General features: G+C 45.2%; 4 protein-coding genes across 10 annotated transcripts; 1 reads left to right on the top strand and 3 right to left on the bottom strand.

The window, feature by feature from the left end:
- The first annotated feature begins 49,410 nt into the window (after positions 1-49,410).
- On the top strand, positions 49,411-61,257 carry PICK1 (protein interacting with PRKCA 1). 3 transcript variants are annotated; one of them, XM_083575420.1, is made up of 13 exons: positions 49,411-49,661; positions 50,627-50,720; positions 51,277-51,388; positions 52,245-52,373; positions 52,488-52,554; positions 52,766-52,855; positions 53,702-53,755; positions 54,498-54,560; positions 55,416-55,549; positions 56,422-56,514; positions 57,618-57,668; positions 58,135-58,279; positions 59,508-61,257. In XM_083575420.1, the coding sequence occupies exons 2-13, from the start codon at positions 50,680-50,682 to the stop codon at positions 59,759-59,761; spliced, it is 1,233 nt and encodes a 410-aa protein (XP_083431546.1). In that variant the 5' UTR covers positions 49,411-49,661; positions 50,627-50,679; the 3' UTR covers positions 59,762-61,257. The 3 variants fall into 3 exon arrangements, with proteins under 3 accessions (XP_083431546.1, XP_083431548.1, XP_083431547.1); XM_083575422.1 differs by having other exon boundaries at positions 49,423-49,596; XM_083575421.1 differs by having other exon boundaries at positions 49,526-49,661; positions 50,631-50,720.
- A 5,831-nt stretch (positions 61,258-67,088) lies between these two features.
- Positions 67,089-77,855, bottom strand: SLC16A8 (solute carrier family 16 member 8). The gene is made up of 5 exons (XM_083574238.1): positions 77,341-77,855; positions 73,478-73,752; positions 71,439-71,582; positions 69,826-70,695; positions 67,089-68,018 (listed from the first exon to the last, which is right to left on the bottom strand). The coding sequence occupies exons 2-5, from the start codon at positions 73,704-73,706 to the stop codon at positions 67,633-67,635; spliced, it is 1,629 nt and encodes a 542-aa protein (XP_083430364.1). The 5' UTR covers positions 73,707-73,752; positions 77,341-77,855; the 3' UTR covers positions 67,089-67,632.
- Positions 77,856-85,044: 7,189 nt separating this feature from the next.
- Positions 85,045-107,005, bottom strand: BAIAP2L2 (BAR/IMD domain containing adaptor protein 2 like 2). Of its 3 annotated transcripts, none has more exons than XM_083573948.1 (14): positions 106,262-107,005; positions 104,897-104,972; positions 103,802-103,888; positions 102,343-102,404; positions 99,972-100,043; positions 99,100-99,216; positions 97,646-97,792; positions 96,097-96,246; positions 94,898-95,036; positions 93,930-94,170; positions 92,463-92,534; positions 91,751-91,934; positions 88,539-88,579; positions 85,045-86,119 (listed from the first exon to the last, which is right to left on the bottom strand). In XM_083573948.1, the coding sequence occupies exons 1-14, from the start codon at positions 106,298-106,300 to the stop codon at positions 86,044-86,046; spliced, it is 1,503 nt and encodes a 500-aa protein (XP_083430074.1). In that variant the 5' UTR covers positions 106,301-107,005; the 3' UTR covers positions 85,045-86,043. The 3 variants fall into 3 exon arrangements, with proteins under 3 accessions (XP_083430074.1, XP_083430075.1, XP_083430073.1); XM_083573949.1 differs by having other exon boundaries at positions 104,866-104,972; positions 106,262-106,279; XM_083573947.1 differs by having other exon boundaries at positions 104,897-107,005.
- Positions 107,006-109,195: 2,190 nt separating this feature from the next.
- On the bottom strand, positions 109,196-136,842 carry PLA2G6 (phospholipase A2 group VI). 3 transcript variants are annotated; one of them, XM_083573931.1, is made up of 17 exons: positions 136,552-136,840; positions 128,794-129,039; positions 127,451-127,666; positions 126,092-126,275; positions 124,878-125,065; positions 123,788-123,884; positions 121,535-121,717; positions 120,655-120,763; positions 120,047-120,184; positions 119,196-119,286; positions 118,282-118,445; positions 117,064-117,214; positions 115,629-115,765; positions 114,227-114,381; positions 113,725-113,892; positions 112,890-112,963; positions 109,196-110,728 (listed from the first exon to the last, which is right to left on the bottom strand). In XM_083573931.1, the coding sequence occupies exons 2-17, from the start codon at positions 129,000-129,002 to the stop codon at positions 110,584-110,586; spliced, it is 2,409 nt and encodes an 802-aa protein (XP_083430057.1). In that variant the 5' UTR covers positions 129,003-129,039; positions 136,552-136,840; the 3' UTR covers positions 109,196-110,583. The 3 variants fall into 3 exon arrangements, with proteins under 3 accessions (XP_083430057.1, XP_083430058.1, XP_083430059.1); XM_083573932.1 differs by having other exon boundaries at positions 136,580-136,840; XM_083573933.1 differs by lacking the exon at positions 120,047-120,184 and having other exon boundaries at positions 136,552-136,842.
- Positions 136,843-140,634: the final 3,792 nt, after the last annotated feature.

The raw sequence follows: 140,634 nt of genomic DNA, 5'->3' as shown, positions 1-140,634 counted from the left end.
TTAATTTGTTTTTACATTGGATGATTAACTTTGGGCATTTTTAGGCCCATTTGGCGTGAGAGGGGATGGTGTTTAAGGACTGTGTTGAACAAAATTCCTATATGGAATGGAGTGTGTGTGTGTTTGTGTGTCAACAACCACACACAGAGATTTTGTTGTGGCAGCTGTATATGCATTGCAGAGCTGCCTTCGGCCAGAGTATTGCAGCATATTCTCCCAGAGAAGACCTACGTTCGTGTAGCCACCACAAAGGGGAAATATGAATGTGTAAGCACAGCTATATAGAAGTTCCTTCAGTGTAGATGAATTTGCAATATTCTGAATTTTGCAATGAAGTTCTCTAGCCAATCTACTTGTCCAAAAATGGATGTACTAAATGAAATGAAAATGAAATAAAGATTTGGAGTTACAAATGGCTGCTTGGAGAGCCAGGGTTCCTGTCTTTTTCAGCAGGAACCTGCCTGCTGGCTGAGACCATCTTCACAGGCCCTGTTATAGATTCCACCATCAAAAGAGAATTGGTTGGCAGAAACACAAGGCAGAACCTTTTCTGTGGCAGCACCGCAGTTGGGAAATTTTCTCCCAGAGGAGGTGAGACTAAATACCTGCTGGCATTTAGGCAGGCTGTGCAAAAGTTCTTACTTCATGTGGCTTTACTGATTTTAAATTGACGATCAAGGTTTTAATTCTTTTAATTCTTTTGGGGTTTTTTATGGTATTTTTTGTTATTTTGTGTAAACGGTTTTGAGGGTGCTTGCTAGGGCAGAAAAACAGTATAAATGTGCACAAAATAGAATAGGTTGTTAGAGTGTTGCATCAGGAGACCCAAGTTCAAATCTCCACTCAGGCCACAAAGTTCATTGGGTGGCCTTGGACCAGTCACTCAGTCGAACCTACCTCACAGGGTTGTTGCAAGGGCTGGGCTTGTATGCTCTGTGCTCCCTAAAGGAAGGGCAGGATAAGAATGTAATAATAAAATATAAAAACGGTGGATGAAATGCAGTTGTTCTGGGAAGAGATAAGAAAGTGTGCAGTGGCTTATAGTAAGATCATGGAGAATGTAGCACCAGCAAAGCAGAATATGGCATGGAGTTACAAAAGACAGTTTGGAAGATTTTAGGATACAAATGGTAGAAGAGACGTTCAGAATCCTGACAAAGATGAACAAGATCACTGGGAGGTGAAGACTACGAAGAGCATTCAATGTGAGTAAGAGAAGTCTCTGCTGGTTGCAAAAGGGAAGGCAAGAGAGAAAAAGCACTCTGATAAACTTCTCAGCATTGCTACTTGCTGCTCAGCTATGTTGGCAATCTTTTCCAACCTTGACAAAGGGCGCTTTCTTCCAGGGTGAATGTTGGAGCCATGAGAAACTCAGTACTGCACTATGGTCAGTGTCAGCCTTAGACATTTTTCCATTGGAAGCTCTGGCCTGGAGCTCCTTTTAAAAAACCTCAGGGAGAGACAGAGGACTGGAGACATGAGAATGAAGCCTCTTTTGGCAACCATAGCACCGCCCCATATTTCTCCACACCAAGAAACTGTAGCAGTTCGCAAAGCAGCAGGAGGAAGAGGAGGCTTCCCTTGCTCTGTGTCTCATTGGCTCATCTAAGGGGCAATATTTAACTAAGCTGCTAGCCATATTAACTGTGTTGCCTATGACAGGGATGGAGAACCTGTGGTCACCTGCCAGATGTTGGAGACTCAGACTCCCATCAGCCTCAGTCACCATGGCCAAGACTCAGGAATGATGGGACATCCAAAGCACTACATGTTCTCCATCCCAGGCCTATGAGCTTGCTCTTGTATTTATGCATTGTACCCATAGCAAAGCTAGTCCTCCAACCTACCACTTGTCACAAAGTAAACAGCTGGTATATTTATAGTGGTATGTAAGCTCCAGCATAATGGTGGACCATACTTGACTAGACCACACAGTTGCCCTACCCAGAATGTAGCTCATCAGGAAGAAAATGGTTTCATCAAGGCTCCCTCCCTGATGTCCGCTCAGAAGTAAGTCCTACTGAATTCAAGGGGGCGTACTCCTATATAAATGGTGTCATAGTAGTTTCCTGCTAGTGATTAGAGCAGGCATAGGCAAACTCCAGTCCTCCAGATGTTTGGGACTACAATTCCCACCATCCCTGACCACTGGTCCTGTTAGCTAGAGATGATGGGAATTGTAGTTCCAAACATCTGGAGGGCCGGAGTTTGCCTATGCCTGGATTAGAGGTCTAAACAATGTGGAAGATTAGTCCATCAGAAGAGAAACTGGTAAGTGGAATCCATATATGAAAAGAAAATCCAGTCTCAAGGTGTTCCACATCAAACCCCCAAGTCCCCTTAGCCCTTCATTATCTCATCTAAACATTTGAATGAACTTGCATGCACAGGTATGCATGTGCCGTCACTATCTTTACAGCAGTGCCTAAATAAGAAGGTGGCAGCTGTTTTGTCTGTCTCCTGTCTTAGGGGCACAAAATTAGTGTTGTCCCAAAGCGGCCTGAGGGGAAAAATGGAGGGTCTCACACAATTAAATATTTCTATACAGTAGAGCAGAACTGGGCGGGGGAGGGCAGAAGAAGTTTGACACACAACGGCCGAACAATAACACCAGTGTGCTGACGGAATGGGAGACCCATGAATTGGAAGTTTGATAAGGGCTCTCTCTTTCTCTCAACAACCCCTTCAATTTCCCTCTGCACTCTCTCCCCCCTTCCCTTGCCTGCTTTCTTGTTTGGGCTTTTTAACAGTGCACTGTCTTTGTTCAAGATACAGGTGAACAACAATCATGTGATTAATACACACACAACCACACACATGCACAAAGCTTTTTAAAGGCCCGTCCTGCCTTGCCTCAGAGAACCAAGGAGCAGATAGGGCTTCGAGGAGTTGAGAGACGTCAAGAGACGGGCTGCAGGCCACAACAGGGCTGCCTTCGGGTCGTTGTCGTCGCTGTGAACTTTTTCCTACAGCCAGAGAACCTCCAAGGGCTTGGGGTGCCTTGTCCCCAAATGGAATGCTTCTCCATAGATACAGAAGCAGCATCAAATATTTGGAGGCTGTGAGGAGGTTTTCGTTGTTTCTGAGGTGAACTATGAAACCCTATTTGATGCCATTCTTCTTGGTTTTGAGGTCTGCTCTCTCTCAGACTCCAGTCACTCAGGCCTTGTTGACAAACAGCAGTAAATTGGCATGGATTTTGCTTGTCTGCTTGCCTCTATCTGTCACTGCTGGTGGTGTCAGGAAGTCTCACTGGAACTAAAGCAGGGGGATGGAAAAGAGAGCTGAAGGTTAGTCATCTTTATTTACGCCACTTTTTAAGTCACACAGAAATTGAAGAAGGGGCTGCCTGCAGTGGCAATCGATTAGCCATTCCTCTTCAAGGTCCGAGGAGTCTTTCATATGCCTTGAAGCCTTGCAGAGGCAGATTCCAGCAAAGAAAGGACCCACAGAGATTCTTCTCATTTCCTTCCTCTGCTGTGCCTCACACAAAAACCACTTTCTTTCACACTCGTGCAAGCTTCTAGAGCCTTCCACCACAGAGTCTGCCTCTCTTGGGTTCTCTCTCTCTCTCTCTCTCTCTCTCTCTCTCTCTCTCTTTCCCTCTTTTTCTGTGATTTGAAAGGTGATTGTACACCTCCAGAGTCAATGAGAAAGGAATGTGTGAGGTAGAGGTGAGAGATTGTCACTAATCTTTCCATGCTGGGGCTGTTGGGGGGAGGGTACAAATGTGGAGCCTCCCAAAATATTCCAGACAATCATTCCTCCAAAAGGAAACAGCTTCTAATCTCTTAGTATAATGGTGGCTCATGTGTGAAGATGACACTTGGCAGCTATGATAGCATCATCACAGAGGCAAAGAGGGCATTGAGGATCCTGAAGAGGCAATGATGCATGTGTGTATCTATGGGTATATAAAGAATTCTAATCCTGACCCAGCCCTTCCTTCCTCCCTCCCTCCCTCCCTTCCTTCCTTCCTTCCTTCCTTCCTTCCTTCCTTCCGTAGCTGGCCAGTTCATAACTTTTATTTTTTATTATATCCCTTCTCTATTATAGATAACAATTTTTGCTGCAGGGACTTTTTAATGGTGCAATTCTAGCCATGTCTACTCAGAAGCAAATTCAGTGGGGCTTCCTCACAGGTAAACAGGTATAGGATTGCAGCCTTAATGTCCCCTGAAGCTAAAAGTTTGGGGTGGGAGTTCTTCAACTGCAGGAGGGTGGAGTGGGAGCACACACAGATGTTCCGCTGGGGTGACACACAGCTAGCTGAATCGTCATCAAGACTGCAAAGGGGAAATGCCAGTAAATTGCCAGACAAATTTACAGAGGCCTGCAAAATATTCTCTTTGTGTAAGGTCGCCCCTAGCATGACGCTTAGCAAGGGAGGGAGAACGGAATGCCTTCTTTATGATGCTTGTAAAGTCTCCAGCTTTGATTCTGAACATGAATGTAACTTTGCTGACTAGTTCCATGACTCCTTTTATTCATGTCCCAGGTCCTTGCATTTGCGAGGCATTCAGCTCTATTTTAGAAACATCATTTGACCTAAGAGCTCGCCAGTGCCACCTCCAAAGCTTCTCGTGTCTGAAGTCTAGGGAGCCTATCTACACTTGTAGCCTGGTTTTGTAGCATTTTAACCGACATGGCCACCTGCAAAGATCAGGCGAGGTGCTGACAGTTCTCCATTGTTCACTGCAGCTATACTCTCTGTGAGGAGATTCCTGGCTCCTCTCACAGAATGCAATTTCCAGAGTTTTCTGGGGAGAGGCAACGACTGCTCAACCCTGTTTAAATCCATAGAGTACTTCTGCCCTAAATGGTGCTCAGTCCATTTAATCGACTGACATAACTTTTCCCTTATTACAGGATGAGAAACAGCAGCATGAGGCCATAATAATCTGTTTAGGCAAGTGGCAAGGCAAAGGTCATAGTCTGATCAGATCTGCTTCATTCTCAATATTTTCTAGTTCTTGACTCAGTTGAACATCCTTCTCCAACCCAAGGACCTAAGAAGACCCTGCTGGATCAGACCAGTGACCCATCTAGTCCAGTATCTTGGTCCCACAACATTCTGCCTACTTGCCATTCCCAACAACTTGTATTCAGAGGCATAGTAGATGGAGAACATACGCACCATGGCTAGGAGTCTTGATAGTCTTCTTGAACTTGTGACCTTCTCTAGGCAAGGCATGTGTTCTTTGGGTCAGGAGCAAGACAAATAGGCCATGTTAGTGCTTCTTTTACTGTTTCACCCATAACACGATTTAGCCCAGTATCTTATCACCATATCATCAGCCTTACTGCAAATCCTGTGATCTTCCTGATGATTTATTCTCATCCTTTTCTCCTTGTTGCTAAGCAGAAAACTGGGAAGTCTATACAAATAAGAAAGCAATGAATAAGCACACTTGTGTTAAAAACAAACATCATGGGTTTTAAGACCGTATGGGGAGAAGGGGGGTTCGTTTTGCTTGCCAACATTTTTGCAGCATGTGGGGAAAGGCCACAGCTCAGTGTTAGACCATCTCCTTGGAATGAAGAAGGTCCCAGGTTCAGAACCTCACATCTCCAAGTAGAGCTTGGAAAAAATCCTGCCTGAAACCATGGAGAGCTACTGCCAGGGAGCCCAGCACACAGTAGGGCAACTGATTTTCATTTGTCAAAGCAGGTACACTCACTTTGGGTGTTCTTGAAGAACTGGCCAAACTCCACGTTATGTTAAGTGTGTCTTTGCATTTATGTGGATGTGTTTTAGCAGGTGTCTTCCTTCCCCCAGCACTACCACTACCATCCAAATCATAACTGTGGTGCTGGTAGAGAGGAAGTTAAGCTTCTCCCACAGTCCTAATGAAAATACCTGCTATGAAATGCTGTTCTATGATTGGCACCAACAGCAACTTCCCTTCTGGGGCAAATAGCAGCTTTGAAGCATTATTCTCATCAGGACCGTGATGGGAGGCAAAGGGTTAAAGCCCCTTTCCTCTTAACACCATGGTCCATATATAGGTCTGGAGAAGTAGCAGCTATTTTTTAAGACACACACAGAGAGAATTAACATAATGTGCTGCCAAGGCAGGAAGGGGTAGATAGATATTCTTTTAAGTAGGGCTGATCCAAAATCCTAGCCATGATAACTGAGGTCTCTGGGAATTATGGAAAGGTCTTCAGGAACTGGGTTTTTTCCCCCACATCTAGGTTGTAATTTGCTTTCCAAGCCAGTGGAAATGTGAGCATTTGTACCACTGATATTGTTCTGTGACATCTGTGAAACTACTCAGAAAAGGGGGACCAGTTTAGTACAGTCCAGTGGTTCTTAAAGTGTGGGGCAGGCCCAACTGAAAAGCGATGTCAGGTATGAAAAATAAAATGTACCTGTTCAGGATCACATCTAGTCTGTGTCCTATTTAGATCAGGTCATTTTTATACTGCACCTGCACTATTAAGCACACCTGGAATCCACAACCAGATATGATGCTGGCTGTGTGTTCGATTTATTTTATGCATCTGGTGTCACTCCTAAATTGGACTACCATTTTCAGGAAAAGATTGAATGTTACCCTAGATCCAGTGCATTTCTGTCTGTCTTGAACTGGTCTAGTAATCAGAGCCCCAAGGTTTGTTTCCGTTTGATTGCTTCCAGGGGGGTGAATGATGCAACACCATGTACTCCCCACCCCCCAGTATCTTTTGCTTTGGTAACTTGATGAAACTCATGAAACAATATTTCTCCCATTTTCTTTTATCTGTTTGCCCAAAGCCAATGGATATGAGGAAGCTGAACATTTTCTGCGTTTGTTTCCCACTTAGGGAAGATTGGACAGTTCTTGACTAAAGGAGGGTTTAATGGTAGAGCACAAGCTTTGCCTATACGGGCATGGAACGTTTAGGTGAAATGGTATGGGGGACACCATTGATAAAGCCTGCAAACACCCTCCAAACCTCCTTGCTCAAACTCCAACTCTCCACAGGTCTCATGTAATGGCTCTTGGGATTGCACTTGCAAATGCTTGTGGGATTGCTTGACACTGTTTTCGTCCCAGTGTCTGCAGTTTTCACACTCTTTTAGGTCCATTTTTGCCCCTTTTTCTGCCACTTCCAGGTCTGCAGCAATGTGCGTGGTCGTAGGCGAATTGAATGCTCACCTGCCCATTACATTCAATCTTCTGCAGGAACCTTCTCCTTCTGTGGTGGATGGCACTGAGGAGAAGGCCATCTCTGAGAGAGCACTTAAGTCTTTGGAATACTCTTCCAAGAGCAGTCCCTTGATGGGCTTCTGCCAGCAAGTCAAAACACAATGGTTTCCCCAATCTTCCAGGGGTATCGACTGAACTATCCTTCACTAACCTGGTTCCCTCCAGATAAACCTAGTGTCCACCAGATGTTGTTAGACACTGTTTCCTATCATCCCTACTCATTGGCCACAATAGTTGGAGTCCAGCATTTCTGGAGGGCATCAGGGTGCAGAAGTCTAGATTAGACTCTTCACAAAGTTTGGAAATTTGGGGAATACTATGCTACTGATTTCTTTTTACAGAAGGTTAACATGGGATTTTAAAGTACAGTGGGGAGGGGCACCATATAGGATTGAATCTTCCTGCTTACCAGCTAATAAGCAGGAGGATCTGATCCTGGGAGTCCTGCTCTTTTGCAAGTGGCTTTGCACAAAGGATCAGCACCTGTTACCACAGAGGATCCGATTCTGTGTGGTGCTGCTTCACAAGCGGGTTTCCTGCAGGAAAGTTGCTTCTAAAGCAACTGCCACACCCGCAGTGCCTTTGATCAACAGCTGTTGAGCAAAGGCATTGATCCTGTGTCAGGCTGGCAAGAAAGAGAATCACAGCATTGGACCTACTTTCTCCTAGAAAGACGCCACTGCTTGTTATGTAGGCCTTGCCCTTTTCATGTGGTTTTCCCACCCTGCCTGCCTCTCATTCTTGCCTGATGCCCTGCCCTCTGGGCTCTCCAACCTAACTTGTAGCCATGACTGTCTGTACCTGATTTGTCTCACACCTGAGTCCCTCCAAATATGCCTGCTTTGGCCTTGGTCTCAAGCCTAGGTTGAATTAGGTGCACAGTCCTAATTATTATTATTATTTGCTGCTGCTTTCTATCCTAATGTTTTAAAATGTTGTCCTATTTGTAGTTTATATTTTTACCTGTATTTTATTTACTTGTTTCTACACTGTCCTGGGATTCATTTGAACAAAGGGTAGTTTAGAAGTGCAACGCATAAAATTAATAAATAGCAGAACTCTGGAGACAGTTTGATAAACTGAGAGCCTGGTTTTAATCAGAAGTCCAACACATATATCCACTTATTACAAAACTGACAGAAAGAGATTTACAATGGCAAAGGAATCCTTTTTCCTGCATAACTAGGGCCTCAGGAGATCAAAGAGGAAATTGGGCACAGACTATCTGTTTGCTACCTGCTCTGGCAGGTGGTACCGCACCTTCCGCTCACTTGCTATTTTAACTCCTTCATGTCCTGATGGAGTGTGTGTGTGTGAGTGTGAGAGAGAGAGAGAGAGAGAGAGAGAGAGAGAGAGATATGGGAGGGTACTTGTGTTTTTCTGTGGGTGTACACACATGTAAGTATGCAGAACCACAGTCCAGCATCACATGCAGTCCTTGGGACCCCCAAAGGCTTGCCCACCCCTGGGGTTAGCTTGTTAAGCATTAATGTAATAAAAGGGTGGGGGCAGGCAGAGCTGTAGCTAGGTGATCTTGTGCCCCTGGCAGAACCGTCCAGGTTGTGCCCCCTAGCCACAAAAAATAGGGAAAAACAGGGCTCCTGCATATCATATAATGACCCTCTATTTAAAACCTTTTCTTATGAGGCAATAATCAATATTTTTATTTATAGACATATTTATGGACGTATTTTTAAGCTGATTTTGAGGGGAGACCCCGCCTGCACCCCTGGCGGGGGCCTTCTTCACCACCCCCTAGCTACGGCCCTGGGGGCAGGATCCTGTCAGAACCTTGGTTCTGAGCATATTTTTCTGGGAAGAAGCGTGGTTGTCTTGGAGGAGGATTGAGTAGAGTCTATAGGGCAAAGTAACTTCCCTGCTTTTGTGTCTCTGGGTTTCTGGAGTGTCCCAGGAAGTCAGGGGAAGGGTTAAGTCAGGGACTTTTCAGTCTGCTGCTTTGGTCCTTGTAATTCCTCCCAGGGAATAAGAATGGGAGAACAAGGAGCTCTTTCTGTTTTCGAGAATTAATAGCAAAGAGTCATCTGGGGTGTCATTCAAGCCGTGATCGGCTCCCAGAGGAATGTGTGTGTGTGTGTGTGTGTGTAAGTGTGCACATGTGAGAGAGCACAGGCCTAAGGCTGAGATGCCAAAGCAAGGGCAGACACAGTTCTGTTGGTAACCAGAGGTATAAACGGGCATCCAGTTTCTCCTTGTGACTCCTCAAACTCCAACAGCCCTGACTCAGAGCCATTTTAGTCAGTCTGTTCTGCCACAAAATTAAGGGTAACCAAATCTCTCCACTTTGGTTTCTTTCAATTTCTCATTTTCCCAGCCTTCAGTTCTCCATGTATCTACACAATACGATTTTTTTAAAAAAAACTTCTCATGAAAAACCACCAGCATTTTAATGCATTTTTCTCCCAATATGCAGATTTTTGTATGCACATTTGCCTAATGCACACATATTTGCAGAGCAATTTCCCCTAATATAATGCGTTTTTCACTAATATATGTGTTTTAATCCACAGTTTTCCCTAATATATACATTTTTGTACACATTATTTGGCTGGAGAACTGCATCGCAAAATTTATATAAATGTGAATCTCAGAGAATGGCTGTGTATCCACTTGAATATGTATATATTTTCCTGAAAGTGCAAATTAGGTAGGTTTGCCTTTAAATGCAAGCTTAATCAAATTTATGACCCCTCCATTCCTATGCATAACAGGTAGCTGCTCTTTCCTTACCTGCGGCTGTGGCTTCTGCTTTTCCATATCCCAACAAGGCTGTTTAGGTACCTCAGTTCTATCTGCTCTATGATATGTACCTTTACCCTCTTGGGTTGGGGTATTTTTTGGTGGTGTTGTTGTTGTTGCTGGGTTGGGGGTTATTGCTGTTATTGATTTTTTTGGTATATTTGTAGATCTTATTATGACTCATGTGAAAATTGTCGATTTTGTTATATACTGTATTTTTTGCTCTATAAGATGCACCAGACCACAAGACACACCTAGTTTTTGGAGGAGGAAAACAAGAAAAAAAATATTCTGAATCTCAGAAGCCAGAACAGCAAGAGGGATTGCTGAGCAGTGAAAGCAGCAATGCCTCTTGCTGTTCTGTCTTCTGTGATAGCTGCACAGCCTGCATTTGCTCCATAAGACGCACACACATTTCCCCTTACTTTTTAGGAGGGAAAAAGTGAGTCTTACAGAGCAAAAAATACGGTACTTTTTGATGTTTGTTGTTTATGACTACTTTTGTGGTACAGTGGACCCTCCGGATACGAACGTAATTCATTTTGGGGGTCTGTATGTACCCCGAAAAGTCCGCAACATGAGGCGCCACTTATGTGCACGCGCATGGCGTGATAGAGCGCTTCTGCACATGCATGCGGCATGCAGAGCACTTCTGTGCATGCGCGCGCAGCAAAACCCAGAAGTATACACTTCTGGGTTTGCCACATTCGCAACCTGAAAGTTATGTTACCCGAAGGTAACGTAACCCAAGGGTCCACTGTATTTGTAATTATGTAATTTTTCATGTTGTAAGCTGCCTTGAACATGGTTTTAAAGTATGGAATGGTGGCATACAAATCAATATGTATGTATGCAATGCTATTATTCTAGAAAAAGAGGTGCCAGAACTCACCATGAACACCTTCCTTGTTCTTTTAGAATGGCTATGGCGCCCACCTGAGAGGAGCTGGAACTGAGTTCCTTTGAGTTCCCCCTGATAAAAAAGCCCTTCATGTATGTTTGACCCAAAAGGAATGAAGGCTCTCAGTGGAGCTGATGCATCTATGGCAGAAGGTCTACACCTACCTTCCTCAACTTGGTACCCTCCAAATGTTGTTGGCTTACAACTCTTATCGTCCCTGATGATTGGGCATGCTGGCTGGAGCTGACAGGAGTTGGAGGCCAACAACATCTGAAAGAATACCAAGTTGGAGCACGTCTGTGTGGGTTGTCTGCATGGGCTGAAACCTTCCCTTATTATAAGAACTAGGATGAAAGGCAGAATTCCCATTCCTGACTACAGGGTCATTAACAGCATCAAGCAACCCATGGATTATCTCTGGTATCAATAGAGTATGCCTCTGAATGCTAGTTGCTGGGGGATCATTGGCGGGAGACAGCTATTGCACTCATATCCTGTCCATGGGCTTCCTATAGGCATCTAGCTGGCCACTGTGGAAAACAAGATGTTGGAGTAGATAGATCCTTGGGCTGATCTAGCAGGGTTCTTTGTATGTGCTTATGCCATGTTCCCCAACGTCTCACCTTCCAGAAGGTTTGGACCATCATCTCTGGCCACTGACCATTCTGGCTGTGGCTAAAATGTTGAAAACATCTGGAAGGCATGAGGTTGGGGAAGGGTGATTTGATGGATGATTATTTCCATCAAGTATTACTAATGATCTTCCCACAGCATTCAAGTTGGCTGCTGTTGGCTATCCAGCACGGCTTGTGATCGGGCCACAGAATGGTCTCATCCAGCCCTGGTAGTTCAATATCAGGGAAAAATATGTGTCGGGGGGAAATAGGACTGGACTGCTGCCTTCATTGTGGATTCCCCAGCTGTTAGTCACATGAAGGCTGGAAAATGTTAATCTATACGGATTATTTAGGCCAGTGGTCCATTAGTCAAAGTACAGGGAAAAAACCTGCTCTGCCAATATCTAGATTTGCAATTACGTAAGTCACAAAACGATAGCTAACCTATGTGGTCTTTCCTCCCCCCCCCCCCCCCAATATAGCATACAAGTTAGAGGGATGGATTTAATTCCTGTTTTATCTACCACAGCTGTCATACAGGAACCCAAAGATTAATATGTAATGTTGTAGATAGCAGATTTCTCTAGAAATGAAATCTGAACTTAATTAACTACAGTGGTACCTTGGGTTAAGAACTTAATTCGTTCCGGAGGTCTGTTCTTAACCTGAAACTGTTCTTAACCTGAAGCACCACTTTAGCTAATGGGGCCTCCCGCTGCCGCCACTCCGCCACTGCACGATTTCTGTTCTCATCCTGAAGCAAAGTTCTTAACCCGAGGTACTATTTTTGGATTAGCAGAGTCTGTAACCTGAAGCATCTGTAACCTGAAGCGTATGTAACCTGAGGTACCACTGTACTCTTAAAAAATGCATCTGAAAGGTTTTCTGGGGAAAATTTGATTGTTGGATGGCATAGCTTCATTTCTAGGGTTTCTCCTTTGCGTCTCTCCCCCCCCCCCCCCATGAACAACACCAGCATATCCAGAATTTCAAAGGGTTGTATGTACTGGTCAATCAGTGAAATCTATCACAGATGGCATAAAGTCAGTCAATACAGGTAAGCAGGCTACTGAGTTCTAATATTACGTACAAATTCAGGAGAGCTAGCAACGTGTTAACCTTCACAAGATCCTAAAAATATTTTCTTGGAAGCAAGACTAGTTTCAGATGTGCTTAGGACTAGTGGAAAAATAAGTAGTGTGCCTATAAAAGATAGGTAGATTTAGAAGTTACACTTTTTGATCCTGCAAATTACATTTTGAGACTATTATATTTCTGAGAAGTAGATTTAGCAAGTTGCAACATCATGCTTTTGTCATAATCACCCTCCATCTTAACAATGAATGCCAATGAATATCCAAAATGTAACAAGGGAAATGGTTATCTAATTTGCTTATATGTTGTTTTATGGACACGGCAATGATTCCTAAACTTTAATGAACATGATTCAGCAACATAATTTTGCAGGCATTTGTGAAGTACTCATTGGTTCCAAATTCTGAATGACTGAAAGTGGATGTCCTTGCAGACGGATATGTTTGCAATTTTGCCTTTCTCTTACTTTCAACAGCCATCAATAAGGCACTTATTGGCTTGTGTGTTTCTTCAAACCCACTAATTTACTTAAAGCAATTGGATATCTCAAAGCAGTATAAGCTCAATCCATTTCCTCATAAACATGCCCAGTCTTACTACCCATAGATTTGTTTCATATTGTAAGGTGAATATAGAGAGTGGAGTGACCATTGATAATTTGTATGTGCTGATACTTGTAAATGTTTGCAAATTTAAAATTGTTAGGCATTGAGGCTAAGTTATAAATGCACCCATGAATGAATGGCTGGAATCCAGGTGATCTTAACTAGCCAACACATTTTAAGCATATTTTAAGATTCTTGTGGTGCTAGTTTTAAGTAAGCTCTGTTAACACCTTATTTATACTTTTAAAAATTATTATTACCATTACTTCTACTGAAAAACTAGCAGTAGTCTGGTATCAAATGAGTCAAGTCAACTGGCCAGTATGTTGACCTTTTGACCTGTTTTATCATCTCTTTGCTTTTTTTCCCTCCCCTTTCATCTGCAATGTCCATTTGTTCTCACTTCTTAATGTACTCTCTTTGGGGCAGAGACAGTTGCTTTGTTCTGTGTTTGCTATTAATCTGCTTCCTCTTCAACATCACTGGAATTGAGTAAAATGAGCCACCGTTTGGTATCAACCATCAATGGGCGCACAACGATGGAAGAATGCCTACAGTTTAATCCCTGTGCTCCTCTTCCTCAAAGGAAAGACTGTATATACAAACCCATCACCCTACAAATAAGGGCCCATTGTAGAGGAAGGGTTAATAAATGATGTAAAGAAGAGACCATTTAAGACATGGCAAACCTTGACCTTTCATAAATCATACTGGCTCGGTTGCGAGTGTGTGGGGGCTATACGCAGCTGCGCGCGACGTTGACATTGTTCCCACCATCTCTAAGTGCAACAAATCCCTCTATTGTCTTCCCAGTTTATCTGGTTCCTCTTGTTTATTAGCAGAGGTTGTTTGGCACTGGTTCCAGCCCTGGGCGGGTGGAAAGAGTGCTGGCACGCACCAAAGAGGGAGGGGGAGGGGGGATGAGAAGGCTGTATCAATGGCGTTATTGTCCCACCATTTTTGCTTCTGCTGTAATGATATGTTTGAAAAAAGGGATTAAAGAGAGAGAGGGAGTGAGAGAGAGAAATCTGTGCAAAGGACTTGGTAAGAATTGTTGTCTGGGCCCCAAGCGGATGCTGCTGCAGCTGGGAGGATGGCCCAGGACAGAGGCGCGACGGGGCTGCAGTGCGCCTTTATTCTGTTCCTTTGGATTCTGATCTGTCGCTCTAGTGATAAGCACTGGAATCCACAGGTGCCCATGCATTTGTTTTTGCATGTGGAGGTTGTCCCCCAATTTCACCTCCATCTTCCAGAAGCTGCTGTGATATCATGGCGATTTCAAGAAGATTATTATATTAGCATGGTGGTTTCAAAGACATGACTACCATTGCCATAAGCAATATTGACCACCCTAGGGGTTTCGTTGTTAACTGCTACAAAAACTGACACACTACAGTGGTACCTCAGGTTAAGTACTTAATTCATTCCGGAGGTTTGTTCTTAACCTGAAACTGTTCTTAACCTGAAGCACCACTTTAGCTAATGGGGCCTCCTGCTGCTGCCGCGCCACCAGAGCATGATTTCTGTTCTCATCCTGAAGCAAAGTTCTTAACCCGAGGTACTATTTCTGGGTTAGCGGAGTCTGTAACCTGAAGCGTATGTAACCCGAGGTACCACTGTATTGTCTATACAGCCCCCACTTTGCTTTATCTTGATTGAATGGGCCTGTTCCTATGTTTGTGCAAGGCTGCACAATCCTCACACGGGGACCTTAACCACCCCAAGTTTCACGTGGGAAGGTATTCATCTGCAGGTGTCCCTCTATTTTTTAACTACCAACACAAACATTTTAACATGTCAGAGAGAGGGAATTCCAGATCAAACCTTCTTTCTGATGTGACATATCACTGATGCAGAGGTTATATTTGAACAGGGCAGTTTCAAACTTGAGGGGCTACAGCCCCCTTCCAATAGACTACATATATAGAAGATGTATATGGGAACAAGCTCTTAGCTTTCTTTTGGCAAAAGAAAGTTCAGGCTGCAGTGCACTGATTGTGTTAACATTGTGTCCCCTATGGTTCTTTCCCTAGTAGTGTCTTTCTAGCTCATTGTGTTTCCCCAATCCTATTTCCCATGCATTGTGTTGTATTGACTTCTATAGTGGAACAGTAAATGAAGAATGGAAGATGGACAAAATAAAGGCCTCAGTTCCAGTAGAGAACAAGAAGAACCCAGGAGGTTGCTCTTTTTTAAAAGAGTTGTTGTTGTTGTTTAGTCGTGTCCGACTCTTCATGACCCCATGGACCAGAGCACGCCAGGCACCCCTGTCCTCCACTGCCTCCCGCTGCTTGGTCAAACTCATGCTGGTAACCTTGAGAACACCGTCCAACCATCTCGTCCTCTGTCGTCCCCTTCTCCTTGTGCCCTCCATCTTTCCCAACATCAGGGTCTTTTCCAGGGAGTCTTCTCTTCTCATGAAGTGGCCAAAGTATTGGAGCCTTAGCTTCAGGATCACACATTATTTGAACCATGTTGTCTGTTTTTCTTTACATGGATGGAGACCAGAATTCTTAAAGAAACATGAATTAATACATATACTCCCAGAACCACAGAGTAATTGAGTTGTGAGCCCCACTGAAAATATTCTGGCTCTTGTGACAATGCCCCACTTGCCCCGCCCTTGCAGAAGCCCTGAGCTGAGGCTTCTGTTTTACCGCCAATTTGCTCATCATCAGCTTGGCTCCAGCAGGGAGGTCAGAAAGTGATCAGGAGGCACTGGAAACTTCGTGTCTTTCTGCTGCTTTCAGAATCAGACCCTGTGGAATCTCTCCACCAGCAGCAACCCTCCCACCAACCACATGCACATACATTTCAAGGAACCTTTAAAAGAGTTCAAGCCTATGAAAGTTTTGCATGTTTTTAATTGGATCTATCTTGAAGATTGCAAATGGAGACATGATCGCCTGGCCGAGAGTCTGAAGAAAGAAAATAGTTTGTTTCAGATTAAATGAAAGCAATTTGAAAGAGGGACGGCTGTGCATGATCTGTAGTCTTATCCCACTTTTACCTCTAATAAATAGTCATGCAGGTTTCTGTACTGTTTCAAGCCTACAAAACGTGTTTGACCTCATTGGTGACAGTTATACTCATTGGTGTGAAGAGGTGGCATCCATGTCAAGCCATTGTTGACTATCTTAAAAACTGTGTTATTGTCTTCACCAGCCATACAGGGTTATAAACTGGAGTTCCTCAAAAAACAGAGTTAATGGAGACCAATGGACACTCTGTGTTGCAAGCAGTCAATAATGAAATTAGAATACAGATCCTTTGTTTGGATGAAGAGGCAACCCCTCTGTTGCAATGGTGGAAGAACACATCTCCATATGGATATATGTATAACAGAGAGACTGAACAAATGCGACAACAGTTAAAACCTTTGAATATGTTTGTGTGTTTAGGCCTCAATCAAGGGCTGTTCATGAAAGAAAATATTATTCTGTTTCTTCAGTGAGTTGAAGGTGGTTTGAAATTCATTAGCTATTTTGTGTACAAAAGCTGTGCTGAAAATCCACTCACCCCATCATTTCTACAGGGCCTTTCAGTCCTCACCAAAATTGAGATTTTCCTTATCTTTTGGGGTGGCCACAAAATCCCAAAGACCTTTTGCAGTGACTGCGTATCTTATCTTAACTGAAAATAAAATATGGGATGTCAATGGCTTTTGGCTTTCTTTACTGCCCTCCTTTTCATTTTTTACTAGAAAAAGGCTGAGCTTTCCCTTCCTTAACAGTGTGTCCCATGGAATGACAACACTACATAAGGTAGCACCATCTTCTCCCTTGGGCAAAATTGACCTGATACATTTTGCTGCCTGAAGCGAAGGGCAAGATGGTGCCTCCCTCCCATTGTACTTAGAGAAACTGGGCTGGCAGTTGAATCTTACTTCAACACTGGGGATGGAACAGAGTCCTCCACAACACCTGTGGGCAGCAGACTACCTTAGGGAGCGTAAGATAAAAACATCCCTGCTGAATCATGCCAGTGGCCCATCTAATACCAGCATCCTGTTCTCACAGTGGCCTACCAAGAAAAGCCTCCAAGCAGGACCTGAGGGAAACAGCATTCTCTCCTCCTGCAGTTTCCAGGAACTAGTATTCAGAGGCATATTGCCTCCCAACAGTGGAGGTAGAACACAGTCATTGTAGCTAGCGGCCATTTATAGCCTTATCCTCTATGAATTTGCCTGACCCTTTGTTAAAGCTGCTCAAGCTGGTGCCCATCGCAGGCTCCTGTGGCAGCAAATTCCATAATTTAACTGTGTGCTACGTGAAGAAGTACTTTCTTTTGTCTGTCCTGAGTCTTAAGGACATAAGACAAGCCTGCTAGGTCAAGCCAATGACCCATCTAGTACGCCCATCGTCATCTCACAGTGGCCAACCAGATGCCCATGGGAAACTCTTAAGCAGGAAATGAGCACAACAGCACTCCGCCCACCTCTGTGATTTCCAGCAACTGGTTTTGTTGTGTATGCAGCATGGCCGTGACCTCTCTTAGGTGCAAGCCTGGGCAGTGTGTATGGAGGTCCTGGGCTGCCCAGATGACAAGACCCCCCTCTCAGCCTCACTGATGTGGTCCAAAGAAAAGCAAAACAGTACATTTGGCACCAGTTTGGCTGCAGGAGTTGCCAGAAGGAGGTGTATAAGTCACCATCCAACTGTCTTAGGGAAAATTGCAATGCATGAATCTGTCAGTTTTAATTTCTTTTCTTTCAATCTGAAGTATTTTGTTTTTTTGTTTCTTTCCCATCAGGAGTTCAGTTTACCTCATTTCTGCTTCAGCTTTTGATTATTATTATTTTTTAAAGAATAAGTCTGCATGAAAATTTGTAAGCTTTTCCAAACACATTTCTTTAATGTTAGACATTTTTGAAATGGTTTTGCCTAATATACATTTTTTTGCAAGCAATTTCCCCAAATATAATGCACCGGTGTGGTGTAGTGGTTAAGAGCGGTAGTCTCATAATCTGGTGAACTGGGTTTGCGTCTCCACTCCTCCACATGCAGCTGCTGGGTGACCTTGGGCCAGTCACACTTCTCTGAAGTCTCTCAGCCCCACTCACCTCACAGAGTGTTTGTTGTGGGGGAGGAAGGGAAAGGAGAATGTTAGCCGCTTTGAGACTCCTTAGGGTAGTGATAAAGCGGGATATCCAAACCCCCCTTCTTCTTCTTCTTCTTCTTCATTTTTGTATGCTGTTTTCATTAATATATACTGTGTGTGTGTGTGTGTGCGTGTGTGTGCGCGCGCACACACACACATTTGGGGACATTTGGAGAACTGCATCACAACATTCAGAGAAGGGCAAATTGTAAAGGATGGCAGCATTTTGGTTTGTGCATTGGTTCAAGATGTGCGAGTTAGGTAAGTTTGCATTGCAACTTAGGTAAGTTTGCAGACTGAATACATTTCTCCCCCATCCCTACCAGGGTTCCTTTGAGAGGAAGGGAAAGAAATGTAATAACATATATAAATAAGTAAAAGCAAAATTCTGCAATGTATTCCCACCACCTAGCAGAAGTACTCCCGGTCAGGATTACAGCCAGCCAGCCATGCCCTGCTCAAGCAAGCCATTCCATTCCATTCCATTTCGTACCCCTACACACACTTTCCTTTTGTTGCTGACATCCAGTAGTCTGTAGCTACTGCTGGTTCAGTCTTCATTGGGCTGTTTTTGAGGTCTGAAGAGGCAGGGATTAAGATTTGTATGTGCGCGCGCTGCCTTCCACCAACCTTGAAAGTCCTTATTTCTCAGTGGCCCTGTTTTGCCTCAGTTTTTGTCAGCACTCACCACCTTAATTCACTATTAGAGGAAGTGATGCTGTCGCACCCAGATATTTAACAATAGACCTGAAAGAGGAATGACCCGTGAAGATCTTTACTGCACATGAGTGTATTGTGCTCATTGGAATAGGCACCCCCAACATCTCCATAAAGGGCAAAAAATGGTCAGTGTTTTACCATGGATAGGCAGCGCAACCAGGTATCCTCCTTGACAAAGGGTGGCCCTCCATCTGAAGCTAGGCCTCAGTTTTGAGGCATTCTCTGAAGGGCTGCCCAGTCCAAGTCTTGATTTAAGTTTTTTTTAAAAAAACAAACAAACTCTGAAGACGGGAGAGCAGGGGTGCTGAAATTGCCCATCAACAATTAGCAACTGGACAACTGGACTGCGGACTGAGGAGACATGTAAATCAGTAGGGCACAGTCTTTCCTGTGGTGGTGAATTGTACTGTATCCCTATTTAAATTATAGTAAAAAAATAAATAAATTGTCCAGTAGCACCTTATCGACCAACTAAGTTTGTTCTGGTATAAGCTTTTGTGTGCATGCACACAAAAGCTTATACCAGAGCAAACTTAGTTGGTCTATAAGGTGCTACTGGACAATTATTATTATTATTATTATTATTATTATTATTATTATTATTATTATTATTATCACTGCGTCAGACCAACACAGCTACCTACCAGAATCTAAATTATAGTAATTGGTTCTAAATCTCCCTCTCTGTGTTATGGAGATCTTTGCCCTCATATTACCCATTTTATGGCACATTACCCCACCCCTCCCATTTATAAGTGGCCACCCAAGGGACATGAACCCTAGGGATGAGACCCTGGCAAATAGAGACTGCTGGAGTGTTAGCTGCTGCTAATAGTCTGGGTTTGTGGTGAACCTTTTTGAAGCATGCTGTACAGGGAGATCATGCAGACTGATCCCCACAGAGATAATGACAGAAGTCAAAGGAAGGCTAGGGAACAGTGCAGACTCTCCATGCCCTGCCCTGTGACCTCTAGAAGTCCTGCACAGTCTCAACAGGCTTGGAGCTTTCATCAGAAGGCAAAGGCCAGCTCCAAGTTCCTGTGGATTTGCAAGCAAGAGACTGGCTGTGTGTCTAGCACAAATGCATTTATTGGGTTGGGTCCAGACTGTGTCATGCTCAAAGCAGAGAGTTTGTCACACTGATTCTATGGACGACCAAGTCTCTGGAGCCAACCAGTGCAAGCAATAGCATACAACTACAAGATGCAGGTGGCGCTGTGGTCTAAACCACAGAGCCTAGGGCTTAAGGATCAGAAGGTTGGCGGTTCGAATCCCCGCTACGGGGTGAGCTCCTGTTGTTTGATCCCTGCTCCTGCCAACCTAGCAGTTCACAAGCACGTCAAAGTGCAAGTAGATAAATAGGTACCGCTCCAGCGGGAAGGTAAACAGCATTTCCTTGTCCTGCTCTGGTTCGCCGGAAGCGGTCTGCAGACAAACGCCGGCTCTCTCTGCCAGTAAAGCGAGATGAGCGCCGCAACCCCAGAGTCATCCGCAACTGGTCTTAACAGTCAGGGGTCCCTTTACCTTTTTACAATACAATAAAAGGTAACCAAGAAATAAATTAAATATAATTTAGATCTAAATATAAAAGTATAAGAGGCTGTGGAAATAAAAAGGCCTTCAACTTGCCACATGGGGGAAAGCATTCCATAGCTGGGATGCCAATGTGCAAATGTATTATATTTTGAATCTTTCTTTCTTTCTTTCTTTCTTTCTTTCTTTCTTTCTTTCTTTCTTTCTTTCTTACATTTATATCCATCCCTTCCTCCAACTGGAGTCCAGAGTGCCAAACAAGAAGAGATAATGAAAACATCTTTAAAAGGTTGGCTTAGGTGCCCGCAATGCTTTTTCCAGGTCAGAGTACAGTGGTACCTCAGGTTACAGACACCTCAGGTTACAGACGCTTCAGGCTACAAACTCCGCTAACCCAGAAATAGTACCTCGGGTTAAGAACTTTGCTTCAGGATGAGAACAGAAATGGCGGCGTGGTGGCAGTGGGAGGCCCCATTAGCTAAAGTGGTATCTCAGGGTAAGAACAGTTTCAGGTTAAGAACGGACCTCCGGAACGAATTAAATACTTAACCTGAGGTACCACCGTAGACAATATGGAACTAGATAGACCAACGGTCTGACTTACAACAAGGCAGCGCCCTACGTTCCTACCTTCCTGTTCAGAATACACAGCAAGTTAATGCTCCATTTTGTTTGCCCCTGCCTCTACCTAGTGATTTAAAACCTCAACATCTAGAATCTCACTGAGCAATGTGCAGTTTTTGAACTGACACACAAAATGTCTCCATCTTCCACAGAAGCTGCCTTCTATCCTCCCTCCTCGCCCACCAAGCAAAGTCTCTCCCTTCCACCCCGCTGCCACCCCCCAATCACCAAACCAATCTCTCTCTCTCTCTCTCTCTCTCTCTCTCTCTCTCTCTCTCTCTCTCTCTCTCTTTCTGGAACTTCCTTGCAGCTGCAGAGCTGGCTAGACAATCGGGTGTTTTAGAGAAATACATTTTTGGGCTAATTTGCCATGCATAAGTGTTTCTCCTACCCTTTAAATGAAGGGAACAAAGAGCGTATTCTCCCAGCACTCTGCCCTGTTGTGAGGCGGCCCTGCAGCTGTACAGAGCTGTGCTACCCTCCGCTCTCCTGCTCCATTCTCTGCTAGCTTTGTAAAGAGATGGGCCTCTGCTTTTACCAGCGCCACGAAAAGACCATGCCGTCTCCAACCCCCTCCAATGTGCTTATTCTTCTTTGGGGAGGCAGATGGAGCAGGTGGGAAGGCTGAGATGCTGCTGCAGCAACATCACCCTACCTATAGCGCCTTTGTTTGTTTTTGAGGAAAGCTCCTTATTTTAAGAGACAGCTGTTATTTTAAGGGATATCTCTCACTTGGTACGTTATGTCGCATTTCCAACACCAAATTTAAAAATGGGTCAGATGCAAAAGGAATCAGGCGAAAGCAGCGGTCCTATGCAGGGAATGAAATTTAGACGATGTATCAATACACACTTTCCGTGGTTAAACCAGGGTTGGGGGAATTTTTCTCAGACCAAGCGATGCATTCCACCATGAGAAACATTCCAGGAGCCATTTTCCAGTGGGATCAAAAGGCAAAGTGAGCCACTGATTCTAGCCATGCTGAGGTCAGAGGTATCTGACCTAGGTATCTGACCAGAGGTATACGGCCTAGGACTCTCATACCTACGGGACCGCCTCTCCTGGTATGTCCCACAGAGAAACTTACAGTCTTCAAACAAAAACATCTCGGAGGTCCCGGGCCACACAGAGGTTAGGCTGGCCTCAACTAGAGCTAGGGCTTTTTCGGCTGTGGCCCTGATCTAGTGGAACGCTCTGTCACAAGAGACTAGGGCCCTGCGGGACTTGACATCTTTCTGCAGGGCCTGCAAGACAGAGCTGTTCCACCAGGCCTTTGGCCAGGGCACAGCCTGACTCCTTCCTTTGGCAATCTTCACAGAACTCTAGCCCAATGGTTGCCATTAATTTGATTTGAATTAATTTTATAATGAAATGATTTTAGAATGTTGTATTATTTTATTGTTGTTAGCCGTCCTGAGCCCGGCTTCAGCTGGGGAGGGCTGGATATAAATAAAAAATTATCATTATCATTATCATCTACATACCCACAAGTCACCAACAAGCATTATAATGGTCCAATGATCCATCCCAGCCAGGTAAGAACATGGAGCTGGGCCAATTATTTAAATAGCAGTTGTGGGGGTGGAGCAATTCCCCCTATTTATCTTTCCCCCCATACTGAAGTCATGGCAATAATCTTCCCCCAAAGCTGATATACATGTTGTAAGGAAAGTTGATGTTGACACCAAGGGCAACTTCAGGCGTGACAATCAGAAAAAGAATCCATGAACTCTGAGAAGATTGGGCGAAGAGATTTCCTACAGGACAAAGTCCAGAAGTATCACTCTACCAAAACTCTGTGGGTGGGGAGAGAACCAGGAGTTTCCTTGGCCACCAGCCATACAGCTTAAGGTGATTGCTCCACCCTTCCCAGACTCAACTCCTGAGCTCTCCATAGAGTTCCCTTCTCCACCGAAGCCAATACCTGCAGAATCAAGCAGTGACTTTTTAAGAACCAACGTATTTCTCACAGGGGGTAGAAGTAGAATCCCTGTTGCGCCTGCAACTTAGTTAAGCTTTTAGTTGACATAAAGCAGTGATGGCCCTCCAGCTGTTTTGGGACTACAACTCCCATCATCCCTTGCTAACATGACCATTGGTCAGGGATGATGGGAATTGTAGTCCCAAAACAGCGGGAGGGCCAAATTTGGCCATCACTGACCTAAAGCGTCACTGAAGCAGCATCTTAAACTCATGGATTCGTGGACCTGCCTGACTCAGCTATGCATGGAGCTCTCCGGGGTTCTGTTTCCTTGCTGATACTTTTGTGTCACCTTCCAAATAGTCTTCACAGATTCTGCCTGGAACAGGAGAATAATGCTGCGCCAATGCTGCTTGCTTAGAAGCCTGGCTTTCTGTTGTAATCAGGCAAAGGGCTGTTTCACACATGCAAAGCTGGGTTTGCCCTAACTTTACACTTAACACAAACAAAACGGAACACTCCTGGCACACATAAATGTAGCCACATGTTCCATTTTTAGGTATGTGCTTAAAATATTTTACACGCTTGCCTTAAAAATGTCATGCATGAAGTCGCCCTAAGGAGGATAGTGAATACTTATGGTATTGTGTTGTAGGAAAAGGATTCGCAACCCTGGAATTTGCTGAGATATGATTGGCTCCCACCTGAAAATAGCAACCGTCTGGAAGAACCCAGTTGGTTCTTCAGGAAAGACTGACAGGTCTGTTGAGATTAAATATCAGCTGGTAATTGGGGGGGTGTCAGAAAGAGAGTGGTGAGCTATCACAGAATTTTTGAATAACAAATGAAGAAAAATATAGAGCAGAAGTCAAAATTCCATTTTAAAACAAAAACAAAAATTCCATTATCACCATTCAAACTCTGAAGGCAAAATCCATATGGGTAACATGGATTTCTCACCTCACCATTTGGAATTTGGGTGTTTTAGATTTGTTGGCATCTCTTGGTTGTTCCAAAATATGAAATGCCATAAGCTTTTAACTCTCAGTGCAAATAACATGACAGTATACCCATCAAATACTCTGGGAATTAAATATTACATGCTATCATCATACAATACCAATACCTAATGCCATTTCATTTCCATTATGAAATTTCAAAATACCAGCGGCTGAATATCAAATACTGAAATCTGATATTGGATGTCAAATACAGGTATTAAATATTTGGTAAAATGCCCCAGAAAATAAAAAAGGTATTTGGCATCAATGACACAGAAGCAATTCTGAAGAGAATTTAGAGAGCAAATTTCAGCTGAAAACAATGTACCGCGAAGAAGCTGTGGAATTAATGCCACTGTATTAGTTGAACATTCCAGAACATTCCAACTGTGTGGTATAACATGGCATGAGACTCAAAGCCTTGTAAGCCTTCTAATTCTATACAAAATAGATACCATATATAGATGGATTTCCTTTGCAGAAAAATAGTTATGCATACCTATTCTTCATTTCCACTGAAGACTGGAGCTGAAATTAAGGTCGCTTGCAGATGATCCATTTGTTGAGCATTCATCCGGATTTGTTTAGACAAAGTTTGCAGAGAAGCTAGATGATGTTGGCTCTTTATTGTACATTCATTCTTTTTTTCTTTCTTTTTTTCAGGGAAATTAGATGGCACTGGACCTCCTCAGGTGTCCTTTTTTATTGTGCGTTCGTGATCATTAGCGGTCATGGTGGTGTTTTGGGGTGGACATGCTGCTTCATTTTCAATCAGTGCATGTCCCTTAACTCCCTAACGAAACCACGTAGCTTTTATACCACAAGTGTCCCCTTTTTATGTTTTGTCATGCTTCTGTTGAATGATATAGCACAAGAGTGCCACTCCAAATGGAAATAAGGGACAGTCCAGTATAAATCCATAATGAATGCACTATTATTTTATCAATGACATATTGTAGAATATGCTCACACAAAAACACCAGTCTGGTGTTTTGCCAAACAATTGTTCTCCCACTCTTTCCATAATACTAGAACCCCACAGTTCTAGTATTATGAAAAGGGGGACGACGACGTTTTCCCTATCCACTTCCTCCATGCCATGTATAATTTTATCCACTTCTGCCATGTCACAATTTGCTTGCCTCTTTCCCAATCTTGTTGTTTAGTCATTTAGTCATTTAGTTGTGTCCAACTCTTCGTGACCCCCTGGACCAGAGCACATCAGGCACTCCTGTCTTCCACTGCCTCCCGCAGTTTGGTCAAACTCATGCTGGTAGCTTCGAGAACACTGTCCAACCGTCTTGTCCTCTGTAGTCCCCTTCTCCTTGTGCCCTCAATCTTTCCCAATATCAGGGTCTTTTCCAGGGAGTCTTCTCTTCTCATGAGGTGGCCAAAGTATTGGAGCCTCAGCTTTAGGATCCGTCCTTCCAGTGAGCACTCAGGGCTGATTTCCCAATCTAAAAAGCCCCAAATACTGTAATATTTCCACATAGGATAGTTTCTCCAGCCACATAGGGATGTGATTGCATCTGAATCTAGGGCAATATCAACAAACATCTAGCGGGAAGGTATATTTTTGGGCACCGTTCTACAGGCATCTCCCTAACATATGCATGTCTTGACTTGTGCGCAACTGCGTATACGTACAGTAGAAGCAAGGAAATAATTAAATAAACCGATTTAAACTGCAAAAAGGCGCAAAAGGGACCTGAAAAGAGCAGGAAACTGCAAAAATGGCACAAAAAGAATGGGAAAATGGACAGCAATTCCAGGGGGACTTTACAACTGCAGTCCCATGAGCCTTTGCACCAACCTTTGAGGCCTGTGGAGAGTTGGAATTTGAGAAAGGAGGTTTGGAGGGGGCAATTGTGGTGGAGTTTGGCAGATTTTTGTGGATTTTTCAAGGGTTTCCAGAGGTTTAGAGGGTGTTTACAGGCTTTTCAGATGGTGTTCCCCACTATATGTGATTTCATGTATACATGCGGTACCCGCAAACGTAAGCGGGGAGACACCAGTACTCTATACTGAAGAATTGAGTACAACGAAAAGTTTGGGGTTTCACTATGAATCTTTTAATGACAGCTAAATGCTCATCATATTAACGGCTCACCATTGCAGGCATTTTGTTTTGTTTTAACCTGGAAGGTTAATGCCAGTAGAAGAACTGGGTTTCAGCAAGCTTCCAGTTCTTGCTTATGCTGATGAAATTACCTTGCACCGAGTCAGAGAATAGGGCCAGTGACCTCAATATTGTTCCCACTGACTGACTGCTGCTCTTCTGGGGCTTTCCTCAGCCCTACCTGGAGAACCTGAGGCCTTCTGCTTGCAATGCACACACCCTACCACTACTGAGAACCAGACCTTCCACTACAGGTGAAGTCACCTGATCTCAAGGATAAAGAAGTCAAAATGGCACAGTGATTTGCATGACGCTCTGGAAGTTTTCTGGTGCAACACCCTCTCTCCCTGGTCTCAAACTCTTGAACTAGATCTGCAGGAGTAGAGATTGCCAATGTTTGTGATTATAGGAACGGGGGTGGGGGGAGGAGATCAAGAGGGTGGCTGTTATGGGGGGGAGGGGTGTCTATGGATTCGTGCTTCCACATGATTTCCTCAGTTGTTTTCAAAGTGCTGCTGAACCACCCACACCCCCATGTGATCCCTCATTTACGAAAGCAAAGGCGTAATCAGTGCGCAGCCAGCGTTTGTTTATCATCCCACCCAACCCACATCTACCCCCAGCCCCCACCCTGCATACATCCATCGGCATTCTTAATATAAAAGGCACTGGAGACTTGGAGACAGCTGACCCTGGAATGTCACGTGGCTCCTTGAGGGGAATCTCTTTTTCTGGTCACTCCCTGCTTCTGTGCTCCTTTAGGGCTGTTAGGCATTGAGGATACTTCCAGGCAGAGAATTGCTCCACTTCAAATGCTGCCCCACCCCACAAGACACCCGCAAAGATCAGTGGGGGAGACCATTGCAATTGATTCTGCAAAATCCCTTTGAATTACAAGGCTTTCCTCGCAAGGAAAATGCGGACAAGCCTGAAATTAGCAAGGAGGCCTTGTTGGGTAAAAGATTTGTGGGGTGCTAGGTCTGAATAGGGACGTGGGTGGCGCTGTGGTCTAAACCACTGAGCCTAGGGCTTGCCAAACGGAAGGTCGGCAGTTCGAATCTCCGCGACAGGTTGAGCTCCCGTTGCTCGGTCCCTGCTCCTGCCAACCTAGCTGTTCGAAAGCACGTCAAAGTGCAAGTAGATCAATAGGTACTGCTCCAGGGGGAAGGTAAATAGCATTTCTGTGTGCTGCTCTGGTTTCGCCAGAAGCGGCTTAGTCATGCTGGCCACATGACCTGGAAAAACTGTCTGCAGACAAACGTCAGCTCCCTCAGCCAGTAAAGTAAGATGAGTGCCACAACCCCAGAGTTGTTCGTGACTGGACTTAACTATCAGGGGTCCTTTACCTTTTTTTTATGTCTGAATTCCACTCTGTTAAAAAAAAACCTGGGTATTATCAAAAGGCCACAGAACAAAAGACAGTTCAGATTAGCTTTACTTCTGTGTGGAATGGAAACCCTATTACATGGTTTCAATATTGGCCATTTCTAATAAAGAGAGGGACAGGGTTGGTTAACAACAATAATACTATATATAACAGGTCAGGTGCATTAGCAAGTTAGTATGGGTGGAAGAGGAGCGGGGAACTTCTACCCCAAATTAGGCGCACCAAGCCGCCCTATTTGGCCTACAAAGCCATGTGGGCTAAGCCACGCCCAGTTGCCTTACATATATCATATTGATGTCAGCTACTAGACAGGTAAAGCTATGGTTGGATTGAAAGGGAGGTTTCCACCTGTAAAACTGATTGTCTGGGCTTGCAAAGGACCATGCACAGCCCTTTGCAAGCTTTGGAGATCCCTTGCATAGCATAACCCTCAACTTTCCCAATTTGAGCAGGACATCACGGAATTACAGAAGCCATGCCAGCTTCTGACTGGATCCCAGGTGTGTCCCATTTTGGCTCCCACAAGAGCACAACCCCAAAAGACGCCCATTTTGGGGGGGCATGCTCTTGCACAAGTCACCTGGCTCCCACAAAAGAGTGCAGCCTCTCAGCATGGGGCCCACTGGGGTTGGCCATCAATTCCCACCCTCCCTGCTTGCTCTTCTTCCTCATCCACTGTGATGCTACCTGCTCACCTGTCCTCCCCAAGTGATTCACAAGAAGGCGGACGAGGAGGAACACCCGCTTGCCTTGCCCTCTCCTTCTTGGCAGAATGAGCTCATAAGAAGAAGAATGAATGAGGAGTGGTAACACAAGCAAGGGGAGGAGCCTGCTCAGTGTGGGGGACCTGTTAAGGACATCCTGCTCATTGGCCTTCCAAAATCTGGGGCCCCCTCCTCTTTCCCCAGTGCTTCTCTGCTCCCACTGCCTTCCAGATGACTGTAGTCACCTGGGTTAACCCAGCGTAGACAGAATAGATAACACTTCCTTGGCATGAGTAACAGAGCTATTGCTGTGAATTGGGGGAGGAGGAAATACAGAATTCCCTACAGAATTCCCTGTGTGACTGCCTAGAGGCGGTTGGAGGATGGATGGCAGCTAACAGATTGAGGTTAAATCCTGACAAGACAGAAGTACTGTTTTGGGGGGACAGGGGGCAGGTGGGTGTGGGGGATTCCCTGGTCCTGAATGGGGTAACTGTGCCCCTGAAGGACCAGGTGTGCAGCCTGGGAGTCATTTTGGACTCACAGCTATCCATGGAGGGGCAGGTTAATTCTGTGTCCAGGGCAGCTGTCTACCAGCTCCACCTGGTACGCAGGCTAAGACCCTACCTGCCCGTGAACTGTCTCACCAGAGTGGTGCATGCTCTGCTTGGACTACTGCAACGCGCTCTACGTGGGGCTACCTTTGAAGGTGACCCGGAAACTGCAATTAATCCAGAATGCGGCAGCTAGACTGGTGACTAGGAGTGGCCGCCGGGACCACATAACACCAGTTCTGAGAGATCTGCATTGGCTCCCAGTACGTTTCCAAGCACAATTCAAAGTGTTGGTGCTGACCTTTAAAGCCCTAAACGGCCTCGGTCCTGTATACCTGAAGGAGCGTCTCCACCCCCATCGTTCAGCCTGGACACTGAGATCCAGCGCTGAGGGCCTTCTGGCGGTTCCCTCACTGCGAGAAGTGAGGTTACAGGGAACCAGACAGAGGGCCTTCTCAGTAGTGGCGCCCGCCCTGTGGAACACCCTCCCTTCAGATGTGAAGGAAATAAGCAGCTGTCCTATCTTGAAAAGACATCTGAAGGCAGCCCTGTTCAGGGAAGTTTTTAATATTTAACGCTGTACTGTTTTTAACACTTGATTGGGAGCCGCCCAGAGTGGCTGGGGAAACTCAGCCAGATGGGTGGGGTATAAATAATAAATTATTATTATTATTATTATTATTATTATTATTATTATTATTATTATTATCATCATCATCATCATTACAGAATGAACTTTTTAAAGAGGAGGAAAAGGCTTTACAGCAGGGCTGGGGAGCCCATGCCCCCCCAGATGTTGTTAGACTTCAGTTCTCATCAGCCCAAGCTGGAATGGTCAACAGCTAGGGACAATGTAGTCCTGCCACATCTGGAGAGCCACAGGTTCCTCATCCATCCTCTTCAAACAATTCATACAGCCAGGATAAAGAGGGACGCTTTTCTTATTTTTAGCTGAGATTGCTCATGAAATATATATCATTTATTATTAGTAATGATCTGATACGATTTACCATGAGTAATGAAAGGTCTGTTGCAGGCTCAATTTGTAACTTGTCAGTCACCACTCAATTAAATGTTTGATGTGGGAAGACCAACCGCAACCAGGCCTCCTAATGAAACCCTCAGATAATCTATTGGCTGGGGACATTTGGTGATCTGTGTTTTAAAAACAACAGCAGAAGCGCCTCAATAGCTTCAGAGTTCATGTACATTTAAGACTTTCTCTAACGGGCCATCATCTTCATCCATGTTGAGATCAGTCTTGGCGAGACGCACCAATACCTGCCTCCCCTCATGCGGAAATAAACTGTGTCAATAACCAAAATGAGGAAAAAGTCTAGGATTGCGGCACCTTCCTCCTACGCCTCGTGTTGCCTCCATGAAGGGTTAATTCAGCCAGGCTCTTTTTGCTCTGAGTTGTTTTTTAAGAAACAGAAAGAATAGTTCTCTTGTTACAAACATGGCTTCTGGGCATTTAGTGATGCTTTCTCCCACCCACCCACCCACCCCACCCCACTCTGCCACAAAGCCATCTTTTGTTCCCTCTTCCCAGTCTCCTTTGCTCCCTCCCCCCCTTCCAGCTCCCGCCTCTTCTCCTCGTTGGCTGCCAACTCACTCCAGAATGGCAAAATAAAATGAAATAAATGACCACAGCGCAGTCATGGCAAATATTTCTTTGGTGATTATGTGAGTGGGACTTCGGGGATTTCTGCAGTGGGAGCGTCCCATTAGCAGGCTACAGCGATGGTGGAGACAGGTTGATTCATCCCATGGTTTATATATGTGTATCTCATGCAAATTGTATGTCATGCCATGTTGTTTAGGGAAATCAAGTGGACAGCACCTGTAACGAGTAAGGAAGCATAATAATATTCAGTGTTGTGTAGTACAGAGAATATTGTGCTTGTACATGGAAGACCCAGGTTCAGATTCCTCCTAAGCCACAAGGGTCATAGACTTGAGCAGGTCAATCTTTCTCAAAATCATTTCACTCAATGAAAACAAGCATCAACAAAATCATTCAGCCCGGACACTGAGATCCAACTCCAAGGGTCTTCTGGTGATTGTCTCATTGTGAGAAGTGAGGTTACAGGGAACCAGGCAGAGGGCCTTCTCTGTAGTGGCGCCCACCCTGTGGAACGCCCTCCCATCAGATGTCAAGGAAATAAACAACTATCTGACTTTTAGAAGACATCTGAAGGCAGCCCTGCTTAGGGAAATTTTTAATGTTTGATGCCTTGCTGTATTTTAATTTGTTGGAAGCTGTCCAGAGTGGCTGGGGTAACCCAGTCTGATGGGAGGCATATAATAATAATAGCTGTTGTTGTTTAAAATGCATTCATTCTATAGCATCCTCTTTCATTATATACTGCCTTTCTTCCAAAGAAGAAGACAGCATGCTTCTCACCCCAAACCCAATTTCATTTTCACAACATTTTCACAACACAACCCTTTGAAATGAGTTAAGTTGAAAAAGACTATGGAAGCTTCACAGCCGAGTGGGGATCTGAGCTACTGTTTCTCTGCCATTCTCAGTCTAACACCCAGCCTTGAGGTGGCCCCAAATGGCAACCTCCAACCACACCATTGGCATCTGGTAAGTTGTGGGTGATTGTTTTGGTTGGTGCTGCTGCTTTGGGGGCTGAAATTTGACCTGGGGCAGACCCTAGAGCCTAGATATGTTCAGGGATGCAGCCCAGTGATGTGGGACAGGTGTGGAGACAAGCAGTTTGAGTTAGGCCCTGATGAAGTCCAGTGCAGAATGTGTTGACCTAAGCAAAAAAATAATAATGACTGAAGCGAGATAAAAATGGCCTTCCCCCTTGTTTTTTGGACAACTAGACTGGAAACAAAAGGCTGGAATAGATTTCCCTGTCTTCCCCCTGAAGAGCTGGCAACCCTAATATGGCTGAAAAACATCAAGATAGCCTATACATTTTAATGCAAATTTCCTTCCATACACTAAACATATATGAGGTCATGTCCAATGCTAGTTTTACTGAGAGCAGACCCATTGGAATGAATGGACTTAATTTAGTTTTGGCCATTCATTTTAATCAGCCTACTCTGAGTAGTACTAACACTGGAAAGGTATACTCAGTGCCTGGAATTAGCTTTGTGTTAAACTATGTGGGCTACCTTGACTTTTTGCATCCATAGGTTCTTGTTTTGGTTCTGATCACCCTAATATGATGACCACAATGGGGAAATCACCTTTGATCATCCAGTGGGGAGTTGCCATTGCTGGAAGCAACAGAAATAGCTGGGAAGCAGGTGGATGGCCTTGCTATATAGACACTGGAGATGCTACTTACCTGGGCTATATTCTGCATGTTGGCCTGCCTTCAGTAACTGTGGACGGTGAGTCACTTACCATGCAGCTAAGCTCTGTAAAAACAAGTAAGGCCATTTGCCTTCCATGGGATGAAAACGTCCAGGAAGAAGAAAACTTAGGTCAGCCTCTAGCAACCTGGTATCCTCCCAAGGTTTTGAACTGCAACTCTATCAACCCCAGCCAGCACTGTTTCTCACATGAAATGATATGTTACTTGCAGAAAATCAGTTCTGGCCAATAGTCCGCAATACATTTTAGGTCAGAAAACAGAGAGGCTAGAATTGGATCTCTCCTTCGTTATAATTGTCTGTATGTTCTGGACTGCAAGAGACCTGTGAAAGGTTTACACGCTTGGTTGTGGTGGGTTTAAGGCAACTAATTTCTCTAGGCATTTTCTGACATACGTACAGTGATGTATTTATGCAGGCCAGGAAATAAATGCCTAATGGATAGCACAAGTAATAATAATAACAATAATATCCCACCTTAAAGGTAAAGGGACCCCTGACCATTAGGTCCAGTCACGGCTGACACTGGGGTTATGGCGCTCATCTCGCTTTATTGGCCAAGGGAGCCGGCGTACAGCTTCCGGGTCATGTGGCCAGCATGACTAAGCCACTTCTGGTGAACCAGAGCAGCGCACGGAAACACCGTTTACCTTCCCGCCGGAGTGGTACCTATTTATCTACTTGACTTTGACATGCTTTCGAACTGCTAGGTTGGCAGGAGCAGGGACCGAGCAACGGGAGCTCACCCCATCGCGGGGATTCGAACCACCAACCTTCTGATTGGCAAGTCCTAGGCTCTGTGATTTAATCCACAGTGCACGCGCGTCCCAATATCCCACCTTACTGGGATGTAAAATAATTTCTGCTTTTTATTCCTTTATTGGCTGCAAATTTAACTAAAAGTTTTTAAAGGGTTTCCAAAGAGTCATCAGTTAATTTTTCAGAGCAACAGGAGGGCAGATTGTGGATTCTTATTTAGATTACTGTACATGAATAATGAAAGGCGGGGCATGGGGGGCTAAATAAAGCCCATGAGATCACATGTTCCGCCTTTTTTATCTGCGTCTCTCGTTCCCCTTTTGGATAACAAGGCCTCCATTGATACTCCACAAGAAAGGGGTAGGGAGGGCAGAGGAAAAGGGGTGTCACTGTCACCCCAATGGCCCCCGGTCACTTCTCCACGCTCCGTAATGCGATGTTCCCACCGACAGAGAAAGGCAGAAAAACACAGTGATCTCATGATTCCAGAACTGACTCATGCAAACAACACCCAGGGATGGATGGAAATGAGATGGCGGGGGCAGGAGGACAGGAAGGGGAACAAGGTGCAGGAGGAGTAAAGGAAAGGGGGCGGGAGCAGTAGGGGAGAAATGTGGGGGGAGTCAAGGGACAGGTGCACAGGTGGGAGGGGGAGGGAGCAGAAGTGGTGGCAGGTAAATCACAGGGAGCAGAGCGCCAAGAGAGGCCTTGGAAAGGGTGAGATAAGAGGAGAGAGGATTTAGAGGGCTTGTTGCAGACCACCAAGAAAAGCAAAGTGCAGGTACCTTACCAAACAAATGCAGACATCCAGACCTCCCTGTTAGCACCTGCAGAGATCCATCCAGCAGCAGTACTTGCAAGATCTTGTGTCTACCACACAGTGCTGGAATTATGTATAAGCTAAACAAGCTATAGCTTAGGGCCCTACTCTCTGGGGGCCCCCCAAAAAATTAAAGGGAAAAAATTGGATGTACATTTCCAAAATATAAGTTCAACAATTACTTTGATAAAATACATATTTTGTTATGTGCAAATGGCTTTAGATACCTATTAGGTCCATAAATTACCATATAGCATACATTCAACACAAAAAAAAACAGCGACAATTTGTTGTTGACAAAGGACAGCTGGACATATAAAGGGCCCCCATTGCCTTCAGTAGCTTAGGACCTCATCAAACCTAAATCCAGCCCGGCTATCACATAATGGGTAGGGACAGTCAAGATCGTGTTTTCTGCTTTGGAAAATAAATTAGAGATGTACAATGAACCGTGAAAACACACCGGTCTTCGAGTAATCCTTTTTTAAAGGTAAAATAAAATATAAGCCTAATGGCAAGGGCACATAATAGCTCTAGACCGGGAATGGGGAACATGAGGGTCGGAGGCTGAATAAAGCCCTCCAGGCCTGTCTGTCTGGATCTTGGGCTCTCACCAGACCACACACCCCTCACCAGCCCTGCTTCATGCCCCGCTCGAGTTCTTTTGCCTGGCTGAAATGTGTCCTTGAACCGTGTGGTGTTTCTTGCTTCACTGGATGGAGAATGTGAGCCTGTGTGCATGAGAGAAAGAGAAGAGAGAGTTTGTGTGGCTGGAATAATAATAATAATAATAATAATAATAATAATAATAATAATAATAATTTATTTATATCCCGCCCTCCCCAGCTGAAGCCGGGCTCAGAGCGGCTAACAACAGTAAAATGATACAACATTCTAGTGAGGGATGGGAGAAGCTGTCAATATTGGTTTCTCTCAGTTTCTCACTGCCCCCCATCAATCTTAAGGTCACTTCTCCACATTTCCAATTCAGTATGCTATATATACAAAAAAAAGTTCTTACCAAAAAAGTTAAGCCAAATTTCAATTGCAGCTGTTTGTAAGTTAAAACAATTGATTTTTCCACCATGTGAGGAGTATTGTGCTTTTTCTGTTTGTGCATTTAACTGTGTTCCATCCACACCTTCCCAAGGCATGGCATAACTAATGTGTGTGTGTTGCCATCTGAAGCTCAGCACACACTCAGTATAACCCTCGCATTCACTGTGATACCGATTTTAAAAACTTTTGATCACCATAGTGCTTTTCTAATTATATTCTTTTAAATGAAAGAGAAGCATATCACTATAACAGCACAAAGCAGTGTTTATTGTGTTGCTGTAGTGCTATATACAGCAATAATACTGGATTTTAAAAAAAAAATGTTTCAGCAATATATGGATTTCTATGAATCTATCTATATCTATCTATCTATCATCTATCTATCTATCTATCTATCTATCTATCTATCTATCATCTATCTATCATCTATCTATCTATCTATCTATCTATCTGTCACCTATCTATCTTGCTATGAGTCTATTTTTATATTTCATCCACTCTGTATAATAATAAATAAATAAAGCCCCTGGTCACAATCATTTTAGCAATATGCTTAATGAAGGATGATTGGAAAACACTTTAATCCACTTCAGTGGTATGATGCTACATTTGCTGGTATGCCATTGAGTCCTATATGCTTAATAGTGACAGTCTGGAGGGGGACCAAAAATCCTGCCAGGATTTTTCTTAAATAGTATTCACAAACTGGCAAGTGGCCACCTGAAAACATATGAAGAGCTCTGCTGGACTAGACCCTTGCACCCTCTGGGCCAGCATCCTCTTCTCGCAGTGGCCAACCAGATGCCTGTGGGAAGCCCGCAAGCAGAACCTGAGCGCCACAGCACTCTGCCTACCTGCGATTCCCATAAATTGGCATTCAAAGCATACTGCCTCTTAACTGTGGAGGTGAACACAGTCCTTGTGGCTAGCTGCCGTGCATAGCCCTGCCCTCTGTGAACTTGTCTCATCCTCCAAACCTCAGAAGCGCAAGGTGTTCAATAACACAGGAAGAACGCATTTATTTTCTGAGGCAAACTCCACAGAGGAAGACTTCCCATTTTGATCTGAACAGGTGGGCAGGCTGGTCTGGGAGAAGGGAGTCCCTCAGGTATCCTGGCTGCACCCACTTATGGCATTCAAGGCCAGGATCTTAGTGGTTGTGGAAACTGTGCTGTGGTGTGTGCTCTGATCACCCAGGCTTCATGCCCGATTAATCAGTTTGATATAAAAGATGGAAAACGCAGCCTTGTGCTGAGTCAGGGCAGAGGGCCAGCCAGTTCAGTATTGTCTACATTGACTGACTGCTGCTCTCCTGGGGATTTCCCCATCACTACCTGGGAACACTGTGGGTTGAATCTGGGGCCTTCTGCAGGCAGATCTACTACTACTGAGCAGTGGACCTTTCAGGGCAGGTGGCTAGAAATGTAATCTAGTCTGGCAGGTCTGGACTGAATCAGGCAAGTGCTGGAGATGCAAAGAGGTGGAGGGAATGTTCTTCCATATGTGGTGGTCTTGTAAAAGGGTAAAAGAGTATTGGGAAATGATCCATAATGAATTGGGGGGGATATTTAAAAGTACTTCCCCCCCAAAACCAGAGTCCTTTTTGTTGGGGATAATTCAGACTGAAATTCCCAGGTGTCAAAAAAGGTTATTTATGTATGGCCTGTGTTTTGTTAGCCCCAAAATGGAAAATGAGCGAGGTCCCAACCAAAGAAGAATGGCAACTTAAATTGACAGGATATGTGCAGCTTGCAGACTTAACATATAGAAATAGAGAACAAGAAGAACATATGTTTAGAGAAGACTGGAAAATGTTTATTGAATATATGGGAAACAATTGTGTACAGCTGAAAATGCTGGCAGCATTAAGATAAATTCAACAGTGTAAATAAATTTTGATTGATGCAATAATGGACTACTGAATGGTATAGTTTTTGTAAAAGAGGCAGGGATTTATGATACGTATGAACCATGGAAAGAGAAGAAGGGAAGTCATTGATATCTTAAGGATGTAAAAATGAGAATTTTAAATTGTAAAACAGAAAATTTAATAAAAATTATATAAAAAGAAAAAGAAAAAAAGAATTGTAATCTAGTCTTACTGGGACCCCACCTGCACCATATATTTAAAGCAGTATCCTACCAATTTATACAGTTATGGCTTCCCCCCGAAGAACCCTGGGAAGTGCACTGAGCGTTGTTAATCTCTTCACAGAGCTACCATTCCCAGATTGGTTGAACAATCAATCCCTCTTTTTCCAGAGAACTCTGGGAATTGTAGCTCCATGGGGCATCTACTCTCTGCAACCTTAATAAACTACACTACCCAGGATTCTTTAGAGGGGGTGCATGGCAATTTAAAGTGGCAGAGTGCATAGTGCATATGGGGCCTGGGTCTTATGCGCCATGTGCCGCTACAAGGAACATCTGAGGCAGCTAGGAATTATAACCACATCAAAGGCTGAATCCTCTGAAGTCTCTCCTCTTTCCCCTTCTCCCTAACTGGGCTACGTTCAGGGGGTGCATTTCCCCACAGCCCTCTCCCCGAGTGGTGCAGTGACGATTAGGTGACCTCCGGACAATGTGCTCCCATCATTCAGCTCAGAGCACAATACAGCAATTAAGCTCTGACCCTTTGCTCTTTATATCCATATCCTCGGTGCAGTGACACCCCCGCTGCAGGAGGATGTGGGGGCAGGAGACTTGGTTTACACTGTTTCCATTTAATGAAGATGGAGAGCCCTGGAAGAAACAAAGAGCTCTAAGCATAAGAGGAAGTGAAAGGCTTCCAACGGAGAGACTACAGGCCTCCCGCACGACCAGATCCACAAAGTACGCTGCCGTGGCCTTGTTCTTTCAGCTACCTGACTTTTGAGGAACCCCCCACTGCAAGTTCTTAGTAGTCATGATGTCCTCTGGCAGGCTTTCCCAGGACTCCAGGATGTGATGGTTCAGCCAAAGCTCCTATATCAGAGTAGAGAAGCTGCGGCCTTCCATATGCTGCTGGACTACACTTCCCATCATCCTTAACCATGCTGGCTGGGGCTGACGGGAGTAGGAGTCTACAGGTTGCCCATCCCTGATGTATATTTTCCTTAGCCCTGACATGGACATTAGTTTGTGCCTAGGGATTGGAGGAAGGACTTCTATTCAGTTTACACTGGAAATGAACTTACCTAATTCAGACTTTCCAAAACAATACGTGAACATCTTCACTTCTCTGAATTTTGCAGCATATTTCTCCAGCCTAGAAGTTTGTGCAAAAATGCATATACTAGAGTGTGCATATTCAGTGCTTATATTAGTGAAAATAATATATAAAGGTGCATTATATTAAGGGAAATGGCTTTGCACAAATGTGCCCATTAGGCAATAGTGCATATAAAGATGTGTATAGTAGAAGAAATTCACTCAAGTATGTTGACAATTTTCATGACATTTTTTTTAACGGCAAACTCATGTGGTAATATGGAGACCTCAACTTAAAATTTGAAAAAATAAGTAGCTGAGAGAAACTGAAATTGACAAATTCGCCCACCTCTGGTTGCCCTCCAGCTTCTCAATAGTTTTCTTCCCTTGCAAAACAGCCCCCTGCTTTTCTCCCTCATACACAGAACACTTTATTTTTTCTTTGTAATTACAGTGGTACTTCAGGTTACAGACGCTTCGGGTTACAGGCGCTTCAGGTTACAGACTCCGCTAACCCAGAAATAGTACCTTGGGTTAAGAACTTTGCTTCAGGATGAGAACAGAAATCGTGCTCTGGCGGTGCTGCGGCAGCGGGAGGCCCCATTAGCTAAAGTGGTGCTTCAAGTTAAGAACAGTTTCAGGTTAAGAATGGACCTCCAGAACGAATTAAGTTCTTAACCAGAGGTACCACTGTATGGTGGGTGCAGGTTTAAATTTACCAAATATTTGTGTGGTGGCTGAAGAGAGGGTGTGTATTTTTCTTCCCATTACTCAATTCCCCCAGCATTCTGCAGCCTCCCTACCTGCCCTGCTTCTTGATATGAAAAAGCTTACAAGAGGATATCTTCCCTAGGCTTAAATTTAAGGGTGAGAAGTCAAGGAGTGCCTGAGATTGATGTGCCCACTGATCTATTTTTTATGTTCTTCATTTTACATAAAAAAAAAAATCTACACTGGTTTCTTTAAAAGCAAAGTGACTTAACTCCCCCACCCCCCCAAGTGGCAACAAATAGGTGTCAGGCCAGCAGTAAGCAGCCTCCACAACCTCCCATGCTTACAGGAAAGCCAGTTAAGGATGTCAGTGAAATTTCATCAAGTATGGGCATCCAGGAAAGCTGCAGGATACAGACCACCAGAGATATGGTATGTCGAACGCAAGAAAAAACGCTGAGGACCACTCCTTGGTCACATTGAAAACAAGGTAAGCACATTGCACAGACAAATCACACGTCACCCATGAGAATTTCATTGGAATTTTCTCTCTCTTTGGTTAATTTAATTGATAGAGAATGGTTAAAAAGAATGGAAGAGAAAAATTCTGTACAGCACTAACAGATAAATACTGCAGATCTGCAGTGGCCCATATCAGACGTAATGCTAAGCTATAGTTTAGCATTATATACTGTACACAAGCAGCAGTATATTATATACTCCAGCTGATACATGTCCCCTGCCATTTTCTCCTCTGGCGTGGCCACAACAAGATCAGAAGCATTTGCTTTTGCATTAACCAGGATTCTTCAATAAGTCTGAACTTGAGGAACTGTAGTTAGTTTAACTATGGTTTGTGAACAAACAAACTGTGGCTTCATATAGGTTTGTTTGAACAACCCATACTTTAAATCTAAGGTGGCTAGCCTGTGGCCCTCCATATGTTTCTGGACTATGGCTCCCATCATCTGTGATTGCTGGCTGGGGCTGATGGGAGTTGTAGTCCAGCAACTTCGGGAGGGCCACAGATTCTCCATTCCTGGAACTGAAAATTAGGGAAAATTAGGGTTAGGGAAATGTGGGGGTAATGCGGCCTTTCATCCTTCCTTTGACACAAGACTACAACCACTGAGGGGGAAGGGAGCTGTCTCCTTGGGAAAGTTCTAGGCCCCTTCCTTGAATTTATCTCTTCTACTGTGGAGATGCACAGGGGAAAAGTTGTGCAGGGATTATTTTATTGAATTGATAGTCTGCTCCCACCTTCTCTGTCCTGTCCCATAACCACAAAGGCACTTTTGACTGGCAAACACCTGGAAAAAAAGAGTCCAACTTACTATTTACCCCAACTTTCCTTACCCAAACAATCTGAAAGTAGCTAACAGCAAAATAAAAATAAATTTAAAAGGTCTGGTTAACTACAATAACAAATTTTCCCCCTTTTTTGGTAATGTACATAATATCTTTTTCAGTTTTGTTTTCTACCTGCTACTGTTTCTTGTTTCTTCTTTTTGTGTCTTATCTTACTCTGTGCACTTGTAATTTTGTACTTTTTATTTTTCAATACAGACTATACAAAAATAAAAATAAAACAAATAAAAGCAAAGCAATTTAAAAGAGCAATTACAAAAAGCAAATACAATGGTTTAAAATAAAAAAGCACAGCAAGGAAACTCCAACCATGGCAGTTCAGGTCTTTACATAGAATACAATAAAACAATCTACGGCCCAAAAGTCTTCTTAAGGCAAGTTCTGACTACTTTCAGGAAGGTCATTAACCATCTCCAGCATCATCATGCTTCTATATATGCCACTATTTCACAATAAAAAGGAGTCAGTATGTGCCTGTAAACCATTAAGTTATTTTAAGCCTATTTGGCTATTTGCTTTTAGGTTCTGAGTGGTCCGCACTTATCCTTCTCACTCCTTCCAGAGTGTACCTAGCCTCCTCCACCTTCACCACAAAGGCACAGGTATCCCTAGGCATTTTACCCCTTCGGAACTCACTGAAGAAACAGAGAGAACTTTGCCTGGAGAGGAGCCATAATTCAGTGGTAGAGCAGTTGCTTTGTGCGTAGAAGGTCCCAGTTTCAGTCCTCCAACATCTGCAGGTAGGGGTGGGAAAGAACCCCATCTGAAATCTTGGAGAGCCAATGCTAGCTTTGTTTGTTCCTAATCTTATGCCACAAAAAGAGGGCAGGGCATTTTCACGGAGGGCTGTAGCTCAGTGGCTTTACATGCAAAAGGCTCCAAGTTCAATCCCCAGTGAAGGCCTGCCTGAAACTCTGGAGACGGGGGGTGCAGGTGGCTCTGTGGTCTAAACCACTGAGCCTCTTGGGCTTGCCAATCAGAAGGTTGGTGGTTCGAATCCCCACGACGGGGTGAGCTCCTGTTGCTCTGTCCCAGCTCCTGCCAACCTAGCAGTTCAAAAGCACCCCAGTGCAAGTAGATAAATAGGTACCATTGCAGCGGGAAGATAAACGGTGTTTCTGTGCGCTCTGGTTTCTGTCATAGTGTTCCATTGCTCCAGAAGCAGTTTAGTCATGCTGCCCACATGACCTGGAAAGCTGTCTGTGGACCAATGTCGGCTCTCTCAGCCTGAAAGCGAGATGAGCGCTGTAACCCCACAGTCGCCTTTGACTGGACATAACTGTCCAGGGGTCCTTGACCTTGACCTTTTTACCTAAAACTCTGGAGAGCTGCTGCCAGTCAGTGATGATCATCAGTTGTCAACATGGTGGTCTCCAGATTTTGTGGGACTCCAGCCGCCATCCAGCCCAGCATGGCCAATGATCAAGGATGAAGGCAGCTGGGGTCCAGCAGCATCTGGAGAGCAAAGAGTAGCTTATGTGGTGTCTCCAAATGTTGTTGGATTCCAGCTTCCATTGGCCATGCTGGCTGGATGGCACGACTCAGTAAAAGGCAGGTTCTCACATTTTCTCCTCTCGTCTTCTTGGGAGTTAGATGGAGGGAAGCTGTGTGAGGCATTCTCATTAGGAACTTAGAAGGGTGTACAAAATGGCAACCATCTTGAACAGAAAGATGGAGAGGAGTTGGCTTCTGGGCACTTTCTTGTGGAGTTGGCTAGTTCCTACCACACACCATACTTTGACAAAGGGTTTTGAAATTACGCAGACAGAGAAGAGAGAGTTTCCTTCTAACCAAGGGTAAAAGAAATAAAAAAGTTGCCTCCTTCCTACGCAGGACCAGTGGGTGTGGGGCCACCGAGGGAAATCTATGATGGGTAGAGCAATGCCTCAGAACAATTGAGCACTGTCCCCAAGCCCTCAGCACCCGAGCTTCTGGAACAAAAGGCTCACACACAAGGGACCTGACTGAAGCTTCCATCTGCTTTCATCAGTGACCCCTGGGGGCAGCCAGGTCACGGGGTCATCCCACTTAAACTCAACATTTTCAGCCAGAAATAGAGTTGGGAAGTGGGAAGGGGCTAGCTCAGTGCAGGGGTCTCTACTTCTGGAGGGGAATCTTTGACTAAACCACTTCATCCATTTTTCGTCAGACACCCCCCCCCCCATTAGTAAGAAAAAAGAGGGTGTCATTGTGAATTACAACTGCTCTTAACAAGAATCTTTTTACATTCCGAAGGTGAAAATGTGGTGCATTGATGGAGAGGGTAGGCGAGACCCCCATGAGTAATGAGAGCAAACGATGGCCTTGCTTCTCACCCATCAGCTTTGCCAACCCACAAATCTTGTCAAGGGGCACTTTGACCCACGGCACCCCTGACAAATCCCCTCAGGGCTTCTGGGGGCATAGCCCAGTGCAGATTCCAAGTCTGGTCTCCCATCCTGCTGATGGAAAGCCTGGATAAGCAGAGATACGCTTCCAGATTGTATCTATCTTGGGGTGGGATTCAGTCACATACTAGCAAATCCATGTTGTGGAATGATAGCTGATTTGGTGGTTTTGTGCAACAAACCTGTGTCTCCAAGATTGTGGTTGGTTGCGATAGGATGATGCACTGGAAAGTGTTGGCTGAGACTTGCTTTCCTGCAGCAGCATCTCGCCTCTCTGCAAACACATTGGGATGAATGGTCAATGAAGAGCTGTTGTTGTCTAGCCTCCCTGCAAACAAATGCTCAGTAAACAGGTCATGTGGAAGCAGCCAGTGTTATCAGTAGCTCCTGAACAAAAGAGTAGATGATCAAGAGTCTGGAAACCAAGCCTTATGAGGAATGGTTGAGGGAGTTGGGTATGTTTAGCCTGGAAAAGAGGAGACTGAGAGGAGATACAATAGCCGTCTTCAAATATCTGAAGGGCTGTCACATGGAAGTTGGAGCAACCTTGTTTTCTCCTGCTCTGCAGGGTAGGATCCGAACCAATGGCTTCAGGTTACAAGAAAGGAGATTCCGACTAAACATCAGGAAGAACTTTCTGACAGTAATTGCTGTCCAGCAGTGGAATGGATTCCCTCAGGAGGTGGTAAACTCACCTTCCTTGGAAGTTTGTAATCAGAGGTTGGGTGGTACTGCAAGGGGTTGGACTAGATGACCCTCGAGGTGCATTCCAACTCTACATTTCTATGATTCTATCTGCCATCAACATTTCATCAATGAAACCAGTGTGTTGGAAAGCCAGACAGAATCACGCACAGAAGAATCATGTTATTTCAAACTAATAATCCTATTATGCACAATATAATGCGCTATGAAGTGCGGTTTACATTTCAGATTTTCCGTCTTGTAATAAAATATGCAAATGGCACTCAAGCTTAGATACCAACTGGCATACACAGGTGAAGCCACAAGGTGGTGCAATTGTGCTACAAATGAATTTCAAAAAGCACCCAGGGAAAGAACTTGAGGGCCGGTCCTGCTAACTCTGTAGACAAGATTCCTTTGCGGAGAAGGGTTTGGAGGGCAAAAAAAACATCATCTGCAACTTTGTCTGTCCTCAGGGTTTATTATAATTTCACCTTTCTGGAAGCATTCCAGTATAGGGCCACCATAAAAAGGTAAAGGGACCCCTGACCATTAGGTCCAGTTGTGACCGACTCTGGGTTTGTGGTGCTCATCTCGCTTAACTGGCTGAGGGAGCCAGCATACAGCTTCCAGGTCATGTGGCCAGCATGACTAAGTCACTTCTGGCGAACCAGAGCAGCGCACGGAAACGCCGTTTACCTTCCTGCTGGAGCAGTACCTATTTAGCTACTTGCACTTTGACATGCTTTTGAACTGCTAGGTTGGCAGGAGCAGGGACCAAGCAACAGGAGCTCACCCTGTCGCGGGGATTCGAACTGCTGACCTTCTGATCGGCAAGCCCTAGGCTCTGTGGTTTAACCCACAGTGCCACCTGCGTCCCTTTAGGGCCACCATACTCACACCTATTGCCAACATCACCTTTTCTCCAACTCAAGGTGCTCTCCACACTTCTCCCTCGTCTCCATGTTATCTTCACAACAACTCTGAAAGGTAGGTTAGGCTGAGAGACAGTGACTGGCCCAAAGTCACACCATGGGTCTGTTTTCTCATTTTTCTACCCACGTTTCCTTGCAACATATCTTACAATGAAAACATAAAATAGTGCCCCTTATAGTACCATGTTAAAGGAGGTGGTGAGGCGGGAAACATTACCCAATCTACAGCCCTGCCCAAATGTCAATGTGCAGGTAGGCCTCTTGTGCATATGACTTGCCCATTCATCTAACTGGAGGGGGCAGGTGCGCAGATAGAAAGCAATGGATCCCTAGATCTGCCTCCAAGTCCTCATCAAAATCAAGAGAGCAGCGCTGGCAGGCAGAGGAATGTGAAGCATGCATAAAAGCATTTGTATCTGATAGCATTATAAGAGGGCTTACTTCTTTTATTTACAGCACTAGATTTTGGGAGCTACAGAAGTCCCTTCCAGTGCAAAACCTTCCTGTGCATGGCAACTCAGAAGTAAGCCCTACTCCCTAGTCAGCATGTTTTAGGATTACAGCCCCAAGCCATTACAGATAGCCCTCAGCACCACAGATTTCAAACGGTGAAATCTGGGGGTTTGTTTGGAAATGTTTCAGGGATTGAGACTGTGACTAACCTTGGGCAAGTTGCCACCCTGTTCAATCTTCCCTTGCAAATGTCAGGAATCTCACTGTGTTCCAGAGCACATGGTAGATTCACATGGGCTGATGCTGTCTGTCAGTGGCTATGTCCTGCCGCTACTGTTGGAGGCAGCAACCTCTGCGTACCAGTTGCCGGGAATCGCAAGTGGGGAGAATGCTATTGACCCCTGGTCCGCCTTGCAGGCTTCTCATGGGCATCTGGTTGGCCACTGTGAGAACACGATGCTGGACAAGACGGAGCTTTTGCCTGATCCAGCAGGGCTCTTGTGTAGCAGCATGCAACAGAGTCCTCTAAAACACAAAGGGGACCTGTGGCTGATGCAAAGGGATTTCTCAGTGGATGAGTTAATATGGAAAGTATTATTTGAAAAAAGAAAGCTCCCAAACCCCTGCAAGCCAATCCAAAGATATGATTACAGTGGTACCTCTGGTTACGTACTTAATTTGTTCCGGAGGTCTGTTCTTAACCTGAAACTGTTCTTAACCTGAAGCACCACTTTAGCTAATGGGGCCTCCCGCTCCTGCCGCGCTGCCACCACACAGTTTCTGTTCTCGTCCTGAAGCAAAGTTCTTAACCCGAGGTACTATTTCTGGGTTAGCGGAGTCTGCAACCTGAAGCGTATGTGTCAGAGCTACCCTAGGTCCCAGCTCACAAAGGACCAACGCTGCTTCGTTGTTAAGTATAAAAGTCTTTATTGAAGTTCAGTTTCACTTCCAGAGCCGCAGCGTGCAGCTCCACGTCTCAAGTGTCAGACCGCTGATGCTCCGTCTGAGTCTCCTCCCCCTTGACACCAATTTAAGATTCTAGCCTTGCTCCACCTTCTCCGCTGCTCCTTCCTCCTCTGGGTCCGCCTGCCCGCCGGGGTTCCGCCCTTTCTAGCCTCTTCTCCCGCTGATTCCCCTGAGCCTTCTCCCTCCCTCCGGCGGGCTTTAGGAGCTGGTTCCCCATCCGGGTCTCCTGCTGTTCCGCGCGCCTGCACATTTGAACTTGGCGCGCGCGCCCAGCCAGCAGCTTTCCTCCTGACCGTTCCACTGCTGCTGTCACTGCTTCCCCCTTCGGGGGGGGGCTAGCTGCAACTGACCTCCCCTCCGTTGGAGGCGTGGTCAGCCCTGACTCCCTCTCTGGAGGAGACACTGCCCCTGACACATGTGACTCTTCCCCCCCACTACGCTCTGGTGGGGAAACTGGTCCCGATCCTCCACTGCTGCTTTGGGGTTCCCCTCTGGCTCCTTGTTTCTGGTGCGTCCCCCCTGGGACCCCCCTTGCCCTGACCATCGGTGCCCCCTTCTGGGAATCTTCTGATTCGCTGGAGAAGCTCATGGAATCTCTCGGGCCACTGTCATACTCCCCTACGCTGCCCTCGGATTCTTCCCCTTCGCTCTCCCAATCCTCTCTCCCCAGTGCTCCTGCTCCTGATTCCCTGACAGTATGTAACTTGAAGCATATGTAACCCGAAGTACCACTGTATTAATTAGTACAGTATTAATTCGACTGTCCCATCTTTTCCACAGACCAGGACTCAAGGCGGCTTACACAAAATTAAAACAACACAGATAAAATACGGAAAACTAACACCATATAAAAGATAAGAGTTAAAAAGCAATTAAACTATAATGGAATTAAAATGATACAAAAACAAATCTATTAAAATAATGGATGGTAAGAGCAGCGCAGCATTATTAAAAGCCCTTTCCTTAACAAAACAGTCAGTTCCCGAGAGCCTGTCAGAATGAAGCGGATAAAAATATGGCATTCAGTTCACCCTGAGAGAGTGGCGGATGCCGCCTTGTTGTGCAGGAACAAGATGTGCAAGTTCCTTGCGCTTCCTGTTCTCCCGCAGCAACATTGTCTGAAACAGAAGCCTTTTGCATCTCCCCCGCTGGCAAGATGTGAAGGTTATACTCTGGATGGGATGTTGTCGTGGAGGAAGAGGGAACATGGGAGACCTGCACACCCTGTTCCTGTGCCGGAAGGCAATGTGCATCTCTCTCAGGGTCAGAATGAACCTTCAAAGCTTGTCTGGGTTAAGAATGGGGCAGAAATTTGATCTGTTGATGGCAAATCAACTTTATTCACACTTTATGAAGTAATATGCAAATTGTGATGCAACCATCCTTCACAATTCATATTTATTCAAATTTTGCCATGCAGTTCTCCAGCCAAGTGATGTGCAAAAAAGAAGCATATACTAAGTAAAGTGTGCATTAAAAAAGCATTGGGGAAATGAAACACCCAAATACATCTGCTCGGCCACTGTGAAAACAGGGTGCTGGACTAGATGTAGACTTGTCTTAGGTTGTTGTGTATTGTACTGGGGGAATTGTTTTGCAAAAAAAATGTGCAGATTAGGAAAAATTCACACTGAAATGTTGATGACTTTTCATAAGAGCTTTTAAAAAATGCAAACTGATGTGAAAGTGTGAAGAACTTTAAGGTTGGAAAAATGAGAAACAGAGAGAAACAGAAACTCTGAGAGATTTGCCAGTTCCTAGTAGTCTGAGTGTATAGCAAAAAAAAAAAAGTTTATTGTTTCTCTATAACATTCTACTGACGTAAGAACACAGACAGTTGCCTTGCACCAAGTTAAACTATTTGCCCACCTCCTGTGATTGGGAGTAGCTCTCCAGAATCTTGAGCAAAGGTCTATCACACCACCTGCTCCTTTAGTACTGGAGATCCCTGGGATTAAATGTGGTTTCTTCTGCATATGCCCTCCCACTGAGCTATGGTTCTTCCCTCATACAGACCGAGCTTGTAACAGACCCTTCACCATAGGCCAGTTTACTTGGAAGAATAAACCACTTGTCTCCCTCTCTCTCACACACAGCTTCAGCTCTTAGCTACACACGTCACACTGTCCCTCCGACATGGGTGGTTTCACCTTCAAGATGCTTTGATCTGCGTGTTCATTCATGTCACTTAACTGCACGCACAAAACTTTTATGCACTGAGGGAAAGAGAAGCAATTGTTAACAAAGCCGTGATCCACACAGACAAATTTCCAGATAAAAGAGCGACTCTCTTCTTTGTGTCAAAAGTCAGGTCGGAAGAATCTTGGTACTTCAGACATTTAACAGTGGTTGGAAAAAAATGACACATGGAGCAATAGGCTTCCTTCTTGATTTTCTTTTTTTAATTTTAAATCAAAGCCCTCTTTTAGTTCTTGGAATCTTCTGCCGAGGTAAAAACACTATTAAACATTCTGACTGTCAAGCTTTTGGTTTAGAGAAAAGGCGAGTAAGAGGTGACATGATGGAAAAGTGGATAAAATTATACATGGCATGGAGAAAGTGGATGGAGGGAAATAAGTTTTTCTCTCTCGCATAATGCTAGAACTTGTAGCCATCCAATGAAAGTGAATGCTGGAAGATCCCAGGACAGATAAAAGAAAGTACAGTGGTACCTCGGGTTAAGTACTTAATTCGTTCCGGAGGTCCGTTCTTAACCTGAAACTGTTCTTAACCTGAAGCACCACTTTAGCTAATGGGGCCTCCTGCTGCCGCCGAGCCACCGGAGCACAATTTCTGTTCTCATCCTGAAGCAAAGTTCTTAACTATTCCTGGGTTAGCGGAGTCTGTAACCTGAAGCGTATGTAACCTGAAGCGTATGTAACCCGGGGTACCACTGTACTTGTTCAGACAGTGAAATTAAAACTATGGAACTCACTCCCACAGAAGGCAGTGATGGTCACCGACTTGGATAGCTTTAAAAGAGGATTAGACAAATTCGTGGAGGATACAGCTATCAATGGCTACTAGCCACAATGGTTATGTTCTACCTCCGCTATCAGAGGTGGCGTGCTCCTGAATATCAGTTGCTGGAAACAGGAGGGGAGACTAATGCTCTTGTGCTCCGGTTCTGCTTGGAGGCCTGGCCACTCTGGGAGAACAGGATGCTGGGGTAGAAGGCAGACTCTCCTCATGTTCTCAAACCAGTAACCCCCAACTTCTGGATAAGACTTGGATTGAAAGACTAAAGGAAAGCCTGGGTACACGGAGGATGAACGCTAAGTGACAACACTGTGTTAGGCCATATACGGCAACTTACATAACTTACATATAACTTACTTGCTTACATAGCAGGGAAGTTAAATTGGGTGAATTTACTATTTCATATCAGTGCATGAGTAAATCAACTGTTTGTGCCTCAACTCACTCTAGTAAACCACTTGGGTCTTGTTTTTTTTAATCCCACATTCCAAATGAGGTTCACATTTCTTTGCATTTGATTATGATCCGAGGGACCTCGTGCCACTTTTTTTTTTCTTAAGGCGCCACAAAATAAATGTCGCAGTTTCAAGGAAGGTTGTGACCGACCGATTGATGGCTATTTGCGCGCGCGCACACGCGAACAAATGTAGGCAGCTGCACTGGTCCATTAGAAATAAAAATTCCAGAGCAACACTGTTATAAAAATTTCAGATCCTCATGCATGCTTCAGAATTAAATCGCCTAATAGACCGTAATTCTGCGGTTTTGCAGCGGACCCGTCACACGTCACCGTTCCCGCCCACCTACCACGGGAAGCTGCTAGGCCCCGCCCACATCCCCTTCTCGCTGCGACGTCGACGCGTTCTGCCTCTGTTACCGCGGCAACCAACTGCTTCCCCCCCTCCCATTCTGACGCCAATCCGCGGCCTTCGAAGTGTTGTTATCGCGAGAGACGAGCGGGCTCGGGTTCCTTCTTTCCTCCTAACCTCCTTCGACAGCCTTTGGACCTCGAGGAGAGGGGCGTGGCTATGCAAGCGAAGTGGGCGGAGGCTTCCGGCGAGGTTTGGCACTGACGTGGAGAATCCAGGGGGAGTCTCTGGGGCTTGACAGGTAGAGGAGGCGAGGAGAAAGCCAGCAGGTGGATGCGGATGCTGAGCTCCAGGCAGGCGCTTCCGGTGAGGGGAAAAGGCAGGGCGACCCCCCTCCCCCCCATTAATAATAATAATAATGATAATAATAATAATAATAATAATAATAATAATAATAATAATAATAATATCCCGCTCCTTCTTAAGGGTTGTAAAGGGAAACTCGGACGGTCCCTGTGGGAAGGAGAGCCTCGCAGTTTCCCCCCAAGCCTACCCCGTAAGGGCTGTTGTGAAGAAAAACTAGGGATGGCATCATGTAGCTGCTGGTGGTTTTTGTTGTTATTATTATTATTATTGTTATTATTAACCACTGTTGGTAGTATTGTGATGTTTGGAAGAATGTGATGTTTAAATAAAATTCATTTTCTAGGCTTTTCACACACACACACAAGCAATGCTAGATAAGTAAAAACTAAATTTATCTAGTGAAAGCAGACTTCTCTCTCTGTGAGGTATATGAACCAGGCCAAAAGGTAGAGCAATACAGTCATGCCTGAGCTACAGAAAGTATCCATGCTGGTGCATGAATATAGAATTCTATGCATTAAAAAATATGGGAGCCATGAAATGATAAAACAAAGAAAATGGTCTGTTCTGTTATTGTACGGCATCCATTCTGTGCATTTCGGAGGAACTGCCAACCAGTCAGAGCTGATTTAGATGTTGCTTTGAATACCAGGATGGGGAAGCATAGTTTATGCCAAGGCACTGACATGGTACTTACCTGCAGGGAGATTTGGGTGCTCTGGAGCACTTTGTTAATTTATTTAATACCGTTTTTATACTGCCCTACAGCCAAAGTTATCTGGATGGTTTACAGGGATTAAAACCAACAAAAATGAACAAACAGCAACATACAATCAGAATAACGTCACAAAGTCACAATTCACTTTAAAACAGCAGCAGCAAATCAATTTAAAACTGAAGGCAGAGAGCTTTCAGAGGTAGCAAGTCACTTCTTAGGTGATGGTGGTGTTTTTTCTCCTTTCCAGGTAGTTTGGAGCAGTCAGAGTCTCCCACAAGAAGCCCTCAATAATTTGGAACGATGTTTGCAGACTTGGACTATGACATTGAAGAGGACAAGCTGTAAGTGTCTTCTTTTTTCTTTTCTTTTTACTCAGTAGGTTTGTATGTATATATGTTTTTTTTTCTGGAAAAAAGGAGCTGTTCAGATAAGGCATTAGTACTGTCAACTTTTTGGACTGCACCCACAGAATTTGGGTTGGAAAAAAGTGGAATGAGCACCCTAAAAAATAACTCTGAATATCCTTAGAGGGTTGAATTTAGAGCTAATTTGCATATGACTTGGTTTGGGGGCTTAATTCAGTTCATAAGGACATATCTCCTACTTGGGTTGGATACTATGATTTTAATTTTATGAGAGAACAGGAATGAGGTTTTGTATCTGGAAAGGAATACATGTACTAGAAGGAGAAGGTATTGTTATTACTCTTATGTATGTAAACACATAATACGATTTTCCTTTCTCTGATAATATAATTACTATGTTTCATGTGTGTTATGTTTCTTATGTGATTGTTGCTGTCCCAATATATTCTACAATATATTCCAAAAGCAGAGATGACACGTTGATGGTGGCACCCACTTTTATGCAAACTTCTGTACCTCTGTTTTATTCTAGGGGGATTCCCACTGTGCCTGGGACAGTGGTCTTGAAAAAGGACTCTCAAAATCTGATTGGTATCAGCATCGGGGGAGGAGCTCAGTACTGTCCCTGCCTCTATATAGTTCAGGTTGGTGTTTTTAGGAGAGGAGTGTTTTATCCTAGAGAAAAGGACAGTTAGGATTGCACTGAGGGTGAGACTGGACCACACAGTTTTGAGCGTAGTGTGTTTCTCAGTTTCATTGGACTTTTGCCAGCAACATCCTTACACATAAATGCAAGAACATTGTCTCCCAATGCCTTTCTGTCTGTCACAGGGCAACTTGAGTGGCAGATTTGGCAAGTTAACTGTATTGGTCTATTGGTCGGTTGTTATTTGCTCTTTTTCTCTTTAAAATACTTCATAGACTTGTGAAGAATTATATTATTAAGTTTACTGAATTTCATGTGTGTGACCTAAAAAGAAATCCTAAGGGGAAATCTCATGGTCCAGTGAGAGCTGTGAACGTATTCAGCATTTTTCACCTGCAAGGGATGTGTCACAAGTGACACTAAGGACGTTTTCCCAGTATCTAACAAATTTGAATTTTTGACCTACACAAATGTGAAGAACAGCCATTTTTAATTTGAAATTAGGCTGTTTAATTTGGATGATCCAACAAATATGTGAGCAGATGGGATCATGAATATGTTTTTTATTGGTCTCCAATATTAGTTTTTCACCATAGAGAAATGCAGATTCAGAGGTATCCCTCCTGTAATAATGGTGTTTCTGTAAGTGGGGGGGGGGCGGACCCATTTGACCATGATAGTGTGTGCAACAACAGCATTCATGAAATTGATATGAGTGAAAACTCTGAGGTTTAAAGACTTTTTATAAATAATATGAGCAAAGGGGCATGAAAACAGACATGCTGCCATTCTGGCTCCTTACTCCCGTCTTTGCCTTTTTCCTGCTTTCACCTTCACTGTCTCTTCCTCTTTAGGTATTCGATAACAGTCCTGCAGCTCAGGATGGAACTTTGGCAGCTGGTGATGAAATCACAGGTGTGAATGGGAAGTCAGTCAAAGGGAAAACCAAAGTAGAAGTGGCCAAAATGATACAGGTGGTGAAGGTGAGAGGTAGGAAGGGGTTTCTGGAATGCAAAGTGTCCATTGCTGCTTTTTAGTGGAAGTCGTCTCCCTTCCTCTCAATTGCAGAACAATAGCTCTGGCTTTTCCTGTTCCAGGGAGAAGTGACGATTCATTACAACAAACTCCAGGCTGATCCGAAGCAGGGAAAGACATTAGATATTGGTATGCCATGCCGACCTCTCGGTCTCCCTCGTAATGCTGATGTAATAAACAGGACTGGCTTTTCTGTGACATTTCTTTTATAATTAGCCCAGTTATGATTTCCTCTTCATTGGGCTTCTTCTCTCTGACTAGATATAGTAGTATAATTGCTGTGCTATCGGCATAGAGAAATGATTCTGCTCACAGAGTGTGTTTCTTTCCTGGAATATAGTGCTGAAGAAAGTGAAGCACCGCCTGGTAGAGAACATGAGTTCAGGGACAGCAGATGCCCTGGGACTGAGCCGAGCCATCCTCTGTAACGGTAAGCAGCATTCAAGGAGGACATTCACACTTGGCCTCTGTGACTGTTCCAAGCGATGCCAAGGACCATGTTCACATTCTCACACACTTACAAAGTGTGTGTTGTCCTGAAAGTGGCCTTCTGCATTGGTTCATAATTTTGTGGCATTGAGAGCTGGGCTAAATAATGAGATGTGAACCAGAAAGTCCTCGGTTCAAATCTCGCCTCCATTGGCAGCCTACTCTGTCTCATCCTTAGCCCCTCATCTGCCGTGCAGGAGTAATAATACTTCCCCTTACCTACAGAACTGTTGTAAGGATTAATGAGAGAATATGTGTGAAGTACTTGAACATTTCATTGTGCTCTATCACAAGGCTGACAGTGAAAGTTGGCAGAAATTTGATGAACTGGAGAATCCAAATGCAGTATTCTTTCTCCTGAATTTGTGAAAAGATGTGTGATTTTGGACCCTCTCCTTCAGCTCTAGGCAGTCTTTTCCTGCTCTAAAGTCTGTCTGACAACTTTTCTCTTCCTCTTTCTCACTTGCCTCACCACTGCTCAAACTTTTGGTAGTTTGCTTTCTGGACTCCACTGCTTTGTCATTCTTCATTCTCTTTTCTAGGTGACATGAAGAGGGTTGCCTTTCTCTGCACAGCATATACACCCGCACTTCCACATTTGTTTCTATGTGACTTGATGCCTGTTTCGTAAATCTGTATCACGAATGCGCATTTGTGAAAGCTCTGACAATGGGAACCCTAACTAGAGGATTTCAGCTCTTACGGCATCAAACTCTCATTGTAATAATGGATCCCTACCCCTTTCCCCGTCTCTCTCTCTTTCTCTCTCTCTCTCTCTCTTTGGTAGATGGGTTAGTAAAAAGACTGGAAGAGCTGGAGAGGACCGCAGAGCTATACAAAGGTAAATAGACATTTTCCTTCCTTGTTGTGAAATTTAAAATGGGGTTTGTGTCTTGTGTCTATGTTGATCATTTATTGAAGGATTGAATGCTTTGAGAAACATATCTCACCCTCATGGCCTATAAGCTTTTAAGGTTTCAGCCCAGGAGGCTACCCCTGATATATGCATAGTAGATAAGAGACAATATTTATTTTCTTTATTAGATTTATATCCTGTTTTTCCACCACTTAAATCTTTAAGAGGGCTTGCAGAGTTTTTTTCAATGGGGACAGGTAAATATTTCACCCTAGAACAATATTTCACCCTAGGACAAACCAACAGACAACCTTAACCTATACAAGATGGTCAATAACCTTTATGTTACCACAGTTTTTTGCCTTGGTGTTGCTGGTAGGGCAGAGAGTAAATCCCTCCAAGAATCACTTGCATGTCCCTGCATGCACGCAGACACAGAAACCAACCCAGGAGCAGAGCAGTTAATGACACCCAGGTCAGTACTGCTCTTGCCACACAGTCTTTCCTGCAGGAAGTCTCACTGACAAGAACCAGCATAGGCTACATTTTTCTCATGGTACGAAGGCGAAGTCAGTGGAGATTTCCCCCCCCCCCCCCCAACCACACTTGGTCTTCATTTTATTTTCGCAAATGCCTGCTGTGGTGTTAATGTCCTGAATTTAAAAGTAATGATACCCCACCCCATGTCCATAGTGAATGTTTTGTTTTTTTCTCTAACTTTGTCTAGGCATGACGGAACACACAAAGAGTCTCCTCAGAGCTTTCTTTGAACTTTCTCAAACTCACAGAGGTAAACATGGACCAAAAGACTTTCAGGTTGTGACCAAATCATGGCACATGCTTCTGTGGGCAGGAAATCTCTCCTCTTAGATCTTGAAAATGCTATAATTGTCATCCAAGACAATTATGAGAACTACGGGTCTTAGTGCCAGTAGCTTGTAAAGTGTTTTGGGATTTGCTTCTCTCAAGTGTGTGTGCTGACAGGTAAAAAAAATCCTTTTGAGCTTCTCTCCTGCTATTGGCCTGCAGAAAAGCAGTTTAAAATGTAACTGTATCAGGTGCTCAAATCAATAGACGTGCTATTCCAAAAGATGGGCTTAGGATCTTATTTCAACCGATTTGAATTGTTTGTGTCACCCGTGAACATATGCATTCCACTAGAGGCTCCACCCCTGGCTTGTGCTGCTCACCACCCTGTCTATAACCCCCCCCCCCAGCAAAAAAACCCACCCCACACCAAAACCTACGCCACCTAGACCTTGACTACCCCCCACAACTCACTAGATCAGGGGATTTTCATAAACTGCTTGGAGGAAAGCCTTGCCAATTTCTCTGGAGAGCAGGGAACACCAGGAAGCAAATGACTGATAATGGTGGGCTTGGAGGATACCTGTTGGGTTGCAGCCAAGTCTAGTCTCAGAGCAGTATGGGCCTCCATTAAGGGTAGGTAGGTAGGGCAGTGTCTTCTGACCTTGCTGGCAGGGCTGTGATGATATTTGAAGTAGTAAAAGCATGGTGTTTATACTACGGTAATGACCATGAACTAAAATGAGGAAATAGTCCAGATTGATAAACAACAAGTCTGAAAATGCACCTGTTATTTTGACTATGGTCCCCATTTGCATGTTTTGCTGTTTTTGCCCAGCATTTGGTGATGTTTTCTCGGTCATTGGTGTACGGGAGCCTCAACCAGCTGCAAGCGAAGCCTTTGTGAAATTTGCAGATGCCCATCGCAGCATTGAGAAGTTTGGAATCCGCCTTCTAAAAACTATCAAACCGGTAAAGAAACATAGAATCGTAGAATTTTGTAGGGTTGGAAGGACCTCAAGGGTCGTCCAGTCCAGCCCCCTTCAATGCAGGAATCTTAGCTAAAGCATTTGTGGCAGATGGCCATCCAACCTCTGCTTAAAAACCTCCAATGAAGGGGAGTTCATCGCCTTCCAGGGAATGTCTGGTGTATTTTACAGAGACTAAGATAACACTGCGAACCACCCCGAGACCCCCAGGTATAGGGCGGTATATAAATTCAATTAAAAACAAGAATAAGAATAAATGGTTTGCAGTCTCCTTTGGAGGGCAAAAGTGAGGTGAGGCAGATAAGGCTCAATAAAAGGGGTAACTGAGTTGGATGACAAAGGGTGGCATTAGGCCAGTTGTAGTACAGCTCTTTACTCACCGTTATGTGGGGCTTTTCATCTAGCTCTGCTTTTCTGCTCTCTCCACATCACCTCTTCCAGCTAGGCAGGGACACATCAAGGTCCATTAAAACAGAGGAAGCCAGATATGGGGTAGTGGTGGGGGAAGGGGGGCTCATAGACCTGGAATGCCTTGAACTAAGACAGGGGAGTAGGTGGAAGTGGCAGAAGGGTGCTAATTTTACGTGGCTTTGGATCGGACCAATAACAGGAGTGGTGAGCATAGCCTCCCTCAGATTGGCTAACAGATGTGCCACAAATGTTGCATCAGGTCCTCTTAAGTGAGAGGGAGGCTCCATTGTGCATCCAGTGTTTTAACTATGCTGAGAGCTGACGGAAGGGTTGATGTTCACAGATCACATCCACTTCTTGAGATTACTAGGCTTGTTGCATGCAGAAGAACCTTTTCTGCTCTGTTTGGTCCTACATTTTTCACCGTTCAGCCTTTCCTTACAGATGCTGACTGACCTGAACACTTACCTGAACAAGGCCATTCCTGACACAAGGCTAACTATCAAGAAGTATCTGGATGTCAAGTTTGAGTATTTGGTAAGCTGTTCTTTTGTTGTTGTTAAGAATGCTCAAGAGAGTGGTCCGTGTAGCCTGAAATACTGACAATAGTAGGTCCTGGGTGTTATGCCAGTAGTGAACAAGGAGGAGGAATTACAGAAGGATCTGTTTGTTCACTCAGGCTTCCTAAAATGGTAAGTCACAGAAACATTCAGAACAAGTAGACATTTCATGCAAGGGACCTACCGATGGCTTTGCCTTGCACTCCCAGGTCAGACATATCAAGCCAAGGGAAACTGGCAGCGCCAGAATACAGTTCCTAAATGGAGCAGCTTGTGCGATCGGATTGTAGTAGCATTCACAGCATGCTGTTGGTAGGTAGACAGGGTGCTGTTTCTTTCAGGTCTGCTCATTTTCCTGTTTTAAAAGAAAAACAAGAGCTAGAAGGGGATAGGACAAGAATAGAACCCAAGGGGATAGGACAAGGCCCCAGTGCAAACCAGTAGCGCCATACAAATACGTACCATTCCACAGCTGCAGTGGGTATGTCTTCCTGGCAGCAATTCCATCACAGCATGAATGTTGAGACATAAGAACTAGCTTTGAATAGGACATGTTTTCTCGCATTCAGGCGCAAATCTTACTTCTGTTTAATTTCTTTTCATTCCCTCGGCTTGGGCAATCGGGGAAGAAGAGATGTTGTGAAATACCACCTCCTTTCTTTTTCAGGGTTTACATCTCTCTGATCTTAGTGTGTGCTATCTCCTCATTGCCAAGCTTGACCACTGAGGAAGCAGCACACTGTTACTTTTTGACACATGCGTCCATTCACTGTTTTTCTTTTTGTTTATTGACTGCGGTCTCCCTAGAATAAGTTCCTACACTAGCATGTGCCGGTTTCCCCTTTCTATGTCCTGAGAACTGTAGTTCATTAAGGATACTGGGAACTGTAGTTCTGTGTGGGGTAAGATTCGTTGTGTGCTTTCAATGCATGGTGTGTGCACAGCCACCATTGGAAGAAATGTGGAAATTGGAGAAATTAGAAGTGACATTTCTGTCCATCCGCACTTAAAAGCACATCCCAATCTGTCTGTATGGATGGTAGGAGTTTGTAACATTGCTTATTTCTTATTCTCTTTCAGTCTTACTGTCTCAAGGTGAAGGAGATGGATGATGAGGAATACAGCTGCATTGTAAGTACTGAGCACTAGCATGCACAGTGGTTACATCCCATCATAGTCCCATCTTTGCTCGTAGGCGCTCCTATTGCCTGCTTGCCTGCTTCCACAGACTTATATGCAGGGGTGAGTGTACTATGCTCATGCTCACCAAAGTGGCATTCTTCTGAATCTTCCATTGATGTGCAGATTGAGACTATTTAAGACAGTTCCCCCCAACTCTAAATTGTGGCTCAGGGGAAGTCAGTTTATGAACTAAGATTGGAACTTACTTCAAGCGCTGTGGTCATTTGTACCTTGCCAAGCAAGCAGCTAACAGAATGTATAGCTTTTAATGTTTGGCTGTTGGCCAGCCAGGGTTGCAGCATGATCAAGTGAGAAGCTTAAGTTTGACCAGGCACATTAGGGAAGCATTTAGCCATACATGAAGCCATTGCACGATTTGTGGTTGGTTGCTACATTGATGTCGTATTTTGAGCAGGCGCTGGGGGAGCCTCTCTACCGAGTCAGTACTGGGAATTATGAATACCGATTAATCCTGCGTTGCCGCCAGGAGGCACGGACGCGCTTTGCCAAGATGCGGAAGGATGTGCTAGAAAAGATGGAGCTGCTAGACCAGAAACATGGTGAGCGGGGTTGCCTTTTCCAAAGACTAGTTTGTAGAGACTCTGATGTCTACAACTCCCTTCATCCCTGACCATTAGCCATGCTGGCTGGGGATGATGGGAGACGGACTCCAACAACGTCTGGAGGGCTGCAGGCTCCCCACCCCTGCCCTGGAGCCAATAATGTTCACCTGCCGTCAAGCATGCTACTGCTTCTTACCTGAGGCTGGCAGCTGAGCCAAGATGTAGAGAACCGTGTTGGTCTTCACAGGAAAAACACCCAGATTCTGGACCTTTCTATCACTCTTCTTGTGACTTTTCCAGATCTCTCTGTGTGTGACAGATAGAAACTTATTTGCCTGCCTTTGCTGTAGTGGGATAAGAACGTTAATGTCGCTGGAACTAGAAAAGCAGAGGGATATTTCAGAGTGACTTTAGGACATCAGACATACAGTGTGGAGGGAGATTGAATTGGAGAGGTGTCTTTGTGCTGGGGGAGCTCTCTGAGGTGAAGCTGAAAGATCAAGGATAGAACACTGTGATGTGTGATTTTTAAAAAACCAAACTTTTCTTTTTTTGAAAAAGTGACCTTAGAGCTTAAGGAGTGTTGAGCAGCATGAACAACTGTGTCCTTGTTTAGGAGGAAGAGTGGGTGGAGATACACACAGGAGCACCTTTTCAAAATGTTGTATCCAGTGCTTATTTTTCTAGAAAAAGAGGTGGCAGAACGCCTCCCTTGTTCTCTTAGATTGCCAATGGTGGCCCCCTGAGAGGTGCCAGAACCTAGTTCCAGCTGGAAAAAAAAGCCCTGGTTGTATCCCATAACAACACAATAGGGTCAGGTATAATAATAAATAGCTCGGTTGTGGAGCTGCTTCCTTTTGAGACCCCTGCACCTTGAGATCTCTCCCATGTATGTCAGCTTACCTTCCTTTTGTCTATAAACAATTGCTGACTCTGCTTGGTTGAATTGATCCATTCTGGATCCTTCACTTTGCAGTGCTGCATATATTAGACCAGGAAGTCATATCCACTGAGTTCCAAAAAGCCTGTTTCCAAGGGCTTGCTCTTGGTTCCACAATCTTTGGCATTTAGGCATTTTGCTTTAAACAGTAAGTAGCATTTGAACTCATAAGCCAGGCTGCCAAAAACAAGGGTTGCAGTAACTGTGAGGATTCTGTAAGTTGGGTGCCTGCTTCCTACACAAATGCTGCACCACCCCTTAACCGCTGTCTGTCCTCTCTTGCAGTGCAAGACATTGTGTTCCAGCTCCAGCGCTTTGTCTCAACCCTTTCCAAGTACTATGACGACTGCTACGCGGTGCTGCGGGATGCCGACGTCTTCCCCATCGAAGTGGACCTGGCACGTACCACGCTGAGCTATGGCCAGAAGGACGTCTTCACAGACGGTGCAGAGGATGAGGATGAAGAGGAAGGTTGCGGAAGCCGCGAGTGCAACAGGAAGGAGGAAGAGAATGGCGAGAAGCTCATTGATGATGCCTGAGCTCATGGACTTGATGGAGTGGGAAATCCCTTCAGAGACTGATAAATTCTATTTCTCTAGGCAACTTGTCCACATTGACTTTTTTTGTCTGTATAAGCCCAGTTGGGGAATCAAGATTCTGTTCTGGATGTGGGCAGGGGAATGGGGCTTGTGCCGAAAGTGCTTTTGCACAATCCCTCTTTCATAAAACCCTTTCCTCCTTCCTTGTCTCTCTTTCCCCAAATCTTACTTCCCATCCCTGGAAGTGGCAGGAAAGAGACAACTACCTGGGAGAACACCCTTGAACCTCATCCCATGGTGGCTCTCTGTGCAGAGGGATTGTGACTGAATGTGCAGGACACACACAAACATATCCTTTCATTAACTAAAATGTCAGAAATGATTCTTGCAGTCAGCCTGACCTCCTTGTGCATCAGCTAAGTCCAAAAACTTGTCCCCATTCCTACTTTCCAGTGTGTGAGAAGAATGGAAGTGGATAAGTTTGGTCTCCTTCCTTCTTTCTCTTAACTTACCTTGCTGTTAGTAGGCGGGTCTTACAACATACCCCTTCCCTACTACTAGGCATGGCTCTTATTAGACAAGAAAGGAATCAGGGTGAATGGAAGCTGGGTGAAGCCAGAACGATCAGCCTCTGAGAGACTAATCAATAAAGGGCTTCGGAAGGACATCCAGGAGAATCAGTTTTTGTCTCTGTCATTCTTCTCATCAGTATCAAGTCAGTATGGACCAGCAATATGGGACTTGACACTGGGGAGAGATTACCCAGGTTTACATTCCCAATCCCCTCTGGTTTTAAGGATCTCACAGCCTGCCTTTATCTTGCATAGGTGCTTTGCTGCATGAAGTTTTCTAAAACTTAAGCCTTATATAGTATTTAAGAAGGTGTTAGATTTGGAAAAAAGCAAACATATATTGGGGTGGGGGGATGATTATCCGTGGAATGAGCCCATAGATCTGCTGAGGTTAAAGATCAAACAGCCAGTTTAAGCATCAAAGCTCTCAATTCCTACACTGCACTTTCATAACACCTACACATTTACTTTTATTCCTTTTGAAATGCTGCTTCTGAGGACAGAGAGCCTATTATGCGCCTTGACCAGTGTCCGCACCCCCCTCACTCGCCCACATGAATCTCCCGACACCAAAGCAAGAGGGGCGGGGAGAGAAGGCTTGTTTGTTTTCTGAGGAATTATTCCAATCCTGTATCTGATATTTTTTCATGCAATGGAATGGCATTTTGTCCTGATTAGCAAGAGTGATCTTTTGGTAATAAAGGGGTGTTGGTTTCAGTTTAACTCTTACATAGATTGTGCCAATTGGCAAGGAGAAAAGCTACAGAAGAGCTTGAAATTTATGACATATATGCTTTCCCCTTGGTTTTTTATTTCTGTTGTGTCTTTCTCTATGACTGGCCAAGAAAAGACCATGTGGGTCCAACGTATTCTTCAGAGCGCTTTTATGTGTTGAACTGTGTGACCAATAAAGAAAAATGTGAACTTTGTTGTCTTACCTTTTTCCTCCTGGCTTGTCCCTCCTTGATCCTTTTGTTCCTGGTCACAGGAAGAGACATGAAGGGCAGGCACTATTGATCAATTTTGCAGTCGGAAAGTATGGCACGGAGACCAGTGCAGTTGCACTTCTCCATATACCTCGGTTCTCAAATGGAATTCCATTCCCGAAGCCCGTTCAGCTTCCAAAACATTCAAAAACCGAGGCACGGCTTCCCATTGGTTGCAAGAGCTTCTTGCACTCAGCGGAAACTGCCTCGCACATTCGGGTTCTGAAAAATGTTCGAAAACGGAAGCATTTACTTCCGGGTTTTCAACATTCAAGAACCGAAACGTACGACAACGGAGGCGTTCGGAACCTAGGTTCCACTGTATAGGACTGTCCCTTGGCTTAAATTTCAGATCATCCCCTTCCAAATCAGGTATTCACCTAAGGATTGCTGTGCAACGCTTTGCTTAGTGAACATGCTTTAAAGTTACATATATATTCTTTCAAAGGGAACCAATTCTTAGCAGTTCATAAATGCTATGCAAGTAAGAAAGAAGCTGCCCTAATGTCTTGCCATGTTGAATATGCAGCTGGCAGCAAAACTACATGTAAGGAATGAATTGAAATGGCATGTAAGGAGCTTAGCAGAGAGTCTCGAAATCTCATTTCTTAGGAAACCCAACACGGGTGCTGTATATGGTGAGCACCCATACATTTTCTGCACAAGGATCTGATACTGTTTGGCATCTTGAGAATCTGAACATTTTCAAGCATGTTTGCAGAGAAAATCCTGAGAGAGTATGTGTGTGTGAAGCAAGAGAGGTTGGGAAACGAGACGATGGCTCTAGTAAGCAAAGGCTGTGGCTGTAGAGTTCCACACTGCCTGCACCTCTCTAAGATTTTGGATAGAACTGCTGAGACTTCTGGCCATAACATTGGTCTTTGTGTCTAGCTGTAAACTCTACAGAATATGTATGTGCATGATGAACATGCCCACAGAGGCTAATCTGTCCTCAAGCTCATATCTCATCGCTGGCACTGTAATATCTGCAGCATTCTCTTGGCACCAGGAAGCGGAGACTGGGAGAAACCAAACATAAAGATTTGTTCGTGGAGACACTAATGACTAACAAGCTTTTGAAAGTGTCTTACCTGCTTGGATTTATTTTCATTTCTGCGTGATTCTTCAGAGGTGTTTTGCCCTGAAATTGCCCACTAAAATACATTACATTTCCCCCCCAGTTCTTAACTGGGCTTTTGATGAATGTGGTGGTGTGCTTCGTCCTGCTCAGAAGGCGGTCAAATCTGATCACAAAACTTGTTCTGGCCACTCAGTCAACACATCCAAGAACCTTCAGCTTGTGCGGGTCCTCAGCTCCTCTCAGGGATGTCTGCAAGAGCGGTAGATTGGCTACATCCTGTCAGTGTTAGTTGTCGCAGAGGGAAAGGTCTGGGCTTCTTCAAGACACAACCTACATGTCTGGCTATGTACAAAAGTAACCAAGCAGGAACCATGACAATTGCTGAATGGACATCCCCAATGTCTTGCTTGAATGTAAGGGAGCATCCTTTTGACCCTTGCAGTTGTTGTGGTGAAAAGCCCACCACATGGGCACAACATTGCTGCTGCTCTTGCTGCTCTTAGAAGCTCTTAAACAGGGGTAGGCAAACCAAGGCCCAGGGGCCAGATCCAGCCCAATCGCCTTCTAAATCCGGCCCGCGGACGGTCTGGCAATCAGCGTGTTTCTACATGAATAGAATGTGTCCTTTTATTTAAAATGCATCTCTAGGTTGTGTGTGGGGCCTGCCTGGTGTTTTCACATGAGTAGAATGTGTGCTTTTATTTAAAATGCATCTCTGGGTTATTTGTGGGGCACAGGAATTCGTTTATTTTTATTTATTTTTCAAAATAGAGTCCGGCCTCCCACAAGGTCTGAGGTACAGTGGACCGGCCCCCTGCTGAAAACGTTTGCTGTCCCCTGCTCTTAAAGGAAAAAGAAACCTTGTAAAGGCACCATGTGATGAAAGCTTCAGTCACCTAGGCTACCATGTGCTATTCAGTTATTGCAGGAATAATTTGATCTGCTGCACTTCATGGCTTGTTAAAAACAAGCTCGTCGCTCTCTTCCAAGCTTCAAAACACTTTTTGTGGTGGGGGGGGGGGAGGGAGACTTCATTATGATATTTTTTCTGAGTGCCAACATGGCCCAGTGGCACACTCTTCCTCACACTGAGTCTGCTGACCATTGCATTTAGTGTCTGATCCTTCAGTGATGTAACAGTTCCTCTAAGGTGCTGCCCTGGGGCACCTGAGGTCAGGATGCTGAGGCAACCGGAAGGAAGGGATTTGGCAGAGGGTGTCTCTGGGAGACCTGGGAGTAAAGCAGATTAAATGTGATTTAGGCATGCCCAAGGAGGTAGCTTTCCTCCAGAAATCCAGGTCTTTAATGACCTCAGCAGCCCTTAACCTAATTTGCTTGCTGCTCAAGTGCATGGTTTCATTTCAGCCTCTTGGCTGCTGTTTGCTGGTCACTGCTAACATTGGTTCCTTTATGTAAGGGGGGCAGGCGTGGAATTACAGCTTGTGCAACATTGCTGGGAGTGGATTATCGCTCAAGACGTGGGGGTGTCTTCCTTGAGACCGCAGATACTTCTGTTAAGGAATTACCTGTGTGGGATGATTACCACAGAGTAACAAACATGCTTTAAATTCAGATGCTAATGTAACAGTCATGTCCCAGTAGCACTCTGAAGGACAAATGTTCCCACTAAATGTAAGAAGGGAAAATAAAAATAAAAATAAAAATGCAACCCTCATAATCTGAGTTAACCGTGACAAGACGGTTTAGGGGCTGCCAGCTAGTTTTGTTCTGGGTCCCCTTTCTAATTTTCTTTCTTCTCTTCACCCTGATTGTTTTCAGCCATTTTAGGAAGGGGATACTGGTACAAAATGCTTCAAAAATATCAAGCAGACTTCTGTGGCACCTGCCATTCCAGTTTCGTTTTGCACACATTTTAAGGATAATCTAAGAAACTGAGAGGCAAGCAAGGACTCCACGCAAGACTGCTCTGAAGCTATTGGGTCAATAATATTTACAAGATAGCAAATTACCCATGGTCAGTCCACATAATTAAGCAACAGTTCTAACAAAAACTGTTCGTACAAAACTTCCTCAGAAGTTATACGTTACTGCCTGTATCGAAGTATCATCCGGACTGGTTTGTGCAGAGGTCATAAGACACTGCCAGCATTCTGCTGTTATCTTGTACTTTCTGGTGCAATTTCCCATCCCTTTTCTTATCTGCCTTTTTGTGGTTAAAAAAATGACAGAGTAGTTGCACTCAAGGGTGTCGGAAGGCAACCAAATCTTGAGGAAATAAATAGCCCATCTGGAAATGCTGCCACGTTAAAATAATATTTACATTGGGGGTTGTGGTTTGCAGTCTGCTGCTTTTTGTGCTCTCAATTTGGCTGAAGAGATCCTGTTGCCAGGAGCTGCAAAATTGCAAGTGATGTCCTTTCAGGAGGGCACAGCTGTAATGCAAGGGGTATAGCATAGTTATGAATCCCACTCAGTGCCCAGTATGCTTATCAAAGCCAAAGCACCGTATTTTTCGCTCCATAAGATGCACCTGACGCACCTAGTTTTTAGAGGAGGAAAACGATAAAAAAATATTCTGAATGAAACAGTGGATGTATGATTTTTGTGGTTTATGCTGTGACCACAGACATGATATGTGATTTGATGGTGAGTTTGGGGTAGCCCAATGCAAAAATCCTAAAAATCCATGTGGATCCGTGCTTTGTAACCACGTTTTTGCACCATTGCGGCCCCACGAAACAGTGGATGCGTGATTTTTTTGGTGCAGGCGGTAGCCATGGACATGCTATGTGATCTGATGGTGAATTTGGGGTGACCCAATGCAAAAATCCTGAGGATCCATGTGCTTTTACCTCCCCCTTCCCAGGCAGCCTCCTTTATCACTAGAGTCCCTTATCTTCCTCCCGGCCGCTGGCCAATCAGCTGCTCAGTGGCTTTGTTTCAACACCCCCTTCCCCTTTTCTAAAAAAAAAAAAAAGCATGATCTGCTTTTTGCCCCTGGGCAATTTGGCTCCAGGGCCCACGCATTCACTCCATAAGATGCACAGACATTTCCCCTTACTTATTAGGAGGGAAAAGTGTGTCTTATGGAGCGAAAAATACGGTAACTTTAGCTACATAAAGGACTGGCTGAATTTCCAGGATTGTCTGGAAATGCGTTGGAATCAGGCAGGTTTAGGATGTTGTGGTAGCTGCTGCAGCAGCAGCAGAGATTGTGCCACATTATGCTGTTGTTTAGAAATGCACTGGGCTGCCAAGACTGAAGGACTTGTCTGTGACTGAATCTTTGGTGCAGTATAAGAATTAATTCAGGCAATTGTTTTTTATTGGATCTATGGTGTGTGTGTGTGTGTGTGTGTGTGTGTGTGTGTGTGTGTGTGTGCATGTGTGCACACAAGCTTTCAATTTCCAAAGGGTAATTCTTCCAGTAGAATGGAAGGCAAAGCAAATTCTGAACTGGCATACAAAACAGCACAAATATAGGGCATTACTCATGGGTGCTTAGTATTTCTACCTCTGGCTATAGAAACACTACAAGCAGCACTGCTGGGTAAAGAACAAAGGATAGATTTATGTATTAAAGGCAGACTCAGAAGATGCATCCACTTTTTCTTAACCCTGCCCAGACTCCTGTGACCATCTCATACCATGCAATGAAAGGAAAGGAAGGGAAAGGAAAGGCTTTTTTGTTTATAGATGATGGATGCTGCTTATAGTTTGGCCTCTTTCCAGCCACAAACCTTTCCCACCAAAGGAGGACAGTTGCACAGTGGGGCAGAGGCTTTGAAGTTAAAAGTAACTAGAGCTACCCTGGCCTGCAGCAATCCCTGGCCAATGGACTAGGCTGGCAATACTGCAAAAAAGAATAACAAGGTTTCTTTCCCTTTAGGAGCTTTGAAAGAGCGCAACAACCAACAGGTACAGTTTTTCCTGCTGTAGCAACACTGAAGAACTTTTACCTGCCGTAGAACACTTCAAAGGGACAGAAGCCCTGTTGTGGATAGAACACTAAGGGTGCATTTTTTTGCCAAAAAAAATAAAAATAGAAGGCATTTTCCTCTCATTAGGGCTATATTAGAGTGCTAATGGCATGACTTACCTTTGCATTGAACATTTGAACATTTGTTTGCATTGAACATTTACTTGGCATGCCTGAAAGCGTAATCATTGTACCGTCTTCCATCCCTGTTTTACACCAGAGGGGAAAACCCTCTCTTGTTACACAGTCTGGTCTATATAACAACCACTTTACGTCCACCTAGGACTGATGGAAGTTTCTTTTTCCAACAGAAATGTGGCCAATAGTTGGCATCTCCTTAGCTACATACCTTCTCTCTCGTTGAAGATTTGGCACAGAGCCAGTCTTTCAAAATGGATATATGACTTTCCGATCTATATGGTACTCCTCTCCCCATTCTACATACGGAAACTGTTAAAGGCTCTGCATGCAGAAGGTCGCAAGCTGACATCTCTAGGTAGAACTGGGAGAGACCTTGGTCTGAAACCCTGGAGAGCGGCTGCCAGTCAGTGCAGACAATACTGACTGCAGTGGACCCAAGAGTTTGACTCAGCATAAGGCAGCTTGCTATGTTCCTAATATGCTCTATACCTTTGACAAAACTGGGAAAACCATGTCCAAGGGTAAGGATTACAATGTGATGGCCTCCTTTGCTGAGCTCTGGATTAGTAGAGGTAGCTTAGAAAAAGGTATCAAAGATAGACTGATCATTAAAATCTCCTAATTTAAGTGTTTGCCAGTACATGGGGGACAACCCCCCGCTGTGTTGAACAGCATTACACAATTCTGCAAGCCATTCACGGAAGCCCTATGGCTTGTATTCCTTCAAATTTCTGTTCGCAGTACAGTGGAACCTCGGTTTTCGAACTTCATCCATTCTGGAAAACCACTCGACTTCCAAAACATTTGAAAACCAAAGCATGCATTTCCAGAAGCAATTACATCCGGAAAACTCAATGCGGAAACCACATGGCATGTTCGGCTTCCGAAAAGCATTCAAAAATGGAAGCATTTACTTCCAGGTTTTCAGCATTCGAAAGCTGAAACGTTCGACTTCTGAGACGCTCAAAAACCAAGGTACCACTGTACCATTGTGCCTTTACACATATAAACATCACTATTCTTGAGACTCTGTCTATCTCATCCCAGCATCCAGAAACATCAGTTTTCCATATACACTCCTCCTTAGGTTGGACCAGACCCCATACAATAGCAACATTGTCTCTTGTTCATCAAAGCTGAGCTCCACATAGCTAAAAACTGTCTCTTTCCACTGTCTGGTCAGCATCGCAGCCCCCCGGGACCAAAGCTACACCCTCCCCTTCTGGCCTGCCGGCTCCATCCACGTTCCTGTTCTCTGCAATGTGGTTCACTGCATCACCCCCTGCATTGTTAATGTTGCGGGAGAGGTGGTGATTGTCTCCAGGGTGGTCCTCTGCTTCCGGGACATCTGATTCTGCTTCCTCTGTTTCACTGCCACCTCCGCCTGCAGGAGGGTTCTCTGGCTGAGAGTTCTTCTTTTCCTTCCTGCTCAGGCAGCAGTAAGAAGCCACAGCCAGGAACAGAGACGACAACACAACCTCCGAGCCAGCCAGGTAGAAGATAACCTCGTATTTCTTGAGCGCATCCACCAATCGCCCTGGGATTTTAAAAAAAAGACAAAGAGAGAAAGCATAGCATACCTGTATTATAGCAACCTCCCACAATTTCATGTTGATGCCGTATTAAAGCACTTCCTCAGAAACTGGAAGCTGTGCTGCTTGAAAGCTCACAAAATGTAGACATCAAGGCAGAAAATGGTACCCACAGTCAGTATATTTCCCCCTCTCCTTAGTTCCATGCATTCCCCTGCCTGGTCACTGAAGCAGCAGAGATGGTAGGATACAACTATGGAAGGAAGAGGATGAGCAAGTTCTTTCTTTAAGGCAGGGGTAGCTGACTTGTGGCTTCCCAGTGGCACACGATGATGGAAGCTGCCATCCAACAACATCTTGAGGGTCACATGTTATCCACCCCAGCTTGGGTTGGAGGTGAATCTGGGCTGGCCTGTACGCACACAGCTCACAAGCCTCACTTCTAAGTCTTACTCCCCCAAGTTTCTAGTGCTTAACTCTGTTCTCATTGCTGCTTCAGGGTTCAGTTAATGGTGATGTTAGGTAGCCCATAGGGCTAGCAGGTAGAGGGACCGTGTGCTTGTGGAAGAAAAGCAACAAAGGGAGAGTGATGCTGAGGATTGCAAAGGTAGAGATCAGGCTCCTTGGGCTACCCTGGAACAACACACTTGGCAATAAATATGCTTTGACACCACGTAGTATATTAAAGGAACCAATGGGGACTTCATAGTACAGTGGTACCTCGGGTTAAGTACTTAATTTGTTCCAGAGGTCTGTTTTTAACCTGAAACTGTTCTTAACCTGAAGCACCACTTTAGCTAATGGGGCCGCTGCACCGCCAGAGCACGATTTCTGTTCTCATCCTGAAGCAAAGTTCTTAACCTGAAGCACTATTTCTGCGTTAGTGGAGTCTGTAACCTGAAGCGTATGTAACCTGAAGTCTATGTAACCTGAGGTACCCCTGTACTTTCAGGCATATGTGTGTAAGAGGTGGAGGGGAGTCAGAATGAAAAAGGGTTTAGAGAAAAATAAGATGGCTGTGTCACTTACTCCCAGCACTGTCAGTCATCCCTTTTTAAGCCAGCCAAGAAACACACAGAAACTGGGAAGGCAGGCAGACAGGAAAGTGTGCTTTCCGTAGTAAGCTGTCTGTTCTTCTCCAGAGAGCCCATGTGCATAGGTGAAATGTCAAGTGGGATCTACCTGCAAACTGGAGATGTCCTATCCTGTGAAATAAACCAGTATTCTGGCATGATAGGAAGCCACCATGTTAGGTCAGGTTGGCTGGAGAGAGAACATAATCCCTAAGGTATTTGCAAGCTATTTCAGCAGGAATATTGGCATTTCCAGGAGAAACACATGGTTAAGGTGTTGCGGCACCTTCATGTGGCCAAATCTCCTAAGAAGCCACACACCTCTGACCTGACAGGCAGTGTGATGGTTACAGGGTCAGTCTAAGATCAGGGAAACCTGAGTTCAAATCTCTACTCAGCTGTGAAGTCCACTTGGTGGTCTTGGGCCAGCCCTTCTTTCAGCCTAACCTACCTTAAAGGATTGTTGTGCAAATAAAATGGGAGATGATCAGGCATGAACTCCCTAGAAGAAGAAGTGAGAGCTAAAAATTTAATAAAAACTAAACCCCCAAACCCTGGCTCCTAACCACAGAGACTCATCCGTGGGATGGGATAGCTTTCTGCAAATGTTCAAATGCACCCTGCTCTTTATTATTACTTTTATGAAGTTTTTGTCTTGGGGTTGGGCTCTTTCATGGAAGCCCCGCATGCAATTAAGCTCTGCAGAAATGAGTGCAGGTAACAGGTGCCCAAGACTTACCTGCAGAGGGAGGTCCAATGAGCACAGCAAAGGCCTCAATGAGTAGCACAAGCCCGATGGCGCTGGAGAACTTCTGTGACCCAATGATGGCCATGAGCACTTCAAACTGCAGGGCCCCCACCATCCCGTAGGAGATGCCAAAGAAAATGCAGAAAATGACAAGGGCCGTGTAATCGGTGGCCCTGGCGCTGAAGATATCTGTCAGGCCATTGAAGAGCATAGCGAAGCTGAACAAGTAGGTCACATGGGGCCGCACCCGCTTCAGCCCAGCAAGTATCCCGCAGGATGGGCGGGCAAAGATGTCTATGAAACCAATGATGGACAGGAGAAAAGCGGCTTCTTTGTCTGGCACTCCTGAGTCTTTGGCATAGTTGACTAGCAATATGGTGGGCACAAAGAGACCTAAGACCATGATGAACTTGGCAATGGCGTAAATGACAAAACCCCGGTTTTTAAAGATAGAAAAATCCAACAGCTTCTTCCCTTTCTTGGGCTTCTTCTTCTTCTTGGCTTTATTTGACTTCTTGGCGCTGTCCATGGTGCTGACAGCCTCTTCGGCCCTTCCTCCCATGGGCAGCATTTCTTTGGCTTCATATTTGTCCTGGGCTTCCTCTCCTTTCTTCTTCCTGTTCAGCTCCAGGGGTCTCATGACTGCTCCGCAGGTGCAGCAGTTAAGCAGGAGTCCCCCCATGATGAGGAATCCCCCTCGCCAGCCAAACTTCTCCAGCAAGACTTGGCCCAGTGGAGAGAGGGCTGAAAGGAAGACGGGACTCCCGGCCGCAGCAAGCCCATTGGCAAGAGGTCTGCGCTTGTCAAAGTAGGAACCTAACATGATCAGAGAAGGCTGAAAGTTCAGAGCCATGCCTAAACCTGTGGGGTATAAAGGGATTTGTGAGTAACAGGTGGGAAAAGAGGATTGTGGCTTTAAGAGATGTACAGTGGTACCTCGGGTTACAGGCGCTTCAGGTTATGTGATTTTGGGTTGCACACTGCGCCGAACCCAGAAGCACTGGAACAGGTTATTTCCGGGTTTCGGCGCTCGCGCATGCACATAAGCACTAAATTGTGTTTTGCGCATGTGCAGAAGCACCGGATCGCGACCTGAACATGCACAGACAGTTGCAAACGGTGTGGGTTGCGAAAGGTGTGGGTTGCAAACGTGCTTCCAGCATGGATCACATTTGCAACGCAAGGTTCCACTGTATAGGTTTCAAGATCCTGGTATATCAGCTTTACTGAGGTCCCCATTGCGCAGCCAATTCCTGAATACAGAATTCATCCATGCAATTTATAACACTTCCGAGTTATTTCAGACTATTATTTGAAGTTCTATGTCATGAAGACAGTACCTCTTGATTGGGCTCCACTCAATCACAGAATTTACAAAGCAAACACAGAAGCCTAGCTGATATCACCAATAATGCTCACACGTACCCCAAAGGAGCCCAAAAGGTGAATTTAGCATCGTGTGTGTGAAAATGCTGCAAGCATTGTGTTCTTTCCTCCCTTTTGCACTTTCACACCACTCTGACAAGTTCTCATGCCATCTCTCACTTCCAGATGCATTCCCATGTGGCACTGCTTTCCACCCAGCCCCCTTGCCCAACGCTAACCTGTCAGCACACCAGCCGTCAGGTACAGCTCAATAATGTTGGTGGTGAAGGAGGCTAGAATCATCCCAGAGGAAGCCAGGAGCCCCCCAACAAGCATCACAGGCCGGCACCCAAACTGGTTCACCAAAATGCTGCTCACAGGCCCTGCAGAGAATCAAAGAAACAAGAAAGGGAGGAAAGGCCTGGGTTAAATAAAAAGGGGAAGAAAAAGTGAAGCAATGTGTGATTTCCTGTCACCATGCGATTGGTTGCATTATTATGAATAGAAGAAACGTCTGCCATCCTTAAGAACAAGGGTGGAGGAACTTTTTTTTTTCTGTTGAAGGTGATATTCCCTTGTGAGTGATCTGTTGTGAGCCACATGCCAGCGCTGGGCAGGGGCAGATCAAATGCTGGTGGAGTTTTCAGCACTACAAGATTATCTAGCTCGCTCTCTAGGCCACTACATAGGGACACGGGTGGCACTGTGGTCTAAACCACTGAGCCTCTTGGCTTGCCAATCAGAAGGTTGGTGGGGTGAGCTCCTGTTGCTCGGTCCCAGCTCCTGCCAACCTAGCAGTTCAAAAGCACACCAGCACAAGTAGATAAATAGGTACCACTGTGGTGGGAAGTTAATGGCGTTTCCGTGCGCTCTGGTTTCCGTCACAGTGTCCTGTTGCACCAGAAGCAGTTTAGTCATGCTGGCTACATGACCCGGAAAGCTGTCTGTGGACAAACGCCGGCTCCCTCGGCCTGAAAGTGAGATGAGCGCCGCACCCCATAGTTGCCTTTGACTGGACTTAACTGTCCAAGGGTCCTTTACTTTTTTTGCCTTTACCTAGGCCACCACAGCTCTCTCCCTGCTTTCTCCTCTCTTTCCATCTCTCCATCCATTTCAGCTTTCTCCCTCAGTCCATCCTCTACAAACACAGCTCCAAAGTGATTGCTTTGCAGGGAGATTGCCCCAACCATCTCAGCTCCTTCCACTTCCATTTCTCCTCCCTCTGGGGTCTCCCCCTGCCAACACACACACACAATGTGTGCTGAAAGACTCCTGGGCTCATCATGTGGCTGCTGCATCTCCTTCTCCTCTCTACATACAGTATACTGAAGAGAAAGTGATTCCCAGAGGGGTGGTTCAGGAGAGCAAGAGTGGGCACACAACATCCACAGGGCCATATGCCATAGGTCCTGTGGTGCCAATCAGGGTGGGCAGAATCTGACAGAGGAGGAGGAGGAGGAAGAAAAAGCAGAAGATGGTCCCAATGATGGAGGTGGGGGAAGCCTGAGTAGCAAGTTGGGAGAGGTCTTAGCTCTGTGATTGCTGGACGTCATATAAGGGGGTAGAGAACCATGTGGGCCAGTAAGGTTTTCTTGATAGTTGGAGAGACTGGCATCCAGTCAGTGGCGCAGCTGAACTAGAGGTAGAAGGGAATGGGTCAGACTGACTCAAGTTTTGTTGTCGAGGGTGCACTGTCATCTGCACCAGCACAAACAGACCCAGCCCACTCCCCAAAGTGCACTGCCGCAAGCTCAGTCTTCTCGCTTGTGAGAAGAACTGCATGAATGTCTGGAAGATGCTCTCTGGCACTGCTATACTTCATAGGCAAACAGGACAGTAGCCTCACACCTCAGACGTCTGACTGCTGGCTATTTGTCTACAAGCCTTTCGTTCTCTGCCCCAGCCATTGGCATTGCAATGTGCAAAGCAATGTCAAAGAATGCTTGCCAGCATTCAACCACTGCAACACAAGAAAGTTTACTCAATTAGTTATTTGCTCTCCCGCCCCCCCAGATCTGGGGGCCAGAAATGCTGTAGACTGCAGGGGTCTGGGGCACCAGGGCAGCTGAAGTTATAGGAATCCAGGAGGGGAGCTGGGTGAAAGCTCACTCTGCTCAGAATAGCGGCAGACTGTCGGTGGGAATGAAGGAAGGTGGTTAAGGAGGCCACTCACAATAAACCAGTGAAATCCTTGGCTAGATCTTTGCTTTCATGGCTGTGTACATTTATAAGCACAGACAAGGAAGTGTTTCACGGGACAGAGTCATGTGATCCTTACCTGTTCCATACAACATAGCCAGCATGATAGATGAGATCCAAGCTGTGTCACTATAGCCCACATGGAAGTCATGCATCAGCTCCTTGAAATATATGCTCACTGCCTTTGGAAAGGCATAGGAAAAGCCAGTGATGACAAAGCAACCAAGCAGTACTATCCAGCCCCAGCCACCATCTGGAGGCTTTGCTCTTTCTGGCAGGTGGCCGTCCTCAGCATGGCCCTTCCCCATTGGTCAACCAGGGGCAGGAACCCGAAAGCGAGCGAGATGAGTGGTGCTGCAGGAACAGAAGAGAACAGAGGATGCAGATACAGACATGCAGCTCCCATTGTCTCCCTTCAGCCCTGTTTCTGTTCATGTGCTTCCCCTCCCTCTTTAAATCTGAAGTAGGGCAATAACTATGTCCGAAGGCAAACTCATGCAAGAGACTAACAGTGCTGCTCAACAAGGCAATAGCTGCAGTAAATAAATACTGCAGCATCAAAATGCAGTGTAAAGCAATAGGAACTAAAGACGATTAATTAAGAGTAAAATGCAACTGAAACACAATTTAAAATTCAGTTCAGATGTAAGAGGCCCAGTTTGTGAAACAAGTTGCTTGAAATGCCTGGGTGAGTAAAACGATACTTCCCCTGAAAATCCCCTGAAAATCTCTGAAAATCCATAAAGTTGGCACCAGCTGAACCTCTCTGAGAAGGCTATACCATAATTGGGATACCACTCTTCCTGTTTCTTACCCACTTGGCTTCATTTGCAGGATCACTCAGAACAGGGCCTCTGAAGCAGATCTTAATATTCAGTCAGTATATAAGGGGAAAGTCACTCTTTCAGGGAATCTGGTCTCAACCAAAAACCAATGAATTGTTGTACAACATAACATACAATTTTTTGAGGGAGCTAGGTATGTTTAGCCTGGGGGGAAAGGCAACTGAGAGGAGATATGATAGCCATCTTCAAATATTTCAAGCCTGTTTTCTCCTGCTCTGGAGGGTAGGACTTGATCCAGTGGATTCAATTAACAAGAAAGGAAATTCCGACTAAACATCAGAAGGAACTTTCTGACGGTAAGAGCTGTTCAACAGTGGAATGGATTTCCTCAAAAGGTGGTGGACTTTCCTTCATTAGAAGCTTTTAAGCAGAAGTTAGATGGCCATCTATGATTCTATAATACTTTCATGGAAACAGCAAGAAGCAAAGAACTGGCATTTCTGGCACAGCTACTTCCTCTGGACAGTCAGGAGACATAGCAATGTATCTCCAACTTGGAGCCAGAATATCTAGGCTCTGACACTTTCTCTTTTCCCCTTGAGTTTCAGGCTTGTTTATTCCCCTCTGGTCCTTGGATTTCCTCTCCCACTCTTTGTCTAGCTTTAAATGTTAAAGTACCACGATCTGTGGTGTGATTAAAAACCATTAATACCATCTTTTGCTGAAGGCTCTGCATGCTGCTGTAATACAGAAAACAATGGCCCCTTCTTCTGAAAGACCTTAAACGCAGACAAATAGGCCAAAAGTTGTGACCAAGAGCACAAATTAAGCAATTATTGTGTGAGTGCATGCCAGACAGATTATTTGCCTGTGTGCAATTGCTATGGTTGAGTACAAAAGTGTGGGTGTAAACAGGGGGTTGGAAGGGGGCAGTGGAGGTGTCTCAAAGCCTTAAGCTGGTCAAGAATGTCTATGTAAGTTTGCTACCCCCTCCGCAAATTTTCCAGTGCAACAACACATGACCTTTGTGATACTGAGCATGCTGGCAATGGGGAGGTTATTACAGCATTAGCATCAGGAGGCCATGCTGCCAGATCCTGTGGTGCTTCAGTGGCTGTGGCAACACCAACAGTGTCTCGCAGTACCGTAACTACCGTGGTACCTTATCTGTACCCAAGAGGAAGATGTGTGCAGCTTATGCCCATTGCAGGGAAACTCCAGGTACTTCCCAGGCACTGGGCTGCACCAGCACCTGTGGGATCAGCACTGGGCAAGTGCTCTTAGGCTGCGTTATCTCTGGGGTTGTAAGAAGGCATATTTCCCACTTCACTCTCTATTTATCGCACGCAGCTGTGCTTCCATTCTGTTGCAGTTCATCTTCCACATATCACGACGTTATTCAGCTCACTGTCCACTATGGTGAAATTACGTAACTCACCTAATTTATGTAATTAGTTACATATTTTTTGTAATTACATTAGCATTGCATTATTCCACCCCATTCGTTTCAGTGCAAAGGAAACAGAATGCAAATGGAGGGACGGGGAAACCTAACATCTGCAGACTGAAAGCACCAGCAGCAGCCAATGCTGATCATATTCCTGGGATTTATTTCTATTCTGGACATGGGACAAATAGTAAGTAAGCATGGGCAATTTCTGCTCTCGTTTCCATTTTTCGCTAGTAATCTCTGGCATCCCTAGTTGTCTCTGGAGGAGAGCCAACACAGCAATACTGATAGAAGCGGCTGCACTGGGACTGGTTTCTGCACTAGATGTCAATGTAATGCTCAGGGCCAGTCCTACCATGAGGCAGAATGAGGCAGCCACCTCAGATGGCAAATATTGATGAGCAGGGAAGACCTGTGCGTGCCTTGTGGCATGCCCTACACCCTCTAAGCTACAGGTGCCATCCTGTCTTTTGCTTCAGGCAGCCAAATGTATTGGGCCAGCCTGGAGGACACTTGTGCATTTTTGGTGACATGCAAATGATTCAGCAGGGTGGATCCTTTTGCAATGATGTTTTGTAGACCGTATTCATGGCAGTTAATACATTATAGTTGCCACACACAGAATTTTCAGTGGCACAATAAAAAAGCACTTGCGCTGCAAAGTTTTCTGCTCCACACAAATAACTCACTGTATTATGAGCCATCATTTAAAATGGCCTTTGCATGGGATCTATTACATGAAAACCAAGGGTGGGGAAATTCTGGCCCTCCAGATGTTCCTGGACTCCAACTCCCATCATCCATCGCCACTGACATGCTGGCTGGGGCTGATGGGAGTTGGAGCCCAACAACATCTGGAGGGCCAAAGGTTCCCCAGATCTGATATAAACCTGCCTTGGGAGCTTGTTTGCCCCCCTTTCTCTCAGTTTTGCTAGCCTTCATGGATACAGAGACAGGCTTCCACTTTACTTGTAAATTGCCTCAGTCTGAAGGCTCCAGGAATATAAAAATAAGCAACACCTAACACCTGGGCAGCAGACTAAACTGGCACAAAAACCACCAGGTAACAGTCTTCCCCGTTTTGTATTTCTACTTAAATTATGGTAATTATTTCCACATATGCATATATACATATAGATCAGCACATGCCATTTTTCATGCAGATTGGTGTCCTCTTTCGTCATCTTCTTCTTCTTGTTGTTGACGTGTCTCCTCTTTTTTGGCCACTCTGTCTTAGCCAGAGGCCTACATGTACATATCTATACAGAGCATGTACACGCACACAGAGTCTGGCAGAAAAATAATCAGACTCCAGGGGAGAAGAGATTTCCCTTCAGGTCCAGTAATCAATATGGCTCATATGCACTCTTTTTAAAACAAGCCAAGACAACATAACCCAGGACACAAGGTTCCGCAAAATAAGGGACTCAACACAAACTCCAAATTTTGTTGCAAGACCCGTGAGGCCAGTTCCTGGGATCACCAAACCTAAAACAGCAGAGACTCTCCACCTGAATGCACAAGCAGCACAAAGGAAAGCATCCAGGGCAAATTAGCTTAGTCTTTAAGAGCATCCCTTGCTCAATATGTTATGACACCATGAGTTGAAACCAGTTGGGCATCCTTCTTGGTTCACTAATTCCCAACACATATAACAATGCTAACACCTGACGTACAAAATAGCATGCTCCATATTAAAATACAGACCTTGGGTGGGCTGTGCCTTCCCTTTCACTTTTTGACTTCCAAGGAGATGGATCCAAGGAGCGCTTCCTGGTGCCTAGGGCTAGTTTGAAGAAGGAGGGGACAACCTTTCAGAACTCACTCCATGACAGACATCCAATGAGAAGCCCTTGAAGAAGCCTTCTGATTTCTTGCATCCTTCTTTCCTAGCCAGCAGAAACCTCAGCTCTCAAAGATCCTGAAAGCCTGGTGTGGATGGGGTCTTCTTGTGGTGATCAATAGCTGCTTCCAGGACCAACTCCAGAGTCCCCTTGGCTCTGCAAAGCCTGCAGCTCAAGCACCAAAGTGTTTACCGCATGGATGTGGGTCAGCAGCTGCTTATGTTTTAAAGTCGCTAAAGAATCATAGGTTGCTGATCTAGCAGAAAGAAACCACTTCTCCACTTTTAAGAGGCTTTCCCAGCCAATGGGAAGGAGCAGAGCCGGCATGCCTGGGCCACAATCCCCCTGTAATCCAGCTTCTCCAAAGTGAGAGGTAGCTGGGAGAGGGCAAGAGTCTTTAAGCTTCCTCCCTCTCTGCTCTTGAGGTTTTCCTGCAGGGTTTGAGGAGGGGAGGGCATTGGTTCTGGCTCCCGAGACCAGGCCATAATAAAGTTGCAGGAATGATGCTGGCAGGATGCCATCCTAGGGCATGACACTGACAAGACACAATCTCAGAGCAGGGAACATGCAGAGGTCAAGATGAACATCCCAGGGAGCCTCATGCTTCTACATTGTCCTATGAGAAGCAGTCGTGTTCAGGGTCAGATTCACCATAGCAGTAACATCTAGACAACTGTCCCATGCATTCCCTAACCATGCCAATGGTAAGTAAAGCAACAGCTCCATCTGCAGACAATTTAAACAACAACTTCACGTTGCATTTCAGTGCACCTTACAGATGCTTAATTAAGTGTTTTTCTGGATGACCCGTTTATTGAACATTCATCCTGATTTCATTTACGAAAAGCTTATGCCATAGTTGCGGAGCACTTGTGCGTCAGTGGCATTCATCTCCCATTGGAACTGATTTGCCTGTAAGGCGTTTACACACCTTCCTGCAAGTCATTTGTACATCCCATACTTTTCAATGCATTTCCAAACCACAAAAAGTCAATAGTGGTTTTTTTTTTTTTTAATGAATTTTAATCAGTTTGGATTAGAATGGATTAAAACCCATTTGGATGAAGTCACAATTAATGAACTGTCAATAACTCCTGTGAGAAAAACTGATGAATAGTTCCTTACTGCATGTTTCAGATTCATAAGATCATGGGGGAGGGGGGCAAAATAAGCTTCCTTTCATGGTGTGTGTATGAGAGAGAAAACATCAAGATCAAAAGAAGGTATCTATATTATATGAATATTCAGAAATGGACAGGTATAGTCAGAAAGTCCATGTTTACTATGATGGCTACATTAAAATTCCATGGTGTTTGACTCTCTAAAAATCTACCTATCGCAAATTACGGGCACTTTATAGGCAAAAATCAGTGTCTTTTGAAAATGGTCACTGTTCTTTTCCCATCTCCACAGCAAGCCCCATGGTGCTATAGTATTGTAGTATCTTCGAGTGAGAGCCCTCTCTGAAAATACTAGTTGTGTGCATTCATTACAGTTTCCCCATTTTGTGCAAGTTTTTCTTTCTGGTGTATTACAAGAAGTAGTTGAGATGTCTTCATATTTAAGTATTTGATGCTGCAATCTGCTCAGAAGTAAGTCCCACCAGCTTCAAAATATGTTGTGCATGGAATGCGACTGTTAACCTGTTGCGGGAGGGTTGTTGTTGTTGTTTTACAAGATCAAGGGGTGGAAAAATGGCAGCCCTGAAAAGCGCACCATGGGAGGGTAGAGAGATTCTGTTGGCACAATATTTCTGAGGGCAAAAGCAGTGGGGGTGAGGTTAGGCCACCGTAGGGAAAAAAAAACCCAAGCTGGCACTCATGTCACCAATGAGCCCAGGTAGGTTTTAAGAGCTACCCTCACAAGTCCCAGAAGTGAAAGGCCTTGGTTTCTAATCCTCGTAAGCTTCTTAACTTCTTTCCCTTCCTCACCCGCTTCCCTATCTATACATTCCTGTCAGGGGGGGAAAGGAGTAAGAGCACAGGTAGGGAAGGGAGCATGTAGGGGCTTTCAGAGCTCACAGACGGGGTTTAATTTCTATTAATAAGGCTAATCGGCTAAAGGAGCCACAGCAGGTCTCTCCCTGCTCCCCCTTCCACTCCCGGCCGCGAGGGCTCAGGCAACAATGGGGGGCTTGTGCAGAGGCCCACGTGAGGCCTTGAGATGCAGGCATCTATGAGGGAAAGAAAACAAGCTCCCTTCTCACTCACTCCTCTTTACAGCAGAGAGCCCAGGCCCGGCCACCACCACCGGGGAGATTTTCATTAAACCAGGTTTAAAAGGTGACTGACAGGCGCTACAGCTGGCGCCACTGAAGGAGAAACCAAACTCCACACAAGTGGGGGGAGGCGGGGTAGGTTTGTGTGGCAAGAGAGAGGGTGTGGCGTGTGCCAACCCAACATAGTCTCTGTTTACTGTAGGGAAAAGGTAAGCGTCACATCTAATAGTGGCCGGTTCACCAGCTCCAGCTGTTCCAAGAAAAGGACAGCCTTGCTGCTCTGGCACATGGCGCATAACCTTCCCAATGGATTACTGCAATGCATTCTTTGTGGGGCTGCCCTTGTAGATGGTTCAGACCCTGCAGCTATGGTCAGCTCCTTACGGATCATACAGCATCAGTCCTGAGAGAATTACACGAGCTGCCAATTTACTACCAAGCCAAATTCAAGGAACTCTGGAGTCCTCTCCCATTATTATTATTATTATTATTATTATTATTATTATTATTATTATTCCACCCATGAAAAATATAGCTTGGATACTTTAAAAGCAGATTAGCCAAATTCATGAAGGCTAAGGGTATCAATGGATGACTGCCTTCAGTGCTGCCTGCAAGGGCTGGCAATCCAAACTGGTTCCTCACCTGGCAATCAGCCAGTTGGACGCTCAACCCTGGTGTGAAAAAATCAGCCAAAAATCAAGCCTGCCTGCTGAAGCCTAGTTCCTGAAGTTATGCTTGTTGACTTGCTAACTGGATAGATCAGTTGGTTAGAGCGTGGTGCTGATAAACAAAAGAGGTTTAAAGAGGCAATCAAGGCAAATCTAAAATAATGTAGTATAAACACCGACAATTGGGAAACACTGGCCTGCGGGCGCTCCAGTTGGAGAACAGCCTTTACCAAAGGTGTCATGGGCTCTGAAGATGCTTGAACTCAGGACGAAGGGGAGAAACGTGCTAAGAGGAAGGCACGCTTGGCAAATCCACACCATGATCAACTCCCACCTGGAAACCTATGTTACCACTGTGTGGATCCAGAATTGGCCTCCACAGTCACTTACGGACTCACTGCTAAAACAGTGTTCATGGAAGACAATCTCACTCGGCTAGGAGTGATGGCCAAAGAAGGAGGAGGAGGTGCTGATATCTCCAAGGTTGCAGGTTTTCCTGCATTGCAGGGGTTGCACTAGCCAGCCATGTGCACCATGCACTTTCCTCTGGGGAGGAGTTACCATTTGTTGTTCCACCCCAAGTAGCAAAATATCCTGGGCTGGCCTTGTGGACATTCCTTAGCAAAACACCAGCTACAGGAACTGAGAGGGAAATGGGAAAGGACTGCTAGATTCTGCTGCCACCTGGTGGTGGTTAGACTGAACAACCAAAGGCATGTCAAAGGCACCAGGCTGCTTGTTCAGGTAACATAGGAAACTGCTTTATACTGAGTCTTACCATTGGTCTATCTAGCTCAGCATTGTCCACCTCCACAACGTGCTTTGCTTATTTAGCAGATTGGGAAGAAAGAGAAATCTAGTATCTCTTTCTGCAAGAATATGTTATCATTTCAACATGCAGACATCAGAAACATTATTTCCGTGTGATCCAGTTTTTCATGTTGGTGACATTTTGTCCTGAGATCAGTTTCATCTCTGCCACCATCTGGTGAGCTTTTCCCCTCAGGCCTTCCATGGCAACAGAGTCTCTCTGCTGGACCTTGAAGCTGCCCTGTGAGGGAAGGGGGTGGTACCTGCACCAGGTAAAAGCAGAAGGGAGCTGTATAAGTCCAAGGAAATGGAGCGCACAAAGGAATATATTGCTGTGAGCTTCAGCTGGTTTTTGTTCAAGGTAAACCTGCTGGGCAGGTCTGACGGGCTCATCCCTTTGTTATGTAAACAACGGGAAATCAATATTGCTGGAACATCTCACTGCTCAGAGAAGTGAGGTGCCACATAACAATATCCAGGCATATTTCTTGTTTATTTTGACAAGACAGAATTTGATCTTATTATTACAAAATACAAAAAAATAATAATTAAAATGTATTTTACATGTTAAGAGAGTCATCAGGGCAGCATGTTTGAATAAGGTGGTTTGCTGTCCTAGAAAAGCTGATTTGTATCAGAAGATAGATTCTGAAGGAACAGGCAATGAAATGCATAATACAGTCCCAAGGTCGCAGCTGCACCACACATTTAAAGGACATGGCTTTCCTCAATGAATTCTGGGAACTGTGGTTTGTTAAGAGTGGCGGGAATTGTAGCTCTTTGAGGGGGTAAACTACAGTTCCCAGGATTCTTTGGAGGGAAAGCAGTGTGATTTAAATGTATGGTGTGAACGTGACCCCAAACCCAGCAACAATGCAAACAATTGCTTTCCGCAGAACCTTTGTATATTTTCCTCTTGTGATAAAAGCAATAAACACATGACAACATGAGTTGTTTAGCTTTTTTTAGTTTTGCCCAAAGTTGTTGAGCAAGGCTGCAAAAAAAGGAAGTTTTTGAGCTATTTTTAAGGAAAATTGTCCAAAACGACATTGGACAATTGGACATAGGTTGCCATATGTCTGGATTTTCCCAGACATTTTTAGCGGTTTCCGCCCGGACGCTGCTTCTGACTACAATATTCTGGCTATGTCCGGGAAATTCCAGGCATATGGCAACCCTAGCAAAAATGCAAAAGTCCAGCTCAGAGGCTCCAGGGTCACTTCCAGAGATTATTTGTTTACTGCTCATTCATCCTGATTTATTCATACAGTCTTTGGGGAGGTTAGAAGACATCTACTGTTTATTGAGCATCCATTCTGATTTGTTTGCAGGGAGGTTACATGGCTTTGCATAAAGAGATTGTGTTTCTACTTTTTCCAATAATTCCCTCATCACTTTCCTTACTGCAAAAAGTCTGGGGATTTTTAGAAGTGGGTTTGATGCACTGCGCAGGATCAACAAATCCACTTTAATTCAGTAACCTGTATATGTCATATTGTGACTGAATCTCATCCGCAAAATACCAACAGTCTGGCAGTAGCCTTGGTGGATTTCTTGGTGTCTTAATTTATCTGTTAGAATGGTTCAAACACTGAGAATCTTCTGTGTGACATGCCCTGAATGTTTTGAACACTGCATTTTACAAGGAGAGACATGTGCCTAGGGGATGGGCCAATCAACCAATTTCACTTTCTCTCAGTTTCTCATCTTAAGTTCAGTTCTCCACATCAGTTTGCAATTTTATTCTACAGTGGTACCTCGGGTTAAGTACTTAATTTGTTCTGGAGGTCCATTCTTAACCTGAAACTGTTCTTAACCTGAAGCACCACTTTAGCTAATGGGGCCTCCTGCTGCTGCCGTGCCGCCGGAGCACGATTTCTGTTCTCATCCTGAAGCAAAGTTCTTAACCTGAAGCACTATTTCTGGGTTAGTGGAGTCTGTAACCTGAAGCGTATGTAACCCGAGGTACCACTGTATACTTTAAAAAGTCCACATGAAAATTCATCGGCATTTCAGTGTGAATTTCTCCTCCTATACAAATTTCTGTATTCAATTTCCCCTAACATAACGCACTGTTGTATGTTTTCTTCAGTAACATGTGGATCTCTATACACATATTATTTGGCTGCGGACATGAACTTTAGGAATTTGGGAAACATGACTTCCAAAGAATTCTTGAGTTTCGGTTTGCATATTGTTTTGGAAAATGCGGATTAGGAAGGTTTGCCTTTGAATGAGAACCGAATCAAATTTCTTCTCCATCCATGACCCAGAATGGGGATGGTTATTCCCCAAAGCCCAGTGAATATCTCCCTGCAATCATGGAAATCACCACTGGAAAGCCCCTGCAGTACCCATGGGTCATGCTTCCAGACAGGAAGCCATGTCACGTTAGCCTGTTGCAAAAAACAAAATGACAGAGTCTTGCAGCACCACTTAACAAGATTATTATGGCTTAAGCTTTTTTGGAGTAGAGTCCATTCTTTGTGCAAAGACTATAAGGCGCTGTTTGCCGGGTTAACCTTGCACCTTGTTTGGAAACTGCAGCTTGCGCAAAATGCAGCTGCCTGTGTGTTTCGTGGGACACCCAGCTTAACACATATTCAAATAACTGTTGAAAGATCTGCACTTGACTGCCTATAAGCTACAGAGCTGTAATGGTTCCAGGGGTTGCTCGTGCGTAAGCCGGTGCAAACACCTGGCTGGGTTGCCTGAGTGAACCTTTTCTGTCCGGACAGCCACTCACCCGTGGCTGTCTCAATCGCTGGCAGAATCAGTCAGTGGGCGTTTCTTAAACTTCTTCCAGCAAAGAAGCTCTTTGACGCCTAGTCTCCTCCTACTCTCTCTGCGCAAAAGCCTTCTGCGCAAGGAGGGCGTAGGCAGCGGAGGACCCTTACTCTCCCCGCTGGTCCCCGGCAAGGAGTCATGGGACCGCCTCGCCGCTTCCCCCATCTGCCCCCCTTCTCCACTGTTGCTACGCTGATTCTCTTCCCCAGAAGATGGGCTGCCTCTCCCCATCCCGGGACGCTTTCTGGAATCCCTCTGGATTTTGCTCTCTCCCTCCGGCACTGATGGCAGTTCCCTGACAAGAGCCATGTTCAAGGTTTTGTTCTTGACATCTAAAGCTCTAAAGAACTTGGGGCCCAGTTACCTAGCGGATGACCTTCCTTGGTAGAACAAGTTGATCTTTTAGATCTTCTGAAATTTACCCTGATGATGTTTCCATGACCAGCAGATTGTCTCTTGGTGACAACACAAAAGCAGGCCTCTTTGGTGAAAGCACACCCACCCTCTCAGTGGCCTCCCTCAGGTAATTTGTGAGTCAGTGGCAGTGACGACCTTCAAATTGCCCATTAAAACTTACATGTTTTCCCCAAGCTTTCCTGAACTCTGACTCTTAATTTGAGCTATTTCAACCACACAAGTTTGAAATTGTGCAAGTTAATTTCATGCAAGATATAACTGCACTGTACTGTGGATTGGCAGGGTGTCTGAGGGTCTGAGTGAAGTGTGAGATGGAGGAAGCAGCTGGGCACGCAGGAAATCTGGCTGCACGTTTCACCCTCTTCAAAATCACCATCCCATTGCATCTTATTTAGGAGACAAGAGGCAAGGGAAATAAAGAACTGGCAAATCAACTTGCATGGGAGGAAGGCGAGAATCCTGCATTTCCTCCTAACCTCTTAGTTCTGTGAACATTGATACATTTGCCTTGAGATAATACCACTTTGCAAAGTGAAGTAGCGAAGGTGAAAAGGAAAGATCTCCAACAACCGCAACTTGCTCTTCCCTTTTGTTTTCCGTCAAGTGTGTCTCCCCTCCCCTATCAAAAGGCACGCCTGAAATATGAACTTCACAACCCAAAGAAGATGCTTATTTATTTCTTACTTTATTCTTTCTTTCTTTTCTTTCTCCCCCCTCCCCCAAAAACCCCATTTCTGTTAATGCTACTTACAGAAACATATTGGGTGTGTGTGAAATAATGCAGTGCAGCTAGCTCTCCTCAGCAATTTTAGAACTATTCCCAGTTGTGCTTATCAAACCTGGTAGCACAGTGGTCTGTGATGAATGGGTGTAGGAGAGGAAATCCAGGCATCTTCAAACAAGGATGCCTTTTAAATCTACCAGTGGTGAGGAGCAGACAATTCTGCAAGTTACCTGAGCAAGGAAGTTTACATGGCAGTCTCTCAGGACTGACTCCCACGTAGATTTACTGGCTGACCATTGAACATTAATGGTGCCCCTCAATGGTTTTAGAACAAGATGTTTTGTATGGCAGTCATGACTGGCTTGGATTATATCATGTTGACCAGTATCTCCTGAGCTGTCCGTGTGGGCATGAAATCAACCAAGTATCCAGCAGAAGATTTCTGAAGGCTTTTCCACAGACTCGTTCTGAGGGCTCTTCCTAGAGTGCCCTACTTATGTCCTACACCAGATGACTGCTCTCTGCTGTAATGTCTCTCGATCTTCATTCTGAAGCAGTTGTTTCTCTGCCCAGTCCAAAGTCACTTCCAGACAGCCTGTTTATGGTCATCCTCACCCGTTTGCACAAAGTTTGCAGGGAAATTGTAGCACAGAGCACAACCTGGCAAAATGCACGCTACAAATGGGAAAGAAACGTACCTTTTGCACAGATGGGGGGGAGCCTTAAAAGAACAAAACAAAATGACCTTGGGACCTATTGACCACTACAACATGAGCAGACATGGAAAAGGAGACTAAAGAATTGCCCTCCACTCAGGCTGGCCACTTGGGGAGAAATAGCTTCCCCAAGATAATGACAGCCTGAGCTCAGGGATGAGAAGGGTTGTCCAGGACAACTTTCTGTGCAAGCCACCCACCCTCCCCAAACCATAGCTGGCTTTCACCGGATGACGGGTGCCGATCGGTCGTTGGTCACCGTTGGGCGCAATTTGACTGTAGCGAAAGGATTGGTACCTCTAGGAAGAAGAAAAAGAAAGGTGGATATTAAATTTTTGGAAACACATTCAAGCCAGCCACATAACTCCATTACAACATAAAGGCTACCAACACACTGGATACAATCTGTGGTCCTCAGAAAAGTGCCTGGTGTCAGATGAATTACTAGGTTAATAGATATGGTCAGATATTACCAGATATGGTCATAGCTGTCAACTGTCCCTTATTTGGCGGGAAACTCCCTTATGCCAGCGCCGTGTCCCGCTGCTGTCCCTTATTGATGATGTCCCTTAAATTTCCCGGGTTTCAAAGGAAGCAACTCCTCTCCCTCCCTCCCTGCCGGCCAGGGAGGAGGGAGGCTCCAACTGTGTTGCTTGGCTGCATTGCTCACCCAATAAGGAGTCTAAGAACGACTGGGGGGTGGAGCTTGCATGCCTTGTGCCGATCAAATCGGCCGCGTTGCCTGGGGACTCGCCTTTGCTCAGCGCTTCCCAGCGGAGAGGTGACGGTGGTTTTCCTTGCTGCATCCCCTTTGCTGGGTTGCTGTGCTGTGGAAACCACCGCTTGAGGCTTCGTTTGGCTGCTGGCTGGGCTTTCTGCCTTTGGCTCGGAGGGGCTCAGAAGTCGAACATACCTGTGCCCGGAAAATCCCTTATTTTGGCTGCTGATCCCTTATTTTCGAGGCTGCTGGTCCCTTATTTTCAAATCTGTAAGTTGACAGCTATGGATATGGTCTTTCACAGAGTGTCCTAGTTTCGATGGACACTCAGGACCACAATATCTCAAGGACCGCCTCTCTCCATATGAACCTACCCAGACCCTGAAATCATCGTCTGAGGGTCCTCCACGAGAGGTCCATATGGTGGCAACATGAGAACAGGCCTTTTCTGCTGTGGCCTTTTCTGATGCCCTTTTAAATGTGTTATGGGAGGAGAATTATTGGGTTATCTTTATTCTTATTTTTATTATGTGTTTTATGTTTCTAATATTGTAATTCTATATTGTGAGCAGGCCTGATATCTACGGATGAAGGGTGGTATGCAAATTTAATAAATCATCATCATCATATTCTGGGCTTAATAAGTTAGATGTGAACAAGCCCCTTTACACAGGCCATGTGTGAGCCAGGAAGTCTCTCATTAACCTTAGCTTCCGTTTTAGCCAAACAGCGAAACTATTGTTACTAGACAGTTTTGGAACAATTCAGGGTATCAGACCACTGTGCTTTAATATCCTGGCTTGTTCCAAAGCTGGTGACTGTAGTTTTCTAGTTCAGATGAAATGGGGAAACATGGTGAACTAGATCATTCCTGTTTTGATCAGGGTTTGCTTGAAGGCTCTGCTGCCTGGGCAGCCAAAAGGCTCCTTCATCTCAGACTATTAATCTATGAATATCTGAATGAGGTCCATCTTTTCGTGATATACATTATAAATCATCAGACATCACCATTGAATTAGGTCAACTGGACTGTCCATTGAATTAGGTCAACTGGACTGTCCATTGAATTAGGTCAACTGAACTGTCAATTGAATTAGGTCAACTGGACTGTCCATTGAATTAGGTCAACTGGACATCTCCTGCATTGGGAACTGTTGGGTATTGTAACTCCAGACCCTCCAAGTGTCCCTATTTTCCAGGGACGTCCCTCATTTACAGAAGCCATCCCAGTTCCCAATCTGATCCTGCAGTGTCCCACTTTTGCTTGGGATGTCCCTATTTTCATTGGAGAAATGTTGGAGGATATTGGAGTTATCCAACCCTTGAGCTGTCTGAAGGCAATCCTGTATAGGGAAGGGGGTTTTTAATGTTAAATATTTTATTATATTTATTATATTTTTATATATGTTGGAAGCTGTGCAGAGTGGCTGGGGCAACCCAGCAAGATGTGTGGGGTATAAATAGTAAAATTATCATTATGGAATGGGATGTTCCTATTTTCATTGGAGAAATGCTGGAGGGTATGTAACTCTAAGAGGACAAAATAATACTCTTTGAATGTGTATAATAGGGGTGGGGAACCTCAGGCCCGAGGACTGAATGTGGCCCTCTAGGTCTTTCCGTTTGGCCCTTGAGACTTCCCAGCCCATATCCCTTCCCAAACTGCACCTCTTCTCCCCAGACCACAGCCCTTGCCTACCTTCCTTGGCTGTGTTTTGCATGACTGGGATGTGTTCTTGAGCTCTGATAATGCCATTCACTTGCCTAGATGGAGGCTAGGCTAGAGGTGGGTGTGGGTGTGTTGTTTGTGTAGAAACTAGTCTACATGGCCCCCAGAAAGCCATGTGGCCCTCAAGCTGAAAACGACTCCCTGCCCCGATGAGTGAGTGAGATGTGGCATCATCACATAGTCTGAAGAAATAAAAGCATCTCTTAAAAGAAATGGCCTTAGCATAAGCAGGGAGTATATTGTTCATGAGAAAAAGGACACAAACATTTACCTGGGAAACAGTTCTGGATGATGTTCCCTCCCTGCTGGCTTCTGCAGTGAAGAAGAAAAGAAAAGAAAAAAAGGTGAAGGCTGAGAGAAACAATACCTTATGAATTTTCAGCAGAGACAAAATGAGAAAGGAAGGGACATGCGAAACACACAGACATGTATACGTTCAAGTGGTGTCTGCACTAATGGTTGGCAGCAGGTCAGAAGCGCACCCAATACACATCCAACCCAAATTTTTTTAAAAAAGCAACCTCCAATTTACATTCGCTGATCCATTCCACTCAATATCAAACCAGGTTGTTCAGAGTTTATAGTTTTGCTTTTAAAAAAAAATTACTGTTCAGTTGTTGCAATGAAATTTACTGAGGGTGTGTGTTTGCTTGCTCAGTTTGCATATATTCCTATATTGGAGGTTACATCCCCCAGGGGAAGAGGAAGAAGCCTGTAGAACAGAAGTGGCTAACCTTTGGACCTCAGATATTGTTAGACTCCAGCTCCCATCGCCCTGGCCATTGGCCATGCAGTCTGGGAATGATGGGATATACAGTTCAGCAATGTCGGTCACAAGTTAGCTACTCCTGCTCAAGAAAGACTTGCCTACTGAAACACGGATGACAAGACTCATTCATCACAGAATGGCCTCCTCCAATCTGAGCAAAAGGGACCTCTGCTGCAAGTCCACTGTTGCCTATGATTGTTGCTTTGTTCTCCAGGATTTCTTACTTGCACGGACGGCAGCCCTAACAGAAAACTTGTCTGAAAAGGGAAGTCATGTCAAAATACCTCCTACACATGGTAAGCTTACGAAATCCAGATCTTCCACACATGGGAGATTGTGACCTGGGAATGCTTTCTCGTCTGTTCAAGCTCTCTAGTTGTCTAAACACTTCAGCAACACACCCAAGGCTGTGTTCACACGAACAGAAAGAAACAGCATTAGGCCCTCCAGGTGTGGTTATTCCAGAGGTTGGACTGGTTTTCATTGGCATATGTTCTTCTGTTACTCATATTTTGTTTATTTATTTGTAATACCTATTGCCTGTCATATGTATAAAGGTAAGAAGCCTTGTGCACTCATGATCAGGACAGTTATACATGACTCCACTTTCAATACTGATTATGCCTGCATAAATTTCCAGGCAAACATACTGCTTTCTTTCCATTCAGTACATTTCCTGCTGAAATTCTGTAACTTTTTACATTCCAAGGTTGTTGAATTTTTGCTCTGCTTTTGTCGTGCTGTAGTGCCCCTCCAGGTGGCCATAATACAATAACACTGGGAAAGAATCACAGAGCAACTGGAACGTTGTGTGGATGGTCCAGTATAATGCCACAACCAATGCATTATTATTGACTCAATGACAAGTTGGCCCACAAATGCCAAACTGGGTGGAGTCTTTTGTCGCCATAGCCCAACATAAGTGTATTCCACCTGGCAACAGCTCTCCAAGACAGAGGTGCTTCCGAGACCTGCTGCATAAGGTGTCCAGCATTTGTGGACTTCCTCTTCCTCCATTGCATGCGCCCTCCCAAATTTCCTCAACTCTCTGGAGTAGATTTTCAGGGTGCAGAAAGGCAGCAATGGATACACCCCTATGCATTGAAACTGAGCTTTAGCTCCGTAATCAATCATTATTGTGTTTTCTGGTCATTCTCAATTTTTTTAAAAAATGGTCCCAGTACCATCTGGGCACTTCCTGTCATAGCAGCATTAAATAAATAAATAAATAAATAAATATTGCTGAGAGCTACTTTGGCAGCCAAGGAGAGGAAGATCAAGTATTTGTCTTTTAACAGTGCAGGGTAGGTTATTAATCTTCTTTAACTAGGGAGTTGTTAATAATAATAATAATAATAATAATAATAATAATAATAATAATAATAATTTATTATTTATACCCTGCCCATCTGTCTGGGTTTCTCCAGCCACTCTGGGCAGCTCCCAACAGAATATTAAAAACACGATAAAAGATCAAACATTAAAAACTTCCCTAAACAGGGCTATCTTCAGATGTTTGCACCAACACTTTGAATTGTGCTTAAAAACATACTGGGAGCCAATGTACTTTCCTCATGTCAACTGTTCCAGTGAAGTCCAACTTTTGTAACAGTATGAACATGGGAGTGTAAAGGACATCTTTTATTTCATAAAGTGCATTTGTTAAATTGCAGTAACTATTCGTGTGAACATGGCCAAACTCTCAATCCACAGCAAGCAGCAACCCCCTTGTGTTTTCCATTCCTAGAAGCTGAGAATCCGCCAGACCACAACACTAGTTTCCTTTTGCTTCCAAGACAGCCCCTTTGGAAGAGACGCTCCATAATGCTCAGCAGAGGAAGAAAGAAAAGGAAGGCTTCTCCATCAGTTGGCCAGGTGGCCCCACCCAAGCCCACGTTCAACACTCAGCGTCCTACTGTTAGCAGAAAGAGCTGCTGCCCCGGAGCCACCAGAAATCAGGCTGAGATGTCATGGAGAAGAGGAGTGAACTGAAGGGACCCTGGGGAGCGAAAGAGAAGGGACTGAGATGCTCCCTCTGTCTAGGTAGCAAAGTAAGGGACCAAGGTGGCTATGGATGAGGGTGGCATGGGATGCTATCCTTTGAGGTTGTGGGTGGCTACTGTAAACTGAAAGAGAAGAACATCTCAGAGAAGGACTGTCCTGAGTGAGGACAATAAGCAGATGTAACGGGAGGAATTGCAGAAGTACTGAGATGTCTATCTAGGACGTCTAACAGAGAATTGCAGGGGATTTCTAAATGCCATGTTAATTCCACAAATGAAATCATGTCCTGTTTGCATCAGAAGGGAAGCCTCCATTGGTCCAACAGATGCTTCCTGTCTGAAGCAAATAGCAGCTTCAGGGGAGATGATTTTCATTAGGAACAGGAGAAGGAATAATAAACTCTCCCTCCACACCCTTTGTGGTTGCTGTTTGGGCCACTAGTTACCTTTTTAAAACCATGCACATCCATTCACTCTTGCTACGCTGCAGGCAGATCCATACTATACATTTAAAGCACATCTATTGCACATGGCTTCCCCAAAGAATCCTGGAAACTGGTTGGTTGAGGATTCATTGAAAAAAATCTGGTAACCTTAGGCTGGAGTGGGAGCCCAACAACCTCTGGAGGGCCACAAGTTCTGTTGCTCTGTTCCTGCCTCCCAACCCCCAAACAGGTTTCCCAAACACCCCAAAATGGCGTAAGCACTTACCTTGGAGTCTGAGGTGGCTGCGGCGCTGGCTGAGCTGCTCCGGCGGCTGCCTGCCCCCAGCAGAGCAGGAGAAGGACCTGGAGACTGAGGTCTGCTGGGGTTGTGCCAGTAATTGCTGGCTGATGGGGTGCTGGGCCGATCCAGGAGCTCGTCTACGCTGCGACTGCTCCGCAGAGGAAACATTCTGAGGAAGAAGGGGAAAGAAAGGCTGGCAAAAGCTGTTGGGGTGCAGGGGGCACATTTATTTATTTCTTTGGCCTTGACTGGTTGGAACCAGAGTACCTGAAGGACCGCCTGTCTTCACATATACCAGCATTTACGTTGAAATTCCCGCCAGAGGCTAATGAACATACAAAGGATTTCCCCCCAAGAATTCCGCAGGAATTCTCCAAATAAATAAATGACATGCCTAACTAGCACCAGGGAGGCAGCCTTTTCAGTAGCTTTGCAATGTTCTTCCTGGAAAGGCTTGCTGGGCAACCACTGATGTCTTTCCAGAACTGAGCAAAAACTTGCATTTCCCATTTCCCCAGTCTTTTCAACTTTGGCTGACCTGTTTTGCTTTTGATGCTAGCTGTATAAATTTGCTGCTTTTAAAACATATTTTAATCCACAAGTTAATTTATGGGGGGTGCATTCAACAAGGCTTTGCCCAAGAGCAAAGAACAGCACGTATGAATATCACCATGGATGCAACACAAGTTCACAGCACCTGGGGGTGGTCTCCTCAGGGTCTCTCGCCTGCTGCAGTGGCTTCACGAAAGCTTCAGGAAACCAGCCACTCCTGAAACCAAAAGCACATGACATCAGTCACCTTTTATGTCCATTATCGCCACACCTTTTATTATGGAATGTTAGCTCCTCAGGTTCCCTATAATATAAGGGATACAGAAGATATAGCTATTAATTACAGGTCTATGAGCCTTGCTCTCATTCTGCATTTAATGAGACTGAATTGATGAAATGCTGCGATGATCAAAAAACCTGCATCTCTTGCACTAAGTTTAAATGTTTTGTTTTGTTTTTAAGACTCAGAAACCTGGACCTGGAGAAATCACTATAATTCCTTCATATAATTGCTCTTATAAATTGCACTATAATTCCTTCATATAATTGCTCTTATAAATTCGTTCCCAGGCAGTCAAAGGGAAGTATAAAGGTAAATTTACAATGGTAAACTGTCATTGACTCTCCCTTTCCCCACATGGGGCTATCTAGGACTATCCTATAAAGCAGGAATGGGGGATCTGTGGCCCTCCACATGTTGTTGTACTACCAGACCCAACATCCCTGACCACTGGGTCATGCTGGCTGGGGCTGATGGGAGTTGGAATCCAACAACTTCTGAAGAGTCATTCCCCTTCCTTCTTGTAAAGCAGAGATGATGAACCTCTACCCCATGGATGAAATTCGGCATGCTAGGCCTCCCCTGCAAGGCCATTTCCCCCCAAACCACACCCACCTGCCCCACACAGACTTCAGAAGTGGGTCAGATAGAGATGTGGCCGATTGGTTATTCACACAGCCGATCCTTGAAAAAACTAGGATGGTGGGGAGATAAAGATCTCACACAGGAGGCCAAAAAGGTTCCCTATGCTTGCTCCAGAGGCTGTAAAAGGGTCCAGGTAAAGGACCCCTGGATGGTTAACTCCAGTCAAAGGTGACTATGGGGTTGCGGTGCTCATCTCGCTTTCAGGCTGAGGGAGCTGGCGTTTGTCCACAGACAGCTTTCTGGGTCATGTGGCCAGCATGTCTAAACCACTTCTGGCGCAATGGAACACTGTGACGGAAGCCAGAGCGCATGGAAATGCCGTTTACCTTCCTGCCACAGTGGCACCTGTTTATCTGCATGCACTGGTGTGCCTTTGAGCTGCTAGGTTGGCAGGAGTTAAGACAGAGCAACGGGAGCTTAGTGGGGATTAAAACAGCCAACCTTGCAATCGGCAAGCCCAAGAGTGGTTTAGACCTCAGCGCCACCCGCATCCAGAGGCTGTAAAGTGCAATAGCCTCAATCTGAACTGATCCCCCAGATAAGCTCCAAGTCAAAGAAAAACATGTGTGGTGTGCATAAATTCAGAAGCATGGTACAAATTTCAATACATGGTCCAAAGCCCTCAAAACCAAGAACCTCCTCAACCTATTACTGTATTCTCACAGATCCATGTCTGAGCAGACTTACGTGGATGTACCTTCCAGCTTGCCATACAGCCAGCCATTTTGTGCTTCTGGTATCAGCACGGTGACTATATCTCCAATGCTGAACTGCAAAAGGGTCCGGTTGGAACCAGCAGAGTGGGGTGCTATGGCTTGGACTCTCAGTACGTTGTTGCTGCTCCCCTCTTTGCCCCCAGCTTCTGCTCTTCCTGCTGCCTGCTCCCCAAAGGAGCTGGAACGAGAACGTTGGCCGGTGGAAACAGAGCCTGCAAGAAATTACGAGAGGCAAGATCTCTTGGAGGATCCCAGCTTTGCTAGAAAAGTGGGCTATATAGTTCACGTGAATTTATCCATAAATAGGTCAAATGACACCTGTAAAAGAAACCAATACAACCCTGGACTTTGTCTTTGGCAGGGGTGGAGAACCTGTGGCCTTCCAGATGTTTTTGGACAACAGCTGCAGTTATCTGTAGCCATTGGCCATGATGGTTGGGGCTGAAAGGGGCTGGAGTCCAACAACATCTAGAGGACCCCAAGTTCCTCATCCCTGGTCTATGGGTTAGATAAATTGCCATATTTGTCTCTCATATATGTAATGCCACATTTTCTCCATAGAGATCATTGTGGCATACATGATTCTCTCCTCCTCCAACCATTGTATTCTCACAACCACACTGGTTGTTAGTTGGTAGGTTAGTTTGAGAGGTAAGGACTGGCCCAAGGTCACCTTAATGGGGGCTGACTGGGAACATGGGTTTTGCCAGTCTTAGTCCAACACTCTTAATTTTGACACTACAGTGGTTCTTAAGCGTCCAGTCCTATGCTTCACCACTGTCTCCAATGAACCTAAACACATCATGCCTACCCATATATCAGGAATTCCAAGGCATCTTGGGAAAATGTTTCTCAATGGAGAGTCTTCATCCACTATCAGATGGGACACCCTGACTCCTCTTGAACCCAGGATTTTCCCTCTCCCCTGAAATATCTTACCGATAGAGGGAGTTCTTTGCAGGGTTCTCCTCCTTGTTTCTGGCTGAGAGGCAGGCAACATTTCTGCCGTCTCCTGTGGGAAGGGACTGGCGCTTCGCCCTGCTATCACTGGACTGAAATCACCCAGAGGCCTCTGGGGCTGCAACAAGGAAATGAGAGGAAGAGCAGGCACTTTGTGAAAGCAATCCCAGGGGAGAAGATCCTTGGAAGCAATCCTTAAGGCATATTACCATCTCCTGTGACACACTCGGGGCCAGACACCCAGTTCACAACCACTAGAAACCCTGAACTGCCAATCAACTTACCGGTAACTGGGTGGCTGGCTGGGAATTCATGTTTTATGAAAGGGGAAAATAAAAACGACCAATTTTCTCCACACCATGCCTAATGTTATTAACTTTGTATTACGTTCCCTTTTAGGTTGCATATGCAGCATACCTTTAAAACACTCTCTGCACCCAAATAAAGGAAAAAGGGATCCTGGGAACTGTACCTCACACAGTTACAATCCCGCTTAACAGTTCCTGGGATTCTTTGAGAAGGGAAATGTACTTTAAAGGTTTGGTGTATGCATGGGCCTAAGTAATCTTTAAAAACAAAAACACAAACCCCAATGGATGGGGAATGTTTTTTAGTCTGAGATGGGCATTATCTTCTGGGCAACCACCTTGAGTCATATGCCAGCAGTGGATGGGACAGAGGCCAAAGTTGATGGAGCAATGAGTGTACATTTTACCTTTATACAGTTTCTACACGCACCCACACGCCTCCCTCTTCATCCTCCTTCTAGGGAAAGCAAGACGCAGTCATAGAGTTCAAGGAAACATTCCAGACAGGCAAAAACACTCAAGGTGGATGTGACACAAGGCCAGCAAAGGGTATGGCTAGGGAGGGTGTGTGGCTTGGGAATAGTTTCCAGGGCCGGATGGAGAGGCCCAGAGGGCCACATTTGGCCCATAGGGCTGAGGTTCCCCAATCCTGATTTAGCCTTTCATGGTAAGAAAGTTGGTCTCCCCCCCCCCAAAAAAAAACCCACTTGGGTTACCCTTTTTCTGGACCTTCCCTAGTTCTGGGATATCCTCCTTGAGACTGATCAGACAACTGCACACAGTATCCCAATGGCTAACTTTGGTAATTATACCCCAGGTGTGCCTCGTTTCATAAACCCTTCCTGCCCAAGGTTCCTTTCATCTTCTTACCATCTCGAGATGGGAAGGAGCAGGAGCCAGAGAGCCAGATGGATGACCCGGGCTCAGCGTTGTGCTGCTGAGCGAGGTTGGGGCAGGATTTCGGGTGGCTTCCAGCTGTTCCTTCCACAGTGGTGCCTTGCTCTGAATGATGGCACAGGCCTTCGCAGGAGGAAAGAAGACAATAACAGAGTCTAGGAAGTATAATGACAAAGGGGGAAGCGGGAGATGCGACCCACATCTTATTCAAAACAGCAGTCCCAAAGATTGCAGCAAGGAGAAATCACCACTACCACCAATCTTTGTCTAATGGAAGAGGTCCCACAAATTTCTGCCTGCCAAGTAAAGTTGTAAAAATGGCCACTTGACGCTATATTTAAGAGATTCCGACACAAAACCAAACAATGCATTTAGAATATATACAGTTATGCAAACTGGGTGCTTGTTTGTTCAATATGCAGTGTTTGTTTATGTTAAAGGTAAAGGTAAAGGGACCCCTGACCATCAGGTCCAGTCATGACCGACTGTGGGGTTGCGGTGCTCATCTCGATTTACTGGCTGAGGGAGCCGGCATACGGCTTCAGGGTCATGTGGCCAGCATGACTAAGCCGCTTCTGGTGAACCAGAGCAGCACACGGTAACGCCGTTTACCTTCCCACTGGAGCGGTACCTATTTATCTACTTGCACTTTGACGTGCTTTCGAACTGCTAGGTTGGCAGGAGCTGGGACCAAACAACGGGAGCTCACCCCATCGCAGGGATTTGAACTGCCGACCTTCTGATCGGCAAGTCCTAGGCTCTGTGGTTTAACCCACAGCGCCACCTGCGTCCCTAGTTGGTTATGTTATTTGTAGGCAATTTGATTTGACTTTGCAGAATTCCTTCCCCTCCTTTCTCCCAGCTCTTTTTACAGGAACCAAAATAAGCCCCGAGACAAGGAAGGTCAGCATTCATAAAATGTTGGTGAGAAACAAGCCTGTAAATCAGGGAAACTAATACTGAAGAGAAACCGGGAGCTGTGCTGAGTTTCATCATCTGGCAATGGATTCCCTACCTTCCCCAATTTCTGAGCTTTTAGCAAGAAAATAATGTTAGCCATATATTTCCCATGTCTTAGCTGCTTCCATAAGGGCTAGAAACTTGATATCTTTGAAATCCAGAAATCAGGGTTCTCAGAGTTCCTCCAGCACTGTCACATTCTAATATTCTATGATTAACTGGGTGATTTGTGGCTATTCACGGTAAGGAACTGGAGTCTCTTGCTATAGTGAAAGCCTCTTGGTTCCCTCCAAGAGAAGGCTTCTCACCAGACTCCCTTTAATACAACAAATGAGGAACCTGCGGCCTTCTGGGTGTTGTTTCACTGCAATTCCCATCGGCCCCAGCCAGAATGGCCAATGATCAAGGATGATGGGAGCTGTAGTCCAACAACACCTGGGGAGGGTTACGAGTTCCCTGTTTCTCCTTTAATGCCAAATTAAACCATCTCCTCCACCACCAAATCTGGGTACGCTGAGGCGCCCTTTCCCTACATACCTCCCTCTTATTACATATGTCTTACCCTGGTGTAGAACTGCAGGAAGTTATTGGAGAGTAGCTGGTGCTTCTCAGCTAGGAAGCGGTAGCGGCGTTTCTCCTCCAGCTCAGCAGCCTTCTGGCTCTCAGTGACAAATTCTTGCATCTCGGTGTGCAAGCGCATCATGTTCTCCTGGAGTGAGGGGAGAAAGGATCTTTGTCAGCCTTCCTCAGAGTGAGCCCTTGGGGCCCAGGCGTGTACCCACACCTGCTGCTTCACTGCAGCCCTTTAGAAATTCTCTTTTAATTTTTTTGTTGCACGACTAGTAATTTTACATTTTTACGGCAGTAACAGCACAGCACTCTCTCGGGACACCTCACCCAGAATTCCTTATTCTGAAGAGGCACCCCCTTCCTCAGAGTGAGGTATAGGAGTGGCGGGAAAGTGCCACAGGAGCTGGGTGAGCAGGTGGCAGCTGCTGGGTAGGTGAACTGGCAAGCCAGGGTCCCAGGGGAACTAACTCATCATCTCCTTGCCCCACACCCAGAGGCAATTTGCTTCATAATAATAATAATAATAATTTATTATTTATACCTCGCCCATCTGGCTGGGTTTCCCTAGGCACTCTGGACAGCTTCCAACAGAACACTAAAATACAATAACCTATTAAACATTAAAAGCTTCCCTAAACAGGGCTGCCTTCAAATGTCTTCTAAAAGTTTGGTAGTTATTTTTCTCTTTGACATCTGGTGGGAGGGCGTTCCACAGGGCGGGTGCCACTACTGAGAGGGCCCTCTGCCTGGTTCCCTGTAACCTCACTTCTCGCAGTGAGGGAACCACCAGAAGGCCCTCAGCGCTGGACCTCAGTGTCCGGGCAGAACGATGGAGGTGGAGACGCTCCTTCAGGTATACTGGACCAAGGCTGTTTAGGGCTTTAAAGGTCAGCACCAACACTTTGAATTGTGCTCAGAAACGTACTGGGAGCCAGTGTAGGTCTTTCAAGACCGGTGTTATATGGTCTCAGCAGCTGCTCCCAGTCACCAGTCTAGCTGCCATGTGTTTATTTATTTTTGCTTTGCTTTCCCGCCTTTCCTCCAAGGACCTCAAAGTGGTGTATATGTCTCTCCCCCTTTCCAAATTGTCCTCACAATAACTCTGAGCGGTAGGTTGTGTTGAGAGGCAGTGACTGGCCCATGGTTACCTAAGTGAGCTTCATGACTGACTGGGGATTTGAACCCTGGTCTCCCAGGCCACAGTCCAACACCCTAACTACTACACTACGAGTGCTGAGCTTCAAATGGCAACACCCGAAGCAGCTATGTCTCACCCGCTGGTGCAGACAGACTATAATGGGGTGCATGCACTTTAAAAGCACAAAACACCCCCCAATAGTCTGGAAAGCCAATCGCAATTCCACTCCTGGCTTTCAGCTGAAGAGCAACGACTGGGCAGTGCCAAGGCTCCACCCATATTAAAGCAGCCTCCATATTGTTCCACACCTTCATCTCCCAGACATTCTTGTCTCGCGTTCTCTCCATTCTCCACAGATCCGAAGTGCATTTATCTATGTTGGCAGTTCTGCGTCTGTGTTCCTTCTCATATCGCTGCCGGCTATCCTATGAGCAGGCACATTGAAAAGATTTTTAAAATATATACATTTAAAGACAAAAGCCTGAACTCCTGGCTAAGAAAAGGGGGGGGGCAAGACCCAGTCCCTGCACGGTAGTTTGCTGAAATAAATTTGAATACAGTCAAACTTCGGTTGTCAAACTTAATCCATTCTGGAAGCCCATTTGGCTTCCAAAATGTTTGACAACCAAGGCGCGGCTTCCAATTGGTTGCAGGAGCTTCCTGCACTCAAGCGGAAGCTGCGTCGGACGTTCGGCTTCCAAAAAACGTTCAGATACCGGAGCGTTTACTTCCGGGTTTTCAGTGTTCGGGAGCCGAAAAGTTCCAAAATGGAGGCATTTGGAATGCAAGGTTTGACTGTACGTTAACAACAACAAAGTATGTTTTCATTGCACCTGAGTCCAGGTGCACAGCCACACCATACTTTTAATGTGCAATGATACCACTTGAAACAGTCGTGGTTTCCCCCAAAGAATCCTGGGGACTGTTATCTATTAAAGGTGCTGAGAGCTGTTAGGAAACCCCTGTTCCCTGCACAGAGCTACAGTTCCCAGAGTTATCTCTGAAGAGGAATTTATTGTTAAACCACTCTGGAAATCATAGCTCTGTGATAGGGGTCTCCTGGCAACTCTCAGCACATTATTCTGCTATTCTGTGTTACAGTGCTGTGCGCAACGCCAAGGCCTTTCAGGAGCCAAAGGGATGGCTCAAAGTGGAAGACAAGGGCGAGACAGGCACTCACATTGATGAACTGCACGTCCAGCTTAGTGTTCTTCTCCATGTGTTGCAGCAAATCTGCATGGAAGGTCTGCGCCTGCTCAGAGAAGAGGATGTCGTTAGGAACCAATTCAGCATCACTCACCTGGCTCAAAAAACTGGGCATTAAATAGGAAAGCAGTCGTAGCCCAGTGGTAGAGAGAACATGCTTTGCATGCAGATGATCACCAGCACCTCCAGTTTCAAAATAACAAGTGATGGGGAAGACCCTCCTCTGCCTGAGACCCTGGAGAAATTGAGGCATCTGATCAAGGCCTGTATTTTAAAATGAGCTTAAAGATTTGCAAATGTTTGTATGTTTTATGCCAGGCAGAAAACCAGCTGGCTAAGGACTTTGGCAGATGTTTATCCTCCTGGACAAGGGCCCCCCTGATTTATAGCAGGAGCCAAAATTATCAAAGTCATAAAAGGGAAATACAGGCTGGGAGCAAAGGTTACACTGACCCTACATATTACAGAATAAAATCAAGATGCAAAAACACTAATTAAGAGTTAGTAAATAGTAGGATTTATTGTTTAACAGAAAATAATACCATGTGCCTCCCATTAGAGACTTTAGCCACATTTTCCTAAGGTTAAAGGGCAAGAGCTAATGGGAAAAGCAGCTGGCCGGGAAAGGGGGGTGTAAACGGAAGAGTTTTACTTTGAAAATGCCTTTTCTTCTAAAAAGCTATCTATGTTAATGTATGAGATTTGTTGGCTTAAATGTAATGATGCAAAGGATTTAGAAAGTAAGAAATGTTAGATTCTTATGTTAGATTCTTATTTCATTGATGGTGTGTGAGAATGTGAACCCAAGATCTCTGTTTAAGACAAAATGTAAGACCATGAGCCATCTGTTTTAGCCATCTATTTTGGAATGGAGGGGCAACAGGAGCAAAAGGTGATCTGGTAATTAAGGTGCCTTGTGGAGGCAAATGTAAGATATATGGCTACTTGTTTGCCATTTATGGCTAGAAGGAAATATAGCTCTTTGTCTCCCATAAAAGGTAATAGGAAATGGGTGTATCTTTTATGATTGGTTCTAGCAAACAGCCAATAGGAATTTCAACCAGGCTGATTGGACAGAGGCAGCCAAAGGAGCAGCAAGGGGGCTGGGTTGAGGAAATATAAGTGCTGGCCATCAGGGCTGGAGGATAGGCAGAGCTTTGGTAACCATATACCACTGTGCCTATCATTTATTTGTCTGACAAATAAATTATTATTTTAATTTCTCTATTGCTGTGTTGAATATTTCATTCCAGCTAAGCGTTAACCACAAGCAGGGTGCTACATAATGTTGCCAGTCAGAGTAGACAACACTGGACTAAATGGACAAATAGTCTGAACATGAGCAGATCCCTATGTTCCTAATTATTAGCAGAGCTCAGAAGACCGAGTATGGTTCAGGTAGGGATGGGGAAGAAATGTGATTCAGTTGAAATATAAAGGCAATTCTGCCGAATTCTCACTTTCTGAAACAACCCAAAAACCAAAACACAGCCATCCTTCAAAATTCACACTTCTCTAAATTTTGCAGTGCAGAACTCCAGTCAAGTAATGTGTACAAAAATGCATATGCTGGGGTCAAGCGTGCATTTAAAAATGCATATCTTAGCAAAAACAACACATAGAAATGCATTATATTAGGGGAAAATGCTTTGCAAAAATATGGACATGAGAAGAAATTGCATACAGATGTGGATACTGGGAAAGAAAATGCACTAAAATGCTGGTGAATTTTCATGATTACTTTTTAAAAATCTCAAACGGATGTGGAAATGTGAAGAACTGAAAGAAATATTAGAGGCAGGGATGGAAAACTGAGAGAAGCTGAAACTGACAGATCCATTCATCCCTGAACCCTGGAGAACTGTGACTGTAGACTGGCCTCTAATATAGAGCTAGATTAGCATGGCTACAACCACGTGTCCCACTTTACAGAGGCCATTCCTGCCTATTGATGTTAGGTTGACAGCCACCCAATATCGTTTTAGACACCAGCCAAAAGCTTTATTTCAGCAAGTCCATAGATATGTATTCTAGATACCTATATTTTTACTTGTTCTACACTGCTTAGAGAGTTTTATGACTGAGCATATATGCAAATCTTTCTAAGCATAACTATATAAATAAAAATAGTGGCAAGCAGCTGCAAACATGTACTGTGCAGACTCACACATAATGTTATTCCTTGTGCATGGACAAAATAGGCAAGCAAAGCAACAGGAAAATAAATTCTCCTTTCTATTACACACATGAAACCCAACCACCATGTTAGAATCACAAGCATGAGACTCGGCTATTTCCCTATACAACCTCCCATTATTGCACAAATGTCCTTCCCAGATACTCACGACTGCTTCCAGCTTGCGGTTCAAGTTAATTTGGGTGTCAGACATCTGTATCAAGATTTCACCTTCGAGGAAGAAAGAGAATTCTTTGTGAAATTCTTGAACAAAATACAAGCCCTGCTGGATCAGGCCAAAGTCCCATCTAGTCCAGCATCCTGTTCTGACAGGGTGACATGAGGAAGAATGGATTTAAGGGTGGATAAAGACAGATGAGGAACTTTGCCCTCTAAAAGTCAGAAATTATCAAACACACTATATACTGAAAACAATAAATGACCTATTATCCAAGTGCCAGTGATATATGACCTTATGCAAAGTGTTATCTTGGAACAAAAGTTCAGTTATTATAATTATTTTGATAACCTGTATGAAAAGTCTGTGAGAAGCGATTCAGAATGCAATCTAGGGAAAGTCCTGTTTGACTCCCGCTGAGGCTTACTTATGAATCAATGTGTGTAAGATTGCACTGTTTGAAGTTAAACCAAAGGTATGGAGGGTGGAGCTAATTTTCTTTTTAGCTGTCTTAAAAATTGAGTTTCTAGTTGAAAACCAGGTTAAAAATTTCTGAACTACATGAGCGGATGAAGAAGTAAAGTGGAATGTGAAACATTCTGTTGCTCTGTAGGATATTTTCACACAAGACTCTAAAAAAGCATCTTACATTTCTCACATGCCATTTGAATATAAGCCCATTCATTATTATTTCATCTGTTTGGTTTAAATATGAACCTTGTATTCCCCTATGGAATGCACTATGAATTCTTTTTGTAAGCTTTCTATTAACACTTATATTTATATTATTTATATTTATATTATTTATATTGCAGTGTTATTTTTCTTGTTCTTATTACTGTTTTTATAATTACTTTTAGCTTGATGTTTCATTTGTTGTTGTTTTTACCATAAAATAAAACAAAAAAGAACAGAAGTCCAGCATTCACTCAAAGAATGCATTTATTACAAACAGTTCTCTTCTGATTTCTGCCTCAAGCAAGAGTGAAAAATGAACTATGGTTTCACATGGCCACGGAGCTTCGTGGTGAACACTGCCAAAATGTTTTCTCTCCGCTCCTCTCCTGGTCTGCTACCGGGAAACAAGCCAGAGTCTGGCTTGCTGCGATGTCCAGACCCAGGCTTGTGGTTTGTTTCTCTGTAAACAAATCACAAGTGATAGCCAAGGTTCAGGTGACACAACAAACTAGGCTCTGGCTGGATTCCCAGCAGCATGAAAGTAGCAGGAACAGAGTGAGAATTTTTCAGTGCACACTGCACACTCCTGTTTCTTTAAAGCTATGTTTTCATGTGACATGCAAACCCAAACTCTGCCCAAGACCTCTAATGCCTCTACTGTGGGAGGCAGTAAGCCTTTGAATATGAGTTGCTGGAAATCCCATGTGGGGGTCACTGTGGCCCTTGAGTCTTGGACCTTCAGAAGAGTAGAGTGCAGCAGCAGGAATCTTACCCAATATTTGCGAAGTAGAGCTCTGCAGGGCTTGCTCCCCGATCTTTTGGATTGCTGTAAAATAGACATCGGCAGCCTCGGATAACGCTGCAGAAATTTCAAAGAGGAGAATTAGGAGGCTTCCTCTCCCTGCCTGCAACGCCTCATCTTTTTTGCTCCTCCTTCACAGCTCCTCCCCTTTGCTCTCCATTTCTGCTTTCTTCCATTTGCTGCCACCCTCCTTGGCCCACCCCTCCTCACTTCCTTCCACCATCTTCAGAAGACTTGTCAGCAGCACCCAGAACCCCCTGTGAAAGCCTTCCCAGACTGGGTGCCCTCCAGTTGCTGTTGGGACAGCTGGCATAGGAGGACGGGCTTCTGATTAGACTTGCTGACTCCTCCCTCAAGGACACCATAGGTCAAGCACTGGAGATTACTGTATATACAATGGCATCAGTTGTGTGCTTGGTATGTTACATGTGTACTACATATGCAATTCATGTCTACTGTGTACCTGAAGGAATATACCTAGTATACCTGAAGGAGCGTCTCCACCCCCATTGTTCTGCCCGGGCACTGAGGTCCAGTGCCGAGGGCCTTCTGGCAATTCCCTCACTGCAAGAAGCCAAGCTACAGGAAACCAGGCAGAGGGCCTAGTGGTGCCCGCCCTGTGGAACGCCCTCCCATCAGATGTCAAAGAGATAAACAATTACCTGACATTTAGAAGACATCTGAAGACATCAAGGAAGTTTTTTATGTGTGACATTTTAATGTATTTTTAATCTTTGTTGGAAGTCACCCAAAGTGGCTGGGGAAATCCAGCCAGGTGGGCGGGGTACAAATAAATTATTTATTATTATTATTATTATTATTATTATTATTATTATTATTACTACTACTACTACTACTACTACTGTACACAAGTATCATTGTGCAGGTGTTCTTCTCTACATGTGGTCCTTGGGCATGCTGAGGAGGCAAAGTCAACAGCCACAATCTTAGTTTCGCCATAGCCCCAGGTGTACATCAAACATCTCCACAGGGCTGATGGGCCAACACGGTGGACACAGATATTCACTTCTCACCTGCAGACAGTCAGTTAACATCGCCACTCACCATGGAAAGCCTGCACATACTTGTTACCCAGGTAGACCAGATTCTCCAGAGCTGGGTTAAACTGTTCCAGGATGCTCTGTGAACCATCCATGTGAAGGAAGGATGTAAAAAATAAACACATACAGCAGCATATTAGCATGGCTCTCAAATCACCCGAGGAAACCTTTTTGGTGGAAACACTCCCTATGGCAGGGGTAGCCAATGTGGTGCCTGCCAGATGTTGCTGGACTCCAGCTCTCATCATCCTTGATCCTTGGCCATGCTGGCTGGGCTGATGCGAGCTGGAGTCCAGGAAAAACAGAAAGGCACCTCATTGGCTTCCCTAACCTTGGCAGCAAATTGGAAACACCCACTTTTGGGAACAGGCTATTGTAGAGTTGTGAAAAATTCAGAGGAAGACAACCAAAATGATCATCATTGTTTTCCTTGTAGAGGAAAGGCAAGTAAGATAGAACTCTGTTCTAAACTTAAAACAACAGATTCTCGCCTGCAACCGTTTCAGCTCAGCTAGGTCAAATAGTGTAGAAATAGCAAATGCCTCCCAAGATTATTGAAATGCAAAGAAGTGTTATGTCCATTGCCACCCTGTTGAACAGCTAGATAGCAACCTTCTTCTTTTCAGATATCGCCCACCCTGGCATCTCCTCTGCTGCTGCCTCTCTCATGTGCTGCATCTTTAAGCCTGAAGTCCAAGTCTGTCTTGAATTGGATCTAATTCCCTTACGGAAGGAGTCCCATGTGAGCCTTGTGCTAAACAGTAAAAAGCAGGACATCAGCTTCTGCTTCTTCCCCCTTAAATAGAGCCACTTTACATATTATGCAGCAATCGTGACTGTCATGACTACACCAGAGTGAAAGGCAGTGGCATGTTCTGAAACATGCTGTGTACCCCTCTTGGGGCCTGTGGCTTGAGAGCTCTCTAGGACACAGCCAGGAGTGTTTAGGAAGTGCACCCACCTCTAGTCACTCCATGCTTGCTTGGAAACTCTAGTATAATGGCAGTGAATATTAATGCTACATAAAGGGTGAAGCGGCTATCAATTTGTCCGCAAACCTGATCAGGTTAAGAGCCTCTTTCAGTGCAAGTGCCACGTGGTTTGTGCTGTCACAGATTGTAACGGCTGCCTGTTCCGGGTTCAAAATCCACATCCCTTGAATGTGTGCCATCTGAGATCTGGATCAGAGATGTTTAGAAGCAAGCAAATTTCCCTATTTATTTTTCCCCAGTGGCAGATCTTTGGTTCTTTTTTATCCCTCTCTTGTGCAACCCCTCATTAAGGAACGTCTTTCTAATTCACATTTCCTTCGGCCAATCCATGGTAGTTCTTACGTTCCAGAACACGCACGCAAGGAACCAAGCCTCACCTTGTAGATAGAGATGGTAGATCTGTAGGACTGCTCCATACCCTCGAGTGTTTAAGAACGACCCGAGAGTTCCTCCCAAGGATCGGAAATGTTGAGAAGGTCTGCAGTCCTCAGGAACATGTATTCATCCAGTTGCACACACCCTTAGCCTCCTCTCCAACACCACAGAAGAGACGGCACACTTACTTTGAAAAGAAAAACGCTGCTAGTGGGGGTTTAATAATTCACCAGCCAGGATGTTAGAACTTGATCCTTAAGTGTAACCAGATACCAGGTAGGGAGGAATCCTGCTATAGCCATGAAGGTCATGTGACTTCACCCTCAATTATTTATTGCCCGTTTCAATATACAGCTTCCTGCATAGCTCTTTATGATCGAGTTGGCTGTCGTCTTGGGCGAAACAACTTCATAAGGCTGTCACCCACCCACAACATGCCTGTCTCTTGAAATATATAATGCATAGGGATCAGCTATACTGTAAATGTCCTACTTTGTCATCCACTGTTGTCCACAGATGTTCCAATCTCTTTGATGTGGTTCTAGAACCAATGTTACAGACATAGGTATCCATAGGAATATTTAGGAGGGAGTGTCCATGAGGAAGGAGTAAAATACTGAAAGCGGGGAGCAGGCTAATTTCCCATTAAAAATGAAAAGATTGGTATATGTACATTTTTTCTCATACTTCAGGGTCTACAGATGCTAGAAACTTAACCTTAAAAAAGGAAGCAAGCTGAGAATCTGGGGGTTGCGTGGCAATACCCGCCCCCTCCCACAGATGGAGTAAATAAAGACACCGGACACCAGAATTGAGGTTGATGGGCGAAAATGGCCACAACTTTATTGATTACAGGTAAGAGAGAGGTATTGGCCTTAGGCATTGGCCCTAACAGACTATCCGGTCTAACCGGGAAGGGTTAAGCACCAACAGGGGGAGCCCCCGAGATGCACATCCCTGGAGGCTCCCCAAGGGGTTACCGCTCGGGGGCGCGCTTTAGGCCCTAGCCTCCGTAGGTTTCGGACGAGGCGACACCCCCCGGAGTCCTTTAACGAACTACCCTTCGAGCATTGGGGGAGGTGATGGCGTTCCTCCCCCCCGACTTCATTTGCATAACAATACCCCAGCCAATGCCTAACCGCCAAAACCGGGAGTTGTGACGTTTGCTACGAGGTAGGCGAAAAAACCAAGTGGCACCGAAATACAGCCAATTAGCCAAATGGAAAAACTCCTACCAGGCCCCTTGCGGCGACCAGCCGAGGCCCATAGCAAAGTCCGAATGCAAACCTAGAGGGCGGGTGGGTGGGAAACCGCAGCTGCTGCGAGAAGGAAAAGGGGGCGAGGCAGGGTTGCCCTGACCTTATGAGGACCTGGTAAGCCCGCCCCCAGCGCCAGCCGATTGGCTGGCGCCGAGGGCAATGAATATTAATGTACTGGGGAATCCCTGAGTCCCACGGGGCTGACGCCAGCCCCGCGAGATCGTAGTTGGGGGCGTGAGCCCGCAACCCCACCCCCTCGTGAAGTCGGGAGTGTCTTTATGGTTCATGCAGGGAGGAACCCCAACATGGATACCCACGATGTCAGTGCTGCAACTTGTTAAAGTGCTAACTTCAAAAGTGGTGAGATTTTGTTGCCTTGCAACGTTTCTCCACTTTTTTATGGCGTTCTAATGCCGGAACTCAATTTTAACGTGCACAAGTTAGCCAAGCTATGAACAGGTATGTCCGCTAGCAATTCCTATGATAGCAGCCCCTGGTGAAGGTGCTGCCACAATATCCATGATGGCCAAATTCACACATGACATTTGTCATCACAAGGCACGTAACACAAGGGGGGAGAGCCAAGGGTGCTAGCACGGAAGAAAAACACCAAAGCAAAGTCAAATATGAGCCAATGAGCTTAAGTGCATACAAGTTTGTGTTGGACCTCGGCCTCATTATATCCCAGCCCTTGGTCACTGCGCTGTAAAGGAGGGATGGGGGAAATCTGTAGCCCACTGTCACTGGACTCCTATCAGCCTTGGCCAGTGGGCAGGAATGATGGGCATTGTAGTCCAGCAACATCTGAAATGTTTCTAGTTCTCCACTCCTGCTCTAAAGCAAGTGGTGGTGGTGGTTTATATAAACAGATTTGCTTAAGGATCATGTATGCATATACTGGGTCTTGTATTTAATCCAAGGAGTCAAACACTGGAAGTGATTCTGAGTGTCAACAGCAAATGGCAGAATCACATTGCTGAAATCTCCATATGAAAATATGACTCCAGCTTTGGAAAAAGCTGACCTAGATCAGATTCAAGATCAGATTTTGCTTTCATCTCAGTCCTCCATTCCAAGTCATTTAGATGCACCTCCCACCGGCAGCTCCATCACCTTAGCCCATTTCCTCCTGAATACTCGTATGCTGTTCACTCAAACAGTCCATAGGCAGTCGCTATAAACTGGCGAGCTGCAGGCTTGCTATTGGACAGTTACATAAAAAGTGATCTTCTGTACAAGGACCCTAATTCTATTTTGCATTAAGAAAAGAAAGGGAGAGAGAGAAAGCTGTGGGTACTGCCAGCTACTGAGAGCACAGAGGGGGCAACTGTCTCAATTACGGTTTTGGGTGCGGACTTCAGTTGGAGCATGGGACTGTACCGGCAATGCCGTTCTCGTGGTCTTTCATAAAGGAGCTTGACCGTTCATGACAACTGCTTGCTCCTTTGCAGAGAAGAGAGTCTCACACAGTGAAACAGAGGAAGCTGCATTATACAAGTCAGACCATTGGTCCATCTGGCTCAGTACTGTCTGCACTGTCTGGCAGCAGCTCTCCGGGATTTCAGGCAAGAGGTCTCTCCCAGTCGCACCTAGAGATGCTGGGAATTGAACCTGGAACTTCTGCATCCAAAGCAAACCCTCTGCCTTCAAGCTGTATTAAGTTCAAGCGCAAGTCAGTTTTCACATCACACATTTCCTTTTATTTAACACTGTGTCAGTTTCATGAAGACATCAGGGTCTATTAACATCACTACAGTTCAGAGTTACATTTATACAAACTAAGAGTGATTTACAAAAAGTGGAGCAGAGGGGCGGGAGAAACACCAATTAGATTTCACATTCTCCGGGACATTTTTTCTGTAGTTCTAGTACAGTCTATTAAAGTAGTCAAAATGCAAGAGTAGTGGCAGTGTTTGCACATTATGGGAAACCATATGTAACAGCTTATCCCTACAGGGCAGAAGGTTCCTTGCACTTTGTTCTTCCCCTCTAGCCAGTGGGAGCAACAAACCACGATCCCTGGGCTCAGGGACCGTGGTTCATTTCACTCCAAACAGAGTAGGATGTCAAGCCAAGCTTTGCTCTGCGCTTACCAATCACAAATTGCTTGAGCGACACAAACAAATCACCCCAGGTTTGGATGCACTGCTAAGCCAAGGATTGTGGTTTGCTGCTCCCAGTAGAAGGGAAGAGCAAAGTGGAAGGAGGCAAACCATTAACCACGGTTTGTTGTGACATGCAAACTGAGCCAATAGGTTATTGTTAGCAGCACTTTTTATGATGGGGGGAGGCAGCAGCACTGATGGGGGGGGATGAATCTAGTAAGGAAACAAATCTATGGGAGAACAGGAAAAAACAGACACTGGAATGTGTGCCTGGCCATTGGATCTGACAATTAAAGGTCTCCTCGCTAACTTGGTTTAATTTTTGATCCCCTGTACACTGTTTATTCTGGTTAAGGAAGTTTTTCATAAGCAGGGAGAAGAAGCCTTCCACACCTCTGCTGGTGGGCAAATACTATCTGAAATAATTTGTCAAACCCAGCTGATCCTCCCTGCTCTCGCCTCTCGGCCACTCAGATCAAGCAAGGAGGAACCAGGAAGAAGGAAGCAAAAAACAACCAGGAAAGGGCATGGGGGAGAGAAACAAGCAATTCAATTTGTTTTAACTGCTCATGTATAATTTTTGGACAGAAAGGCACGTTAGTCAAACCCAGCATGTCAGACAATGCATCTGGCCCAATATGCCCAGAAGTAGCAGAGATAGTCCAACTCTGGTCAGTTAGATCCCATGTTATCACACACAAGCCAAGCAAAACGTACTGAGCCCCTTCCAGTTATAACGGCAGCTGGTGTACTGGAATCAGGTATGCCGGAAAGAGCAGCCACAGCAAGTACTTGAACTGGGCAAGCTGAAAGACGTTTCGGTGGGTGCAGCCCTCCAATTCTTCCAGTCGGTTTCTTGCCATGAATAGAAGGGGCAAGCCACAGGCCAGCGGAATCTACCACTCCTTGCTGAGAATCCAGGGTCGCTGCGGCAGGGAGGCATGGCAGAGCTGCAAAGCATCATGGAACCAGGAGCATATCTACCAGCTGTTGAAATTCTGCCCAGTTTTTGAAAATGTACATCTGAGTTTCCCAGAGAAGGTTCACCAGGATCACGTCGCTCACCTCATCCAGCATCACATCCAGCTCCAAAGGAGGGTTGAACCTGCAGGTGCCAAGAATGCGTTAGGGTGTTGCAAGATGGGAACGAGAGAAAGAGTTTGGCCTATGCCTGGCAACTGGAGACGAAAATGCAAGTCTCTGAGATAGAAGGCAGAGGCAATGGAAAACAAGACAGAAATCCCAATGCAGTGGTACCTCGGGTTACATACGCCTCAGGTTACATACGCTTCAGGTTACAGACTCCGCTAACCCAGAAATAGTACCTCGGGTTAAGAACTTTGCTTCAGGTTGAGAACAGAAATTGCGTGGCAGCAGTGGGAGGCCCCATTAGCTAAAGTGGTGCTTCAGGTTAAGAACAGACCTCTGGAACGAATTAAGTACTTAACCCGAGGTACCACTGTACTCAAGAGAGTGCTATGGTGCGGTAGAGATTCAGTTAGAGATCCCCAAAGTGCAACGGGTGCAAAGCACCGACAATCTCAAATCAGGGGCTCTGGCAGGCAAACTCTTTGGACACCAACTCCATGGCATTTTGCCAGATGCAGTCACATCGGTGCTTTCAGTTTCCTTTCTTTGCTCTCAGGTGCAACTGATACAGCTGCCAGGAAGAGGTAGCGCAGCCTCCTACTTGACATGCCCAGGCTGACTTAGTAGCTTCTTCAGGTGATGGAAGGGGCCAGTGGGGTTTTAGCTTTCCCCGTAAATGCGTCAAGCCTGCCCCAGTTCTTCAGCCTGAGCCATTCCCCCACAGTTAAGGACTAAGCTCTTGACTCACCCAACCCCTCCCCCTTCTCTCCAGACTTATCTTCTCAGTTAACACCGACCACCTGTCTCTGGCATGGTTAGGTAATTTTAAACTCTGGCCTTAATGGTTTTACATTCCTTCTCCTTCCTGTTCTTCAGATGGCAATGCACATTACTTCAAAAGCACGGTTGCACTCGTGAGGCCCTCACTCTGCTTCTGCCCCAAAGTCTTTCTGCCTGCTTCCAAGTTCACTCCTTGACGGCACCTCCACATAATGCAACCCAGAGCACTTTCACTCGGCCTGAACCTGCCTCACAAAAGGGCTGTGAGGAAAGGACTCACCTGTGTTGCACAGGTGTCCCAACTGCACAAACCCCCTACATATAAGCAGGGGCTTCTGTGTTAAGAATTTTGCTGCAGAGAACAGTGTGCAACGTGTGGCTGTTATAGGACAGAGACCAGATACTGGGAGGGGGGCTGAAAGTGCAGCTCTGTTTCACTGTCAACACAGTTATACCCTACATAAGAATACAGTGGTACCTCATGTTAAGTACTCAATTCATTCCGGAGGTCCGTACTTAACCTGAAACTGTTCTTAACCTGAAGCACCACTTTAGCTAATGGGGCCTCTTGCTGCCGCTGCGCCGCTGGAGCACGATTTCTGTTCTCATCCTGAAGCAAAGTTCTTAACCTGAAGCACTATTTCTGAGTTAGTGGAGCCTGTAATCTGTAGCGTATGTAACCTGAAGCGTATGTAACCTGAGGTACCACTGTATTACATGAACTGGGCAACTGCTCTCAGAGGGCTATCAAGGCAGGGACAGATTACCCCTGCCAGAGGTCTGACTGCTTGCTTGCTTGCTTGCTTGCTTGCTTGCTTGCTTGCTTGCTTGCAGGGACTGCATAAAATCAGTCCCTCAGCTGACTGCTGCTCTGGAAAGGCAAAACGTAACCCACAACTGCAGTAAAGCAGAGACGGTTCTAGGATAGGGTGACTAGTGCAGTTGCACTGCAGGGGGCACCAAAACAATGCTGTACAACAAAGTGTGAGAGGTGGGGAGGGGGGTTGATGTGACACAGGGCGCCACTGAAATTTGAGGGCCCAAAGTCCGCCACTGAGTAAGGTTCTGCTGTTAGCTTACATAATTAGCAGAGGCACAATGCTAACCATCTCCTGGTTTAGTATAACAGAGGATGCTGCTTCACATTGAGTCAAACCTTTGATCCACATAGCTAAATGTGGTCTACAATGACCAGCAGCGGCTCTACAAGGTTTGGGAAGGGGGGTGGGTCTCTCTCAGCCCTTAACTGGAGCCGCCAGGGATCGAACCTGGGACTTTCTGTGTGCAAACCACACACACTCACACCCCATGTAGAGTCCCTGAGAACCGGAGATTCGAGGGTTCCAGTCGTGCTCTTTCCAACCTGCACAGAACATCAAGGTAGACAAGTCCTATACCTGACATAATGGGCATCTATCATCTCACACCAGGCTCTTGCACGGTTCACACATGGCCCATCTGGATCAGTGCACTGCAAAGAGACATCAACGCAATTAGGAAGTGATCCATCCTATGACTCAAATACCCAGGACTACAAGGTAAAAGAAGGCTAAGACAAAACAAGCAGGCATTGCACAAATATGGCTTGGAGGGGAAAGTTTCTCCTAAACACAATGCTTCTAGCTTAGCCGCAGAATACAAGAAAATGCACTGTTTTCCCTAAGTAGAAACAGATTTTTTTTTTCAGAGCCTTCATAATATTCATAATATTATTGCGTCTGTATTGTGGCAGCGACTTGCAAATCCGGTCACGAAGGAAAACCTCGGAGTCCATTCACTTCAGCCAAATTTGTCCTTGCGAGTCTACAGTGGTTGTGCTTGCATGTCACATTAAAGCAGGGGTAGCCAGCATGATACCCTCCAGATGTCGCTTTGGCACTTCCCCATGGTTCATAAAATTTTGTTGAAAACACTGGGGTTGAGAGGGCTCCTCCAAATCAATGAACTGACTTTCCTTAGCAATGAAACCTTTATAATAGGATCTGGAGAAGGGCCAGAGATCAGTGGTAGGATGTCTGATTTGCATACCGAAGCTCTCGGGTCCAATCCCCATCATCTCTAAGCAGGGTTGTGAATGTCTTCATCTGAAACCCTACAAGGAAATTCCTTCACATGTATTGGGAGTCTGAGCTGGTAAATATATTGCTACCTTCCCATCCCCACCAAATGGGGACGTTCTCTGCTAACATCTGGTTGTTCCATTCCACTGATCCATCCACATCTAATACTCACGCAGTCCACCACCAGCTTGCCCAGTTCTTTAGCCCCATAGACAGTCTTGGCCAGTTCCCAAGGGTTTGAGGGGCGGAAAACATCCACTGAGCTCACAGGGACCTGTGGTGCCTTCCCAGTCCCGAGAGAGACCACCACTCCCAGCTTTTTCACCTTGTGGCCCTCACCCTAGAAGAATGGAAGGCAAAGATCATCGGTTATTAAAGCTGAACCTATTCTAAAGCTGTATTTTGTCATATTTTTAAAGCATTAACACCTAGTTTTAGTGTGCAATGCATTTTACACTTGGTGCTGTTGTAGGGTTTTTGTTTACTGCATTGTGTTATTAGCTGCTAAAAACTGGTTGCCCAACTGTACTTGTTTTTTTGTTTTTTATCTGTACTTTGTATTGACTATGATCTGCTCTGGGTGCTTTTAGAAAAAGGAGGAAATGCTTCTTCCGTAGGAGGGGGCCACAACCCCCAGAATTTTAAGTGCAATGAGGACTGCCACTTAAGCTTACATTCTGGATTAAGATTTTGTTGCACTCGTTGATCTCAGCCATGGCATCCATGGTGGGGTTGTTGGCCAGCAGACCTCCATCCAGAAAGCGTCCAAAGGGCCGAAAATACGTTGGGGCAGCTCCGCTGGAACGAGCAGCCTGCCACATCAGCTGATCTGTGAGGGGGAAACAAAGAAAGATGTGTCTTTCTCTCCACATACTAAACTATGTGAATCCAGCTGATTGCTAGAACAAGATCTGTTGCTACTAAGAATGCACATAGTACTGCAGGGCAGGGAGGGGAGTCTGTGCCCCTCTAGATGTTGTAAGACTACAGGTCCCATCATTCCTGACCACTGGCCATGACTGCTGGGCCTGATGTGAGTCCAACAGTATCTAGAGGCTCACAGGTTCCTCATCCCTGCTTTAGAGGTTCAAAAAGCTTAATGTGCATACATTCTCTCAATAATCCACATAACAAGGACAATCTCTAAAACACGTCTGCATTATTATCCCCATATGAAAGATGGGAGAGCTGAGGCCAAAAGACCCCTATTAGCTGTGGGTTCTCCAATGCCCAAGTGACAAACAGTGGATCACATCCAAATGACTAAGCAAACACCAAGGGTTCAGAGAACTTTCACACTGACAACCTAGGAAACCTTTTAAAGGCAGCAACAGCAAATAAGGACCAGGAAACAATCAGAAGAATGAAACAGACTGGCCAGAAGTGGCGTAAGAGACAAACTCTGATGCTATAACACAGCTGGCAAAAGCTCATGGACAGAGTGGAGAAAAGGATGAAGGACTGTGATTGCACACATTTACAACACACAATGTAGGAGTGGACTGACTGTGCCAGCCAACATCACAAATTCCTGCACAAAGTGAAATGAAGGCAGGGAAGATGTTGGTTGGAATGTGCACAGCTGGATTCCAAAAATACAAGATAACCCATCAGTAGATTTTTAGCCCAGACAAATGAGGGAACACAATCCTATTTCTGAGACTGCACCTAAACTGTTGGAGAAAGAATAGCAGAAGATGGGTCACTTAACCCGCACTGGATGGTATGATTTTACTGTGGTACCAAGTACTGCTGGCCACTACTGCCTGCTCCATGAGGTATTTTTTCGGAACAGAAAACCTCTGAGAAGAGAGGAATATGTACACTGTTGCATTCACAATTGCACAGGGTTTATTTTGGCGCAAGTACACAGTCTAGGGAGACTGATCTGTTCCAACTTCACCCAAGACGTGGTCCATGCTATATGGAGATCAGCATAACATGTATGATCAGTATTGCTTGGAGACGCACACACACAAAACGAGGAAGGGGGAGGAAGAATCCTTGAGTAGGGGCTTGCTTTTCTTCAACAAGCAACTTGACTCCACAAGGGTGCTGTGCAAGCGAGTCTTTTACCTTCTGGCCTGGTCAACGCTTGAAACAAACCCGACGACTTGTAACGGGATTTGCCTCTTCCTTCTGGAGGGTTGTAATTCCGGAACAGGTGGAGCTCAGCAGGCTGCCGGTCGCATAGCGTCGCTGTCAACATGAGTCTGTAAGGATTTTGAGGAATGAAGACAAGATTTCAGCTTGGTTGTAAGGGGATGAGGGTACAGAAGGTACCAGGTTCGATTCCTGGCATCTCCAGTAAAAGGATCTCAGGATATCTGTTGCTCCAGAGAACAGAACTAGAACCAGTGGGTGGAAATGGCAGGGAAGCAAATGTCCAGCTGAACACAAGGAGGAGATTTCCAATGGTAAGAGTTGTTTGACATGGAACCATCTCCTTGGGAGGTAGTGAAGGCTCCACTGGAGATAGCTGGCCATCTGTGTCAGTGATGCTGTAGTGGCAGCCTGAACAGGGGATTGGGCTCATTAATCTCCAAGGCCCTTCCATCTTTATGATTCTTGTGACTTTGGGCCTAACTACCAACCACAGTAGACTAGCCAATACAGTGGTACGTCAGGTTACAGACACTTCAGGTTACAGACTCTGCTAACCCAGAAATAGTACCTCGGGTTAAGAACTTTACCTCAGGATGAGAACAGAAATTGCACACCAGCGGCATGGCACCAGCGGGAGGCCCCATTAGCTAAAGTGGTACCTCAGGTTAAGAACAGTTTCAGGTTAAGAATGGAGCTCCGGAACAAATTAAGTTCTTAACCTGAGGTACCACTGTACTGGGCTAGACAGACTCAGCACATGGCAACTTCACATATTATTTTTATATCCCACCTCTCTTCCATGGGATTTTAAGGCAGCACCCCCAGGCAATCCTCCCACCTCGGCACTGAGGTGACCCAAACCTGGTGAGAGTCAGCAGAGTAACAACAACTTTATTATTTGTACCCCGTCCATCTGACTGGGTTGCCCCAGCCACTCTAAGCGGCTTCCAGCATATATAAAAACATAATAAAATTTTAAATATTAAAAACCATGTTATGTGCTTTCCGGTCCTGCCTCAGACAGGTGGTCATAGATATGATCTCCCTCCTCCAAGGACAGGAGATCAGGAAGCCATCACGATAAAGGGCAAAGCCAGCATCCCTCTGGTTTTGGCTCAGTGGAGGTCTAGTCCATTAGGGCTAATGGGGTACTGTCTGCCTAACCTCAGTCTGGCCTCAGTCAGCCCCCACCTGCCTGCCTTCTGACTTAAAACTCACCCTGGATGTTGGATTCCTTCTTAGTTTCATCCTTGCAGAAGGGAGGGAGGGTCGGGGACAATACTAGAATTAGTCAGTGTGGCCTGTCATTGGTTTGGAACGGCCTATCAATGGGTCCAGTTCTGCCCAGTCATCCCCCACCCCCGTACTAGATGCAAAGGGCACCAGTCACTGCTGTTTTACTTACTTGGGTTGCTTGACATCCGTCATTTTGGTATGCTCTCCAAACTCCTTCTTCAGGAATTCCTCAAGGGGTTCTGACTCATAGGGCCGCGACCCTCGAAACACCTCGTCCTTCATGCGGAAGTACAAGCAGCGCATGTATTCCATCGGCTTCCCTGAGAGGCAAAGGGCATTAGTGTTACCCCAAGGGCTGTGTGTGTGTGCATGTGTGCAAACACACACACACACACACACACACACAGGTGCTGTTCAGGGCTGTCTTAAGCATATGCGGCACTGGGGTGCAAAGATCCACCCGGCACCCCCCCCCCGGTTGCCTAGTCCCAGTCACACAGGAGGGCAGAGCTGGCCGGCCGCCTCAGCGTCTCGCTGGCTCAGTCACCCCCGAACTCATAGCACAGAGCCGCCCACAGCAGAAGAGCCTGCCACAGCTCTCTTCCCCGGACTCAACTCTCGGACCCCGGACTCTCGGCCTGGTGTCCCTGAAAGCCTGGCGCCCAGGTGCCCCACACCCCTAGCACCTATGGGTAAGACGGCCCTGGTGCTGTTTTCTCCTCCATAATGTTCGAAGGGCACTTGGAGTGCTTGGAAACCCAGAAAATAACTTTTTGCGGAAACACGAAGACCCATGTTTTGCTGCAATATACAAAAGCAGCCATAAGGATGATAGAAAAAGTGGAATAAAGGTTAGTGGAGAAGACATGGAAGAGGAAAGGGGCAGAATCACCAAGGAGAAGGGTATGGTTTATGTGCCTCCCCTATTTGCAAAGTCTGCAAAAATCCAAGCATTATAAAACCAGACTAAAGCAAGCATTTGGGTAGATTAGGATCGGAGTACACACAGTCAGCTTTGCCACGTGGCAGCTTGGACAGAAATGTGAAACCCACTTCCAACCATCTCTCGTGAAAAGCAAACCCCTTGCTTCTTGAATTATCCATCAGGTCTTTTCCAACCTGGCGCCCTCCAGATGTTGCTTTACTCATAATTCTTAGCGTTTGGCCACGCAGGGGCTGATGGAAGTTGGGAGTCCAATAGCATCTCCCAGCCTGGGCAAAGCTGCAGTAAGTCAGGGCCACTTCTCTCACAGATGGCAGGAACAGTCTTTTAGGCCAGGAAGATATCCAACACTCATCCTTTCTCTTTCACTCCAGAACTCTTCCCACACCAGGTAGGGAGATTTCCTCCTCCACCTGTGGACCCACATGAGCGCGCTTTCCTTACCTAGTATAACAGACACTGCCAGGATTCCCCCCGTGCTCGTCCCTGCAACCCAGTCAAACAGATCCCGGATGGGACGCCCTGCAGCTCTTTCTATAGCGATGAGGAACTGGATGAGCACCAGGCCCCGGACACCCCCACCATCCAGACTCAAAAGGCGGTCTTGACTAGAGAAGGGGAGAGGAGAGGGAAGAGAGAAGAGAAGGAGTTTAATGTTCTCAAGGTCACATTCACTCCTAAAATTCAGATGCCTCATGGGGCAACATACTAACCATCAAAGTATCTTCCCTACCCTGGGTGAGGAAGAACTGTAGTTCTTGAAAGGTATGCTGAGGATCAGGTGTGGGGAACCTCTGGCTGTCCAGATGTTGCTGAACTACAAGGCCCATCATCCCTGACAACTGGTCGTGCTTCCTAGGGCTGATGGGAGTTGGGAGTTCAGCAATGTTTGGAGGGCCAGAAAGCTTCCCCTCCCTGCTTATGATGCAAGCAGGTAGGGGGAAAATGGGGTAGGGATCCCTCCTCTCTGGGCATGCAGTGACCTCATTCATACATTATAGTTTGCATGAACGCCCCAAATTGGGGCAACTTCTTCCTTCTGGTGTGTGGGAGAAACAATCCTGGCTGAACCTAGGATTGTGGTTTTTTCTGCTCCAATTCAACAATGGTCTGTAGCCAAGGTTTGCTCTTGGGTTACAGACCATGATTTGTTTGGAGCAGAAGAAATCCTGGTCCTTGGATAAAGATATGACACTAAGCCAGGTATCCTAGTTTGTTTCTCCTGAATCAGCACACTCAAAGTACATCATTAACTGTGGTTTACTATGGTCTCCTCTCTCTGAATCTTATCAGTTTTCACAACAGGACAGAGCATTGCAGACTTGATGAAGTCCATCTTACTAACGACACCCACTTACCTTTTTTTCCTCTCGGTGGCAAGATCGACCACATCTGGTTTTTTCAGCAAGGCACCAAGTGCTGTAGAGACATGAATGACGTCCTGGAATTCTAGAGAGCCAAGGAAAAGAAAGGCAAATACTCTGTTCAGCAGGATGTTTAGAAGCAGTTGCAGCAGACTAGGAACCTGAGAGTCTAGGAACTGAGTTCCCCATCACCCCAATGGCCCTATGCAATAGAAGACAAGGTTCTCATACCTTTAATTGCTGTATCCAAGGAAGATACGTAGCAAGCACACAGTCCATTGCCATGACCATTATATAATACAAACATCCCTATCAAAAGGCAAAGTCTTCTATTGAACATGGCAATCCTTCCTGCTTCCTCTAAACACTTACCAGGAGCTACATCATCATTTGGTCCTTTCTGGAATATTAGCATATAAATATCGCAAAGTAGAAAAAGAAGAGGAAGGAGAAAGAGAGGGAAATGACTGATACTGTCAGGACATTTGTGGTCACAGAACAGGGATGGCAAAGCTAACTCCCATCATCTCTGGCTATGCTAACGAGAGCTGATGGGGAGCTGGAAGCCAACACCATCTGAAAAGCCACAGCTTATCCGTCCCTGCAACAGACCTTAAGGAAGAATCCCAGCACTGTGCCATTAGCAACTGGCCATGATTTCCCCAGCACATTCGCACTGCAACAGGAAACCTTGGTTCAGCCCTCAACTGAGATGATCACGTGCTCAAGTTTCACGTTTATTCCGACATGTAAATGCCTTCCCAGATTGGAAGAAAAAGTGGTCCTAAAACAGTGATAGTGAAGCAGAGACACAGAGAGAAGCACAGGGCTAGGTAGTCTGTTACCTAGGTTTTGGTTAGTGCTCCTCGGGGGCGGCAGTCCTTCCTGGGAAGTGGAAGTAGTTGGTACTGATATGCCAGGTGGGTGGAAGCGGTCAATCCCTACAATTTTCAGCAGGTCTAAGAGCACCTTCCGATTGGCACCTTTGATATGGTGAGAGCGTCACATGCATTAGAGAGGAAAATCCATTAATATAAAGGAAATGGTCACCGCTGCCTGCTGTGAGTCAGACTAATCCCATGTACCTGGTTTGAAAAAAAACACAGGGCTGGAGGTGGTTGCCTCAAGAGAGGGCGGGATGTGTGGTTTAAGTAACCCGCTGAGATTGTGGCCTGGTCCCCAGAATCCTACGCCACAGCTGGGGCCTTGTTTGTGCTCCTTAGGCCTGAGATTCTCACCATACCTCCCCTGGGCAGAACAAATCTGTGCAAGAGGCCACAAGGTCACAAAGGGGATTCTCCAAATCTAGAATTATGGAGTACATTGCCAGCCATATCCTGACGACACACAGCTCTATTTCTCCTTTACATCTGTAGCTGTGGCAGTGCTGGACCATTGTCTTCCACCCAGCTCCCATACTTCCCTTTCCCTCCCCACAGGTCCCCCCTCTCACCTTTGCTCATTCTGGCCGCCAACAACCCAGGTGTCTCCCCCAAGTCATTGGGGACATCCACATCTGCTCCAAACACAATAAGGGCCTTGATCATTTCTAGATGGTCTTGCTGCAGGGAGGAAAAGAGCTTGTAAAGGGGAAAGTGTTGCCAGGAGCTCCCTCCAGCCTCAGCTTCCTGAGCTGGAATGCCCACCTGGCGGCCATCTTGGCAAACACACTATGAGCTGCCAATATATACTCATCCTACCCAAATAGCTAGGTTTCTGTGAGTCTCTTCATGCAGAAGGATCACTTTAACTAGACGGGTTGCGTGCAGAGAGACAAACAAAAATATTCAGGAAAGGAAGATTGAGGCGCTAGGATTGAGGGATGAGAAAACTTTGGCTCATGGGCCTGAATAGGCACACAAGGGTTCTAATTTGGCCTGGGGTGTCATTTCCACCAAACTACATCCACCTGCCCTGCCGTTGATGCTGTATGTGATACCTAGTGGGAGGCAGGGAAAGGTGTGGCCTTCACTTTAAAGTGCATTTGCAAGCAGCTTCTGCTGAACCCACCTGGAAACATCCTTCAGTAGCGCCGCTGTCACTGATGTCATATTGATGCCAGGTGACAGACTGCTGGGCTGCCGTGCCCCACCCACCAAACTTGGTCCATGGGGCTTTTGGAGATTAGGATCTGGCCCACCTGGCTTAAAAGGTGGGCCACCCCTGGGTTATGTCTATATATTGAACCAGAACAGAGATTGTTACAACAAAAGAATAAAAAAGGGGGGTGGGTGTTCTCTGCAGATGTTATGCACTTCTCTCCCTTCTCCTCTCAGCCCCTTCCCCACCCTTCAGTTCGGGAAAAGCAAGCATCCAGCAGTTGAGAAGCCCACCTTCATGGCCAGGTGCAGTGGGGTGTTTCCATCTGCCCCTTTCACATTTGCCATGGCTCCATTCGTCAGCAGCACCATGGTGCAATCAAAGCGCCCCCGCCGGGCAGCGATGTGCAGGGCCGACTCCCCTGTCTTGCTGAGGGCGTTCACTTCGCAGCCGTAGTCAATGAGGAGCCGGGTCATCTAGGAGACAAGGTGGAAAGACACAAAGCCACACTTTGGATCACAAGAGCTTCTTCACCGGGACAGGTGAGGTCGGATTTATTTTAACGATAAAACGAATAAGGTACCTGGGGCATATGGGAAGATACTTTTAGGCAAATGAGAAATCGCTGCATGCATTTGAATAGGGTTGGGTTTTTTTTTATTATGTTCTTTTTGAAACAATAAACAAATATTTAAAAAGGAAGATACCTAGGATTTTTAAAACCCTAGATTTAAGGCCAAAGAGAAGAATCATTGATCTTAAAGATGAACCCATGCTCATAGAAGCGCAAAAATTATAAGTTTAAGGCTCCTGCCTCAACTCACACATTATCTCACCAATAAAGACATTGTACATATTTCACACATTGTTCTCACTTATAAGGCTGGTTCCATCTGCTTCCCTCTGAGTGACAAACTCAACAAACACAACAGAAAGAGGGACATCCAATTCACAGTAAATGTCTCAGTTACCATAACAATATACAGTTTTTCCGCTTAACTGCACCCTTTGGCACGTGCCTTTCTGCTTCATCACATTCTGTTTTGCTTTTGCTCTGCCTCTTGTGTAACATAGGATACCGTAGCCTTGTATAAGGGCTTCTAATACAAAAGTCCTTCAGGAGATCCAGCTTCCTTATAGTGGGGTCTGGGAAGCTTATGTATAATTTAATGTAGCCAGTATTTTAATTTTGCAGGAAATGGTAAAAGGTCCTATCTATCTATGTCAGGAAAGCCTGTATTATTGGGGGGCGGGGGGTTTTGCAGCCATGGGCTTGTCTTAGAAATCTATTTTGTACAATTTTGAGGCTGTTTATGTTTGCAAACTCCCACAGTACAGCCCTGTAGAGAACTTAATACCCAAAGCTCCACAAGGCTAAAGAAATCAGATGACTTCTCTATGTGCTGATAAAAGCACTACAGTGCTTGTATGGAGATAAATATTTTAGATTTCAGGCACACCAAAATATTTACTCTAACTGTTACGTTTATGTGAGAAAAAAATTAAGTTAAATACTTAGAAACATTTCAGTGCTATGGCCTGTAATATTCACTTTGAGCATCCTTGCTCCCTTGCTTCTCTTCTTCTGTCTCATAAAACAATGAAAGTAATTTTTTTCAGCTAGCATTGGACTCTGAAGAAGCTGGTTCTGTGTTATATTTATGATTCTTGCATGTTTTATTTTAAGGTTGCTGTTCTCAAACCAATCTATGACCTTATAAACTGGGGGGTTACTGCTTTTTTGTTTGTTATTATGTTGCGTATTTTTGTGTTTTTATATTGTAAACCACCCTCTGATCCTCGGATGAAGGGCAATATAGAATTTTAATGACTACATAAATAAAACTGTAAATCACCTGAGACTGGGAGTCAGATGGGGAGTGTCATACAATTGAGCAAAAATCAGTTTACAAATGGAACTCTAAAAACCAACTCAAACAAGGCCCTCAAAATAATGGCAATACTGGCAGCGAGAGCAACCAGTTAATAAAAATGCCACCCAAGTTCCCTAACTACCTCTAAATGCCGTGTTGATTAATATCTTTATTGTCCTTCTAAAAATGAAAAAAGGGTCAGACTCCCTTGGGAGGCAATTCCACAGAATGTCTGCTGCAACAGAAGCCCTATTACTCTCCACAGTCGCCACTGCAGGAGGACTCCAGCTAGAGAGGTCAGGAAGAGGATAAGCAGCTCCATGTGGAACGGATGCTCTCCAGATTATTTGGACTATGACTCCCATCAACCCATGCTGGCAGGGGCAGATGGAAGTTGCAGCCCAACAAGGTCAAGATGGGGAAGGCTGCTTTTAGCATCAGGAAGAAGTCGGCAGGTACAAGCTTATCCCATTTCTGACATACGCCATGCCACCAGCCACTCCGAAGCATCTTAGTGCCATGCAGGTATTAAAGACCCAGGAGCCAGCAAGCCTACACAGATCAGAAGGTCAGAGATGGGGAATGGAAAGGAGCTGTTTGTGGAGGCATGACCAGGAAAGCAAGACTCTTTAAAGCAAAGATGTCTGGCCAGCTAGCAGACTACCCGCTTACATCAGCATTTCTGGCCCAGTGGAGCGGCGTTGCTCCATAGCGTGGGTCTAGCAGCTGAATCTGGCTGATCTCCTTATCAAGAAGGGCCTGAGCACATCTGGAAGAGAAGAACAAGAAGGAAAAGAATGAAGGGATACAACAAACACCTGCCCGCTAACTGCATGGATCCCTGAATATTCAGTAGGTAGGGGACACTTCCAAGGCTCCATTAACCAGCCTGCAGGTGTGCACATGCAAAACAAGAGGGAAGCATGGTGCCTTGGGCCTTGGAAGTGGCAGGTGTGCCAGTAATGGCTCCAAGGAAAACTGGTCCAGGTTTAAGCCCACTCCATGATTCAATCAGGGGACGCGGGTGGCGCTGTGGGTTAAACTACAGAGCCCAGGACTTGGCGATCAGAAGGTCAGCGGTTCAAATCACCGCGACATGGTGAGCTCCCGTTGCTCTGTCCCAGCTCCTGCCAACCTAGCAGTTCGAAAGCACGCCCAAAAGTGCAAGTAGATAAATAGGTACCGCTCCGGCGGGAAGGTAAACGACGTTTTCATGCGCTGCTCTGGTTTGCCAGAAGCAGCTTAGTCATGCTGGCCACATGACCCGGAAGCTGTACGCCAGCTCCCTCGGCCAATAAAGCGAGATGAGCGCTGCAACCCCAGAGTCGGTCACGACTGGACCTAATGGTCAGGGGTCCCTTTACCTTTACGGTTCAATCATGTATCCTTTTAATATTGTACTGTTAAATCAGGGGTGGGGCAGCTGTCTCCTAACAACTCCCAGCACCCTTCACAAACTACAGCTCCCAGAATTCTTTGGGGGAAGCCGTGACTGTTTAAAGTGGCCCCACAGTGCTTTAAATGTGTGGCGTGAACATTGCCATTTCTTCAGGCAACTCCAAAACATATTCGTTGTGAGAAAAGGTGGTTTATGTTTAAATCTGTTTCAGATTTTGGCCTTGTTTCCTTGCTCGCCACCTTGGGCTCTTTTGGGAGGAAGTGGGGTGGAGGGGAATAAAAATATAGTTAATGCAAAAATATAGTTATTAGCAAAAAAAAAAAAATTCTAGCGCTCTTATCCAAATGAAAAAAGCAAACATACCTTTTCTGGGAGTGTTTCATGGCAATGTGGATGGGGTAGCCGAGTGCTCCCATGTTGCTGCACTTAGCATTGACCTTCAAAAGAGCATGAACAGCATCTTCTTTGCCCAGTTGGCAGGCCAGGTGCAAAGGGCTCTTTCCTTCGTCATTCACATGGTCCAAAGCGGCAGTTGACCTCTTGCCCATGAGCTGCAACAATTGAACAATGTCACTCAAGTCTGGAGACTCTGAAGGATGGATAAGATGACTCAGCAGGAATACCAGACCAGAAATTGTGTAGAGAAGAAAACTGGTGAATGGGCAAGGGCCACTGTCTAACCCTTCCCTCAAGCGCATCTACACACAAACACAGACACCAGAACGATGGGGCAAGCAAGGGATTGGGAATCTCATGTGTGCCTCATAATGCATAGTTTTGCCCTTAGCCATGGAAGCAACATTCTTTTCATTTCATTTATTTAACACAGTAGTTCCCTATTGGCTAAGTACTACGGACCCCACTTTTCAACAGCCAAGCCATGGACCCCCTACTTGGAAAAAGTTAGTATCTCACCGGTATTTTTTTTGTTATGGGAATGGTGTCGCCATACCCTCCAGAGCAAAACCAGGCCAGACGTCTTCCGGGCCACGCTCCTGCACAAGTCACGTGACCCACAAGAAAGCACAGCACCCAAAAGTGTGTGCTTTGGGGTGCCGTGCGCTCACCCGATTTTGGACGCAGTGCTCTCCCATGAGAGCACAGCCCCCCAAAACAGGAAGTTGCAGACAGTTGATGGATATGGACCCCCAAGTGGCTTACATGGACCCTCTGGGTCCACAGACCACCGGTTAGGAACCACTTACTTACTGCATTTATATCCCACCTTTTTTCACCTAAGGAGCTCAAGGTGACATATATGGCTCTACCCTTTCTCCTTTAATCCTCCCCACAACCCTGTGAGGTAGGTTAGGCTGAGAGGGAGTGACTGGTCCAAGGTCACGCAGTGAGCTTCATGGCCAAGTGGGGATTCAAACCCCCGTCTCTCAGGTCCTAGTCTAACACTCTAAACACTGCACAACACTGGCTCTGCAAGAAAAGTCCCATAAACTCATAGGGAACAGTCTCTCTCCAGCTTCTCCAGACATGGAAAGTTCCTGTTTCCTCTGCTTCTGCACCTTTCCCTTCATTTTCTTCTTTCTACCAGGAAACCTACCTTTCTCTGTTAACATCCTCACCTCTATGATCTCAGGGTTGTTCCCTCGGACAGAGTAGTGGAAGACGGTATCTCCATTTTTGTCCGTGACATCGAGACGGGCATGGCACTGCTCCACCAACTCCCGCAGGCACTCCATGTCTCCCTTTTGGCAGGCCAAGTGCACCGGAGTGCATTCATTATCACCGCTGTTGCTGTTTATGCAGCTGCAATGCAAGATGGAGGCATTCTGGGCACACCGCCAGGCCCAAGCGCAAAGCCAGCCAGAATCACATATACCCACCCAAAACGGTTTGCTTCGAAAAGCTCATTAACGTTACTTTGTGGAACAGCAAACCAAATTCTACTGCTGCTGCGCTTCCAATATAGCAGGTATTCAGTGCTCTAGGAAAGATTACCATCTAGGATATAGGGTAAGATCAGGGACTGGAAGAATTGCCACCCCTGTCCTGTTCAATTCCAATAGGACAAGCCAGAGCCACTGAAATCAATCATTAGAGCAGGGACTTTTCGGGATCCACAGGCGTGATCCTTACCAGGTTCTGCCTCAAGGGCCAAGTTTAACAAATGGGCAGGGACACCCACCTGTCCACTTTGCAAGTCTATCCCAGCTCCCCTTTTAAGTACTCAATCTCAGAAAGTTAAAAGAGGAGCAGGAGAAGAGCTACAGAGCTTGTTGTTGTTGTTGTTTAAATTTGTATACCGCCCTATATCCATAGGTCTCAGGGTGGTTGACAACACAAAGGTACCATATATGAAGCATAAAATATACAATAAGTTTAATCTAAACACAAAGCACATAATAAAACAAACAATTAACAATACTAATGTATACACAGTAGTAAACAGTACACTCCCCAACAAAAGCCCCTAAACCAGTGGTTCCCAACCTTTTTTTGGCCATGCCCCACCTAAGCATCTCTAAAATCCTGATGCCCTTTCCCCCTGCAACATGTAATTCTTATTTATTCACGTGGAGGAAGACTAAAAGGCCATTAACTGTTAATAACTCATTCTCAAATTGCCACTCTTAAAAATAAAATTGCCCCCCTGTGGGGTGTGCACCCCACGTTGGGAAACAATACTCCGACCAAAAAATACAAAAATACAAATTGACGTTTAAAAACAATTTAAAACAACCCCACCCTCCAAACAAAACAGGACCCACCCAAGTTAAAACCCCATCCCTGTTAGAACAATAGTCAGTTTTCCAAGTTTCCCCTTGGTTCCCTTTTAAGCCTCTGAGTTTGGGGGCTTAAAAGGAGAGGAGGGGAGATTTGCAAAAGGCTTTAAGATGGCCCCCAGACTCCCATTTGAAATGCCCTAAACTAAGTTTGCAATATAAGTCATTCCCCGTTAGAAGGAGCCCAAGCTCTCATACCTCAGGATGTGATTGTGACGGAAGCTCTCCAGGAGCCCAACCTCTACCGCTACATGAGCCAGCGACCAGCTAGGGTGGCTGCGAAAACAGTCCGTCAGTTGCTGCAAAACCTCCAGCTGCAAAGGATTGTGGGAACTCTCATAGAAGGGGCGCAACTTCTTTGCGTACAGCTCGTAGTGCTCAAGGGCAAATCCTTCGTGGTCTACCTGGAAGAGCCTACAAAAGGAATTTACTTAGAAAGATTAGAGCCTGTTTCTCCGGCCTGCGGTGGGGCTGGCAACAAAGATTAAAACAATTAAGAATATGCAAGACCATAAACACCCACAACCCCAGTCAATCGGCAAGAACTATTAATGTTTTGCTGCTGCTGCAAAATATTTGATTTCACTCAAACTTAGCAGTCAAAAGTCCTAATGGAACAGGACAATTTTATACCCTCTCCAGAAGGTTTAAAGAGAAGAACCAAAACACACCTGAGGGATAGTTCAGTCGGTAGAGAAGAAGCCTGTTAATCTCAGGGTTGCGGGTTCAAGCCCCACATTGGGTGAAAGATTCCTGCATTGCAGGAGGTTGGACTAGATGAGCCTCGTGGTCCCTTCCAATTCAGCCAGCCTGCTTGCCTTCCTACTTACAACAACTCCAGGGGGTGGGTCTCTCTGCCAGCTTTCTCCTCCCTAGTCTTGGTGTTGCCCTTGCAGAACTCAGCAGGAAGGATGATGGCGACCAAACTGAAATTACTTGCCTCTGCCTGTCATTGGCTCTGGTCTCCCTGCCTTCCACCCTACCAGACCCAATAGTCACCAGCCACCACTGTCCTCCACCCCACCTGCCTAACCTATAACCCTTCAAGAAGAAGAAGAAGAAGAAGAAGAAGAAGAGGAAGAAGAGGAAGAAGAGAAGTTTGGATTTGATATCCCGCTTTATCACTACCCGAAGGAGTCTCAAAGCGGCTAACATTCTCCTTTCCCTTCCTCCCCCACAACAAACACTCTGTGAGGTGAGTGGGGCTGAGAGACTTCAGAGAAGTGTGACTGGCCCAAGGTCACCCAGCAGCTGCATGTGGAGGAGCAGAGACGCAAACCCGGTTCACCAGATTATGAGTCTACTACTCTTAACCACTACTCCACACTGGCTCTCTCAAGTGCCTGGTGGACAGTAACCATGAAAACCTATGCTATTATAGCAATGTTCCCTCATTCCTGCATAGTCCCCTTGATCCCCTTTCTTCCCAATCCACCCTCAATTTCACCCTCTCCTACTAGGAAGAGGTTTTATATCAGCGTTTCTTAAGGTCTAAGGAACAGATTGAAGCTAAAATTAAACAAGGTCTCCCTGCCACTCACCGGAAAGCAACTTTTTCATTATTGGGGTTAAGAAGAAGGCACTCCCAAGAGTGAGATGAACTTTTTTCATACAGCACTATCCTATCTTCAGACTTCACACGTTTCAGAGATGAATAGTCCGCCAGAGATACCTCCTTGATCCGGAAAGGGTTTGAAAACAAGCCGGTGACATTGTTTAAAGTGTTCATAAGCCGACCAAAGAACTGCATGTCTTTAAAAAGTAGTGCAAGCTATCTTCGTTCAAGGCTGTGGAAAGATCAAAGTTCAAATTCAGATAATGCCATCATCATCCACTGAATGAATCTTCTCCTCAGCATAATCATTTTCCTGGTTTTAAAAAACGTTTTTAATATTGAGTAGACTTCTACGCTACCTTTTAAAATAAAGATATCTACAGATCTATAGATAGCCAAGTATGATAAAATGTTTTTATTCTTAAAAAAACAGCAAAAATACGTGATTAAAATAATAAATTTGAAAGAGCTGCAAATCTATTCCATTGCCTGATAACATTCCCAACCCTAAATTCAAAAATGTAACTCATCCCATTAAATTAGATTAGGAGCACCTATGTCAGGAGAGAGACAGGAAAAATGTTTCCTTGTTATGTCTCCTTAATCTCTCAGTGGCTTCTGATACCATTGACCAGCTGTCTGAGTTAGGGGTGAGTGGACCTGCTTTGTGGTGGTTCTGGTCCTACTTGGATAGTCGTTTGGGGAGTGCTCTTCAGCACTGTGGAGCCTTCAATGTGGGGTTCCTCAGGGTTCGATTTTATCCCCCATGCTGTTTAACATCTACATGAAACCGCTGAGTGGGGGTCATCCAGAGCTTTCGATTACACTGTCAGCAATATGTTGATGACACGGCCGTGTGGCAGTGAATGTGTTGGACCACTGTCTTGCCTCGGTAATAAACTGGATGAGAGCCAAGAAACTGAAGCTCAATCCATATAAGTCTGAGGCACTGTTAGTGGGTGGTTCCCTACACTGGATAGATAGGAGGCTGCTCACTCTTGATGGGGTTACTCATAGAAACCCAAGGAGAAGACCCCAAAACAGCTTCAACAGGACCCAGTAGAGCCCTTCTCAAAACAGTGGAGTAAGAGGACGATGTCTGGGTCACAGACAAGTTTTATTCTAAATTTAGACAATAGAGAAGAGCTGCTTTGTTAGTTCTGAGGGGATTTCTTGACTTATTCTGTAACTGTTTTTACATCTTTCCTGGTAGGGAAGTGATTATTGCCCAGTGAAAAAAAATCCAGAGTTTTAGCACAGCTGTGACTAAGCAGAAGCAAAGGCAAGGAGTTTGTGCCCTTTCTAACTCAGGTTCAGTTTCATGCATTTAAAATTCTTGTTTCTTCTGTATGTAAACATTTCCAAAAAAATGCAAATAAAATCCATAATTAGTATTTTCATATTGCCAGTGGGTGGAAGGGCGTCTCTGTGTGACTGAGAAAGCATCGATTATATCGGGCCTACAAAGTATCCCAGTGTTGCTGTACCAATACTGAGGGGCTGAGAGAAAGTAGCATACAACAACGTTACTATGGCATGTAGTCCATTGTTGTTACACAGTTTCTTGGTGTGTTTTTGTTTTGTTTTTAGAGAAATACAGGAGGGACTGTTAAGCTAATGTAGCAGCAATGTGATGGAGGGGGTGATTAATTGCTTTCCCATGAAGGAAAAAAGGTGCATTCTTGGGCTGTTGCTGTGAACACTTAAATGGGTATATTTGTGTGAAAGATACAAACCCTAAAAATTAAGAAAGAATGGCTGTCTGTTTGACCTAGGCTAATAACACTGCTCTAATTATTAAGAGGTATAATTTTTAAAAACCACCAAAAAAATGCTGTTTAAAAACACTGGTTGCTTTTTAACTGAATCTTGAATGAAAGACCTACTGTAACATAAAAGTTTACATCTCATGAAACTAGAATTATTTGCACGGTTTAGGGTTGGCATTAAGCAGGGTGCTCTTGTCTTTCAACAACTGCATGGCAAGCAGAAATTCAGCAGGTTAAACCTGCTGACATTCAGCTGGTCAAATATCTTATTACTTGGTGTGCAGCTACAGATTTATTTTTGAGTCCTCCACCCGATCAACAAAACAGGATATAAATTTGAATACAACACAAAGCATATACAAAGTTTATGCAAATTGGTGCCTACTTTTGTGAGCAGGGTGGAGAACCCAAGACATGTAGAGTAGTGGGCAAGAAAATACTAGAGGCACCCCATACGGCCAGTGGTTGGGACGATGGGAGCCCAATAACATCTTAAGGGCCACAAGTACTCCGTTCCTGATTTAGTACAATAGTACTTGGCTTGCCCCCTTCATGGATCACTGCCTTGCCGTGGCGAAGGGGCTTGAAGAACTCAGAGAAGCTATGAACTACGCCGAGCAGGGCACACAAGATGAACAGGTCATAGTGGAGAGTTTTGACCAAACGTGATCCACCTGGAGGAGGAACCGGCAAGCCACTCCAGTATCCTTGCCAAGAAAACTCCATGGACAAAGACAACAGGCATATAAAAGTTATGACGCTGGAAGATGAGCCCCTCAGGTCGGAAGGCGTCCAACATGCTACTGGGGAAGAGCGGAGGGCAAGCACAAGTAGATCCAGAGCTGATGAAGCGGCTGGGCCAAAGCCGAAAGGACGCTCAGTTGCGGATATGCCTGGAAGCGAAAGGAAAGTCCAATGCTGTAAAGAAAAATATTGCATAGGAACCTGGAATGTAAGAACCATGAACCTAGGTAAGTTGGAGGTGGTCAAAAATGAGATGGCAAGAATAAATATTGACATCCTGGGCATCAGTGAACTAAAATGGACGGGAATGGGCGAATTCAGTTCGGATGACCATCACATCTACTACTGTGGGCAAGAAACCCGTAAAAGAAATGGAGTGGCCCTCATAGTCAACAAAAGAGTGGCAAAAGCTGTACTGGGATGCAATCTCAAAAATGATAGAATGATCTCGATACGAATCCAAGGCAGACCTTTTAACATCACAGTAATCCAAGTTTATGCACCAACCACTGGTGCTGAAGAAACTGAAATAGACCAATTTTATGAAGACTTACAAGACCTTATAGAAGTGACACCAAAGAAGGATGTTCTTCTCATTATAGGGGATTGGAATGCTAAAGTAGGGAATCAAGAGATAAAAGGAACAACTGGCAAGTTTGGCCTTGGAGATCAAAACGAAGCAGGGCAAAGGCTAATAGAGTTCTGTCAAGAGAACAAGCTGGTCATCACAAACACGCTTTTCCAACAACACAAGAGACGTCTCTACACATGGACATCACCAGATGGGCAGTATCGAAATCAGATTGATTATATTCTCTGCAGCCAAAGATGGAGAAGCTCTATACAGTCAGCAAAAACAAGACCTGGAGCTGACTGTGGCTCAGATCATCAGCTTCTTATAGCAAAATTCAAGCTTAAACTGAAGAAAGTAGGAAAAACCACTGGGCCGGTAAGATACAATCTAAGTCAAATCCCTTATGAATACACAGTGGAAGTGAGGAACAGGTTTAAGGATTTAGATTTGCTGGACAGAGTGCCTGAAGAACTATGGATGGAGGCTCGTAACATTGTACAGGAGGCAGCAACGAAAACCATCCCAATGAAAAGGAAATGCAAGAAAGCAAAGTGGCTGTCCAACGAGGCCTTACAAATAGCGGAGGAGAGAAGGCAAGCAAAATGCGAGGGAGATAGTGAAAGATACAGGAAATTGAATGCAGATTTCCAAAGAATAGCAAGGAGAGACAAGAAGGCCTTCTTAAACGAGCAGTGCAAACAAATAGAGGAAAACAACAGAATGGGAAGAACCAGAGATCTGTTCAAGAAAATTGGAGATATGAAAGGAACATTTCGTACAAAGATTACCATAATAAAGGACAAAAGTGGTAAGGACCTAACAGAAGCAGAAGACATCAAGAAGAGGTGGCAAGAATACACAGAGGAATTATACCAGAAAGATATGGATGTCTCGTACACCCCAGGTAGTGTGGTTGCTGACCTTGAGCCAGACATCCTGGAAAGTGAAGTCAAATGGGCCTTAGAAAGCACTGCAAATAACAAGGCCAGTGGAAGTGATGGTATTCCAGCTGAACTATTTAAAATTTTAAAAGATGATGCTGTTAAGGTGCTACACTCAATATGCCAGCAAATTTGGAAAACTCAGCAGTGGCCAGAAGATTGGAGAAGATCAGTCTACATCCCAATCCCAAAGAAGGGCAGTGCCAAAGAATGCTCCAACTACCGCACAATTGCACTCATTTCACACGCTAGCAAGGTTATGCTTAAAATTCTACAAGGAAGGCTCAAACAGTATGTGGATCGAGAACTCCCAGAAGTGCAAGCTGGATTTAGAAGAGGCAGAGGAACCAGAGACCAAATTGCAAACATGCGCTGGATTATGGAGAAAGCTAGAGAGTTCCAGAAAGACATCTACTTCTGCTTCATTGACTATGCAAAAGCCTTTGACTGTGTTGACCACAGCAAACTATGGCAAGTTCTTAAAGAAATGGGAGTGCCTGATCACCTCATCTGTCTCCTGAGAAATCTCTATGTGGGACAAGAAGCTACAGTTAGAACTGGATATGGAACAACTGATTGGTTCAAAATTGGGAAAGGCGTACGACAAGGCTGTATTTTGTCTCCCTGCTTATTTAATTTATACGCAGAATACATCATGCGAAAGGCTGGGCTGGATGAATCCCAAGCTGGAATTAAGATTGCCGGAAGAAATATCAACAACCTCAGATATGCAGATGACACAACCTTGATGGCAGAAAGTGAGGAGGAATTAAAGAACCTTTTAATGAGGGTGAAAGAGGAGAGTGCAAAATATGGTCTGAAGCTCAACATCAAAAAAACGAAGATCATGGCCACTGGTCCCATCACCTCCTGGCAAATAGAAGGGGAAGAAATGGAGGCAGTGAGAGATTTTACTTTCTTGGGCTCCATGATCACTGCAGATGGTGACAGCAGCCACGAAATTAAAAGACGCCTGCTTCTTGGGAGAAGGGCAATGACAGGCCTAGACAGCATCTTGAGAAGTAGAGACGTCACCTTGCCAACAAAGGTCCGTATAGTTAAAGCCATGGTTTTCCCAGTAGTGATGTATGGAAGTGAGAGCTGGACCATAAAGAAGGCTGATCGCCGAAGAATTGATGCTTTTGAATTATGGTGCTGGAGAAGACTCTTGAGAGTCCCATGGACTGCAAGAAGATCAAATGCATCCATTCTTAATGAAATCAGCCCTGAGTGCTCACTGGAAGGACAGATCGTGAAGCTGAGGCTCCAGTACTTTGGCCACCTCATGAGAAGAGAAGACTCCCTGGAGAAGACACTGATGCTGGGAAAGATGGAGGGCACAAGGAGAAGGGGGCGACAGAGGATGAGATGGTTGGATAGTGTTTTCGAGGTTACCAGCATGAGTTTGACTAAACTGCGGGAGGTAGTGGAGGACAGAGGTGCCTGGCGTGCTCTGGTCCATGGGGTCACGAAGAGTCGGACACGACTAAACGACTAAACAACAACACTTGGCTTGCAATTTGGAAATCCTAGCTACAAGTCTAGAATCATTATAGCTCAATTAGTAGTCCACCAAGAAGAAACCCTCCAGCTAGTTCCTATACCTCTCTTATAAAACTAGTTTGTGCACAGTGTATTTATCCTGCTTATTGTGCTAAGCACAATTGAAATTCTGTGTAGTTCAGCAGCTGGCAATTTCTCTCATCACATGACAGAGGAATATCATATTCCCTACTGCCGGGATGCAGAACCTGTGGCCCTCCTGATACTGTTGAACTACAACTCCAATCACCTCTGACCATTGGCACTGCTGGTTGGGGCTCATGGGATTTAGAGTTCAACTATATCTAGAGGGCCGCATGTTTCATAAATTCCTGATGTAAGGGAAAGGCAACACATTCATGATATATCTTCAACATATTGGAGGCTACTTTATTAACACTCCACCTAGGATGATCTGTAAGGAGACACATTTATATTCTTTCCACTAACAACTGAAGATTTTATTTATTTAAGGCATTTATATATTGCTTAATTATTAAGTCTAAGCAGTGTTCCAGTTGTTCATTTTTGTATGCTTGGTTTGTACTTTCTCCAATTCACTTTTGAGTGTATAAAGGAAAATGGCAAGGAAGTTTATGCTCATTAAGATTTTGTCCCACACCACTGCATGTTAGAGTGACCAAGAAAAAGAACTGAAGATGAAGGGTTAGAGCTCTTGAGATATGAGGTCTTTATTTAAAATAATAGCTAGGGTTCACCCAAAGCAGATGGTATGTTTAAACTGACATGTACACAAACAGCTGTTGTATTCCAACAAAGTAGGGAAGATGGCAAAACTTGCCCCTTAACATTGACCGAGAGGTGGGCTGACAAACAGATAACGAGAGTAAGCAATCTAACATTTTTGCATTCAGTCTTTCCTTTTTCATGGTTTCACCTCCAGGAGATAGAAAAGGCAAGCAAGAGAAGCAATATAATGTATTTATATTCACAATATAAATACATATAGAAGGAGGAAAGGAACAGAAAGCCAATTCAATCATATTAAAAACCAACAAAGGAAAAAAAATTGGCAAACTTTGGAATTTTAAAGTAACTTCCGTTTTGTTACTTCCTTCCACCAACTTTCAGAAAGGGTGCCGTTTTAATGTCTCTGACATTTCCATTTGCCCTACTCTTACACTTTTCTTTACAGTACTGAACCATGTTCATGTTTTCACTATGGCAATTCAGAGCCCCTGAAATCACATTTTCCTGTGGACCTTACACTGTGCTCAAAGTCTGGAGATCTTAACATAGTTTCCAACTCTTGCATATGTGAATCTGTCTTCCACTGTGCAACAAACCAATTTTCCAGCAGAAGTAGAGCATTACCTTTTGAAACCCATCAGAGCTGTACTATCACAGATTTCCTGTACTTAACTTTAAGAAACTGTACATGACATCTCTTGTATTATATTCCAAGATGAAATGCAGCATTGCATAGGTTCTGCCTGATGAAGAAAGTGTGCATATTCCTAAAGTGAATGTGAAATTCAACTAACAGATATAAAAAGGTTGGTTATAAGTTCAAGCTTTTTGGTCACATCAAGTAGCTATCTGATCACAACTCTTCAAAAACACTTCAAAAATATGGAAGGCTTTAAGCCTTACGTCTTCCACTCAATTACACACAGCACATGGGGGACTATCACCTTATTTTTCTGGCAGGGTTCCTTTGCCTTTAGCAGCTGCTGGGCATGCAGACTTCCACTAAGATACAACTGTTTATGAAGGCCAGGAAAACCTCACCTGTTGAATGGCTGCTCAATTGTTTAACAGCAGCAACGACTTTTTCTACCTAAACTGGGCTGCTGAAATGATGAGTGTTATAATCATGTGTGGGCTTTTGTGTGAAACGACTGTGAGCTCAGTTCAGTTCTGGCACTGGGAGCAAATGCCCGGACTCAGAATGTGGTCAAAGGCGAATTGTAAAACTTATGTCTTTTGCACCTAGTTCCTGGGGTTCTGGTTTAAAGGTGGGATATGGAAAAGAAGTGCAATGGGCGATCGCAGCAGAAAATAAAGCAGAAAGGGGAGCTTCCCCACCCCCCTTGCTTATCTTAGACCCAAGAGCCTTTATTAAGCCACTGAGACTCACATTTTAAGGACTACGAAATACGCAGAAGAGAGATCTACCCTTCCCCTGTCCTCTAAGACTTGGACTCACTCACCTCTTCAATTAGCCACTACTGTACTCACCCCAACTACTACTTCCGCGAACAAATTCCGACAGTCTCACGTGATCAACGCTCTGCCAACCACAACCCGTCGGAACGACTCCTCCCCGCCGCTTAGTCGATCACCTCATTGCTTGGCTAGCCAAAGGATCCGAAGGCGGCGCAGTTGCGTGCGTGCGGCCATTGCGTCTCGACGTTAAGGAGGCGGAGCGGCCATCTTTGCCTCGGGCATCTGATGGCGCGGTTGGGATGCCGCCGCCATCTTTGTGAAGGGGCAAAGAGTGGCGCACGCTCTCGCTGTTGCCCTTTGCCCGCCTTTAAAGTGACAGTTTTAACTGTCAAGTGTTCACTTATTAGAAAATAAAAAAGGAAGGAGGGAAACTAAGGAGGCTTCTGAAACAAGAGGCGGAGGGCGGGGAGAATCATATACTGGTCTTCAAAGTGTGAAGATGACATAAGAACCTGTTGCATAATGTGAAACACACACAGAAAATTCCAGCATCAGCCCCTTTCTTAATACTAACAGGGGCATTTTAGCCAAGTCTACTCAGAATCAAGTCCTACTGGTTTCACTGGGGCTTACTCCCAGGTAGCAGGGGTTAGCATTTCAGCCTAAATAATGAGGCGCAAGGAGGGTACCCTGCAGTGAAGGAGCCGTGCCTTGTTTCTCCTACAGTGGTATCTTGGTTTGCAACCGTTTTTTGGATTACAACCACGTCAAACCCGGAAGTGCATGTCCCTTTTCTTGGATTACAGCCCATTTTTTTGGATTACAACCCAGTTTTTTTGGAGGCCCCATTGGTGACAGCATGCCTTGGGTTACAACCTGTTTTGGTTTACAACCAGACCTCCGGAACAGATTATGGTTGTAAACCAAGGTACCACTGTATTAAACTCTGCCAACCAACGGACAAAAATTGTGAGACAAGATCCTCCATTAGGCATGGAGGACTTGGAATCCAAAAAAAAGCAAGGAGGATGCAGTTTCACCTCCCTAAATTCACACGACTCTGGTTAAGGTGCACCTGTGCACTCTTATGGTTGGGTGTGGGGCCTCGAAATCCATTTAACCCCCAAAACTCACCCACACATTGAAATAAATTTAAACTAAATGGAACCTCCATCGTCAAAGGCAGTGTACTGCTGAAGACTAGATCCCCGAGGTGAAATAAGATGGGGAGGGCTGTTGCCTTCATCCCTTGCTTATAAACTTCCCAGAGCCATTTATGTAGCATCTGTTGTAAACAGACTCTGCTGGATTTCTTATCAAAGACTTGGACTGTAAGCTAATAGTTAATGGTGTCTTATACATACATACATACATACATACATACTTCCGATTGCTGAGTTATGCAGAGACCAAGTGAATTTATGTCTGCAATTTTTTTCCTACCGTGAAAATCAGAAGATTGCAAACTGCCCTGTGATGTTCAGAAGAAGGGTGATATAGACATTTAAATAAAAATAAAAATAATAAAGAAACCTTTTAAAATAAAGATGTTTACATTTAAGCACCCTTTGCTCTTTCTGCTATCTTGAGGTAATTTGAAAGCTGCATACTTAACAGCAAAGTCTTTCAGCAGTATAAAATGATAATAAACAAGGTGGGGTTTTTTAAAATACTGAAGTCCTTTTTACCCAGTATTTTATCCACTGAAAACCTGGAAGTTTCATTAACCTATACTAGGATGGTGCACACCAGCTTACAATGAACAAGCTGTGCACTTAGTTGTGGTCCATGGGGTGGTTGGTGGTCATAGTTCCAGAAGTCACTGCCTCTCAGCAAAGCCCTCACTCCGGGGGGGGGGGCTCCCCAGAGCAATACATTTTGAACCACTGCAAACTGTTCTTGGCAGTGTGCCCAGGAAAGAAGGAGAAGGCATTTATGTAGACACTAGTGAGAGACTGGGGGAGAGGGAATGAGAGCTACCTGCTCTCCCACCTTCCACACTAGTTGACTTTACCTGGAGACTTTTCACTTCTGCAGCAGAGACCAGAAAAGGACCAAGAGGCAGGTGGCAGTAGTGTGTATTTGGCTCTAATCTGTGTTATGTAGTACCATATTTTTTGCTCTATGACTCGCTTTTTCCCTCCTAAAAAGTAAGGGGAAATGTGTGTGCGTCTTATGGAGCGAATGCACGCTGCGCAGCTATCCCAGAAGCCAGAACAGCAAGAGGGATTGCTGCTTTCACTGCGCAGCGATCCCTCTTGCTGTTCTGGCTTTTGAGATTCAGAATATTTTTTTTCTTGTTTTCCTCCTCCAAAAACTAGGTGCGTCTTGTGGTCTGGTGCGTCTTATAGAGCAAAAAATATGGTAACTATATAACTGATTAAGAAATTGATAGCCTTTTAAAAGTGCTGTGAGAGGGGGTTATTGGTGGTGGTGGTTGTTATGGTATGTATTTTGTGTTTTCATTTTGTATTTTTATGTTGTAAACCGCCCTGTGATCTTTGGATGAAGTTTTGTATAGAAGTTTGATTAAAAATAATAGTAATAATCGGGTTGGTTAAAGTGTTGCAAATGGGGTAAGACTTTTTAACTCATATTTGGCACTTGATTAAATGCGGCATGTCATTCTAATTCACTTTAGTTATTAGTGTCAAGTCACTAAGATTACTTGCCCTCCAGTTTCTTGATATATGCCGCCCAGGAAATATTTATTGATAGACAATTGTATACATTTAAATAATTATGTTAAGTATTATTAAAAACAATAACTAATGAGTGCACATGCCTCCGGCTGCAGCTGGTCTGTCAAGTTGCAGCCAAGATTTGCAGCTGAGATCTCCCCTATCTACTAAATAAGCTAATGCTCACTTGCATATGCATTCATATCTCAAAATGAATGTTCCTGTTTTGTAAGAGTGATACTTTAAAAAAACAAATTACCTGGCTTGCTATCAGTCAACAGAACTGGTTGGGCTGGTTTCAAATCAGGCATTTTTTAAAGGGCTGTCCATAGGTGAGGCAGACCCGGGTGCAAGCAGGTTTAGGAGACCAGATGTCCGCCCAGATAGCCACTGCTCCATTCCTGCTTCCAAATCCTGGGTTGTCATTTGGTGAGGGTGTGAGAGACTAGCAGAATGAACTCTTACTTTAACCCCCTTCCTCCCCCAAGAGAACACTGATGAAAGCAGTGATCTGAAGTCTTATTATCCTCAGAAACTGAAATATTTAGGAAGTTAAAGGGGTTCTGAGACAATGTCAGGGCATGACTCGTACAAATCTTTTATGAATAAGTACTAGAAATCCTTTTAAAAATATACTGCACAGTGCTAGGGCTTGCCAATCAGAAGGTTGGCAGTTTGAATCCCCGCGACGGGGTGAGCTCCCGTTGCTTGGTCCCTGCTCCTACCAACCTAGCAGTTCAGAAGCATGAAGTGCAAGTAGATAAATAGGTACCGCTCCGGCGGGAAGGTAAACGGCGTTTCCGCGTGCTGCTTTGGTTCGCCAGAAGCGGCTTAGTCATGCTGGCCACATGACCTGGAAGCTGTACACCGGCTCCCTCAGCCAATAAAGCGAGATGAGCACCGCAACCCCAGAGTCATCCGTGACTGGACCTAATGGCCAGGGGTCCCTTTACCTTTACCTTTACGCTGACTTTGTGGAACAAGCTATCAAAGGTGCAGCAGCCCTGTCCTCTTTTCCATCTGGTCACCCTAATGGCATTGGGGGAAGTTCTGTAGCTCTGTGGGAGAGCACATATGTTGTATACAGAAGTCCTTGGTATTTCCAGGTAGGGCTGGAAACAACCCTTTTGTAAAACCCAGGAGAGCTGCTTCCCCCCAAACTCCAAACTCTACACTGGCACTCTTAAAAGAGGCTTAAACATATCCGCTGTAGATTTACCTTCCAATAATTTTCCAATTTGCTGCTGCTGCTTTTTAAAATAAACAGTCTCTAAGCTGGATGACTGTATTAAATTCAGTTGTATGATTTAACATACTATTGTCAGTTTGGAGAGTTTGGTCATTCTGGCAGGGGTCTCATCCATCCCATACATTAACGGATGTGGTTTTCCCCAGAGAATCCTGGGTACTGAATTTTACCCCTCACAGAGCTACAGTTCTGAGCAC

Source organism: Podarcis filfolensis (assembly GCF_964270895.1).
Source record: "Podarcis filfolensis genome assembly, chromosome: 10".
In the NCBI taxonomy this organism is placed as follows: domain Eukaryota; kingdom Metazoa; phylum Chordata; class Lepidosauria; order Squamata; family Lacertidae; genus Podarcis; species Podarcis filfolensis.
This window is presented reverse-complemented; position numbering and strand designations above follow the sequence as displayed.

Excerpts from the sequence above, each read along its gene's own strand:
- PICK1 (XM_083575420.1), top strand. The coding sequence starts at position 50,680 with ATGTTTGCAGACTTGGACTATGACATTGAAGAGGACAAGCT. Across the intron at positions 50,721-51,276 it reads GACATTGAAGAGGACAAGCT|GGGGATTCCCACTGTGCCTG; the intron begins GTAAGTGTCTTC and ends GTTTTATTCTAG. Across the intron at positions 54,561-55,415 it reads ACTTTCTCAAACTCACAGAG|CATTTGGTGATGTTTTCTCG; the intron begins GTAAACATGGAC and ends GTTTTTGCCCAG.
- SLC16A8 (XM_083574238.1), bottom strand. The coding sequence starts at position 73,706 with ATGGGGAAGGGCCATGCTGAGGACGGCCACCTGCCAGAAAGAGCAAAG. Across the intron at positions 71,583-73,477 it reads GGCTATGTTGTATGGAACAG|GGCCTGTGAGCAGCATTTTG; the intron begins GTAAGGATCACA and ends GATTCTCTGCAG. Across the intron at positions 70,696-71,438 it reads GACGGCTGGTGTGCTGACAG|GTTTAGGCATGGCTCTGAAC; the intron begins GTTAGCGTTGGG and ends TATACCCCACAG.
- BAIAP2L2 (XM_083573947.1), bottom strand. The coding sequence starts at position 105,140 with ATGATGAGAGCTGGAGTCCAGCAACATCTGGCAGGCACCACATTGGCT. Across the intron at positions 103,889-104,896 it reads GTATGTGCAGGCTTTCCATG|CGTTATCCGAGGCTGCCGAT; the intron begins GTGAGTGGCGAT and ends AAATTTCTGCAG. Across the intron at positions 100,044-102,342 it reads ACCGCAAGCTGGAAGCAGTC|GCGCAGACCTTCCATGCAGA; the intron begins GTGAGTATCTGG and ends TTCTCTGAGCAG.
- PLA2G6 (XM_083573931.1), bottom strand. The coding sequence starts at position 129,002 with ATGCAGTTCTTTGGTCGGCTTATGAACACTTTAAACAATGTCACCGGC. Across the intron at positions 125,066-126,091 it reads ACAACCCTGAGATCATAGAG|CTCATGGGCAAGAGGTCAAC; the intron begins GTGAGGATGTTA and ends CAATTGTTGCAG. Across the intron at positions 113,893-114,226 it reads ACAAAATCTTAATCCAGAAT|GGTGAGGGCCACAAGGTGAA; the intron begins GTAAGCTTAAGT and ends CCATTCTTCTAG.